This window comes from Cryptomeria japonica, chromosome 6 (assembly GCF_030272615.1).
Source record: "Cryptomeria japonica chromosome 6, Sugi_1.0, whole genome shotgun sequence".
Lineage (NCBI taxonomy): Eukaryota > Viridiplantae > Streptophyta > Pinopsida > Cupressales > Cupressaceae > Cryptomeria > Cryptomeria japonica.
This window is the reverse complement of record NC_081410.1, coordinates 13,283,049-13,416,840: the sequence shown is the minus strand read 5'-3', so window position 1 is coordinate 13,416,840 and position 133,792 is coordinate 13,283,049. Positions and strand designations below refer to the sequence as shown.

Below are 133,792 nucleotides of genomic sequence, written 5' to 3'. Positions count from 1 at the left end.
GGTGATGGTGTCCGCTTGGGTGAGTTTGTAATAAGCCTTCTCTTTATGTGGATGACCTCATTATGATTGCTAAAACGACTCTTGGTTTTCAAGGGCATTTATATGCCCTTGAACATTTTTGCAGAAGGGTGGAGATGCAAGTCAATATTAGCACAACAAAAGTCGTGGCTTTCTCTAATAGAAGAACACAAAACTAGCATAAGTTCTACTTTGAAGGTTGTATTCTTGAAGAAGTTACAGATTACACAAATCTAAGTTGGGAAGGTTATAGAAAGAAGAGAACTTTGGGAGGTTGGGAATCATTTTTTGCTCTTTAGAATAGATGTAGAGAGATGGAGTTATGGGATTGGAAAACTACCCAAAATTTGTTTTGGCTTTTAGTGTTTCTGGTTATACTCTATAGGTGTAAATTGCGGGCCAATAGTACCTCAAATTCACCGTGGAAGCAAATGGAGCAAATTCAAAAATGTTTGATCAAAAGCAGGTTCAAAATTAAAAGCACGATTCCTCATGATATCATGTTGAGTGAAACTGGGGCTACTCCTATTGAAGCAATTGATATCGTGTGTCTCATCAGATATCTTAAAAGAATTGAGTAAATGGAAAAACATAAATGGCCTAAGGTTGTTTTCAATGATACTTTGTCTAGAAGAAAGAAGACTTGGATGCAACAAAACATCAAATGGATGAGTAAATGGAATATCTACTTGAATACATGCCCCATGAATAGTAAAGCAATAAAGGCTTTTGTTATGGATACCTATTTCACAAGCACATTTGGAGTAAAGGACTAAGGAGAAAAAAAAATTATTATATCATTGAGTTTAATCCCACTTGTGTTCATCGACAAAAAGTATACATAGGGGCTAATATTTCGTGCAAAGCTAAAAAATGTATTGCTCAATTAAGAACTAACTCTCATCGACTCCGTTGTGAAATTGATCGTTCAAAAAAGACCAAAATAACCTTGGGGAGAAAGAGTGTGTATTTTTTGCACTTCTAGGAAAGTATCTAAACAAACAAACATTTCATTTTAAACTATGATGCCTTCAAGGACAGCAAGGACAAGTGTGAAAATATCTTGATGACTAGTTCTTAGTATAATTTATTCGAAGAGAAATCTATTGAGAAGTTGGGGACTCATCATCACATTGCATTGGAAAAAGATTGAATTGTTGAAATCTATTTAATCAAAAGGATTGTCTCATAGGCTATGTTTGGTCTCATGGACATTAAAATTATTTCTTCTTCTTCTTCTTTGAATAGTTTGAATTTGCAAGTTTAGTAGCCTAACAATCGCAAAAAACCCACAAGAACATTCGCTCAATGAGGATTTGGAGCATAACTTAACAACTTAAACACCATCAACTTTAATGCAAAGGTTCAAACTCATGAGCACAACAATGACCCAAGTGGAGAAAGGACAAGCAATGATAGGTTACAAGGCTTGAGATGGAGTGTGAATAAAATCTCTAGGCTTATGAAAAGCTAGACATTTCTCCATATATTAGCAAGAATCATATTTCATAGTGGGCCAATAATTTCTTATGCAAGGGAGACTCTTAGATTGGACAAAACCATTGGTATGGGCACCAAAAATACCATCACAAACCTCTTTGATCACTAATTATATCTCATTTTTTCTCGAGATGTTACAAAAATTTACTATAATAGCCCCTGTGATAAAGCATGTCACCATGAGACAAGAGCCACATTGGATCAATTATTTCCATCAATTGGGTGAGAGATTGGGTGAAAGGTTTTATTAGGTAAGATAGGTGTGGATGTCATGGTGGAGGGGATTATTGAGAGCAACAACATCACATACTATTTCAATGTCAAAGATATCATATGCTAAGGTAAGCAATGTATCCACTAGAAATTAGGATTCTTGTCTATCTTATAACATTTTGACAAGATATTCTATGATAATCATAGCATATGTGACCTTTTTATTTATTTGCGGTATTTGCTTGAAATACATTTTACTAAAAGATAGTTTGAAGTTGTCTATCATCTACTTGTATGGAATTAGCTTGTCATCTTTCGTGTGGTATGTATCATTTACTTGTGTCATAACTAGTTAAGAGACACAAAATACTTATAAATGTTTAATGTTCTAGTATAGCGAGCTCGAGTCCTAAAATAAATGCATCATAGCCTATTATATTGTTGGTACATGGTAAGATAACTTTTTAATCTTTAGGGACAAGGTCTCTGTATGTTGTGAGAAGATGCATGCCTACCCCTATGCCATGATTGGTAAATGAACCACCAAAATAGAGCTTCCATTCTTGTGATTTTACAAGAGTGAAGATAGAATTGTCAAAGAATGATATGGTAAGAGGGTGAGTATCACCCAATGGTGCTTCTACAACATAAGAGGGTGAGTGTCTCCCAATGGTGCTTCTACAACCTCGGTTGCAATCACCTGTTCCTTAATTCATTTCTCATTTATATACGCTATATCAAATTCACTAATGAGCATGACCCATTTAATTACTCAATATGTCAAATTAATTTATAAGAGAAGGTATTTGAGTGGGATGATTTTGGCTACGAGATTTATTTTATTTGAGAGTATGTAGTGTTGTATCTTTTTAGACCTAAATACCACAAATAGTCAAGATTTTTCGACAAGTGTATAGATAGTTTCGTATCCAACTAATGTTCTACTCACATAGTATATAACTCTTCCTCATTCTTGATCATCATGTTATGCAACTAGAGAACCTAGAGCACACTAATAGTTGATATGTACAAATCAATGACTTGTTAGAATTAGTTTCCCTGGTGAATAATGGATTAGTTGAATATTGATGTAGGAGCATCTAGGTTCATAGGCGATCTAACTCCAACCAAAAATATAGGTTCTTATTTAAATTTCAATTTAATTTTGGTTTAGTTTTAGTTGTGTTTGTCAGTTATTTTTGTAGTTTCTCATTCAAGAGAATTTTTCAAGTTCAAATTGGCTAAGTTGATGCAACATTGAGTCAAAGGGCTTAATAAATATGTTTAGTTCAAGTTTGGTGAATTTTGAAGCCTTTTGAACAAATTTAGAGCATTTCGACTACATCAAAGGTTTATGAACAACTTCATTCACTGAAAGCCAAGTTTTCCAACATCCAAGTTTTTCAAAATGCCAATTTGTTGAAACAAATGAGAAAAAAGCTCAAAAAAAATGTGTTTTCAAAGAAACTTGTGGTGTTAGAAAATTTGTGTTTTCAAAGAAAATTTTAGTTTACAAATTCCTTGGTTCCCTAAAAGGAAAAATCACCAAAGAAAGGAAAAGATGTTTGTTTGGGTGAAATAACAAGTTAATGAACCAAAAGAAATGCAAAAGAGAGATTTGTGCTTGTTCTTCACAATACTAGTTTAGTGGAAAGGAGCTCTCATAAAAATAAAAAACTAAATGAATCATTGAAAAAGAAGCCATAAGGTAGGATTCTTTGTTTCATGAGTTTTACTAACCATGAAAATTGAAAATATAAATGAGAGATCTTTTAGTTAGCTTCAAAAGTGGTAGGGAAGTGAAGCTCAATATTTCAACAAATTCTCAATGTAGCAAACCAGGTGAATATTAAAATCATTTAATGGTGTCAATGGAATTCCATTTGTGAAGATGAGTCCATGGATTCCTGTAAGTATTGATATGTCAAACGAAAGCAAGTGAACAATAGATTCCATGATTTGTGAAATAAGACAATTACCAATGGATTTCCTGCTAACTTCTTGTATATGCCTTTGATATTCAAAGAGGGTGAAATTATCCATTTGAGGATTGATTTAGTTTCTTTTAAATACATGGTGGTATATGAAATGGTTCAGCTTTCACCTCATTAGTTGTTCAGCTATGTAACTGAAGAAGTTTAGATTGTTCACTTTCCACATTATGAAGAGTAAAAAGGAATCAATATTCTTCATTGGGGGGTCCTCAATGGTGGGATGATGATGTCTTGGTTATTGGGATCCTCGTATTAAGGAGGAAATAGATTTTGCGGAGAAGAATAATGGTCCTAGAAGGAGGCATGCTTGATTGACGAGAATTCGTATACAATTCACACTCTTGATACACAAATAAATAAAATATTCTGAATATGTTGTGATTATGTATATTGTGGATAAATTAATATTGTTATTCTTTGTTTTATCAATTTGTGCTTACATGTTATTTTTGTTAGGAAAATGGTGTCTCAACCTTGCATTTATGTAAGGTTACTATTTATAGTAAGTTTGCATTTGGGCACGAATTAGTTTGAAATTTTCTCCAAATCTTCGGATTGGCTAGATAAGCATGCTGGCAAATTTTTGTTGCAAGATCATAACTAGATTTGAAGATATTAAAGTATCCATTTTTGAAGGTTGTGATGAAAGGTTTAAATTTAATTTTGAGGACTTTAGCGGCTCCAAAACATCTTGAAAAGTGGGCATAACCAACATACTAGGTTGTGAGGTGATAGAACACTTCGCAAGCTTTCTGGTGCTTCAAACAATTCATCAATTGGACACTTGGCTCACAAGTTATGGACTTCGGAAGTTTGGTCTCTTGAAATAGGAAATATAAAAATGCATCAGACACATAAATGAGCTATAAAAGGGAGGAACATGTGTTGATGTGTGTTTTTACACGTCATAAGGCATCTAGATTGGATATAAGGTCAGTTCCACTTTATTGGGTGGTTTTAGCCCATGGTTTTGTAATACCATTTGACAGTTCCATGTATTGCATCTCCTATATATGAGGTGTGTGAGATAGAGGTTGTGTGTAATAGCCTTATAGCTATTGAGTTACCTCTGAATCTCTAGTTGTTGATACTCCTATGATAAGATTGCTCTACAAGTATATTTTAATCTCTTATTGATTCTTGAATAATATATTAGGTGGCTTTTGGAGTGTGGGGTTTTTCCCGCATAATGGTTTTCCCCACGTAAATCATTGTGTTGTGGTATTCATGTTATTTATGAACTTATTTTTGTTAAGTTTTTGTAACAGTTGTAATGATCTTTAAAAGTTTTTGCATTACCCTCCTCTCGAGGTTAGTGTAGGAAGTCATTCCTCTACTTAGCTTCCTTACAATATTTTAGCTACATGACTTGGTGGTTTGATAAGACCCCTAGCTATGACTACATTAACTAATATGTGTTGAAATTGAGAACATGGAGAAAGTTGTTTTCCTAGAGAAGAGTTTAAAAGCTAGATAAAAGATTCATTAAAGGAAGACCTAAATAAGTTGTAGAAATAATAGAAAAGTAAGAAAAAGAAAATATCACTAGAAAATAATGAGAAATATATGTTTGAATGATATTTTTTTTGGGTGAAATACAAAGTTAAAAACAAATTGGAGAGATTATGGTACAACCTAGAAGTTGAAAGGTGTCTTGAGAGATCCCTAGAAGAAGTGTTGTAGAAGAGAAGGTTTTATAATTGTAGAGGACTTGAGCTCTAGAGGTTTTTGTCGTAAGGGAGAAGAGGACTATAACTATAGAGAGTTTGAGTTCTAGAGAATTTGTTGTAGGTATGAGAAGGAGCATGAAACTATAGAGGGTGGATAAGGAGGCAAAAGAAGCCAAAACACATGTTTCTTTAAAGAAGTCTTGATTGAGAAGTGTGAATATTTTGTTGTAAGTAGAGTACTATAAATACATCGGGTTAACACCATAGTAATTGGGAATATTCTTGCAAGTGGAATCTTGTGACTGTAAAGGAACATGTGATTATCTTGAGAATTTGTAGCGCTGAAAGAATATGTCTTCAAAAAAGAGGATGAGAAGGGTCATGAAGAGACCTATGAGAATTTTATTTTTGGAAGAACAACGAGATAGAAGGTATAAAAAAATTATTTATGAAGAATTAAAAAATCCAGGTTAGAATGGATGCATTGGAGATTGAGTAATATGAAGTTGAAATGATTAAGAGGAAATGTGTGGTAAGATTATGTGAAGGAGGCATGGTCGAGGATAAAAATAATGTTGAAAGACATGACAAAATGATAGATTGCTATCTTAAAAAGGAAAAGAATTAGGTAACTCTCATGAAATAAAAAAAATTGAACAAAAGAAACTCCACTTGAAACAAGACAGTAAAAGGAGAAATGGATATCAGGTTTGTTGCAACTCTTTGACAAAAGGTACATGGAAAGAGAAACATATGGGAGTTGCCTAGACATTATAGATGAAGGGGGTTTACAAAAACATTTGGGAGTAGCCCACACATTATATGGTACAAGTGAAAAGTTGATATGCAAAAAATAAGTTTACAAAGATATTTAAGATGTTTTTTATTTGCATAATGAAGAATGGTAAGGATGGTTTGATGCATCGGTAATGTTGTGAATTACATGCTATGCAATTTCACTCACATAAGCTTTCCCCTTTAGTTATAATTAAGACAAATATGCTTTTTTTACCCTAATCTGAATCCAAAAACACACCTTACCACCTTACATGTCCAATTTTTCAATTGTTACGTCTCATTTTCACTCAGACGTATGTGCATTGTGCAAACGTTTGTGTGATGTGCTAGTGTCCCACAAAAACCCATGGTTGTGTTAGTAATTGGGATGTTACACTTTTCATGTTTGGACAATGTAACACCTCTGCCAACCTACACTCATGTCGTGAATAGAATTTTTCTTTGCCAAAACCTCTTCTTTTTCCTCTAATTTCATCATTTGAGCTACAATCTTGCTATCACTCTGAAACAACCTATTTTCCATTCTACAACTTCATTCTTGAACTCTCACATTCATAACACTTTACACACTCCATTACTCCACTCTTATTATTGCTATAGTGACATCTTGTTATTGCATTGCCATTACTTGGAGAATATCACTATCACTTCGAGGTTTCACACTACTTCTTTGCACTTGTAGGATGTTGAGAATCTATGCTTGAGGTTGTAAACTCTTTGAAGTTATTCAACATATTGTCTTAATTGTGATAAGTGTATTGTTCTTTCTTTCTTTTTATGTCTTTTATCCATATTTTGTCTAAGGTTGTTGATGGAGGTGGGAACATCAAAATGGGAGTTTGACTAAGGCAAACTCAACCACATAACCCATCTATTCGATCTTATGTATGTATGTGCAAGTAAAAGAGTTGCTCAGAGAAAGTCTATGAGTTTATTTAACACTTTCAGTGATATTCAAAACTTTATATTTCTTGGCACCTACATCAAAGTTATTTTATTTTTTTGTGCAATTGTACTTTGTAGTTTTTGATATTCAAAATGTTGTGTAGATTTATGAGCATTTTCTATGACAATTCTAGTTTTTTATCAATACAGAACGCCAACATGTCCCACATTCGTCTTGGATAGTGAGCTTGTTGAGTTGTCTGGAAGATCTCTTTATCTATGAAGTCTAAAGAGCTTAGGTAATTTATGAGCTCAATTAAAACACATATCTAGTCAATTATAAGGTAAAATTGAAGATTGTAGTTACTTGAGGCTTACCTAAGTAGAGGGTTGAAACTTGAATCCTTGAAGGGTTTGATTATCATTCATTACAGTTCACTTTTCATATGCTAGATTTTGGTGAACCCAATGTGAACTTGCCTTCTGTTGAAAAATTTCAAACAAACAATGTCTTTGCACAAAAACTAGATTTTTTAAATTTTTTCTCTTATCCTCTTCTCTTTTTTTCCTCAAGGTTTGTGAGACCATGTGTTGTGATACTCTTCTATGAGCTTCATGATCCAATCTAAAACTTTTGAAAATGTAGTTAGAATGAGCTTGAGAGTTAGCATACCTCAAAATCGATATAGTCCTACAAGACCTAACCCAATCTTTTCTAGAGATCCCAACTGTCCTCGCTCTCACACAATCATTGGAAACTTTTCAACTTCAAATTCTCAATCTAATTATCAAGAGAACTCTCCTCTTGAATCTCCTCCTTCAATGTACTATGAGTCAACTCTTAGGGTCCCCTATAAGAAGCTACAATCCTTGGAGGAGAACTTGAGAGATTTTGAGAACTTTCTTAATTGGGACAATCTATTAACTCAAGTCGCCCTTATTGTCAGTAATCTGAGAGACTTGTACATCTCAAATCATAAGGGCCTTGAGTTGCTTCGTGCAATGACTAACATTGTTGAGACACATGTGCCCTCTTATACATATGTGTTGTCCCACCATCAGGATAATCAAATATATATCACTATTCCCTAGTTGAATGTCCCAATGCCTAAGGTGTTAGCATGTATGGTTGATACAAATCCCATCACAACTGCTACATCTTTCACTAGTAGCACAAATATTGTATCTATGAATCCTCTTACTCCAAGAATCAATGTGTCTCATAATTCTTTGGGGTATCATGTCCCTCCTTCAAAATTTTGCTCTCCCAATTGCTTCTATAGTTAATGTGTACAATTCTAATGTTTATGTCATAATGGCTAATCCCCCTCCACCTCCCCTACCATCTAATCCCATTCTAAACATCCTAATGCAAAACATGGGCCATCTTGCCAATCTAACCGATGGTACTACACAATCCTCACTTACACCTTGCTATCATTGCAACCCCCCTGCTCTGCCTATCTTATATGCCCCTATACCCCAAGGGATCGAGATTAATAAGCTTAATAAGTACAATGGTAAGGGTGATCCACAATTACATGCAATTTTTTCACTACTCTTAATAGTGATTTTCATCATCAAGATCATTTGTTAGCTAAGCTATTCCCACAATCCCTTAAGGAGACTGCATTATACTGCTTTTGTTCATTTCCGGATAACTCTATCTTTTATTTTGATCAATTTGTGAATTAGTTCTTGTAATGATTTTTTTGCGAGGTATGCATCCTTGGTCTCTTTGTGTTGTGCAACATAGTGCTTTTGTTTTCAACATGGCTTCATCGCCTCTTGTGGATTCATTAAATCGTGTGGTTGTATCGAGCATTAATAGGTTGATCTTTTGGTGGAACAACAACCATGTTTCTAATAAGCAGTATCAGAGCCTAGGTCATGGATTCAAACCCCTCGCTTGCACTAGGGGGGGTTGTTACAAGGTGTATGCCCTTAGTCTCCTTATGTTGTGTAGTGCAGTGCTTAAGTTTGCGATGTAGTGCCCCTCTCTTTTGGCTTGTCAAACTTTATGTTTTTGAGCCTTCTATGTGTCGTTTCGACCCCTTTGGTGTTGGTCGATTTTGGTTTTGGATGTGATGTTTGACCATGTTCCCTGGAATTATATGTGACATTGATACCTTATGTTATATGGTTGGTTAGAATAATGATGTTTTTCATATTGTAGATTATGTGATGTTATTTGATATATCTATGCTTTGAGAGTTAGATGATTATAGAGATGGGTTATTTATGTAATGATAAGGATTTTATCTTGATACTCATAGATGATTATTTATTTTGATCTTACATTGTATATTATCTCTGATGTGTTTGGGGTGAAGGGGAAAAGCGTCACACTGCTCTTTATGGGCAAGCTACGTCGCTTCCATTCCCTTTTCATGATGTGATGCTATATGATTTATATGCACATGTTCGACGGTTTGCTTATGCAGCTTCAGGTACCGAGCATCGACTCCACCTGAATCTTCAAGTTTGAGCGTGCTCTTCAACCCAATGGTAAAGTGGAAAATGGTGGTATCAGTCAAACCCTACACATTACCTTCTGTTAGGTATCTTTGTGGTCATAGTTAGTCTTGTTATTGTCGATCTCGTCCTTGTGTGTGTTCGCGTATGTGGTTGCAGATGTCTTCTTAGAGTTTGGCTTATGTAAATTAATTAGTTTTGTAAGAAAAAGATTTAATTTAAGAATAAATAGTACTTTACACTTTTGATTATTTATTTTAATTAATAAATGTGTTTAGTGCAAGTTTTAAATTATATTGATTAATGAAACATCTAATTTGGTAATTGTACTCAATAAATTCATGATAAATAAAGAAAATAATAAAATTTAGTTGTTATATGATGGCTTTCATAAAATAATCCTAGTGTTATTAAAAAAAAAATTAAACAAATTACCTCCACTCTTCTTTTTAAAAAATAATTATAGCAAATAAATGGTATTATTTTTATGGGCATTTAATTGTTCTTTTGTGCATGTTGGGAGTTACAAAAAGAGAATTAATGTTTTTTATTATGGAGGATTCTCGGATGCAAAAGATATATTTTGGGTGCTTTTTGGTTTTGGGAAAGGAAGCTCTTCTCATGAAGAATTTTCTAGCCCAATTTTGGAAATGTTTTGGAATGAAAAATTATTTGGTTATGCTTGAGATTTAATGGAAGTTATTCTATAATTTCTTGGAAAATATTTGTGGAAGTGTTGGTTTGGATTTGGTTGGCTCTCTGATTTGGGATCGAGGATCTTCTAATTTCAGCTTCTGTGTCTTCTTTTATTCTTCTCGGTTAGCGTTTTGAGGTAGGGATTCTACCCACGTCTTGCATGTTAAAAATTATTTTCAAATTGTAGAAATAAATTGGAGATTTTTTACTTCAGATTGTTAAAATTTGGGGAGAGTGTTTACAATGTTCTGGAAAATATTTGGGTTTCTGGATTTGATTGGAATTTTGCTAAAAATTTGGGGACTGTTATTAAATGGATTCATTTGTATATAGATATTGTTTTCTTTCATAGATTGGGTTTGGAAATTGGGAAATGGGGGTTGTTAAGGAAAAAGGTCTATTTGTGCAATGATATTAATTCTTTTGTTTTGAATTTGATTTTCAAATTAATTTGAGGTTGAATCTATAATTATACTGATTAAATCATGTTCAAGGATTTTGGGGTTTGATTGGAATTTAGTTAAATTTTTTGGCTATGTGGCTTATCAGAGAATTAATTGTGTGTTTTCTTTTTAGAATCATGTAAACTATATATGATACTAGTAGTGTTTTTTTTAAAAATGTCACCGAAATCGAAATTGGATTAAACTCAACTCTGCATATTTTGTTGTCTCTGTTTCTTTTTATATTTATGTGGGTCTCTTCCCACAACCGTGGGTAGACCCACGACTATGGGAGACCTTCTCCCACAGTTGCAGGGAGACCCACGACTGTGGGAAGCTTTCCCCACAGTCGTGGGTGCATTACCCACGGTTTCCCTCAAGTTTGTCGTAAATATTAAACTCGGCCCTAAAATGTTATTTCCCGTGCAATGTTCATTTGGAATTTCGCCAGTTTGGCTATAATGCTTGTGTGTGTGTGTGTGTGTGTGTGTGTGTGTGTGTGTGTGTGTGTGTGTGTGTGTGTGTGTGTGTGTGTGTGTGTGTGTGCAGACATATTCTTCTGAGACTCACTTCAATTTGGAAATTAATATTTTAAATATATATATTCACTTTTTCAATTGTTCTTACAACTCATAAAGTTTGAATAATTTTCTATTTAATTTAGTTGTAAATCAAAAGTGTATTAGTAAATTATTAGAGGGAAAACATTGTTTATGAAATATTGAATATTAAAATATTGGTCTTTTATTAACATGAAATAAATAGAAATGAAATTTGATTTGATGACTTAGCTTAGATATTGGAAAATAATGTTAAATGTGAATCCCTCTGTGTTATTTGATGATTGTAATCCTTATATGATTGGCTTCAAAAGAGTCTTATCTTTTCTATTTACCTTGGTTATCAAAGTAATAATATTTTTGGTTTATTTATGCTAATGTGGTCAACTTGTTGTAGAATCTTTCTACTCTGGTATTATGAGACCCTCAATCATGTCTTTGGTTCTTTCATCTTTATGGGAAATCTTCAATTGGTGGTTCTATGTTTTTTTTAATTCCAGAGGCTTTGGGAGGGATTTTTGGTTTCTGGTTGTATTGCTATGTACTCCATGTTGGATTTAAGTTCCAGCCAATATGTTTTGGTAGCTAGAAGATGATTCCTAGTCTACCTTGGATCCTCTCTATATGTTACTTTATTCTAGCAAGAGAGTCATGCCTTGCTATGGTATTTTTAGTGCTTTTCATCTTGTGATTTCCTTTTTGGATGTGGGTTTTGTTTAAATCATAGGTGCATTCATGGGAGAGTGGCTTTCACTGGAGTTTGGGACCCAAAGTGGTCGCTAGGGTAACTCAATCGAAGTTTGTAATCAAGTGATAACATAACTTAATGAATTGGGTGTGCGTAGTTAGATCACATTAAATAAGATTAATTTTGGATGCCTCTCTTACTCTTGAACGCTCATTTAGGTTCGGGGTAAGATGAGAAGGCCTGGAATGATGTCCACCAATATTGTCTCCATGAAAGGTTGGCGTGGTCCACTAGAGTTGTATGGGGGTCGAGGGTCAAGAGAGATTACCAGGGTAACCCAGGATGGGGGTCAGGACTTAGTGAAGACCTACCAGGGTAACTCATGACAACCTGGTGATTGCACTCTTCCTAGTTGCATACCTGGCGGTTTACTTGGTTGTTTCTCTATGATTGCTTGGGCCTATGGAAGTTGGTTGATGTCCTTTTGAGTCCTTTAGTTTGTCTTGTGATTTCCTTGTGATGGTAGTCTTGTGAGCCTCAAGTTTGTTCTTGTTTCATTTTGTACCTTCTTTTTTGTCTGTTGGAATCTGACTAATACCTCCTAGCATGGGGGGTGGACTTGGTGGTACCACATGGTTTGGTGGAGTGTTATTCACACCCATTGGGTTTTGGTACGAGTTGCATCTTGATCGAGAAAGTTTGAGAGAAGACTGAAGATCTGTCTTGTGTTCTGGATATTGAGCACTTCACATCATTGTATTTTGAAGATTGTATCATCATGGATACCTTGTAATGTAATTATGATCTTAAGTATTTTTACTTGGCTATGTAATCCGATCCATGTACCTTGTGAAGGACAATGTACTATTATTTGATAGTGATCCTTATTTCTTCATTTATGATTGGTTTTGTAATTTGAGTATTAACATTGTGGGGCCTTGAGGACACTTGTATGATGTATATGTTCTTGATATCATCAGCTTAAATCATCATGAATCTCATTGTAAATGTATGGTTTATTTCTTCTTTAACAAAAAAAGAAATTGCATTTTTATTGTCTATTCTTGTTATGTCCTTTGGGCCTCATAGCGGAGGCGTTACATGCGACATGGCTTAATTGCCTCCCATGGATTCATTAAATCTCATGGTAGTATCAATCATTAATAGGTTGATCTTTTGGTGCAATTAAAACTATGTTTCTAATATATTTCAGGTGAATAGTCGCTCCAAGGTCACCATTGTTGATCTTGTCCATTGAAAGCAACAACCTAATTAGAAGTTGACTAATTTTATTTCTAATCATCAATCCATATCTTCACAAAATCCCTATTCCCTACTTAATCATAACATTAAGTGGATGTTCATGGGAAGTCTGTAGTTGACGTTGAGGGAACAAGATTTTTTTGTGAACTATCCTTCTTTTGAAAATATATGTACTGTACTACATGATTTTCAACACATTCTGAGTCAATATGGGGCTTATGCCTCATCCTCACATACTGACAATTTTGGAGCTACATCCTCTTCTAGAGGGTCAAAGAAGAATAAGGAAGTTGTTGGTGTGGTCATTATTCCTTAGGAAACTAAGAAGGGTACACTCAGATAACAACAGAATCAAATCTTTATGAAGCTATTCGATTTTTACCATCCAACTTGGTGAGAAGAAACATAATTTAAACAAATTTGTAGCTAAGGCCAACATTGAGTTACAAATATACATATATCCTTTTCCACCTCATTCTTCAAACTTCATCACTACTTTTGCTCCATCTAGTGACTTTGCATATGTGAACATGGTGACCATTACTTTGATCTCCCCTGAGTTAGAAAGTTAAGGTGCCTAACATATCTTTCATACCTAATGACTCATTGTTCCATGGAGAGCCTTCTCCTCTTGATACATTCTTGCTTAGGTTAATTAATGTCATTACCAACATTATGGTTGACCTAACTTCTAGAGTCAATATCGTAAAAAATGAGACTTTTTATCAATGCGTTACATAGGGTGAGATATGATGAGTTGGAGGCTACTATTCATACACATGATGGGCTTTCTCTTCCTCGTTTGGGATCCATTTCTTTTTCAATCCTTGTAGAACCTAAGGCTATCTCTACAAAATTTGTTGTGATTCTAGAATCTAACTCGTTCAAAGTGAAGCTAGGAATTCCTTGGTTAGTTTTCATGGGTGTTGTCAATTTTATCATCCAAAAGTGTAAAGTTTCCTCATGATGACATTGTTCAAACTATCTAGGATACTAGATACAAACCACTAGTATCGTGTGGGGGCTTCTCTCCTGATTAGTTATGGCCTACTCTGATTGGACCCATGCTACCCCATGGTGATCTATTATATAAGACATATTATAAAGATAAAATCAAGGAATTAACTTCAACATCAATCCAACCTACTTCTTCTCTAGCTCCTCCATTTTTGTAGCTCCTCCTTCTTGATCTTCTCACTGCAACAACAACTTTTTCCACTGTTCCTTCTTCATCCAGGACTAAGGACAAGATCGCTCCATCGAGTATACCTCCTCGCTCTTCAAAGACCTCATAATCTCCAATGTTGCCTCTTGCTCCTTTAATTATTCATAGACATGAAAGGAAAGGAACACATCTTGTCAAAGTTGAAGTCCAATATCTTTGAGCTTCCTATTGTTATTGACATCCCACGCTATACTATGTATGGAAAGGCTAAGCATGCTTCTTTAGCTAGTCCTTCACAAGCAACACTTGTGCCTCGAACTTTGAGGGCTCCTCTTGTTCCTCCTCCTACTCCCAAAGAAAAAGGAGGAAAGGTGCTCATGGTTGAGGCTAAGGTCCTTGTGTATATGACACCTCTTGTTTCATGTGTGGAGTCTTCTCTTATGTTGGTGATGACTACGAAGATGAATTTTCCCATGAAGCAAGATGTTACAAAGTCTTCTCGACTTTTGTTCTAGGTTCTCTCATCTACATTAGAACTAGCTTGTGTGCAAGCATAAGCAAAATTGATGGGTGATGTCTCAAGAATGCAAGGCCACATTGACGACAAAGGATGTGTTTTTTTTTCATCTCTTGCATCTTTTTCTATTTATGTTCCAATTTTTTATGCTTCTACTATCTCTACTCTTGTTTTTGCCTCTACTTTTATCTTGCTTCTACATTCTTTGAGATATGGTGAAGAATATCACTCAAAAAGGGTGTAAATGTTCATTTCTACCTCCCTAGAGCCACCTCATATCACTTCTATGCTTGATATTCCTCCATTTTTGCAACCCATAGACATGCTTCATACGAAGGTTATATCTAGTATGACTCTATCTACTCCTCTTGCTTTCTAGCATGTCCATCCTAGCTTCCCTAAAGTCCTTCAACTTGCCATAGTTGATATGAAGATTTCATTTCAACCTCCTAAGCGTAAGTTTGTGAAAGGCCCCATTCTTGAGTTATGAACTGTAAGAAGTCTTCTCCTTCAACTCCTCTTTCTTCCTTTGTTTTTGTTATTCAATAGGCTCTACCTTATCCATAGTTTATCACTACCCCTCTCTCTAAGTTTGATGGCGCAACTCCTATTTCACAACCTATAGTTGAGTCAACTTACTCCTCTCTTGAGAAGTGTATGTTTAACTCTCTAGAGGATATTCTAGTGTTCTAAACTATCTTTACAAGATCGTTGACATTTGACTCATAGGAATTGGTGGATGGGAATGGTGAGATAGCCTAATCCCTGACTCTTGCTACAAGCAAGACGCATAGCATCGCCTTAGTTGTTGTCCCTTTGAAAGCTCAATCTCCTTCCCCTAAGATCAAGATTGGGAGAATTCCAATGATTTGTTAGAGGTGATTGATTAAAGTGGTGCCTCTTCATTTGTTTAGATTAGTTTTTTCCTTGTTTGTTTATGTTCCCTTTTACTTGCTTATATATGTTTGTGCTCACTCTTAAAGGACCCGAGATAGCCTTGTAGGTTTCTTCTATTTATGCCATCATCATTCTCTTTGTCATACTTTGAATTTTGAAATTTAGGAACAATGAAAACTATCAAGGCATTTAGACCTCCTCCAAGTTGACCCAAATTTTTACATTTCTTTGTCTTCATGTGCTCCTTCTTCATTATCCAAAAAAAATGGGAATATGATGATGATTCATTTGTATCTATATATAGATGCTACTAGTATGAATCACATTGACCCCAAATATTAGGATCCCCCTATCTCTTTATGTTTAGTTGATGTTGTGGGTAATATGTGCTATTTGTTGCAACGTATCATTTCATGGATACATCTTGTTATGTTTTTATGACACAAAATATCTTCTCCTTAGAATAGCATGTGCTCCTTTGTGTAGCACAAATCATTCTAAGGGGGGTCTATCATATCCATATTATAGTTTTCTTATCACATATTGCTTATATGTCTTTTTAAAAATATGTTTGAATTCAATTGTCTTACCTATCATGTAGCGTGTTGGCCCAACCCACTGGACCTTATCTTTATACACATCTATGTCTCTTTTATGTGGCTACCATGTAACACAATTTATAGTAGTCACAAGCCAATTGGATTGTTGTTTAGTCTCTAGCATAACACAACTTTCTACCCATTCATATCGACATTATCTTATGTTTGTATGATTTTTTATGTCTAATGTTTTCTTTTCACCCAATATGTTTGTTTGCAACTAACATGTTTATGGTGATACAACTTAATAATTTCTATGCAAGATGGATGCAGGTCTCTTCCCTAGGGACAACTCTACACAAATAAAAGACTCTACTTCCCCTTCGTATCTTGGGTATAATAATTTCAACTCTTTCTTTCAACATTAGCTACAATCTTCTCTTGAACATCACATAAGACTTTCCCTTTAGTTACAATTAAAACAATTGTGTCTTTTTTTACCTTAATATTGATCAAAAAATGTACCTAACCACCTTCCATGCCCGATTTCTCAGCTATTAGGTCTAGTTTTCACTTTGACATGTGTGTATTTCTCAGATGTCCATGCAACACACTAGCATTTTGTGAAAACTTATGAATGTGTTGGCCATTGAGAGACTACTCTTGTTGCATTTGGATAGTGTAACACGTCTGCCAACCTGCATGGATATTGTGAATCGATTTCCTTTGACAAAACCTATTATTTTGCCTCCAATTTCATCTTTTGAATTGCATTCATGTTTGCTATCACTCTTAAACAACCTCTCTTGCATTCTACACCTTCATTCTTGCATTCTCACATTCACAACACTCTACACACTCTTTTATTTCACTCTATTTATTGTTATAGTGACATCTTGTTATTGCATTGTAATTACTCAGAGAAGATCACTGTCACTTTGAGGTTTCTCACTACTTCTTTGCACTTGTAGGCTACTAAGTGTTTTGTGCTTGAGACTATAAACTCTTTGAATTTATTTTCCATATTGTCTTAATGATAAGCATATTGTTCTTTCTTTGTTTTTATGTCTTTTATCCATATCTTGTCTATGGTTGTCCATGGAGGTGGGAACACTGAAACAGGGGTTTGACTGAGACAAACTCCTATATAGCCACCCAACACATCTCTTTAGTACTATGTGTGTAAGTATAGGTAAAAGAGTTGCTTGGAGAAAGTTTGTGAGTTTATTTGACATTTTTCGATAATATTCCAATTTTATTTTTTGTTCTCATTTTAATTGCTTAATTTAGCACTTACATTCCAAGTTTGACTAAGGCAAACTCCTATACAACTACCCAACCCACCTCTTCAATCTTATAAGTAAAAGAGTTGCTTGGAGAAAGTCTAAGAGTTTATTTGACACTTTTGGTGATATTCCAAACTTTCTTTCTCTTCTCATTTTAATTACTTAATTTAGTACTTACATTTTAGTTATTTTGATTCATTGTGCAATTGTACTTTTTAGTTTTTGATATTCAGTACATTGTGTATATTTTTTGTGACAATTCCAATTTTTTGTCTGTATGGGACACTAGCACATTGCACATTTTGTCCTAGATAGAGGGCTTGCCAAGTTGTCTAGAAGATCTTTGTGGTCTACACTAGTAGTTTTTGAAGTCTAAAGAACATATAATTTGTGTGTTCAATTAAAACACACATCTAGTTAATTATAAGGTAAACTCAAAGCTCATAGATACATGGAGGCTTACCTAAGTGGAGGGTTGAAACTTGAAACCTTGAAGGGTTTGATTATCCTTCGTAACTTTTCATACTTTACAACATTATCTCTAAAGGCCATATATTTTGAAATTTTTTAATTTTCTATTAGGAACACAAAATGGTGCCTCTACAAAGATAAACATCTCATAAATTAAGCGGTATTTCCACAAGACCGTTTGACTAGAGATGTCAAAGGTACTTTTTGTTCAAGTTTCAGATGATTTGGTTAACAAGAAGTTTAATTTTTCGAAGTGTCAAAGTGATGATATTGAACTGGTATAATCTGGCTTCATCTATACAAGTGTTTATTTGCTTGCATTAGTAGAAGATTGTCTATTTTAGATATATGGACTTTGCACATATCTCATAAATTCGTAAAGCTTGAAGAGCATGAAGGTTGGACCCATGTTTACAGTTTCACAAGTTCAATATTGTTTCTTTTGGGACTAATGGTTGATGGCCCAATTGAGAGAAGGTTGTTTGAGCTTGCGTCGTGTCTCTTTATGTCCATGCCACTCTAAGAGACTGCATTAAGGTGTTGTTGGGCTGGGTTAAATCTTGCTTTGCACTACAAAGTATTATTTCTCTTGATATGTTTGTTTTGTGGCCAATTAGCAGTGAACTACACGTTTTCCTTATAGTTGACCTAATTGATGTTTTGAATACCCGCGGAGGGTATGTCACATGGCTGATTGGTGAAATCAATATGTATCTCCATCCATGCATTGTCCTGAACCTGACCTGATTGATGTTTTGAAGATTGCAGAGGATGTATATATATAGAATATCAAGATTGTTGAAATATGATGAAGAATGTATCGATAATGAGTAGGCGAATATTGAAGGCAATGAGCTGGAATTTGTTAATACTACAGAGCTAATCAATGTTGACTATCCAGTGGAGTTAAGTCATCAAAGTCATTCACACTCCAATCCTATCAATTGCATTTTAGGGAGTTGTTACTTCCTTGGGTTGAAGTCCTAAAACAAAGTTATATTTCATTGAGTTGCAGCCTTAAAACAAAGTTGTAAACCTGTTTTATATTATTGTGATGCTAGATTTGGATAGTAAATCCAAGCAACTTTCTCGTCGTGGTTTTTTCCTTGTTGGATTTTCCACGTAAATGTGGTGTTATGGTTGTCTCTCTTCTTGCAGTTAGATAATTACATTTGATGAATTGCTGCTGATCAAGTCAAAGAAATTGTTTTATATACTGTTTCACCTCCCCCCCTCTCAATACTCGTGTGTTCAACAAGAATGTCAATTATGGTTAGTGTCAAGAATGCAAAACATTCCTAGTAACCATATTATCTTAGGTCGCAATATTTTTTGAATTTTCCTTTTACCTTGTACAAAATCTCATTATGTCCTCAATCAAGCCTCTAATAGTGTTTTCATGGTGGATTGCTTCACTAAAATCTTTATGAAAAATAAATCATTGTCTTATATTTGCATTTTTATTATAATGGTTCAATGATTTGTTGTTAGCAATCATTTTCTACTTTAGTGTTTTATTATGTTTTTACAATTATCAAATACCAACTATAAAGAGATCAATGGACAAACTTGACAAGTGATAGTCTTTGTAGACACCTAAAATTGTCATCTTGTTACTACCCAAGTATTTCTTCTATAATTGATTGAGACAACCATAATTATTCAACTAATTATCCAATTTGTATTTCCCTTTTAATTAAATAATTTAATTTAATAAATAAAGTCTTTATTAGTCTTTTTTATCTGCACATATATCTAGTCTAAATCATTTGATCATTCATCTCATATAATCCAACTTCATTAAATAAATTTAATTATTCATTTACCTAAGTTCTACATCCTCATTTTTTTAATTTAATTTCTATTTTCCTTCACTTTTCATTAAGTGGGTTAAAATCCATTAACCCCTTAATCCCCCCGCTTGCAAAGGTTGAATCCTCAAAAACTCCCTTCAAATCATGCACATCTCCACATATGTACATAGATGGTCCTTTGCACATAAGGCATAGGCCTTTGTACAATGTCACATGGGTCAAAGAACTTGCCCATCCTTCAAGAGGTACTGCAAAGTACCCCTTATACCTTGCCCACTTAATCTTCCCAAGGAGAATATCCACCATCGATTTTCTCTTCAATCCCTCTCCCTCCATCTCCTAAAACAATGTGAGGACACTTGTCCTCCTCTCATGTTCCTATGGCTCTCAACCATGGGAAGCTTTGAGGACACTTTTTGAAAATGATTTTTTTAATGATGCCCATGAGACCAAGTAGTCTATAGAACCTAAGATCGAAAACAACACGATGAATCCAAAAGAACCAAACACAACTTCACATTGATACTATTCTTTGCTAATCATGGTTCTTTTGCTGTGAATTTTGACCAAGTAATCTGCCATCTTTGTCATTAATTTTGGCACTCTAAAGTTGGAGCATCCACGTCCATGTGCAACATGTGTCCAAAAATAATGGTAGCTTTTTTTAAAAAGTTTTCTTCAATTTTGAATGGTTCTTATCTAATAGTTTCTTAGCAACTAGCTTTCTCAAGGGGTGCTATAGGAAGTTATTTTTATGTTTCAAATTATTTATAATTTCTCTACATGTCTTCCTCAAGTTGTTATAATCCTAAATCAAGTTGCTACAAGATGGTTTATTTTGTAAATAGATAGATACAGTCAAAGCAACAAGTATTATGTATAATGCGATAGGTATTGTGTTTTAAAACGTAATGCCATCGTGATAACTTTTTGTTTCTTAAAGCTCCAATAGGAAATGTGATACATAAAGGTTTGCTTCATAACTATTGTCAAGATAAATGTTGGTTGTTTTGATAACATGGTCATTATTACTTTATGCAATACAATCAAATATTAAGGCTTTGTTGCAAATGTGGCCAAACTTAAATTGTTCTCTCAAGGTGCATGTCTTAAAAGGCATCTCTATTTTAGATTCTTTCTTTTAAGCTTTATTGCACATGTAGTCAACCTTAAATTGTTCTTTCAAGGTGCATATCTTAAAAGCATCTCTATTATGCATTCTTTCTTTTATAAATATGCCTTTTATATTCTTGGTTGTGTTGGTTGGCTTTTCCATACAATTAATATTGCTTTAGCAATCTAGTCATCATGTACAAATATTAAGTGATTTGTGGCAGAGTTTATTTGAGGAGGCAAGACTTCACAAAACTATAGGCTTCTTGATCAAGATCCACAACAAAAGAGTTGACAATATAAAGAACCTAAAAAACTGTTAACAATGTTGCTCTTGATCCCATATGATACAAGAGCATCAGTCTAAAATTTTTTGGGGTCTTCTTGTTTTCATGTGGTTTGGTGAATTAGCTTAAAGTTTGGCTTGTTGGCAATTATGTGTGTGGGAGTTTGATGTGTAATAGTTGAGAGTGAGAGAGGGAGATATAGGCAATGAAGACTAGTATTTGAGGGTTGGAAGAAAGAGGACTAGATGGTGTAGGGAAAGAAATCAATTCCTTAGTGATTGAGAGATGAATCTGTAGAGAAAGTAATCTGCCATGTCAGGGTTGAGTTTGGTGGAAGGTCTAAGGGAGGAGACCAGGTGAGCAGTAGGAGACAACCAATCAGTCAGGGGGGAGCCAAACAAAGAGAGGTTGATTAGATGAATGCAACATTGAGGTGTGGGAGTAGAGAACAATCCAAATGCATGACAGGTTGGTACTCCCTTGAAGTGTGAGGTAAAGTGGAGTTGGTAAAGCTTAAAGCTAAGGAGGTTTGCCTTGCATAAACAAAGATTTGGAAAATAGAGCATATAGATTGAAGATGTGAGAAAGGAAATTGCTCCTAGAAACGTGGAAACTGAATAGAGCTTTGGAGCGAACAAAGAAGAAAAAAACAATGAGAGAGCAACAAAAAGTAAGAAAAGAGAGGTATGTCGTTTGAGGTTTGAGGAGGGAAAGATCGAGAGTAGATGACATGATGATAGAAGCAACAATAAAAAGAGGCATTCTTGAGTAGTAAAGAGGACTTTTGTTCAATTCCAGTCATCCAAAGAATGTATTGAAGGAATAAATAAACATACAGGTATTCATTGTCTAAGTTAATGAATGTCCATTGTAAATCTTGTTGCAGATTTATGACTTTGTATTAATAATTTGAAAAGTTGTCTTTTGAACTGTGAAGTTCCTATCATTGTTTTGATAAAAAGTTTGTTTGAGAGTGTTTGTGCTAACAATTTGGTATTAGAACATGTGTTTGTGAAGGAGTGTGTCATCGGTTTGGTATCAAAGCCTAAAAGGTCTACGAAGAGGAAATTAAGAGAAGGTTTGGGTAAGAAAGTAGTTATGTTCATGTGATTTTGGTTAAATCTATGTATGACAATTTTGACAAGGTAACAAGAAGAACGTGTTTACTAGAAGATTGGACAAGGGAAAATGAGAGGAGCCCTAGGTGAGGTATCAAGAAATCATGAAAAAAAGATGCAACAACAAACTCAAAATGAAAGAATCAAGAAGGAAGACAATTATGAAAAAGCAAGATAAAAAGAGTTTGATAGTGAGATAACATAATTGAAAATGGATTTAGAGAAGTGTAAGGCTTTGGTGAAGCAGTGGCTTGAGGGGAGAAGCCAAGAATATGTTTGGTGTTGGCCATTGAGAAAGAAGATAAAGTGACTTGTAGAGCTACTTGTGAAGGAGAGAATAAGGCAAAGGATAGCTGCCTTAAGAAGAAAAGATGAAAGAATGAGAGAAACAAATAGAGGTTTGTACAACAGAGAGTTGCCAAGTGAGTAACGTGTACCAAAAGAGGTGAAGGAAATGCTTATTGTGGAGAACATGAAGAAAGGCAAGAAAGACTGGAGAGAGGAAGAAGTGCAAAAAGAAGCACTCAAAAGAAGATGTAACAAAGAGAGGAAAGTGCCTATGATGAAGGCACTTCTAGAGACATTTCGGTCTCTCATTTTGATTGTTAATGTTACGTTTAAGAATGTGCATGCATGTATGAGGAGCCTTATTGGGCAAGTCAAGAACAAGACCTTGGAGTTGATAAGAGAAAGGATAAGTAGAAGACCCGTAGACAATGATGAAGATGAGAAAGAGAGGAGATTAGTTGTAATAGTAGGTCAAGAAGAGTTTGTAGCAAAGGCATATTGCAAGGTATCTGAAAATGAAGATAAAAATGGTGTTGAAAATCTCTAGTATGATAATAAAGATGAGGAAGATGCCCTTGGGTTTTGTGATGCCTTAGAAGATGATGTAGATGAGGTAAAACAAATCAGTAAAGAAGAAGAGTTGACAAGGAAACTCATAAGGAAAAAATATAAAAAGAAAGAGGAAAGGAAACGAGCATAGATGGAGAAACTCAAAAAGAGTAAATGCAAGAATACAATGAATTTGGAAGAGGCACGTCCAGGAATGCGAAGGTGGAGCAATTGGAAGACGAGGAAAAAGCAAATGGTATTGAAAGATATTGTGTGAATCCATAGTTGACTTCATGTGCAGGAGCCAATGAATTTTTTTTAGTTACTTGAGAAGTCTGATGCAAGGGCATTGATTCCTTTGTCTTTTTTGCCTTTATGATCTTTTGTTTGGTTTGAGTTCGTTGTTTAGTTTTAGTTTGTAGATGTATTTTGGGACGACTCATTTACTCCAAAATGGGTTCTTCTTGCAATGTTCGAATACTGACAGTTATGGGGAAAACTCGTGGTGAACAAAGGGAATAAATAAGGATAGAAGTCAACCAAAATAGAGGACGAGGGGGGCCCAATAGAGGATAGAACAAATTGAGATAGAGTGCAAGAAGAGGAAACGTTGGCAGAGTAAGGAAGATATAAAAAGACGAAGTGGAGATCGAGGACACGAGGAGAGATACATCTTTACCTTGGTCAGCAATGCTGGATAAATTTGGTGTTTTGTTATCGATTTGACTTTCATTGCAGATTTTAGTATAAGCATTTGATGTGTTTGTTGAAACACTTTCACCTCAAATTTGGGAATCTCGTTATGTTTAACTAATCATCCATGATGGTGTTTATCTTTGTTCTAAGTTACTACAACTTTCTGTCCAATAAAGTTGCTTTGTGTCAATTCCTGTCACTGTTGATAGAGGAAGCCTGATATTATTTGCAGAAATTTGGGTTTTTGAAATCAACTTTCATCACCATAGACTAATGGTCTCATGGACGTCATTAAAACTCATTCATTCGTTCTCATGTGGCAACCAATTTTGAGGGAGTCGTGCGTAGCCCATTTATTCCTCGTGTAACTTGTTGCATTCCTTTCATGCAACTGATATAACACTCGCATGAAATAATTTCAGGTTTGCTCTGGCTATTAGTGGCATTATTTCATGCATTTCTAGGTCATCATTTTGAAAAGTGGTTGCACCTCTAGCCATGTGTTGTTTGTTCTAGTTGGTGATTAGATCTTGTTGTAGATTTTCTTTTACAAAATCATTGGCTATCACACAGGGTTGTTAATCCCTTTTATTGTTGCACCGAAGTTGTAATGACAAAATAGTTTGGCTATGGGAGGAGGATGTAGTCACTGTAATTCTCTGCAATTTTGTACGCAAGTTGCACTGTATTACAGACAGTTGATAAGATATATTGGAACTTTTCATTGTTGCTTCTGTTGTGTATATAAATCTGTTAAATAAGTTCGGGCCATTTATATTAGGTAATCTTTCAGTAGACTTCCTAGTCTAGATTGCATCGTATTCTATCAATGAGCCAATAGTAATGATTTCAAATACTTTAAATATAAATAATTTGAGATTTCAAGCCATTCCTACAATGTGCTAGGCTCACTTTCCAAAAACCAATTGCATCATTTTAAAAAATAAAATAGACTAAGTTGCATTAACATTCTATCAAAAATACTGTACAAGACAATGTATATGCACTCTGCGCTCTATGCATTGATCGAGTTGGATATTCCAATTTCTCATGGTCATTGATCTTCAAGCAAGGATAGCCGAGTACTTCCAAATGAGTTGTTTAATGCAACATTTATTGTTTTTTCAAAGGACAACAATTGTAAGGCAATTACGACAATATGCTGATGATGGCATTCATGCAGCATTTTACATTTTTTCATATAGATGACCAATTCATTATCAAAATGATCTCATATGCAACTTGTAGCTCAGCATTCAAAGTGTGACTTAGTTGTAGAAATTTTAGCTCTAGTTACAAAAACAATGCCTCACTTCATATTGTGATCGTATTTTCATTAATTAGCACAAACAATAATGCACTTCATTACATAGAGTTACACAACAAATCATGACATTTTAAGTATTGTGCAGCAATAACGAATGATAAATATATATAGAACAAAGTTATAAACTATGCATGTCTATGCAATTGCAAAAGCAGAATTAATAGGAATATATAAAAGATAATGTTTCAAAACCAAAAAACAGTGCTACAGAATTGGAAAGAATGTGGCATAATATAAGAAAATGCCACAAAACAATGACAGCAGCCACACAGTGGTAGGCCAGTGCAAAAACTTACAGCCTTGGAGACTCGAGCAATAGTATGGAATGTTACAATATATAAAAAATGTTGCAAGCTATGAATAACTATTATGCAAAGCCTAAATTTTCATTTTGTTGATAAATGGTAAGAAAAAGATTTAAAAATTAATGGAGAATTGCTTTAATATGATCATAGAGATTAATCACACTATATACAAACTGAAATGTTAACAATAAGTATAATATTAGTGTGGAACTGACTAGGAATGAGAGACTGAAGTTGAGTTGCAACATTTGTCTCTAGTCCGTTTCCAAACTTTAAAGAAAGGAACCCTCTTACTCTCACAATTGACTCCAAATTCTCCCAAAGCAACATGATATCGATGCAAAAACAGTCCAAGAGAGTAACTAAAGTTTTCCGATATCAAATGTGAAATGTGGGTCGATCATGTGCAAATTTACAAATTGTAAATTGACAATGTGAGAAACAAACGAAATGAAATCAGAAATGGATAAATTAAGAGAAAATTAACTTAAATGCAAATCCATATTAAGTTTTGAACATGTAGCCCTCAAAAATGTAGTAAGCTTTGCATGGACAATTAAGCACATTAAACCTAAATTTATTATAATTGTGTGAGCAATTGCACACATTGTCCCTAAATTACCTTAATTGTGTTACAGCTCACGCCATATTTGTGCTAAATTACCAATTGAATTGGGTGAAAAAAAATAATGTAAAATGGTGAGCAATAACACAAAAATGATTAGCATTCTTGTTGTACTTGGGGCAATCAAACCATAATTTTGAAAAATTAAAATTAAAATGCCATGCAGTTGGACTTACATTAAAAATTGGCCAAATCATATCGGGACAATTGGGGGCCCAAACTAGAATAAACACCATGGCAATCAAAGTTTATTCTAAGAAATTAAAATATCCGTCAGGGCAAATAACACAACATTAAGATTTTAAGTTGAATATTGATTTCCACAATAGTTGTGAAGTAAAAGGTTTGTGATCTACATATAATGCATCTGTAAAGTGTGTAGCTGAATTGCAATGTGCTCAAGCAGACAATAAATTACCTGTTTCATGGTCAGAAGTTGCTATATGATAGGAAAAATTGAATCCAAAATTTGCTATAATACAGTGCTTCTAAATGAAAACTAATCAAGATTTAAAAGCTTGATCTTCTCATTCTGGTTGAATCAGTCTTCTCCATTTACTGAGATCTGCTGCTTATAAAACTCCATGGCATCATCATCAAACTGTTTCAATAGCGATAAATTGAACAAGCAGAAATGTAGTTTTCATTTGTTTCATTAGTGAAAAAACCTAAAGCAAAGATCTGTATTGAACCATATCTTCGACTAGCGACAAGCTCATGACCAAAAGATAGATCTCTAAACAGACTCCATTTTTTCTTTTCAATTGGAAATTTAATCCCCATGAATAGTATAGCGTTCCCACTTCTTAGTTGGATCGTATATCTGCATTAAACAAAATCAGTTATGAGGTAATTATGCAATTATAATTAAACTGGTATACAATTAAAAATTTCTTAAGTAGGAAACAGAGGAAAAACATTGTACCTCCCATCTCGATGCTGGAAATATATGTTTGTTTTTCTCATACCAATGTCGTTCAACAACCTTGCCAGCATGTGACTGCAAAAAATGATCACAAACTGAGAACAACAATCTCACTATAGGAAAGTTTTCAACCTAAAAGGAACACTCAAAATGGATGTAGGGCAGATAATGTGACACCTCATCCTTTTCTATAGTGGCATCTGCTATTGTTCGAATGTCCTCGTGCACGTCAAAATGAAAAAGCTACAAGTGCAAATTTTCATAGTTAATACAGAGATGCTGAAAATTAAAGAGTACTGAACTCGTACCCAAATGCTCCTAGAGTCTACAAAGACTGTTATGCAAATTATAATTCTAGAAGAGCTAATACCGGTCCACTTTTGCCCCTTGCCTTGTTTGTAATCAGCTCATAGAAGCTATGTTGCTGTCATTCCATTTCATAAAACATGTCAAAAGAGATTTTTGGACCAAAACATAATGGAATATTGCACCCAGGCTTAAAGAATGTATTGCTTTTGAACTAAATCTCTGAACAAAAAAATTATTTTGAACTAAGTCTGTAAGATTATATATAATCCCTAATGAACGAGCCAAAATCCTTTATCAGGCATTAGCAACTTGATTCTGAAAAATGAGATTTTCCAGCATGAAATTTAGGGATAAAAAATAACACAACTAAATTATTGAAGAGAACTCACATGAGGAATGATAAGGTCCTCCTTTACGTAGAGTAAATTTTCTACTGAAGCAGTTCGAACCTCTCTGAATTCAGGGGCAAGTTGTTGCTGAACTGCACGAAGGAACTCAGCTATCGTGTCTCCTTTGCGTACCTGTTCATAAGCAAGAATCAGATTGCATTATTGATTGTAGTCCAAAATATTTATAAGGATCATTTGTTTAAATTTTCTATACAACTAAACTCATTCTACAGTAATTTTACTACCATACAGTGAATAAACTGTGAAACATTAGAACATTAAGCCAAATTAACAGCAACTACTGGCAGTCAAGGACTGTAAGCAAATGCACAAAAGTTGTAAGGAAAATGTAAAACAGCTAAGCATAATAAAAATATATAAGGAGTTTCAAGTGTTTGCACTTTGCACATGGACACAAAAATTATAAATGAACTTGCCGAACTTGTGGACAAAGAGAGGTCATCTGCTGATTCAATCTAGCGGGATTTACATGACAAGATCAACTAAGAGAAAAGGCAAAAACATTACCCTGACTGTCTTTGAACGCATCCATTTTCATAGCTAAGAAAGCACTGGAAGGGCTTTATCCTAATATCTTAGTCCCAGAATAACATGATTAATATGTCTGGAACATTCAAATCAGAACAGTGTTACTGATAGTCTAACATCATGGATGTCCTTTTGATAACTAGACCCATTTATTAGCCATCAATAATCTTACATAACTGCCATCATCTGCATCTCATTGCAGTAACGAATAGCTAGACTTATGGAATATTCTCTCTTATTAAATTCACTCATTTGTTCACCTCCATTACTCAAAAATGCTTACCATTACTGCCGTCTGCAATTATCCTCACCAATGCAAATTCTTTGTGCTATATCATAAGTATGGGCAAATACCAACTCCTCCACTCAAAGTTGGGTGAATAAAGAAAATTAACGAACTTCAAGATGTAGGAGCATCACGGGGATCAGGCAATTGGCATCAACCAGAATATCTTTCATTTTAGTTTGCTTTGCTTGGGAAATAAAAGCCCATGGCTTCTCATGAGATGCAGACTTAGTGTTTTGCCTTTTCCCTCTAGGAAAACCTCTTGTGTTGAACTTTACATTTATTAAAAATCAAGCGAAACTTGTGTATTTTGGAATGCCCCACTTCAAGGGAATCTTATGATTCTCCTCTTGAGCCACTAGGAACCCATTCTAAGAGATCTATGGCACCTCATTAAGCAGGGAGTTACTTGTAAGGTGTCTATGATGGTCATGAGGGGAGGGTTATAATCTTAAAGCATTTTTGACCTCATTGAATGGGGAGTTACCTTGTAAGGTATCTATGGCATCTTGTTGATTAGGGAGTTTTACTTGTGATGCATCTCTCGCAAATCATTGATTGGGGAGTTACTTATGAGGTATCTATGACAAATCATTGATCGGAGAATTACAAAAGAAAAATACATTTTTAAACTTCTGGGGAATCGTTCCCCCATGTGGCAGATTAGGTGGCATTGGGGTTTTGGATAAGCATTCTCAAATAGGTTGTTAGAGGTTTGAGAGTGAGCTCTTGATATTTTCTTTTTTTTTTTTTTTGCAAGAGGTAAGGAGGCGCAGGCTCACAGTTGTTTATTTTGTAGATGTTAAAGATTGTAAGTATAATTGGAGCTTGGGAGTCATTGATCTCTTGGAGAAGCTCTGCTATATTTTCTGTTGAAATCGTTGTAACTAGTTTGCTCTTGCAGGAGGCAAGTCGTTCCATAAGGATAACTTTGCCAAAATTCCTGTAGAGTCCATGCATGTAATGTTCTTAGTCTGTTGAAAAAACTAATTCCCGTTGTTGAATGACTCCTATTATTGATTCAGAACAATGAGCTCTCTGTGTCTATGTTGTGTGTTACAGGCCTTGTGTGGTTTATATTGGTGTTGCTGCAAGGAAAGGCTCACCATTCATTTGGCTCCCTATCTTTGGCGCTGAATTTGTTTAAACTGAAACTACCATAAGGACTAGAAAATATGAAGAACCAAATGCCATGCACTACCTCACATCCTAAACTAATCTTCAAAGATTTAATTGAAAGGCCTGATTTTGCCAAGTTTATCAATGCAATCATAAGATACTTCCACTAGTCAAATGGGATGAGCTCAAATGGTAAATCATCAGGGCTTTCATAACAGGACCATGTGTTTAAACCCCCAGAAAGCATCTTGCATGTTAAATATCTAAATATGTTGAACCTGAATTGAGTAAACTACCGCATCCATCTCTGGGTGTTGTATACTGCACAAAGAATGAGGCCAGGGATGAATCCTGGATGAATTTGGTATAAGAGATACCCGTTTGGTCATGGTATCTAAGCCAAGGGTCACCCCGCAAGGTTATATATTAAACCTCTCAAAAATAAGATATGCCCATTAAAAAGCACTCTATAAAAGTTGTATTATATATGAAGCCAAATTTTGTAATGCATGTGTTTTATATGGTAAGAACTAGATGCACCTTTAACTGGTTATTCTTGGTTATATCCCAATTATTGTAGGTCATTTGTTGTGATAAGTAACAATGACAACATGCAAAGCTTTAGCTAGGTTCAAAAAATTATTAAAGGAAACACATAAATACATACATACAGAGAATTTTTTTTAAATCAAAGTGAATGTAACAAGAAAATTAAATAAAAAATGGTCAAAAGGGATATTATTCCAATGTTCATATTTCATGAATCATCACCTTCCAAAACTTGATTCATTAATTGAAGTTGGATTTTAATTTTCCAATAGAGTATCTCTTACAACATGACGTTGCATACCTAAATGTAGTAATTGATTAATCTCTATGTACACTACTTTTTGTACTTTAGCTTATATGATATGTAAGGTCTAATTCTAATATTATAAAGGGCATGTTGTGTATGCCCTGAAATAAATGAATCATTCTAGAAAATATGGCTAGGAAAGTGTTGTTGATTTATAATTACTAATTTGTGTAAGATGCTATTTACTTTATTATAAATAAGGATTTACCCCTGTAGTAATTCATCCATTTTTTTTCAACACAAACTACAAAAAAATGTTATCATATTTTCGAATGAGTTCCCACTCAACTTTTGGATTTGCAGCTGCAATCCTACATTTTGGGTGCGTAGGTGCCTCATTAGCCTCTTTTTTTTTTAATAATTTGCACCTCTTAAATTTGCAAGTTCACTGCAAGTGGCATCAGAGCTGACTTATGATATATAGAGCATGATTTAGATGTATATTCCAAAGGGCACAAGCTTCTATTGAAAAGAAAAAAAAGAAAAAAAATCTTCTAAAAAGACCTCGAGATGTTTCTGATAAACACAAAATTGTAAATTTTGAGGTAACATTTAGGTAGATGTGTACATTGCAAATTGCTAGTCTAGAATAATCTTTAAACAAATCTGCAATTTCTGGTACCTAGTTTTAAGTGGAATATAAATTTCAGTTCAAGCATCCAACTGAGGTGCCATCCTTTCGATTTAGACTTAGTTTCAGTAAGCTTTTAAATAAATAATGTCTTCTGATATTTTAAAACATGTCGAAAGACGATTTAGCTCTTAACTTCCATTATTAACTTCACCCTGAGAACCCTGGCCTAGAAAAAATATGTTGAAAAGAAACTAAGAATCAATTTTAAAAAGTTCAAGACAACAACTGCTACAAATTTTTTGAATGTATTTGATAGCATTTTTGAAAAATTGATGATTCATTTCAATGTGAAATGCGAAGATAAGGAAGAAATAGATGAATGGTTAGATTTGGAGGATGCATGCATTGAATGGTATTTTGATTCCTTCTAGATGAAAGAAGATAACTTATTTCTAGTACATGCTTCTTCTATCAATGATGAAGAATTCATGATTCTCTTCGGTAGGATGGATTTACAGTGGAAATGATGCACAAGAGTCAAATAGGATTGTCCCTACCCTCCCCTTTCTCTTTAATAGATCATCCATTGTCTAAAAAGAATCTTCCAAGGAGAGGAGAGTATTGATGGAAAATGTTACAGAAAAGTCCACTGAGGCTGGTCGCAAACAAGAAGCAAAAGAACATCATCTCCGAACTTCTTGTTTGCAAGATTCTGTTTCAACAGATAATGATAATTCTCTGGTTTTCTCTTACTTGGTTCCACTTCACAAGTTGCTGATAAAAATTTTCATCTATCACCACAATTCTCACAACACATCTATTTGGTGAGTGTTATTCACCACATGTTGAAGATGGCTTGTGTTGTCTCGGTTGAGCCTTAAATAGATCCATATGGCTCATTTGAGCACCTATATCAGAATATAGTCAATGCAATCATCTAGTTCATTAAAATAGGTCATTGTCAAAGCTTCTACCCATTCAAGTAGCGATTTCAAAAATGGAAGAGCAAATGCACTTCATGATGATTGAGGGAGTTTTCAAAGGATATCCAAGGTTTGAAGTATTAGAATAATGGAAGTTAGCCTGGAAGAGGAAATTAGCTCCTGACCCTTCCAAAGGGTCCAGAGCGAAATCCTCACCTGACCCCCAATTTTGGCCTAAGGCATGCAGAATGAAGCTTTTTGAGTCAAGTGGACGACAAGTAGACATGATGGTACTATGGAGAGATGAAGTTGATCAAGTCTGGATTGAGAAGGAGTGGAATTGAGTGTGAAATCAACCTAAAATAGGGATTTCGCTCTTGACCCTTCCAAAGGGTCCAGAGCGAAATCCAAATTTTCTCCACTTTGCTCCAAGATATGATCAAGGTTGTTGACTTTTGAGGCGTAATTGAGAAAGTTGATGCATGTTTGCCTTGGAGAAGAGTTTTTAGACTCTAAGATGATGAAAGCCAGCCTGGGAAGAGAACTTCACTCCTGACCCTTCCAAAGGCTCTAGAGCGAAAATCCCCTTAAACCTCAATTTCTCACTTGTCAAGGCCAGGTTCATAGCTTCTAAAGGCATGTATGGAAGTGTTTGACTTGTTCTAGCCTTAGGGAGCGACTTGAGGTGGAGGAGATGAAGGATTTTAGCCAAGAAGATGAATTTCGACCCTGACCCTTCCAAAGGGTCTAGAGCGAAATTCTTGAAAACACTCATTTCTCCCTTGGCCAAAGTCAGGATCTTAGTGGAGATGCAAGAGGAAGGATTTATGTTTGCCTCCCAAAGAGGATTGGAGTTAGGAAAGTCAAGAATCAAGCCTAAATCATGATTTTCGCTCCTGACCCTTCCAAAGGGTCCAGAGCAAAAATCCTTGTAGCTCTTATCTTCTTCCCTGTCTTGGCTAGGCGTTGGCATGAAGGAGGATGAATTGGTGTGTTCTTGCCTTGAGAGGGAGTTAGACATTTTGAAAGATGAGGATTTTGCCCAAAAGGTGAATTTTGCTCCTGACCCTTCCAAAGGGTCTAGGGCGAAATTCATTATATACTTCACTTGCTCCCTTGTTTTGGCTTGAAACCTTGCTCCTTAGGTGAAGAATGATCTATGTTTGCTCCCAGATAAGATTGAAAGTTTGAAAATTGAACAAGCAAGCCTAAATCATGATTTTCGCTCCTGGCCCTTCCAAAGGGTCCAGAACGAAAATCTACCTAGGACTCATTTCCTTCCTTGTTTGACCAAATTTTGATGTCCAAGGCATGTTGAAAGGGAGAATGAACATGTTGTGGCCTTTGGGAATGTTTGAAAGAGTTGAAGAATGAGTGTTTTAGCCAAGGAAGGAAATTTCGCTCCTGACCCTTCCAAAGGGTCTAGAGTGAAATTCCTTGCAAACCTATATTTTTAACCTTGCTTGGGCTTAAAACCTTATTCGTAGGGCGAAGAGAGATGAGATTTTACCTTGCAATGAAGATTGGGATTGAAAGGATGAAGAATCAAGTCTTGAAAGGGAAATTCGCTCCTGACCCTTCCAAAGGGTCAAGAACCCATCCTTTTCTCCAAAATTTGTGCCAAGCCATGCCTAGACCAAGGTGAGGGATGCCCTTGAGATTGCCCTTGAATTGATTGTTGTCTCCAAAAATGATGATTTTGGGCTAGAAAGGGAAATTCGCCCCTGACCCTTCCAAAGGGTCCAGGGCGAAATTGTACAAAACCTATCTTTTCCCTTAATTTTATGCCAAATCTAGTGAGGATCAAGATCAAAGAAGGCCTTAGGAATGACTTCAAATTGCCAATGATTATCAAGTTTGAAGGAATTGAGCCAAATGATGAAAATCGCTCCTGACCCTTCCAAAGGGTCCAGGGCAAAAATTCTTCAATCACCTATTTTTCCTTGCAAAATCAAGTCAAACTTGGGTTTTTACTTGGATGATCGAGGAGAAGTGTTTTCTTGCCTTTTGAGGTGGATTGAAGTTGAAATGATGGAGGAATAAGCTCAAAACAAGATTTTCGCTCCTGACCCTTCCAAAGGGTCCAAAGCGAAAACCCTAAAAACCACCTTTTTCCCCAAGATTTGAGTGAAGTCAGGCTTAGGCTAGGGTGAGAAAAGCCATTTGGAATGCCTTGGAAGGATTTTTGATGATTAAAAGTGCAAATTTTGGGCTAGAGGAAGAAATTCGCTCCTGACCCTTCCAAAGGGTCCAGGGCGAAATTCATTATAGGTCCTGTCCCTGGCCATGATTTCTAGCGAAATTCTCTTTTCTAGTCATTTTGAGGACAAACAAGATGTTGCAAGCATGGGGGAGGGATCCAAGGATGAAATTCCAAGTATAGAAAGTGAAAAGGATGGACCTTGGTGAAGGAAAACAAGCAAAGAGAGAAATTCGCTCTTGACCCCTCCAAAGGGTCCAAGGCGAAATTCTCCAAATCAACCATTTTCCCCTTGAGTGAAGCTAAAGCTTTGATACCTATGGCATGGTTGAGACTGGAGTGAGGTATTCTTGCCTTGTAGGGTGAATTAAAAATGGAGGAGATGGAAAATTAAGCCTAAAAGGTGAATTTCACTCCTGACCCTTCCAAAGGGTCCAGAGCGAAATTCATAAAAAGTCATGTCTTCCTCAAAGATAACGTTGAGCCAAGCCAGTGATCAAGGTAAATGGACCTTGGAGATTGCCTTAGAAAAGGTTGTCAATCAAACAAAGGTGAGTTTGGACCTAGAGAAGGAATTTTGCTCTTGACCCTTCCAAAGGGTCCAGAGCGAAATTCTCATTATCACCTAATTTGCCCTTGGTGGAAGCTAAAAGGTTGAATTCCTAGGCTTTGTTAAGCCAAAACAAGCATATGTACACCTTTAAGAGGATTTTGGAGTAAGAAATGAGACAATTAAGGCAAAATCAAGGAAATCGCTCTTGACCCTTCCAAAGGGTCCAGGGCGAAATCCTCAAGGAAGCCTATTCTTCACCTTGTTTGGGCTAGACAAAAAACATGAAGTGATGGCAAATCTAGGTTGTGAGGATTTTGATTAATGGAGTGAATAAACCTAGATGAAGGGTTCAAACAAGCCTCCTTGGAGTAATTTAAGCCTTCCTCATATCTTAAGTATTTTAGTGCCTATGGAAAAGGTGAGCCTTCATCAAACCTTGATCAAATTCTAACATCAACTAGGCTTACTTATACCTTTTCACTAATTTGCTAATTAAATCTCATTTGGAGGCTAAGACAAGTTCGCAAAAGCTAAGGCACTAATAAATTGATTAATTAACTCTTTCTAAGCATCAAAATAAAAACAAACCAACCTTTAGCTTTGAAATTAATTTAAAAATAAAATTCACATTTTTGGCACTCAAAATTCATTATTTTCACTTTGCTATCAAGTCGGCCATGCTTTAAAGGTTTTTTTATTTTATTTATTTATATATTAACCAAGTCGGCCTAGAGGTGAAATGAGGTGAGCGCCCTATAAAGGAAAGGTTTGTTTTGAGATCATTTATCATTCATTCATTTTCTCTCATGCGAATTAGAGGAGCAGATTTGGAGGTGCGAAATTGAGCAAATTGAAGGATAATTTCCAGATTTTGAAGAATACTTGGAAGCTGGTTGAAGGCGAACTTCTTGCTTGAAGACTGATTGAAGCTTGAAGCCATCAAAGGTAGGACCTGAAATTCGAATTAAGGACCTTTGTCCAGCAGATCTCCATTTCCCTTTATCCATTTTTTTTCAAGGTTGATAGCTAAAAATCAAGGAGGTACGTGTAATCAGATTTTGAAGGCATATTGAAGGTTAGATTTGATTTTCTATATCAATCCTTTGTAAGGTTAAATCTTGTATAATCTGATTTGATTCATAAGTAACATCAATTTGGAAATTCATAATTCTAAGGATTTAGAATTTTTTTTTTTCAAATTGTAATCTTCTTATTTCCTCAAAAGGTCTCAAATCTCCTATCTTAAGATATCATGCTCAAACCTAACTTAGGCATTTCTTGTAGGTATCAAATGGCGACCCCCAAGGCCAGTGGATCCACTACCCGGCAGGCTCTCATCAAGGAGGATCAGAAGAACGATGAATTGGAGACTAGGATCATGTCCAAGTGGAGCAATATCCGAGACACCAATCTAGGAAACTTCAATGTGAAGAAGTTTCGGGAAGCGCCCTACATCGGCAAGCCGTCACCTGTCGCGAAGAGGATAATTGAGAGTGGCATCATCAAGGCCGCAGGTTTCCCTCCTGCAGTCAAGTGTCACGAGTTGATGATCGAATGTGCCAGGCACTATGATTCACATTCAAGGACGATCGTAGCTGAGGATGGAACTGTCTTAGCCTACCTTTCAGAGGAAGCTATAAGTGAAGCTTTTCATCTCCCGGAGCAAAGAGACATGATCTACAAAAGTCTAGAAGGAGCTAGGTCTGTTTACGAGGACGATCCTGATTCTTGTCTGAACTTCATCAACAAGAATTGGTTGCTCAAAAGTAGACCTCGCCTGAACAAGATTCCCAATACGCCGCACAAAATTGATTTCCAAGAAGAATTCCAAGGACTTGATAACCATGCTCAATCGGGTTACTGGTGCCTCTCAAGCCTTCTTCTTCGACAAATGGATGCTCTTCTTCATACAAGTAATTATGCAAGGAAAAGGAAAGCTCAATTGGGCTAGAATCATTAGTAATAACCTAGATGTGCAGTTGAGGAGGCTAGCCCCTACTAGGTCTTTTCACATGAGTTCATATGTCATGTATTCCTTAGTCAGAAGTTTTGAGTATGCAGGGCTACCACACAGAGGGGTTGTTGGGAGAGGACACGGAGAAATAAGGGCTTGTGATTCTTATATTCAACTACATCATCCACCAAGGAATGATTACAAGCTAATCAATGATACCTTCACGATGTATATCACCAGGACATTGCAAGGAGGGATTCACAATCGATTGTCTCTGGAAGCGCAGGAGCTCGTGAAGAAGCATGGTGCATGGTTCATTTAGTTTCCAAAATTCACATATATCAGAGTTCGTGGATGTCCTTCACCTCCCTACATGTTGCCAAGATATCCTACAGACAGAATAATACTACTTGAAGTGACTAGACAATTGGCAGCTTGTGCTAGAGCATCAAGACATAAGCATGGAAATGGAATTCCTGTGCCCATCCTGTTTGGAAATTCAATTGAAGCGTGTCCTAATTCTCAAGCCGCGGAAGATGCAGAGAAAGAATTATCTCTGTATTCATTCACATCCTTTGCCTCAAGGGAGAATTTTGACCCTCATGGTCACATGGAAGAGACAGTCGGGAAGAAGTACAAGCATGAGTTTCAAGTAGAGGATTTCTGGATGAATGTTCAAGATGACATAGAGGTGAAAAGAAAGATGCATTCTAGTTTACCCTTGGATCTCATCAGGAAGTGTAAGGTTTATAGAGTAGCGGATCAGGTCCAAGACAGTGGCAAATATCTCCAATCTTCCTATGAGAAGGAGGATAAAGAGGTGAAGGTAGATTGGAACGAACCTGAAGTTGCAGACCTGAGGGCATTGATGGATCCTGTTTTAAAGTGCACTCGCAGATGGGTGGACGTACAACATCAAAGGTTGAAAGAACAAAATATATCTATGACATTCACCCTGGAAACTAGAACAAAAGAAGGAGAAGCGAGTGTGAGTGAGAATACTTCTCATTCCAAGGGATCAAAGAGAAAAGAAGGACCTGAGAAGAGAGAACCTTCCAACATGAAACAAAAGGTGAATCCTAATCGTCCACCGAGTACATCTTCTAGGCACGAAAAGGAAGCAAGTCAGGGAGAAGATCAAAGGCAGATGGTGTACGAAATTGATGAGTCTATGGAATCCATGGTGCAGAATGATAAACAAAGTAAAGGACAGACACCTCAGCATTCATCGAGTCGATCTCTCCAGGTTGGTGCTAATGAACAACAAGAAGAAAAGAATGATGATGAAGCAACATCTCCTTTAGGGGAAGATAGACCCCTGCCTAAAGAAATACAAGTAAGGGAAAGAAAGTCTTCAATTCCAGATTGGCTAAAAGAAAGGCTGACAAGGGTAGTTGTGGTCGAAGAGGAGAAACAAGTGTTCGACTTGGAAAGTCTCAAAGGAAGTTCTCATGAAGAGGTCGAAAAGAGGAAGGCCACCAAGATGTCAAAAGTAATTAGAGATGAAGCAGGATCCAGAAAGGTACAGATAGCTACACCAGTGGTAGACAAGTATGAGGATGAGATTCTAGCAGAAGAATATGATCTAGATACAGTTGATCTTGGTCCACTTACCTCCGAGCAGGCTATGGAAGAAGCAACTGATTCAATGAGAGCACTTAACGACAAACTCAAAGAAGAAATGGAAAAGAATAAGAAACTAGAAAGAGAGGTCAGTGCTTGGAGGAATTATTTTAGCCATCTTAATCAACCTATGAGACGACAGTATCCAACAACATCTCCTTTGCATACACTTCCTCTTGAATCAGTAAATGAGGCAGAAAGAATGAAGAACTTAGCTCAAATCATGAGTTCTTGGATTGATGAATCTTACAAGGTTGCCATTGAATTTGCAACAAGGATGATGAAGACGGTCCATTGGGCTATCCAGGTTCTTGAGATCATTCATAATCTATTGGTAATTGTCGATGCATCCGCTCACACCAGAGATGTTGTCATCCCGGTCTTGAAAGTGATAAGGACACCGAGACAGACTCTAGCACAAGAGAAGATAATGAATGGAGAAGCCCATAGCCTTTTGCAGTGGTCAACTTTGCCCCAGATGAAGTTCGTTCTTTTAGAAGATATCAGTTCTAGATGCAGCCGAGTTGAGGGAACTATCCATCCTATTCAAGACAAGGTGTTTGAGGTATTGTGTACGATCATTGACAGAAGAATTGAGATCGAGATGGATGTAGACATCCAGGAATTGGAAGACAAGATCAAGATCATCTTTTGCAAAGAGGAGAACACAGTCACCGAAGAGCAGCGAAATCAGATGTATGCTACTATGTTCCTGATTGAGAAAACAAAAGAGATAGAGCTTGGATGGGAGACGACTCTTCTTACTGCCTTCATCAAGTCCTTCACTTGGAAGAACGGATGAAGAATCTTCCTGGGATTCCCATTGCTGAGATTGAGGCAATCGCGTCCAAATTCATTGAATATGCTAGAAAAGAGCATAGAAAGGGGAACAAAGTTCTAGATGAGAAGTTGTTATAAAATGATGTGGCAACTTAATTCCTATTGGTCTGTGTCTCCTCGTTATTTGAGCCAATTCCTATTGGCTATGGATTAATAATGTTTATCTAAATGGGGACTTTTTTGTAACAAACCCTAATTAGGGTTTAGGTGTCAAAATCTCAGCCATCGATTTTCTTTTGATCCAAGTCGTTCATTGTATTTGAGAGTTCTATATAAGCCCTCACTCATTTCATTTTAAGGAGTTAGAGAGATTTAGAGAGAGATTTAGAATTTATAAGTTTAATATTGTGAGCAACAGAAAAATAAGTAATGAAGATAGAGTTGAATAATTGTTGTTTTATTTGGCTATGAGATCAATAAAATATTGAAGTTATGGTGTTTTATTGCAATCCTTGTGGCTATTTTCATGGTTGTTTATCTTCTTGAATCACTCTTAGTAGAGGTAGCATTTAAGTTTTAAGTTTGAAGGACGAGTGTTGTGCTTGATCTTTGATAAGACTCATATTTCAAACCACTAGCTCCTTACTGATTGTAAGAACGCCCTGTGTGGTCAACTGGAAACATTGAGATTGTTTAAAAGTTCAATCATTGTTGGAGGCATTGATATGTATCTTACTGATAGTATCTATCCCCTTAGTGATTTGAAAATCATTGAATCCCCTTAGAAGATCGCACCAATTCTAGTAGAGTTGTAACCTCTTGGCAATACTGAAATTGGTAGAGTTCTATCTAGACTCATCACTGAGTCATTCTTAGGATTAATTTAGTTTCGCCTCCTAAAAACCTTTATCTTTTGATCTTTTTTTGAAACATTAGTTAGCATTAGGAGAATCTTGTTTCCTCATTTGAAAAGTAGTCGCATGAACAAGCTTTCCCTGAAAGTACGTAAGGCCCCTTGAAAAACAGTAAACACAACAACCACTGGTGCTTATCCACGAGTAGAGAACCTACATAATAGAACCTTGAAGTTTCTATGATTGATCCTTTTTTTGCGATATCTTCAGCATTCGGAGACTTTACTCAAGAGAGGATAAGATACCTTTGGGTATTTTATTCTGTGTTTGGTCGTGTACAAAATACACATCAATAGTACCTTATCCCGAGCTTGTTTGCAACGTTTCGTACAAATTTCCATGTTTTTCGGCACGTGTGAGGCTATTTTGAATTTTTTTCGATTTTCGGCTTTATGATTTAGCACTTTTGTCTTGTATGTTTGCGCATATGCATTTTATGCTAGCGCTTTTCATAGTTTAGCACATTTGGTGAAAGAATAAATTTGTTTGATTTTGACTATGTTAAATTCATTTAGACGATTTGAATTGATACTTCGATGCATGAATTTGATAGATAGGTATGCCGATTGATAGGATAATTGATTGATTGATTTGATCGGTAGATTGATAGATTAGCTCTAAGAGACCGATTCAGTCTCTGATGAAGAGCATGATAGAGTTTGATTGAACTCAGTGATTGATAGAAAATCATTTCTAATGATTTTAAAAGTTGATATGATAGCCTGATTTCCTTTGTAGAAAAAATTTGATCGATTGTTAATGTGATTAATCGTTTGTTTGATAGATTGATAGATTAGCGATCTCTTAGATTTGATAGATAGATAATTGACAGAGATCAAATTCTCCTGTTAAACAGGAGAAGCTTGATGTTCTCTAGTGTCGGGAGAAATTCCCGGCCATGCGCCATTTAGTGCCAGAGCTTATACACGATGAGATTAGACATATAGATGCCTACGGATTACGTCATTTGTTGTACATGCCTGATATTACCCATAACAGGTGTTTGTTGGCTGCCTTAGCAGAGAGATGGCATAGTGAGCATAACACTTTCCACCTGCCCACTGGTGAGATCAATATTACACTCGAGGATATCTACATGATTCTACACATCCCCCTGACTGGTGAGTTAGTCCAGTATGATTTTCAGGATCTTGGAGGGACAGAGGCTTGCAGAGCCGTATTTGGTGATGAAAGCATTTCTAGAGGAGAGATCCAATGGGAGGATATGATCATGTACTACGAGACTCTCCAGTTATTCTTGCAAGATTGATTGGCGGATTCATCTGTCCAGATAGGAGATCTCGAGGTTTCGTTGTTGGTTGGGGTGGGATTCTACAGAGCATGATGCAGCATTGGACTCGATATGCATGGGGTGTTTGCATGCTCGCTCATTTGTATCATGATCTTCATCACATTGTCTTTGATGACGGTACTAGTCTGTCTACAGGATGTACACTATTACAGATCTGGTGCTGGGAGCACATTGTTGTTATTCGACCTATCCATCATAAAGTTCGTGGTGATAGGCAGCCATATGTCTATTTATATGCAGGTATCCTTACTCAGCATAAGCTGGGTAAGATGGAGTATTGGTGTTGGGTTTTGGATTCACTGGATAGCATCATTTGGAAACCCTATATCGAGTGTGAGCCATGGATGGATGATGCGTGGACATTACCATATATTTTGCAAAGTAGATATCTAATTGGTCATACTCCATACATTGTTGAGCGACAATATGGATTAGGCGTTGGGATTTTGTTCATCACGCCTCAGGGATGCACAATTCCAAAATCATATAGACTACGGTTTCCATGCACAAACAATACTGCAGAATATGAAGTAGACTATTGGGCTCAAAATGGCTATTGAATGAAACATTAAGGAATTACATGTTTATGGTGATTCACAACTTATAATCAACCAAATAAATGATGATTATCAAACTAAGGATGACAAGCTCATGCCTTACAAACAATTGGTTGAAGAGTTTAAAGATCATTTTCAAGAAATATCATTCACTCAAATCCCAAGAAATGAGAATAAAGCAACAGATGCAATGGCTACAATAGCATCTCTTTTGCAGAATCAGGAGAAACAACAACGTTATGAATTTTTGGTGGAAGATATCTTGACTCCTACCATTGAATCCCAAAATACCCACATGATTTGCCATACATCTGGAACCGATCAATACTTATACGGCCAAACTTATCAATAGTTAAAAGAGAATATCCTTCCTGCTGACCTATCCCACAATCAGAGAAGAAATTTTATCCGTCAGTCATCCTGCTATACTATCATTGTTGATACCTTATATAGGCGAGGTCTAGATAACACTTTATTGAGATGTCTCGAACAAGAAGAATCTGAGAAAGTTCTGAACGAAGTTCACGCAGGTATTTGTGGTACAATGAAGATTTCATCTAGAGGGGTGTCATCTTCAATTCCACAGTCTGATGGAATAGGTTCAATGAAGATTTCAGGCTCTTTCCTCTTCCTTCCTTTTACTCGAACAACATCCATTAAGGCCTTGATGTTTTGGGATACTTTTTCAACAAATTTGCTAGCCTTACCTTGTTGTTTCTCCCTCTTCTTCTGATTGAATTCAGTTTGAACTTCTTGCTTCTTTTGCTTTGCAGTATCAAAAGACTTTTCAGCCCCATCAATTGGAGCATCAATCAACATTTTAGCATAAACATCCTGAATCACAACATCAACCTCATACCCCATCTCCTCTATCCATATCTTTCGGGGTTTAACTATTTCCATTAAGGTTTCATCCTTTTTGACCATAAAGCAGATCTCGCTTGAGTATTTGTCAACAATGTGTTTGGGAACCCTCTCTCTGGATTTCATTACTTTTTGAAATGCCTTGAAATAACCCCAAACCTTATCATCTAGCAAGCTTCCTAAGCTAGCAATAGATTGCTTTAATTGTCTGCCTACCGGAATGTCAAATGCTCACTGTCTCTTTCCAAAACCGGGAGTTTCATTAAGGAAAAATAGCATTAAGCAGACAATGAGATTCCCATATCGAAATACCCCCTTTTTCTCTCCTTTAATCTTTCCAAGGTTAATAATCAACTCATCATTCATCCATCCACATAGATCTATTTTCTCATTTTCCCTCATAATTTTATGTGTTGCATATATGCAAGAGATAGAAAACAAAGTTGAGACAATTGGATTGAGTTACCTTGTACCCAATAATCATGCTGCCAAATCTGATGTCTTGGTCAGTGATGGTGTTGACCCTCATCGATTGTTGGCCATTTGGAGGAATTGATTATGTTTTGTCATTGATGTCAACACTAGCTGTTTGGATGCTTTACCGACACCCTTTTGGTCCCGATAGGTTGAGTAGTTTCTGGTTGGTTTGGATCTGGCATGATCAGGTAGGCTCCGATATGATTTGGTTATGGAATTGGCTTATTCATGATACTCATGTTCATATTCAATAAGTTGGTTTTGGTCTGGTGATCGAATGCTATCTTGTTTGCTTGGAAGCTTGGCTTATGGTTCCAACGAGGGTTTCACTGGCAGAGCTTTTGTTGAAGATCTTTGATGAATTGCATAAGTGGTGTTGGTGCAGCTTCTAGTGGAGATTCAGGATGATGTTGGTAATCATGTTCGAGACTTGGCAGATGGAGATCATTGCTTTAGCATGTGGGCCTATATTGGGCCCCGGTAGATCTAAGTTATGGACCGGCTTAATGTAACCTGTGGATTGGAACTCTCGATGTGCTTCTGGGATATCTTATGTGTTGGATATTATTTGTTTGGTCTAAGGTCGACATATTTTGTAATTATGTAATTGGTTTATTGTTCGGTAGCCGACCTGATTGTTTATTGTTGAGGGTATGTATATATAGATGTAAGATCTCATTGTAGATCATATAGGTATAAGGTCAAGGAATGGATATGGATATGTAATGTGCGAATAATGTAATATCATTCAGGCAGAGGATTTGGTTGATCATTGGAGATCGAATTGGGTTTATGGAGGAGGATTTAGTCCTCCTGTATTGAGCTTAATCAGAACTGTACTCAGGCATAGGAAATACAATATTTGCAGTTTAAACACTTCTCCGGATTGTAGTCTGAATTTCTATGTAGTCAGTGAGACTCCTTTTGTGATGAGCAGTGCGCTCTAGGCTATTGGCCTTCCTACAAGTGCAGGCCCCTCAATTGTAATTCACATACTTTCTGCAGAAGTATTATATGACTGTGGGTAGGCTTTCCACTGTGGTTTTTCCCTTTACCGGGTTTTCCACGTATAAATCTTGGTGTCAACTATTATTCCGGTATTAAAGTTTTGGGTTCCAATATTGAAATTTTAATTGCTAAATGTTCTGGTAATCTGAGACAACTTAGTCACCCCCCACCCCCCCCCCCCCCCCTCGGTTGTCTTTCGGTTATTTGAACTGTCTAACAATTGGTATCAAAGCTTTGGTCCTCTCTGCAGAAAGCTTAACCGCTTGAAGAAGATCCTATGGCAACTAACAGTTCAAGTTCATCCAGTTCATCTGGAGCTATCTTTCAGAGAGATATTCCTAGGCTTGATGGAACAAATTACACAGTATGGAAGATTCGGATGGAGACTCATCTAAGATGTCTTGGCAAGGAGATTTGGGAGATCACACAGAATGGTGTTACACCTCATAATCCGGCATCTGGCAATCCTCCTCAGACAAACCTGGATAAGGAGCTTGAGAATGATTGTAGAGCAAGAGAAGCCCTCTTGTGTGCACTTTCTGGTCAGCAAATAATGGGATTGACTGACAAATCATCTGGAAAGGCTATATGGGATAAGTTGGAGACTCTTAAATGAAGGTGACCCTATAGTGAAGATTGCTAAACTTGATGGTTACCAGGTGAGATATGAAAACCTGAAGATGGAAGAAGATGAAAGGATTACTGCATTCACGGAAAGGGTAAATGAGATTGTTCTGGGAATTCCATGTTGTGGTGGAACTCTAAGAGAAGATGAAATTGTTTCTAAAGTTTTGAGAGCCCTACCACCGGCTTACAAGATGAAGGCTACTACTATTAATGAGTTGGGAACAATGGCTAATACATCTGTCAACAAAGATACCTTGGTTGGGAAATTATCTACTTTTGAGCTTGAAGAATTTGGACCTTCTGGAGCTGTGAAGTCTGAACTTGCTTTTCATGCATCTGCATCAGCAACCGGTAAGCAAGATTGGAAAGCTTTATATACAAAGAAAATTGGATGATATGAAGAGAGAAGATGAAGAATTTGAGCAACTTGAAGCCCTATTTGCTAGAAGAGTACCTAAAGGATCGGTAGGAAGTAAGTATGAAGAAAAAACACCTTTTAAATGTTTTGCATGTAATGAGATTGGTCATTTCGCATGTAATAAGATTGGTCATGAAGAAAATGAACTATATCATTGGATGGTAAGAACAATACTGACAATGTTTATTATGTTGAAGGTTTAAGGCATAATCTTTTTAGTGTAGGACAATTGCTGGATAAGGGATTTCAATTACAGTTCAAGGATGGAAAATGCCAAATCCTTACCATATCTAGTTTGGAGATTGTAACCAGTACACAGACAAAAGGCAATATATTTCATTTGAATTCCGGTGAGAAGACATGTTTGATTGCACAAATTGATGAGAGTTGGCTATGGCATAAAAGGTTGTGTCATGTGAATTTTGATTGCATTGTGAAGATCAATTCAACTAAGGCAGTTAGAGATATACCTAAGATTTTGAAGCCCTATAATCCGATATGTAAAGAATGTCAAATGGGTAAACAGGTCGGAACCTCTTTTAGGAGTATACAAGATAAATCTAATGGTGTTCTTAATCTTATTCATACTGATTTGCGTAGCCTTGCTAGAGTTAAAAGTTTTCAAGGTGATAGATATTTCATGCTAATCATTGATGATTATTCTAGAATGGTGTGGGTTACTTTTCTAAGGGAAAAATCTGAAGCATTCGAAAAGTTTAAAATCTTCAAGGCTAAAGTGGAAACTGAGACAGGATTGAAGATTAAATGTTTGAGGTCAGATCATGGTGGAGAATTCACATCTAATGAGTTTAATAACTTTTGTGAGAAGCATGGTATAAGAAGACAATTTTCTGCTCCTTGAACACCTCAGCAGAATGGAGTTGTGGAAAGGAAGATCAGAACTATCTTGGATGCTACTAGAACAATGATGATGGAAGCTAGTCTACCTCATATCTACTAGAGAGAAGCAGTGAGCACAACAGTTTATACATTCAACGGAGTACATATCAAAGGAGAAACCGGTAAGACACCTTATGAATTATGGTTTGGCAATACACCTACATTTAAGTATTTTAAAATCTTTGATAGTAAATGTTATGTCAAGAGAGATGATATCATTGAAAATTTGATCCTAGACGTGATGAAGGCATATTTCTTGGTTATTCTAATGAAAGCAAGGCATATAGATGTTATAACAAGAGATTGAAGAGAATTGTGGAGAGTGTTAATGTCAAAGTGGATGAGCTGAATAGAGGTCAAATCAGAGTTTATGTGAAGGAACCGGTGGTAGAATGGTTATATATGAATCGGTAGCACCTTTACCGGAATAGAGTGTTGAACCAGTTACTCCAGCCGTATCAGAAAATTCTACACTAACTGAAGAACCGGGAAGAGGAATAGAGAGTTAGAAGACTCCTAGGTATGTGAGATTGAATCATTTAGAAGATTAGATCATTGGGGATAAGAACAATGGAGTGATGACAAGAAGAAGACTGACAACTAATGAGGTATGTTTAATTTCTCAAGTTGAACCGGTATCAGTAATTGAGGCATGTAAAGATGAATATTGGTTGAAAGCTATGGAAGAAGAATTAGATCAAATTGAGGAAAATAACACATGGACTTTGGTTCCCTGGCCTAAAAATAAGAATGTTATTGGAACTACATGGGTTTTTAGGAATAAATTAAATGAGGATGGTCAAGTTGTAAGGAATAAGGCTAGATTGGCTTGTAAAAGATATTCTCAGAAGGAAGGAATTGATTATGGAGAGACTTTTGCACCTGTAACTAGGATTGAAGCCGTAAGATTATTTCTTGCCTATGCTGCCCACAAAAACTACAAGGTTTATTAGATGGATGTTAAATGTGCATTTTTGAATGGGGATCTTGATGAGGACGTTTATATTGAGCAACCTGATGGTTTTTCACTATCAAATGATACAAACATGGTTTGCAGGTTAAGGAAAGCTTTATATGGATTGAAACAGGCACCTAGAGCTTGATATGCAAGGTTGGATAAATATCTTTTGAAGCTTGGATTCACTAAGGGTAATGCTGATAGTAATTTATATTATAAAATCACTGATGATGATATACTGATTATTGAAGTCTTTGTTGATAACATCATTTTTGGAGGTGAAGATAAGTTGTGTAACGAATTTGCTAACAATATGAAGAATGAATTTGAGATGTCTATGATTGGGGAAATGAAATTTTTCTTAGGTTTGCAAATTATTCAGAATCATAAAGGTATTTTCATCTGTCAAACTAAGTATGATAGGGAATTGTTGAAGAAATTTGGTATGGGAGATTCTAAACCGATAAGTACTCCTATGGTTACAAGTGAGAAATTGACAAGAAAACATGTTTCTGCACCGGTAAATCCTACAAGATGCAAATCTATGATTGGAGGTCTGTTGTATTTGACTCAGACTAGGCCTGACATAATGAATGTTGTTTGTATTGTATCAAGATTTCAAAGTGATTCTAGAGAAAATCATAAGAGTGCGGTAAAAAGGATTTTTAGGTATTTGCAAGGTACATCAGAATATGGTTTGTGGTACCCTAAGGATGATGATTTTACATTATGTGCATATACAGATGCTGATTGGGCTGGAGATGTTGATGACTGGAAAAGTACTTCCAGTGGAGGTTTCTTTTTTGGAAAGAAGTTGGTTTCATGGATCAGCAAGAAGCAATCATGTACTTCTTTATCTACTGCTGAAGCTGAGTATGTTGTTACTGCTACTAACTGTACACAAGTTCTATGGATGAAGGAAATGTTGAAGGATATAAAGGTGGATTGTAATGCACCGGTAGTTATTCACTATGATAACTCTGCTACTATTGATATATCAAAGAATCCGGTATTTCATTCTAAGACAGAGCACATATCTATCAAGTACAACTTTTTGAAGGAAAAAGTGGAAGCAAATGAAGTCGGATTGGTTTATGTGAACACTAAATAGCAGATTGCAGATATTTTCACTAAATGTTTGCCTAAGGAATCATTTGAGTACCTGAGAGACAGGTTAGAGGTTTCTACCCCTCCGATAGAGAACTGATTGATGCTTTTTGGCATGAGTCTGGTATGCACAATTAGAGATATTTTTCATTCCGGCACTAATGTGAGGATGCTACTGCTCAAGGCGAGTAGTTAGCTTTGTGATTCAGTGGTTTATATTTTTGTTTTGATATTTATGTCAGATTTCTAGCATTGATGTCAAAGGGGGAGAGATATTGATGTGAAAAAGAAAAACTTAAGGAATTGTATACATTAGGGGGAGAGATATATGTGTAATTCAGAGCTTTACAGAGATATCATTCATAGGGCGAGTTTGGTCTTTGTTTCAGAACTTCATTGCTGTATCTTTATGTGGGAGATTGTTGGTTGTCTTCCATTGGGGGAGACTTGTTTGGCATTTCTTGGTACTTAGATGTTTTTCACATCTAGTGTTGCCATCAATGCCAAAGGAGGAGATTGTTGGCCATTTGGAGGAATTGATTGTGTTGCATTGATGTTTTGTCATTGATGTCAACACTAGCTATTTAGATGGCTTTACCGACACCCTTCTAGTCCCGATAGGTTGAGTAGTTTCTGGTTGGTTTGGATCTGGCATGATTCGGTAGGCTCCAGTATGATTTGGTTATGGAATTGGCTTATTCATGATACTCATGTTCATATTCAGTAAGTTGGTTTTGGTCTGGTGATCGGATGCTATTCTGTTTGCTTGGAAGCTTGGCTTACAGTTCCGGCGAGGGTATCACCGGCAGAGCTTTTGTTGAAGATTTTTGATGAATTGCATAAGTGTGTTGGTGCAGCTTCTAGTGGAGATTCAAGATGTTGTTGGTAATCATGTTCGAGACATGGCAGATGGAGATCATTGCTTTAATGTGTGGACCTATATTGGGTCCCGGTTGATCTAGGTTATGGACCGAGTTAATGTAATGTGTGGATCGGACCTCTCGATGTGCTTCTGGGATATCTTATGTGTTGGATATTGTTTCTTTGGTCTAAGGCCAACATATTTTGTAATTATGTAATTGGTTTATTGTCTGGTTGAGGGTTTGTATAACTATATATAGATGTAAGATCTCATTGTAGATCATATAGGTATAAGGTCAGGGAATGGATATGGATATGTAATGTGCGAATAATGTAATATCATTCAGGCAGAGGATTTGGTTGATCATTGGAGATCAAATTGGGTTTATGTGAGAGGATTTAGTCCTCCAGTATTGAGCTTAACCGGAACTATACTTAGGCATAGGAGATGCTATCTTTGCAGTTCAAACACTTCTCCGGATTGTAGTCTAGATTTCTATGTAGTCAGTGAGACTCCTTTTGTGATGAGTAGTGCGCTCTAACCTGTTGGCTTTCCTGCAAGTGCAAGCCCCTCAATTGTAATTCACATACTTACTACAAAAGTATTATCTGACTGTGGGTAGGCTTCCCACCGTGGTTTTTCCCTTTACCGGGTTTTCCACATATAAATCTTGGTGTCATGTGGATAGTATTTATTTTGTGATTATTGTTTATGCTTTATTGGTTTAACTGCTATTCTGGTATTTAAGTTAAGGGTTCCGATATTGATGTTTTAATTGCTAAATGTTCTTGTAATTTGAGACAACTGATTCACTCCCACTCTCAGTTGTCTTTTGGTTATTTGAATTGTCTAACAATTGATCGCTGATCCGAAGTTGCACCGGTGAGTTTGCTAACTTGATCATTTGAAATCTTTTTCTCCGGACGCTGACCAATCTACGGCAAACCAGTGATGGCCTTAATGGCCTCCTTTGTGATGTTATATGGCATGTCCAACCAAATGAACTCTGCTCAGTACATATGATCTCATCTTCGAATTCAGGGATATCAAGAATGCCAGTAAACCCTAGATCTTCAATGTGCTTATATTCGGATTTGATCTTTCTGGAGTCACCCATCAACTCATTCATGTACATATTCTTGATGTCACTGGTACCCAGATCCTTAATGTGGCAGTGAATATATGCTCTGACGTCTTCCACATAACAACTCCTTCCAGAACACGTGAAAATGCACCAACCAAATCATCCAAGGTGGCAATATGCGGGCATTGCTTGAAAATTGGCCTGCGACAATCCTTAACCTCAACAACAGTTGGATTTGCAATGAAAGTAGGTGTAAAGGATGATCCAGCTTCCATGATGATAGATGATTGCAATAAATACCTGAGAAATGGTTGCCGGTGAATAACCCTAGATAACTCCTCCGAGTGTTGGTGGAATCGTTGATGAAGATTTTTGATCACTCTGAATCGCCTTGGACTCACTCTGTATCACTCTTAATCGCTCTGAATGCAAGGTGATAAAAAATGAAGTGGATTCAACCTTTTAACCTTCAAAAAACCCTAATTCGTCATTGATATGAATGTCTTCTAGTGGAACATACCAGATCTCGGTCTAACATCTCCATGTCGGATAAACCTTTTCCAATGTCTGGAACTTCTTCCAGATCTCCTTCTCGGGGCTTATGCAATATTTTCATGATGTTTTCCTACCCCTAAGGCATCTACCTCAGTTACTAGATGATCTTCCTGTCGATGCAAGAGCAATTTGTTGTGTCGGTTGAGTAACCAGAGCAGTTCCATCTATTGATTGATCATCTAACTTCCTGACCCATCTCTTGGTATGATCTTGTCGGATTTCATTGATCTTTTCTTTCCCTTTATCATTTGATCCATCATTGCTAACCAGTGGATTTTTGCTTCTACAAAACTTAGCTATGTGTCCAATCTTGTTCTATGCATAACATGTAACATTGTTCTTTTGAATTGCTTTGCTATAACCGATATAGTTGCTTTACCTACACTGATTAGCCATATGTCCAAATTTTCCACATGCATAACATTTTACATTCATTATGCAATCTTCTATCTTATGACCATTCTTATTGCATTTGGAACATTGACCGGGAGTAGAGTTATAGTTCTAATTTGCTCTATTTCTACAATGCCTAGCCATATAACCAAATTTATTACAAACAAAGCATCTATCATTGAATTTGTAAGCATTGAGTTGCCTTACTGGTGTCTTCTGGTTCTGGTTGTTCTGATCTTCATTTGCAGTACCGGAGCTTTGACCTTGTTCAAATCCAAGTCCACTGGAATCTCCATTCTGCCTTTGGCTTTCCAATAGTTCATTAAGTTGTGCTGAACTAACCTTGAATTTATCCTTGTACTCATTTGTAGTAGTTAGATCATCTCTTAGGATTATCATCTGTCTTTCAAGTTCTTGTTTATTGCTTTGGAATTGCACTAATTATGTTCTCAACACATCATTTTCATGAGCCAACCGGATGCATTCTTCAAATTTGTCTTTCAGAGATCTCCCAAGGTTTTCTTCATTCTTCTTCCGATCTTCAATCTCCTTTGACATCCTCATAGTTAGGGCTTGTATTTCATTCCTCATGACAACATTCTCCTGACTTAGCTTCTGACATTTTTCATTAAAGATATCTTTCTCTTCATCATCGTGATTTTGCAGAAGTTCCTTCCTCCTAGCTTGAAAAGATGACAGCCTCTCCTGTAGGATAAGAATAAATTCCTTTGCAGAATTCAATTCCTCTTGTAACTTCAAGTTCTTCATCCTTTCAACATCATAATCTTCAAGTGCTACCTCAAGTTGTTTCTCCATACTCGTATCAATGAATTCCGGATTCAGGAACTCCCTCAAGTTGTTAGAGTTCCTCCAAGGCACAAGGATCTGATACCAATTGTTGGAATCCAAGAACACTGAGAGGGGGGTGAATTGGTGTTCTGCTGGAATGTTCACTTTTAACCTTATTATAACATGCATTCACTAACCGGTAAATCGGTATATATATAATTGAAAGAAGTAAAACAATCAATGAACCAATCACACAAATGAATACCTTAACACAGAGAATTTATACGTGGAAAACCTCAAAGAGGAAAAACCACGGTGGGATTTGTGACCCACAATATCAATCCATTGACCATATGAAAAGATATTACATAATATGGGGGCCTGCATATGCAGGAAGGCTTACCGCCTAGAGCACACTACTCAACACAAAGGAGTCTCACTGACTACAGTCACTTTAAATAATGAAACATAAAACTGAACTCATTTAATGCATCTTCTATACCTGATAGAGTTCCAGTTCAAGCTCTGATTGTTCTGGTTCTAAAACCTTAAACCCTTACCAGAATAACCTTCGCTCTATGAGCGCATCCAAAATCATCTACATATCATTACAAAATATTGACCTCATACATAAGTGACCTCATATACATGATCTTTGCATTATTGATCTAATCTAACCATGACATCATCTTCTTCATATCTCAAAATGATCTAATAACTAACCTATATGCCCTTACAATCCTTCATGACTCATGTCGGCTTACATAGATAATACAAAAATGATTATACATGTCAGCTCATTACATATATACATAAATAACAAAATGAATTGTCGATTGTCGGATCTCCCAATGATGTCGGACTCTTAAGTCTTCAACTCAGTGAAGGTGAGATGAGTAACACTTGTCTTCTCCTTCCCCCTTTCTCTCAACCTTCAGCTTCTTGCTCATAGCCATTCAATTTGCAAGATTTGATCATGACCATTGATCTCTGCCACCTAGGCTCATGCACTCAAAAATCTATAAAACGAAGTCTCCTAAGCCATTTTGAAACTAATAGACTAATAGCTAATCATATAGTCATTCTAGGAGTCTTCATTTTGCATCCATGAGTTTGAGTTTGAAGCAAATAGCATTTTAGAGTGTTTTTTAGCATAAATCGTTTTCATAGCATTTTAGCTTAATATCATTTGCATATCAGTATTAGTTAACTATTAGTCCATTCTTCATATGCCATCTTGGAAGCTACCAGTGCTTGTCTGAGAGCAAATCATCTGCAACCAAGAACAGTGGAGTTAGGACACAATGAGACTTAAATCATGAAGGTAATAATGTTTTTATTTTATATTCATTTCATGTAGTTTCATGAGTTGGGTTTGGATTTCCTGTAGTATTTCCTTTGTATTTTGTGAAGCTAATATGCTACAGCTAGTATTCTGAAGATGAAATTTAAGTCAACACATTTTGGCGTCCACCGTGGGCTGGAGCCTCGCATATATCTTTCTAATATCTTGTCTAGTTCTCGTACACATAAATTTAACGCATTTGTAATCCAGATTCGCGCCTGTGTGAATTCTGACAGTGCATTCATTTAATAGATTAGCGCTTTCTTTTCGCAGGATAATGCATTTGACATTTAGGTTAGCACTTTTGTCTGCAAATCAATGCATTTAGTCCTCAGATTAGCGCTTTCATTTCGTAGGTTAACACATGTAGCATTTAGGTTAGCGCTTTTGTCTATGAATTCACGCATTTAGTCTGTAGAGCAGCGTTCTCATTTCTCAGGTTCACGCATTTGTCACCTAGGTCGACGCTTTTGAGGTGGAAGACAACGCATTTGCTAAGATAGCGCTTTTTGTTCTCAACTAACAAGTTTTTTGGCAGGTCCGAATGTCCAAGAACTAAAAATTTCAAACTACTAACATATCTATGTGCAGGGTTTTGAAGCAAATTTCATGCATTTCCTCACATAGTTAATTAGGAGTTTTATTTTGGAAAGTAATATATCATATCTTGCTCATTTAGCTTAACTAGGGGGAACCCTATGGAGCATAACCTCTATAGGCTGGGAACCTTCTATATTTACAGAGCTGAAAGTGTTGCATGTATGACCACATAACCGGAAGCCTTTACTAAAAACCACTTGTACTAGTTGCCAAAATCTTTCTAATTGTTGGCGCAGGAGGTCGGACCTCTGAAGCAACTCACACACATACGATTCTTAGTAGAGATATGAAGTTTGCCATGGGGAGTTTTCATAGAAACTGGTGCTTGGCTGCCCCGGAGAAGTGAGTGACGAGGGTGGAGCCAGTGGGGTCAATCATCTAAATATCCGCTCTGAATAGCATAGCCTCAGGGAAATCCCCATGTGAGATTCAACAATTATTGTCTCGGCCTACCATAGGATTTGTGCTTGCTTGTGCATTTTGTTTTTCAAACATTGTGTCTTCTATGTCTATAACGTGCTCAAAATGGTCAAAAACTTGAAAATCATCATCTGAAAATGAGCAAAAATCTAACAACTTGTTGGAAAAATTGAAAAATCCTTGTAACACAGTCAGAACAGAGCTTTTGTGGTGCAGAATCACGCCTTTATTATGCAAAACAGCGCATTTAAACAATAGTACAACGCTTTTATGTCATAGGTTCACACATTTGATCAGCAGATTAGTGCTTTTACGCATAAAACCGCACTTTTGTAACACAATTTTCCGCTTTTAGTGCCACAAAGTAGCGCTTTCAAGCAACAAAATAGTGCATTTGTCCCATAAGTTAGCGCTTTTGACAAAAAGGTTAGCACAAATGCTTTCTCACATCTGAGACAAAGGGCATTTCTGCATATCAGACCAAGATTTCAAAGTTAGTGATTCAGCCATCTCAAATGCAAAAATCAACATCATTATCAGTTTCTCATCAGTATATAACGAATCCTCTATCACGAAACTTGATCATATCCACCTTTTGTTCGTTATCTTGGATATATCGTTCCTATTTTGAACCTAGGTTATATCAAAATCAGAATTGTACTCACATTGGAATTGAACAAAATTGTAAACTATCATATACTTATATGACTTTTAAATATCGCCTTGAGAAAAGAAAACTTAGTTATAAGGCTACTTAGAAGAGGATAAGATTCTTGTATATCAAACGCAAGATCTTGTTAAAACATAGCACTATTTACGTCACTATTTACGTGGTTACGGGACAAAATTTGACGGAGAACTTTTGCAAGGATGTGCCTTTCAACAAAAAGACGCTTTATCACAACGAACCAATAACAGTGGTAAAATCAACAAAGCTTATCTTCCTAAACCAATAATCACCTACAGAGTTGTATTTAAAAGGTCAAAAACTTGAGAAGTTTTTCGAAGCAATCACATGCCAGTTTGGACTAGCGCTCAATACGAGCAATTTAGAAAACAACAAAAACAAATGGAAAAAGATAATTCAATGTTTCAAACTTTTGGGTATACGGATGTTGATGATGAAGTGGTCAATAACACCATTAGAGACCTTGAGCAAGATTTTAAATTTGACAAACTAATGGAAAAGTTATTGGAGAAACAAAAAGAAAAATACCTTCTAATGTTGGCAAAATCAGGAGCTAAATTGCCACAAGACTTTAACGTAGAAAGTTTGAAACAAGATGCACAAACAAGTAATAATCAAAACACAGATGATCCAAATAACGAGGATGTAAATAAAGTAAACCATGAGGAAACAAGAGGAGATAAAACAAGAAAAGACCATGATGATACAAGAAGAGAGCGTGGTGATAGAAGAACTTATGAAGATACAAGGAGAATCCGTATGGATAATCCTTTGTTAACTCTCGCTCAACAAATGCAAATCTTACAACAACAAATACAGGATATGTAGAATGGAACAAGTTCCAAGAAATATTCATTGGAGGACATCTGTCCATATCCTTTTGACAAAAGTTTAAACTTGATACCATTCCCACTGTTGATTTTAGACTTTCAGATTAATATAATACTCAGAAAATAGAAATCTATCTTAATTTTCAGATTAATGTTGATTGTTGTTAGTGTTAGGATTTTCTAGAATTAAGCATAAGTAGAGAAAATGAACAAAATGAACTCACAACACACAAGTACCCTGGGAAAACCTCCTAGGAGGAAAAACCCAACAAGAAAGATCCTCGGATCTGATTATGTATTGAGCATAATGTCCTGATTACAACACTTATCTTTGATTGTTGTCCAAACAACAAGATCCCAAGGTGATGAAGAATGATGCCCTAGCTGTTAGATGACCAAGAACCTAATCAGCAGAAGATGACTTCAACAGGCTGAAGCAGCATTATAACCAAATGTCCTTGGAGTTCGTCAAAGAGCAGATTCGCCAAGTGTAGAAGGGCAGATCACATTTAGGAGCAAAGCAGATCGCATTTAGATTTCATTTGCTGATGATGTCTGTAAATAATGAATTCAATTAGTTCATCTTGAAGTACACATATATATACCTTTCTCTTGGCAGTAGACCTCTAGGTCGGCTTGCAATAATATATTATTTATTAATTACCTTTTCCTTAACACCATTCATTTAGGTGAGAGGCATATTATGAGGCGTCAATTATAGGGTCGACCCTATAGGAGAGTGGAGTGTGAGAAGGGCCCAGCCCTAAAGGGTACACGTTACCCTTTCATGGTAAAAGGGCCCAGCCCTTAAGGGCAGATTCCAATGTTGCCTTAGGCAATTGGAATCCGCTCTTCACCCTAATTAAAACTAGCATCCACAACATTGTGAAATCCCTAAATATGATAAATACGATAGGAAATCTGATCCTCAAGATCACATAGAGAATTTTGCACTATGAGTATGGAATTTTCACACGATGAAACTTACCTGATGCGTCTATTCCCTAGGAGTTTAAATAGACAATCAATGGAATGGTTCTCAAAACGACTATCTGGAATTAAATCTTTTGAAGAACTTGTGAACAGATTTATCTCACAATACTCCTACAATGTAAGAAATGAGATAACAATTCTAGATTTATGCAATGTTAAGCAAAAGAATGGTGAATCTTTCATGGTCTTTTTACAACGATGGAAACAAATGTTTTATAGGTATCCAAGAGATGTACCCGATCAAGAGAAAATGGACATATTCATTGACAACCTTATCAATGAAATGAGTTACCGTCTAAAAATGCAATGTCCTCATTTTACTAAGATGATTGAAAATGGTCTAAAGATAGAAGACGCAATGGTAAAGAAAGGAGACCTAAAGCTTTACAATAATTCCTACAATAACAATCATAACAACAACAACAACAATAACAATGACAAACCTAAATTATGGTCAAAGAATAGGAATGTTATCAATGGAGGAAATGACGACAATAATGCTACAAAACAACAACCAATCTTCAATTTATCAAGTCAAATCCCAAGCAATAACAATCAAGAGAATAGTAAATCCAAGTCTTTCTTCTCCAATCCTCGCGGGAAATTCACAAACATTGGAGAACCCTTGGAATAAACTTTGAAAACTCTTATTGCAAATACATTGATTACTTTACCAGAAGCAAGAAACTATGAACCACAAGTCAAACCTAATTGGTGGAATGACAATCATTTTATCAATTACCATTGAAACAAAGGACACCAAACTAATGATTGTCAAAGATTGAAGCACCTTATTCAAGATTTAATAGATAATGGAACAATCACAGTGGATAGTCATAAGACGAACAAATCACATCTAGCCTTCAAAACTCCACTTCAAAACTATGAAAAAGGTGAACAATCTAAATCAAAAGATGACAAAGGCAGAGCTAAAGTGAACTACACTTATACGTATGATGATGTGGTAAATGTCATCATCGTTAAAGATAACACACCTTTAGAACCAATCAACGTCATTACAAGAAGCAAAGCGAAGGTTACATTTCCAGGTATAACAAATGAATCAACATTCACTTCACGACAATACAACTTAGTGGAACAATTGCAAAGGATACCCGCTCAAATATCAATTTTAGAGCTCCTCAAAGTTTCACCTATGCATAAGAAAATTTTGGAAAAAGCTCTAACGGAAACAACAGTTTTAGAAGACCTGGATGTGGATCGGTTCCAAAACATGGTGGGACACCCTATAGCCCCTCATTGCTTGTCATTTTCTGAAAATGATGATGCATCCTTGCAACATCCTCACAATGCTCCTTTACATGTTGAAGTCACCATTTATAAAACTCGTGTCAAACACATACTCATAGATGGTGGAGCTGCCTTAAATATTGGTGCATTAAGTTTAATAAAGGTTTTGGGATATTCATAAAATGCAGTAGATCCAAAGAAGAAAATAACTATTAAGGCTTATGATGAAGAACAATGTTCTTCTAAAGAAACTTGGGATATTCATAAAATGCAGTAGATCCAAAGAAGAAAATAACTATTAAGGCTTATGATGAAGAAGAGCGTTCTTCTAAAGGAACTGTGGTGTTACAAATCAAAATAGGACCTGTGGAAAGGAATACATTATGCCAGGTTTTAGATTTGAATTTGTCTTATAACATTCTTCTGGGAAGACCATGGATTCACAACATACAAGCAGTTCCTTCTACATATCACCAATGTGTAAAGCTTCCTCATGAGGGACAAGAAGTCACTATAGTCGCAGACTCTAGCCAATATTGCAATAATCTGAAATCAACACAAGATACAAAAGTTCCACATAACAAAGAATCAGTTTATCCCACCAAAGAAATTCAAGAAAAATTATGGGAAACCTTTGAGAAAAAGCTCAAATTAAATGATGAAGGAATGGGAAAATATTCTTTACATAGCTTGCCACTCACCTAAATCATATGGAAAGCCTATAAATATTCAACCACGGATCTTAGAAAAATCAATAGAAATGTTTCATGGAGCATTTGTTAGAGCTGGAACACTTGCAAAAGAAATCATAGACAAGGACATGATTGTACAAAGATGAAAATGAAACTATAGCAACAGCTGCAAAAGTCAATATTCTCATAGAGCAATATGGCAATGGTTATAAGATCATGCAAAAAATGGGATATGAAGGAAAAGGACCAATTGGTAAGCGACAAGAGCGTATTTCAGAACCCATTTGTCCTCACTCACAATCTAAAGAAGATAAATCAGGACTTGGATATTCAAAATCAAAGCAAAAACAACACAATTATCAATAGCCAAGGTGGAGAAAGAAAGCAATATGTAAAGAAGAACTATGACAAGAAAAGCTACACCAAGCAACATAAATGGTTGAGAAACAGCAGGAAGAACTTGCAATCAAACGAGAAGAAGAATCTTGCAAACAAGTTCAAGGAATACAAACAAGTGTTGAATCTGATCAAGATATTCCAGATGCAGTCAAAGAACAAATGGCCAAAATCAGAGAACTTTTCGCACCATATAATATTCTTGTTAGATATAGTGGTGGAATCCTAGACAATGGTTCAGAGCCAGATTCAAATGAATATGAATGGGGTCCAGATCTATCATCTAGTGTATCAAGTGAAGAAAGGGATGAAGAACAAGCAGCTATTACAAATGAAGACTCGTCTTTCACAAAACAAAGAATAGAATTGGAAAGAAGACAAGAAGAAATCAGAATTCAGAGGAAAGAGGCATATACAAAACAGCAAAAGAAAGAGGATGAAAAAGAACAAGTAACACCACAAGAAACACAAACAATTATTGACCAAATATCAGAAAATCAACAAAATATCAGATTTCTATCAAATGTTGAGCAAGACATACCAAGGTATGGAAGAACTAATAGATAGTCAAGCAAGATTGACTATTAGTGCAGAACAAGTTAAGTTCAAGAGATGACAGGAGATAGCAAAAGAATCCTCTATGTCATGTACACAAGTATGTCAACTTCAAAATACAAATGAATCTATTGAAATTAATCAAGAAGGAACTTGTAGTATTAAAGATGTATGTGTTGATATAATCCATTCATTTGAGGGACAAATGTCAGATAAAGAGTCACTTGATTGTGAATCACAAAATACCAATCCTAATTTTGTTAGAGCTGATCGGAGAGCACTTGGTAGAGACTATCCTCAAGAGAGTGATATCTATGAAATTACCTACTCTACGCCAAATTATGACTATTATGTAATGAACCTTGAAGCCCCTAACAATGATGATGACTATGACTTATCCCTTCTTCATCCAGAACTAATTGATTGGGATAACCTAGAAAACCCTAAATTGAATGTCTTTACCAATGACCATGACTTAGTTGTATATCTTAATGTTGTCGAACCCATAACATCTAAGATATCTTCCATCGTGGAATCAAGTAATGTTTCTTGCAATCGGGAGAATGCCAAACTTTCTAATCGCAAAATTGAAATGAAACGAGGAAAAAGACCTAGTGCTGAAAACCATTTCATGTCAACGCTAGATCAATCAAGAGGAAAAATAAAGGATGTATTTGACGGTGAAAACCTCTTTGAGGTGCCAGAAGATGGAAATCTTGACATCCTCCCTGCATATTTTTAGGAGAGATCTGCTATTCTAATAGAGCTAATAAAAGCAATAAACATTGGCACAACAAAGGATCCCAAGATACTTCATCAGGTTGCATCGTTATCCGATGAAGAAAGGAAAGAATACATAGAATTCTTCAAACAAAGACAGATAAATTTTGCTTGGTCCTATGCAGACATGCGAGGACTTGATCTAGATCTTATTATGCATCATATCAATGTGGATCTAAAAGCAAAACCAGTTAAACAAAAGCTAAGGAAGATGCATCCACACATCGTCTCCTCATAAAAGTTGAGCTAAAAAAACTATTGGATGGGGGTTTCATAAGACCTGTTGCCTATCCAGAATGGGTTTCAAGCATTGTGCTAGTGTCAAAGCCAGAGAAAAGCATAAGAGTTTGCACCGATTTCAGAGATTTGAACAAGGCATGTCCCAAAGATGATCTCCCACTACCCAACATTGATATAATTGTGGACTTATCAGCAGGACATGAAATGTTTTCATTAATGGATGGATTCTCGGGGTACAATCAAATAAGAATTCCCCTGAAGATCAAGAAAAGACAACATTCACCTGTGCAAGGGATACTTATTGCTAGAATGTTACGCCATTTGGGCTTTAAAATGCAAGAGCAACTTATCAAAGAGCCATGACAACAATTTTCCATGATATGATGCATACATTTATGGAAGATTATGTAGATGATATACTTGCAAAATCTCATACAAGGAAAAAACATTTGAACATCTTGGACAAGATCTTTGACAGGCTTGAACAATATCAGTTAAGATTGAATCCAAAGAAATGCGCATTTGGAGTAACCTCTGGAAAACTTCTTGGGTACATTATATCAGCTTGTGGAATTGAAGTAGATCCAGAAAAGGTCAAAGCTATCATGGAAATGGAGTAGCCTAGAAACATAAGTCAATTGTGTTCTCTACAAGGGAGATTGCAATCAATCAGGAGATTTGTCTCCCAATTAGCAAATAGATGTCATCCATTCACTCATCTTTTACATAAGCATGTTCCATTCAAATGGAATCAGAAGTGCGAAGAAGCTTTTATGCAAATCAAAGAATATCTGATGAATCCTCCAGTACTTGTATCACCAATCAAAGGGAAACCATTGTTGCTTTACATCTCAGCAACAAATGTATCATTAGGAGCTCTTTTAGCAGAACATGATGAAGAAGGGAAAGAGAGATCGGTGTATTACATGAGTACAACACTTGTAGGCTATGAATTGAACTATACATCAATTAAGAAGACATGCCTAGCAGTTGTATTCGCAACTCAGAAATTGCGACATTATATGCTGATTCATTTTGTGAAACTGATAGCAAAAATAGATCCACAAAAGTATTTGCTGAACAAGTCAACTTTGACAGGTAGATTGGCAAAATGGGTTATGGTACTAAGTGAGTTTGATATAGAATATATTGATCGAAAAGCTATCAAAGAACAGGTCATTGTTCATCAATTAGCTAAAGCACCCTTACAAGATGACATACCATTGCACATTGATTTTCCTCATGCAGACATTCTAACAATAAGCACAAAGTTTTGGGTGTTGTACTTTGATGGTTCCTATACACAATATGGATTAGGCGCTGGAATTTCGTTCATCACCGCTCAGGGACACACAATTCCAAAATTATGTAGACTGTGGTTTCCATGCACAAACAATACTGCAGAATATGAAGCATTGAATATTGGGCTCAAAATGGCTATTGAATGGAACATTAAGGAATTACATGTTTATGGTGATTCACAACTTATAATCAACCAAATAAATGATGACTATCAAACTAAGGATGACAAGCTCATACCTTACAAACAGTTGGTAGAAGAGTTTAAAGAACATTTTGAAGAAGTATCATTCACTTAGATCCCAAGAAATGAGAATAAAGCAGCAGATGCAATGGCTACAATAACATCTCTTTTGCAGAATCAACAATGTTATGAATTCCTGGTGGAAGATATCTTGAATCCTACCATTGAATCCCAACATACCCACATGATTTGTCATATATTTGAAACCGATCAATCCTTATACGGCCAAACTTATCAATACTTAAAAGAGAATATCCTTCCTCCTGATCTATCGCGTAATCAGAGAAGAATATTATCCATCAGTCATCCCGCTATACTATTATTGTTGATACCTTATATAGGCGAGGTCTAGATAGCACTTTATTGAGATGTCTCGAACACGAAGAATCTGAGAAAGTTCTTAACAAAGTTCACGCAGGTATTTGTGGCACACACTCAAGTGGATTAATGTTGGCTAAGAAACTTATTCGTTTGGGTTACTATTGGCCTACTATGGAGAGAGATTCATTTACATATGCCAAGAAATGCAAACAATGCCAGATCCATAGGAATCTCGTCCATGCACAAGCACAAGAATTGCATCCTGTGGCAGGATCATGGCCATTCTCCCAATGGGGCCTTGATTTGGTAAGTAAGACAAACCCTTCATCCTCTAATGGACATAAGTTCATTTTGACTACTACTGAGTATTTCGCTAAATGGATTGAAGCAGTACATTTGACGAAAGTGACAAGAAAACAAATATCATCATTCCTCTTCCCATAGGATGAAATTCTTGTTTTCCTGTCACTTTTGTCAAAGGTACTGCTTCAATCCATTTAGTGAAATACTCAGTAGCAGTTAGAATGAACTTGCGTCCATTAGAAGATGAAGGGTTTATCTTACCTACCAAATCAAGGCCCCGTTGGGAGAATGGCCATGATCCTGCCATAGGATGTAATTCTTGTGCTAGTGCGTGGATGACATTCCCATGGATTTGGCATTGTTTGCATTTATTGGCATATATAAATGAATCTCTCTCCATAGTAGGCCACTAGTAACCCAAACGAATAAGTTTCTTAGCCAACATTAATGCACTTGAGTGTGTACCACAAATACCTACATGAACTTTGTTAAGAACTTTCTCAGATTCTTCTTGTTCGACACATCTCAATAAAGTGCTATCTAGACCTCGCCTATATAAGGTATTAGCAATGATAGTATAGCAAAATGACTGACGGATAAATTTTCTTCTCTGATTGCAGGATAGATCAGGAGGAAGGATATTCTCTTTTAAGTATTGATAAGTTTGGTCGTATAAGAATTGATCGGTTCCAGATATATGGCAAATCATGTGGGTATTTTGGGATTCAATAGTAGGATTCAAGATATCTTCCACCAAGAATTCATAACATTGTTGATTCTCCTTATTCTACAAAAGAGATGCTATTGTAGCCATTGCATCTGTTGCTTTATTCTCATTTCTTGGGATCTAAGTGAATGATATTTCTTGAAAATGTTCTTTAAACTATTAAACCAGCTGTTTGTAAGATATGAGCTTGTCATCCTTAGTTTGAAAATCATCATTTATTTGGTTGATTATAAGCTGTGAATCACCATAAACATGTAATTCCTTAATGTTCCATTCAATAGTTATTTTCAGCCCAATAGTCAATGCTTCATATTCTGCAGTATTGTTTGTGCATGGAAACCGTAGTCTATATGATTTTGGAATTGTGTGTCCCCGAGGCGTGATAAACAAAATTAAAACGCCTGATCCATATTGTGTATAGGAACCATCAAAGTACAACTCCCAAAATTTTATGCTTATTGTCAGAATGTCTGCATCAGGAAATTCAATGTGCAATGGTGTGTCATCTTGTAAGGGTGCTTCAACTAATTGATCAGCAATGACCTGTCCTTTGATAGCTTTTCGATCAACATATTCTATATCAAACTCACTTAGTGCCATAACCCATTTTGCCAATCTACCTGTCAAAGTTGACTTGTTCAGAACATACTTTTGTGGATCTATTTTTGCTATTAGTTTCACAAAATGAATCAGCATATAACGTCGCAATTTCTGAGTTGCGAATACAATTGCTAGGCATGTCTTCTTAACTGATGTATAGTTCAATTCATAGCCTACAAGTGTTGTACTCATGTAATACACTAATCTCTCTTTCCCTTCTTCATCATGTTCTGCTAAAAGAGCTCCTATTGATACATTTGTTGCTGAGATGTAAAGCAACAATGGTTTCCCTTTGATTGGTGATATAAGTACTGGAGGATTCATCAGATATTCTTTGATTTGCATAAAAGCTTCTTCGCACTTCTAATTCCATTTGAATGGAACATGCTTATGTAAAAGATGAGTGAATGGATGACATCTATCTGCTAATTGAGAGACAAATCTCCTGATTGCTTGCAATCTCCCTTGTAGAGAACACCATTGACTTATGTTTCTAGGCGACTCCATTTCCATGATAGCTTTGACCTTTTCTGGATCTACTTCAATTCCACAAGCTGATATAATGTACCCAAGAAGTTTTCCAGAGGTTACTCCAAATGCGCATTTCTTTGAATTCAATCTTAACTGATATTGTTCAAGCCTATCAAAGATCTTGCCCAAGATGTTCAAATGTTGTTCCCTTGTATGAGATTTTGCAAGTATATCATCTACATAATCTTCCATAAATGTATGCATCATATCATGGAAAATGGTTGTCATGGCTCTCTGATAAGTTGCTCCTGCATTCTTAAGTTCAAATGGCATAACATTTCAGCAGTGAGTACCCCATGCATAGGTGAATGTTGTCTTTTCTTGATCTTCAAGAGCGATTCTTATTTGATTGTACCCCGAGAATCCATCCATTAACGAAAACATTTAATGTCCTGCTGATAAATCTACAATTATATCAATGTTGGATAGTGGGAAATCATCTTTGGGACATGCCTTGTTCAAATCTCTAAAATCGGTGCAGACTCTTATGCTTTTATCTGGCTTTAACACTGGCACAATGCTTAAAAACCATTTTGGATAGGCAATAGGTCTTATGAAACCCACATCCAATAGTTTTTTTAACTCAACTTTTACAAGGAGAGCGATGTGTGGATGCATCTTCCTTAACTTTTGATTAACTGGTTTTTCTTTTAGATCCACATTGAGATGATGCATGATAAGATCTGGATCAAGTCCTGGCATGTCTACATAGGACCAGGCAAAATTTATCTGTCTTTGTTTGAAAAATTCTATGTATTCTTTCCTTTCTTTATCTGATAATGATGCAACGGGATGAAGAACATTGGGATCCTTTGTTGTGCCAATGTTTATTGCTTTTGTTGGCTCTATTAAAATAGCAGATCTCTCCTAAAAATATGCAGGGAGGATGTCAAACTTTCCATCTTCTGGCGACTCAAAGAGGTTTTCACCGTCAGATACATCCTTTGTTTTTCCTCTTGATTGATCTAGTGTTGCCATGAAATGGTTTTCAGCACTATGTCTTTTTCCTTGTTTTATTTCAATTTTGCGACTGGAAAGTTTGGCATTCTCCTGACTGCAAGAAGCGTTACTTGATTCCGCAATGGAAGATATCTTAAATGTTACAACATTAAGATATATAGCTAAGTCATGGTCATTGGAAAAGACATCCAATTTAGGGTTTTCTAGGTTATCCCAATCAATTAGTTTTGGATGAAGAAGGGGTAAGTCATAATCATCGTCATTGTTAGGTGCTTCAAGGTTCATGACATAATAGTCATAATTTGGTGTAGAGTAGGTAATGTCATAGATAGAACTCTCTTTAGGATAGTCTCTCCCAAGTGCTCTCCAATCAACTCTAACGAAATAGGGATTGGTATTTTGTGATTCACAATCAAGTGACTCTTCATCTGACGTTTGTCCGTCAAACGAATAGATTATATCAACACATACATCTTTAATACTACAAGTTCCTTCTTGATTAATTTCAATAGATTCATTTGTATTTTGAAGTTGACATACTTGTGCACCTGACATAGAGGATTCTATTGCTATATTTTGTCTTCTCTCGAACTCAGCTTCTTCAAGACTAATAGTCAATCCTATTTGACTATCTATTAGTTCTTCCATGGTTCTTCCATACCTTAATATGTCTTCCTGTTGTTTCTCATATTCTTCTTGTTTTTGTTTGTTGGCTACTATTTATGCTGCTTGGTGTAGCTTTTCTTGCCATGGTTCTTCTTTAGGGACTGCTTCCTTTCTCCATCTTGGATGTTGATAATTGGGTTGTTTTTGCTTTGATTTTGGATAACCAAGTCCTGATTTATCTTGTTTAGATTGTGTGTGAGGACAAATAGGTTCTGAAATACCTTCTTGTCGCTTATTAATTGGTCCTTTCCTTTATATCCCATTTTTTGCATGATCTTATAACCATTGCCATATTGCTCTATGGGAATATTGACTTCTTCAGCTGTTGCTATAGTTTCGTTTTCATCTTTGTACAACCAACTAAGAATGTCTTTGTCTTTGGTTTCTTCTGCAAGTGTTCTAGCTCTAACAAATGCTCCATCAAACATTTCTGCTGATTTTTCTGAGATCCATGGTTGAACATTTGTAAGCTTTCCATATGATTTAGGTGAAAGTGGCAAGCTATGTCAAGAATATTTTCCCATTCCTTCATCATTTAATTTGAGCTTTTTCTCAAAGGCTTCCCATAATTTTTCTTGAATTTCTTTGGTGAGATAGACCGATTCTCTGTTATGTGGAACTCTTGTATCTTGTGTTGGTTTCAGATTATTGCAATATTGACTGGAGTCCGCGACTATAGTGACTTCTTGTCCCTCATGAGGAAACTTTACACACTGGTGATATGTAGAAGGAATTGCTTGCATATTGTGAATCCATGGTCTTCCCAGAAGAATGTTATAAGACAGATTCAAGTGTAAAACCTGGCATAATGTATTCCTTTCCACAAGTCCTATTTTGATTAGTAACACCACACTACCTTTAGAAGAACGCTCTTCTTCATCATAAGCCTTAATAGTTATTTTCTTCTTTGGATCTACTGCATTTTCTGAATATCCCAAAGCCTTTATTAAACTTAACGCACAAATGTTTAAGCCAGCTCCATCTATGAGTACGCGTTTGACACGAGTTTTATGAATGGTGACTTCAACATGTAAGGGAGCATTGTGAGGATGTTGCAAGGATGCGTCATTATTTTTAGAAAATGATAAGCAATGAGGGGCTATAAGGTGTCCCACCATGTTTTGGAATTGATCCACATCCAGGTCTTTTAAAACTGTTGTTTCCATTAGAGCTCTCTCCAAAATTTCTTTATGCATAGGTGAAACTTTGAGGAGCTCTAAAATTGATATTTGAGTGGGTATCCTTTGCAATTGTTCCACTACGTTGTATTGTCGTGAAGTGGATGTTGATTCATTTGTTATACCCAAAAATGTAACCTTCGCTTTGCTTCTCGTAATGACGTTGATTGGTTCTGAAGGTGCGTTATCTTTAACGATGATGAAATTTACCACATCATCATACGTATAAGTGTAATTCACTTTAGCTTTGTCTTTGTCATCTTTTGATTTAGATTGTTCACCTTTTTCATAGTTTTGAAGTGGAGTTTTGAAGGCTAGATGTGATTTGTTCGTCTTATGACTATCCACTGTGATTGTTCCATTATCGATTAAATCTTGAATAAGGTGCTTCAATCTTTGACAATCATTAGTTTGGTGTCCTTTGTTTCAATGGTAATTGCAAAAATGATTGTCATTCCACCAATTAGGTTTGACTTGAGGTTCATACTTTCTTGCTTCTAGTAAAGTAATCAATTTATTTGCAAGAAGAGTTTTCAAAGTTGATTCCAAGGGTTCTCCAATGTTTGTGAATTTCCTGCGAGGATTGGAGAAGAAAGACTTGGATTTACTGTTCTCTTGATTGTTATTGCTTGGGATTTGACTTGATAAGTTGAAGAGTTATCATTTGGTCCTCAAACTTTGGAAGCAAAACTTCCCAAGAGGGGGAAGGCCGTGGGTGGACATGCTGCATATCTAAATTCAACATTTGAATAATATCTATTTATCTTCGCTGCTTTTGTAATTACACTTGTGCTGTGCAAGGTGGTTGCATTGATATAATAAAGGGTATCCCATCTGAATGTGGTGTATACCCTCAAATAAACAGATCATTCTAGGAGTTATGTGGAGGTGGAATTGTTGTGTCTAGTCAATGTGGTTCCATTAACATAAGTAACTTGTACAGGAAGTCAATTACTTCATTATAAAAGTGTTTTACCCTCTATGTAATCAATTTAGTTTCCAGAATGATGCAAGTTATACGATACCTCACAACTTTTTGGATAAGTATTTCCTCCATCTCAAGGATCTCCAGTTAAAATCCTACATTTAAGGCATTCAGGTGCACCCGTTGGTAGCACACTTGCAACCATGCTGACCACAACTATACAAATGAAAACAATGGGGCACCTGCAAACCCAGATTAGTGAACTGCACCTGCAAATCCAAGAGATTATGGAGGAAAACTTCTCCAAAAGATGTGATAAAACACATATATTGTATTGATAATGGAAAAAAGATTTATTGCATTGTATTATACCCTTATTTACAACAAAATGGGTAGCTTCTTGGGCAAAATACTACACTAGTATAAATATTTTTAGTACATCTATATATAAAACACCAAGAAATATCAGTTTTGAACTATTTTATTTACATAAGAGTTATTTTTTTTTTTAATAGATAAGTGCTATCAAGTAGGGGGATAGCGCCATTTGCATCGAGATAACCAAACAAGCCTCTAAACCAAAACACCTAGGAGGCCACATAGGACATATTGTAAACTTTACATGACACATAACAACATTACAGCAGTGACAAAATGGTGGCGACATGAGAACCAAGCATCACCACCCTCTCCACACTTCCCTCTTAACAGCCACCCCAAATCGTGATTCATGAATCTAGCAAAGGGGCCGAAATTATTATTCACCACCCCGACCCTATAAACCTCCCATGCTACATAAGAGTTATTTTGTTTTTACTTTAGAACTATTTTATTTATTACATAGTTCATACATACATGGACACACGAATTTTGATTTTTAGTTGAAAAATTATTTTATTTTATCTATATTGTTTTGAGGTATTTTACTTTTGTATGTAACTTTTAATTTTACTTTTGGAAAACTTATCATTCATTATTTCAGTAGTTTTTTAGTTTTTGTAATACTTTAAAAAATGTAGTAACTATTATTTATTTATATGTTATATTTTATAGTTTCATTTGTAGGCATTAATATATATTTTAATATTTTGATGTCTATATTTAAAAATAAATATGTCAGTCATGTTTTGACTATTATGTACATGGTCACAATAGGAGACTCCATGCCCTGCTGCCATTCTAGAATGCCTTTTGGCATACCCTTTTGGCATACCATAATGACTAGATTGAGTGAACTTACTAGAAGATCCTGATACAAACGACCTATCTTAATTATCTACCTAACAAACACCACTAGTTAAATAATATTATTTGATCAAAACATGATCTTTGTAACAAAATAAATCATTTATATTACATAACAAAATATGGTGTGTTTAAAACACAACACGGTCTCTCTTGGGAAGCTTACTCCCCAAAGTTTGAAGACCAAACAGAAGTTCTCCCATGTATCTCCTTGTTCTTTCTCTCCTTTTGCATGAATTTAAATAAGAACAAATGATATTATGAAGCCACTTGATTGGGTATGATATTTCACAATCATTTATCATGATGAAATAATGAATTATTTGATGTACTTTGTAGACTTTCAAGGAAGTTATATGGACTATGTATACCTTCCTAAAATTTTCATCCATATATATGTCCAACAAGAGATTTAGGAAGTCTTCATTATCTATTAATATTTGTATGAATGAAAATTCATGTTGTGCACTCTCCTTGATTAATTTGTAATGACCATGCACCATCATTTCTGCCCCACCTTCTCTCTCTATAAGCAGACACTTATCATAATAAAATGCACCACGAAAGAAAGACTGGCCAAAGTGAATTTCAGACATGAAAATTATTTTCTTCATGAAAGAGAGACTCAAAAGGTTCTCTTCATTTAACCAAAAGAAATCTTCATACCATTCAATGCATTAATCCTCCAAATCTAGCCATTCATCTCTTTCCTTTTCATATTCTAATTTCACATCAAGATTGATAATAAATCTATCAAATGCAAATATCAGATGCATTCAATACACTTTTGATCCCTTCTTGAACCTTTTTCAAATGCAACTTCATTTTCCTCAGCATTCTTTGTAACCTAGGGTTTTTAAGCATGAAAATCAAAGTTCCCAGACTCGGACTCGGCTCGGACTCGGTCTCGGCAAGGCCGACTCGACTCGTGACTCGGCTATGACTCGGCAATGACTCGGCAAAATTAAAAAACCCTTGAAATTTAGAGATTATTAACGATTTAAAACTTGTTTCATGCACCCATTATTGAATAAAGCTTAAAGACACTATAACATCATCAAATAGAAGTTAATTTGATCACATACATAAACATATATCCATCACATGCGTAGAAATGTAAATTGTAGCTGAAGGAAATAGAAAACATAGATATATAGAGTTATAAATGTTGTCAAATGTATATAAAATCCATGACATCAAATGTTCCCAAACATATATGTAACTATAAACAAAAACAAGTCTATGGCTCAGGCTCTAGCTCATCCTCAGCCTCAGAGTAGCCTATCTGCCTCCTACAAAGGCGTCTAAGGTAGGTCCTGGATGACTAAGTAGCCATAGTCTCCGCCTGTGAGGTGCCACAATGATCAACATCACTTGTGCCTATGTTGGATCATGCTCTATCCTCCTCCTTTGCCATAGCCACAGCCTTAGCCTCTCTGTCTGACATGTCGCGGCGTGAGTACGGAGCTTGGACTCGGCGAGTTTTACCATAACTCGCTGAGTTCGAGTCATGAGTTGTCAAAACTTGCCGAGCTTGGCTTGACTCGCCAACTCGGCAAACTCGCCTGACTCACGGCGAGTTTTGATACTCTAATGAAAATAAATGCCTACTTGCAAACCTTTTTAATTTTTAAATACCTGATCAAAATTTATTTTTAAAAAATCACTCATTTGTAAAGTAAATGAATCTACTTTCCAACCCCCAAAAATGGCACCTTAATCAGACACTTGTGCAGAAAGATTTGACTTTTTGAAGTCAAGGTATCAAAATTTATGATTTTTCATGAATCCAGAATAAAAACTTGCAACTCCTATGTCTTTCAATACAGCTCCAAAGTTGACGACTCTATACTTTTTAGAAATGCCTTGAAGTACACTTGCACAGAAAGGTTTGACTTTTTGAAGTCGAGGTATAAAAATTTATGATTTTTCATGAATCCAGAATAGAAAACTTGAAACTCCTATATGTCCTTCAATACAGCTCCAAAGTTGATGACTTTATACTTGTTAGAAATGCCTTAAAGTCTAATTTCCAGCAGAAAAAGGTCACTTCAATCCAACATTCCAGCAGAATGTTATTGCCTCTGCAATATACAGTATATTTTCTTCCTTACAATCAGAACATAGCTTTATTACCAACTGTAGTGTACCTGCAACCCTAGCAATCATAAATACACAAAATAGAATAATGGGGCACCTGTACACCCAAATTAGTTGGATGACAACTGACCACGAGAATAATAGAAGAAAGTTTCTCCAAAATATGTGATAAAACACATATATCATATTGATATGGCAAAAAGGATTGATTACATAGTGAGGTGTAATATCTGTATTTACAACAAAATGGGTAGCTTCTTGGGCAAAGCTACTACATAATCATAATGACAAAGTCAGTGAGCCTACTATAAGATTCTTACAAAAGCCACCTACCTTAATTATCTGCATACTTAAAACCACTATTTAAATAACATCATTTGATTAAAATATGAGCTTTATAACAAAATAGCTAATTACATTATGTATTAAAATATGTTGCATTTACGGACACAATGCCATTGATCTCATATTTTTGTGCAGTGTCATGTTTACAAGTACACTGCAAGAGATATCAAAGTTGTCTTTTGATCTATAGGACAAAGTAGATGGTGCCTATTGTGAAGGGCACAGATTTTGCTGTAATGTCAAATTGAAACTATTTTTCTATTGGAAATAGAATCATAGCCATTTCCAAGAAGCACAGCATCTGAAATTGTCAATTTTAAGTTGTATCAAGGGAGATATGCCAGTCACCAGAAGTTCTTAAATTGTCTAGAAAATAAATGCAATTCCCATGGTAGAAATTTCAATTTAATCATCTAGTTGAGGAATGGTTTTTTGTTTGAACATATAGGTTCGATGAGCTTTCAAAAAAATGGTGTCTTGTGGTTTTATAAAATATTCAAAAAGCACTAACAAGTTAACTGTTATTTTTACCCTCAAAACCCTAGCCTACAAAAAATATGTTCTAAAGAATTAAAATTTGCTTCCACAAGGTGAGGTAAATGTGTTGAAAATAATGTCAAACTGTATTTGATAGCGTTTTTGATAAATTGATTGTTCATTTAGATGTTAATGAGAATATGAGCAAGAAATAGCCACATTGCTAGATTTTAGAGCATGCTTGCATTGAATGACATTGAAACATATTCCTATTGGATGATGCTAATTTATTTTATCTTCCATTTCATGGAACTTCTGTCAATGATGAAGACATTTATATTACACATATTTTATAGTTCTCTTTTGCATAATGTCTTTTCTAACAGAGATGATGTACAAGAGGTGACTAAGATACTCCATTTTTTCTCTAACAGATCACCTTTTGTCCAAAGTGAATCGTCTAATGAGGGGAATGCAATGATTAAAAAAGTTGAGATCATTGAGAGTAATTGCCAACAAGAAGCAAATTGAGATTTATATCTCAGAACTTCCCATTTGCAAAATTTTGTTTTGGTAGATAATGATAATTGCTTCAATCTTCTCACACTTGGATTCTCTTCACAAGTTGCTGATAAAGCTTCTCTTATATCAACACAATCCTCACAACAAATCAAGTCAGTAGAGGTTTTTTATCACATGCTGAATACAGTTTATAATGTTGTGGTTGAACCATACATATAGATCCCTGCGATTCTCTTGAGCATTTGCATCCAAGTAAAATCAAGGCCATTACCTAAACTTCTACCCATTCAAGTTGATACATGTAATCTTCAAGTGAAGGATGAAGAAAAGAAAGAAGAAGATGATGCATGGGAGATCTTCCATCTGGTCCTGAAGCTTTAGCTACAAAGATTCCCAAGAGGGAGAACATGCTTCATACCTGAATGCAACATTTGAATAACATCTATGCACATGGATTATTTTGTACATAAGATTGTTTGGGGGTTAGTTTTGATATAATAAATAGAATACTAACACACTGTAACCCTAAAATATATGGATCATTCCAAAAGTCATACTTAGGTAGTTTCATTTTATCTAGTCAATGCGATTATATATATAGCTTGTATGAATGGCTACTTGTTTCATTATATATAAGGGTTTACCACTCAATGCAATCAATCCATTTTTCATATCAAAATAAGTTATGTAATATTTTCACATCATTTTGGAGAAGTATTCCATTTAACTCTTGGGTTTGTAGTGCATATCTACATTTTGGTTATGCACATGCCCCACCAATCTTATATTTTGTATAGCCATAACTACTGCGTTCTCGTATCAATACAAGTTATGTGATATTCTCACAAGCTTTTGCAAAAGTATTTCCTTCATCTCTTGGATTTGCTGGTGCAATCCTACATATTGGGTGTGAAGGTGTCCCCATTGATCTTATCTTTTGCATAGCAACACCTCTTGTCTTTCTAGGTATGCTACTAATTCAAATGAAGCATAAAAACCTACCACTATGGTACATAAAATGTACAAAACATAATGGAGTCTATTAAATAGGGCAGAATCTGTTTGTACAATACGAGAAAGAAGTGGTAGAGAAAAGATATAGAAAAGAAGGCACAGAAAAATTCATCTGATGTAAATTTGATAATAACTAATGTGTTCAAAACTTCAATCAATAATTAATTGAATATGATAATCAAAATAAACATGATCAACAGTTAAAACTTACCAAAGGAATACCAGTTACAATTTATAAAACCTTAATGCCAGAAAAGCTCATCCATCTCGTAACTTATAATTTAGAAAACCTTATATGTGATGAGTGATACTAGTTATAGCTTATTACAGGAATTAACAGTTTGTTAAAGAGATAGTGCAGATAACTCAAATTAATTCAAGCCTCATGCATAGAAACGGTTCAAAGCATCCAGAAATTAGAAACATTTATCTAAGAGCACAAATTTAGTGCACAACAGTGCAGTGAAAGCAAAGTATTATCTTTCTAGAATCTGGTTGATTTACACATACTGAAAATAGGGATTAGTAGATGTCACCAGAAATCTTAGATATTTATATGTATTCAAAAAATATTTATCCCAATAGTTTCCAAGTAAGGAATTGACTCAATTTATGAAATGCCTATCCATAATAAATAAAGTTCAAAGGGAACAGATAAAAGCCATCGTACTAGCATACCATTTTGGTTTGAATTGGAACTTTGAACAAATGACAGTCAGTCAATATTTGAACTATATGGATTCAAGACATTTGTTCCTCTAAATACAAATTCCAATTTATACTGTATTGCATGTCAAAAAAAAATTATATACTGAATTCACCTGGATAACTCTTCTATGACCTGCACCATCCCAGTAACTGTATGTGATCTTCAAAGGTTCATCTGCATTTAACGCTTATAAGTATGGGTGCAATTATTCATGAAATAGAAAATAAATACAAATTAAGAATCAAAAATATCTATTACGCATATATGCTAATCTACCAGTATATCAGTTCCTTGCATGCTTTACTTAAAACATACTTCTGATTTGCTCTTGTTCACGCAACCATTTCATTCGCAGGCGTTCACGTTCAACTTGTTCCTCAGTTTCACGTTCTCTGAAGCATTATTCTCCAATCCTTTAAGAAGACAAGTTTAATTCCACAAAATAGGACATTTCAAGCATCTAAGATTGAACTGCTTATTTTAGAGTATAAAATTAAACATTTAAATTAGGTTCTTTAATCTTTTTCTTCCATTTGTTTCAACCTGTAAATTTGGGCTTAAAAGGTACACCTGTCAGGCAAGAAACTAGTCTCAACAGTTGGATCTTTTCCCAGCTTTCCAAGCTTGTGCTTCTTTGTCTCTCCATCATCTGCAGACAGAGGTGCAGAAGCACTCAAAAAGTAAATATAAGTTTATTTATTAATAACAATTTATGCTGTCTGTAAGAACCTTCCAGTGCTGCATTCCAGTCTAAAATGCAGTCGATAATGGCTCTGAACAATTCAATGCAATAGACAAAGAAACTTATGGCAGTTTGAGATATAGAGGAGACTAAGTAGACATATGGCTTCAAGACTTGATTTCTTCTCATTTTCATCATCTGTCAACAATGCTTATCTCAGTTGGAGTGTTGTAAATAACCAATTGATATTACAACTTATAACAAACTGAAACCTGAGCTTACTTTCATTTTTTTCTGGAAAAATCAAACACTATAGATTGAAGTAAATTCATTTGATTTAAGTTTTGAGGTTTTTATCATAGTGCTGCATGTCTGTAGAAATTTCTGGAACCGCTGCATAAATTCTCCTATATCATCAGCATTTTGAGTGCCCTACTGGACTCATCTTCAAGGATAGAACCATATGCTTTGTTGATTAACCTCCATATACAAGAATTCTGTCTAATAGACCTATGCCAATAATAATCAATAACATCAATTGTATTAGACATGAACAACCCAATAGTGGCAAAACTTGGAACAAACTTGACTCTAAGCTTACTTTTAATCTTCACTGGAAAAAACAAACTTTATAGATTGAAGTGAATTGATTTGATTTAAGTTTTGAGGTTTTTATCACGGTAATGCATGTTTGTAGAAATTTCTGGAAGCCAACAGTAGCCCAACTTGGAACAAATTCTAATCTAAGCTTACTTTCATCCTTTACTAGAAAAGACGAACATTAGAGATTGAAGTGAATTTGATTGATTCAAGTTTTAAGGTTTTTATCACAGTGCTGCGTATAAGTAGAAATTTCTGGAACCTGTTGCATAAATTCTTTTATATCATCAGCATTTTGAGTGCCCTGCTGGACTTGTCTTCTAGCAAAGAAACATATGCTTTGTCATCTATCCTTTATACAGAAGAATTTTGCTTACAGAACTATGCCAATATTCATAATAATCAATAACATCAATTGTGTTTAATATGAACGACCCAATAGTCGCACACCATCTCAATTCTCAATGATCCAATCTGGATTTCAAAACAATGTTTTGAAACAGAAACGCAATACCAAAATTGAAAAAGTTGATGAAACAATGTCTGTCCAGTTCAGATGTTTAGTAACAAAAATGAAAAAGCAGTGATCAAATTTCAGTACTCAGTTGCACCATAAAAAGGTGTTGGTTCACTGTCAAATATAATTCGAGGTTTTGGAAATCTACACACACGAAAAAAGAAAGTGTACACAACAATGTAGATCAAAGTATTTAAATCAGATAGGAAAATGGCAATCACAAATACAACATCATATGTTGTGATGATCACCAGCATGAGCATGTAGCTATCAATAATAATTTATATCATCATATAGAAACCTTTTGTAGTGCAAGTAGCTATCCTGTACAAAATTCTGTAGGCTCAGAAATCCTCCACACTTGTTGATGATTCATCAACATTATTAAACGGACATACAATGAGTACATTTATTTAGCATCTAATTATCCTAGTCTAAAATTTATGGTAGAGGTAAAAAATTAAAAAATAGTATAGAACAAAGAAAAGACTAACTCTCACATAAAAGTATTCTGAAAAATAAAAAATTAGGACCCTAGAGCTTGCACCGATTTTTATATTATTTGTTTGTGCGTCTTTGAAATGACAAATTCCCAAGTGAGTTCCTTTATTTGGTTCATGTGTGTTAAAAATCAAATTCACTCACCTGAAGTTCCAAGTTCCTCATCGGCATCATTTTCTATTTCATCAGCAAACGATAAACCAGCAGGTCCTTTTATCTTCCTTTTCTTTCTCTTTTGTTTTTCAAGCTCCTCTTCCCTATAAATTTATATTAAAATATTATCCAAAACACACAAAACATGATTAAATTCAAATTTGATATCAAGACTCAAGAGTGCTTGGATATAGAGATCTGGTATCCCAATAATTCTTACTCCTGCAGAAGTTTCTGAAGCTTTTCCTTCTCCTCCTCTTCAACTTTGCTACGGAGGTTGACCCGCTGCAATAGTGAAATTGGATAGAAGATAGTTGATAGTGATTCAACATACTACAAAAAAGTTGCAAATAGAATTTAAAAAGACCAGTAAGGAAAGCAAAACATGGTTTATACCTTTTCCACATATTGCTCTCTTGTGACAAGTCCAACAGTTTCTTTCTTAAACACATTTTCAAGTATCTGCCAACCAATGCTCTTACAACGTCAAACAAATATAGAAGCAATTCCTGTATATCCAAAGATCTATGACCTAGTAAAATTGTAACTCCAAGCATATAGACAATTCAAAAAACTTGTATCAAGAAGCCAGCATTACAATTGCCCCCACATACATATTTGCATGTTTATATATGTGTGTATGTGTGTCAGTATGCATGTACAATGTCCACATGTATAAGTATGCATATGTATATGTCTATGTATGCACATATGCATATACATATTTGTCATAGAGATGTGCATATAGACCAATGTATATACATGTGCACTACAAAGAAAAAAATCAGTACACAAAAAACTAATGGACAAGAATAGGGTAGTAGTCTTAAATTTTAATGTATTTATAGGAAGTAAATAGCACAACAAGAATACACCTTGGTGGGATTCTATCCACTCAATGTAGATGATTCTGCTACCAAATACAATATCAAATGGGGATATATATGAAAAGAGAAACCCTTGCAAATCTTTGATGGCATGGTCAAGAGTTGTAGCAATGAACAGTGAACCAGTCAGACTTTTCAGCTAAGTTACTGGTTTCCTGGCATGTCATCTGGGTATGAAGCTGAGTGCCATTCGGGTCCAAGTTTGGCCCTAGCTGAACCCACAGCGAACTGGGGTGCCCAGACCAAACCCTGGCTGAACCCGAGCATTTCCAGCACCATGGGTGTCCAAAAAAGGGCCCCACAATGACCCTAATTTTGCCCTGCCTTCCCTTCTTTTTGTCATTTCACCTCATTTCTTCAACACAAAACTTGCATTCTCACCATTTTTTCCTCCAAAAGCTGATTTTGAAGGTTGCTGCATTTTTTCGAAGGTGAAGGCTACGGAGGAGTAAGACACACACCAAAGGCCTAGGAATCATTGGAGAAAGAAGATTTAGCCATCAAAGGTGAGTAAATCTTCATTTTTTTCAATTTTTCAATAATTTTTTCAAAAAAAATCAAGTTTTTTGTTTTTTATTTTTTTAAGTTTCGGATTTTTTTTAACTTTTTATGCATAATAAGGGGTTACAATCCCAGTATTTTTTTTTTTTTAAGTTTTCAATAATATTTTCCATTTTTAGTTCATTATTCGTACATAATGGCTGAAACTAGAAGTTCTAGTTTAGTTGCCCAAAGCCAAAATGAAGAGAGTCCTTTCAAAATTGATGCAGCTTTGCCACTTTGACATTATACAACAACGATTAAGCAAAAGTCTAGTGGTGAGAGTTTTCTTTGGCGGTGCAACCATTGCAACAAACAGCATACAAGCTCATACTATCGAGTGAGAGGTCACTTATGCACCATCCCTAGACATGGAATAAAAGCTTGTCTGGGGCCAAATGGCAAAGGGCTGCCACAAGATCTAATAATGGCTTATATTAATGAACAAGACGAAGCCGACATGAACAACAACAAATCAAAGACTGATCATCCTCTTGCCAATAACAGCTCCAAGAAACCTCCTAGTGGCTTGACACAACCAGCTGGCCCACATCCATTCATGCCAATGCCACCACTTTCTGAATCGAAGGATGTTTTAAATACACAAAAAAGAGGCCCATTGGACAAGGCCTTCAAAAATGAAATCAGAGAGGTTGCAGATCAGAGCATTGCTTGTCGCATTTATGGCAATGGACCTCCTCTCAATATTGTTGGATCACCTTATTCTTGAATACCCTTTGTAATACACCTCTTAATGATGTTAGTCCTGAGTTTGAAAAGGCGTGAATCACCTTATTTGCAAAGGAGAAAGCTTTAGTAGAGACATCATTGAGAGTGATCAAAGATATATGGCCGGAAACAAGTGTGCCCCTCATTTCTGATGGATGCAAAGATTGCAAAAATAGACCATTAATCAATGTTATAGCAATGTCCCCTAAAGGAGTGATGTTTTTGAAGGCAATGGATTGTGAGGGGCAAGTAAAAGATGCAAGTTTCATTGCCAATATCCTCATAGAATCCATTGAGATGGTGGGGCTTAAGAATGTTGTCCAAGTCATAACGAACAATGCTAAAAATTGTAGGGTCGTATTGTGACATAATCACACATCGCCCCATTGCAAATGGGGACCCCCTTGTTTTCACTTTTTAGGGTAGTGTTTTGGCGTCTTAGGTTTTGTCTCCGGTCTCTCGCCTTCGCAAATGAGTCAAGTTTTTCAAAATTTGGAGGATTCATCAAATCAATAAGGAGAAAGAATAATCAAAAGAACATTATGATGCTTTGGATGTGCTCACACAAGTCGAAGGAGTAAAAACACAATTTTTCGAGATCAATTCTGACAACTTCCTATTTTTTAGGAAAATCGCTTTTTTTGCCTTTTGCTTTTTCAAAAAGTTCAATTTTTGGCATTTTGGGACTAATCCGAGAACCTTTTTGTTCTGCTTTTTTCTAAAAATAGAAAGTTTCTTTTTTGCTTTTTCCAAGATCATGGGGTAGTTTCTGAATCAGAGGAAGTGTTCATTATCAAAAATGTTAATGGAAGATCATAAGAAAATGGCCAAAAAAGTAGTTTCACCCAAGAATCCTCAATTCCAGGCAAAGTCTGCCTAGACATGGAAGAAATTCCTTGATTCCAAGCAAAGTCCGCCTAGACATGGAGGAAATTCCTTGTTTCAAATTCAAGTTCGCTCCAATCATAACCAAAATCCTTGACTTAGCATAAAGTACACCCTCCTAGGTGAGGAAAATCCACAGGTTCACATGAAGTCTATCCTCCTAGCATGGAAAATCCTTGAACTAGTATGAAGTCCGCCCCTAGCATCATGGAGAATCCACAAACAAATAGAAAGTCCGCCCAAGGTGGAAAAGGAAAAATTTGGCTAAGTGTTGATGGATTAAAAAAAAATTCAAATCAAGATAAAGTTTGCCATAAAAGGGAAACTTCTAGAAGAAAGCGAGAGATCGCCATTGAGGTCATGAAAGCAAGAAAGAAAGGGAAGGTTCGATTTGGTATTCAAAACAAGACCAGATTCGTTTTTTGATAAAACACAAAAACAAAAAAATATAAAACAAAGCAAGAGTTCAACCTCTCTATAAACATGAGCATTGGCATTTCATTCACTCACAAATTGCTTCTCAAGGTTGAAAGTTGAAGCTCCGAAAATAATTTCTTTCAAACTTCAAGGCAAATTTCAAAGTAAATTGCAGGTGCAAGACAATTTCTAGGAGAATTCCAGGCCAATTTTTTTATTTGGAGACGAAGTTAAAAAGCAATTCCTCAAAGCAATTTATGGAATTTCATCGAAATTCTCAGATTTACTAAAGGATTGATGACAGATTTTTTTTCAAAGTTTCAATTTCTTTCAGTCTGAATTTCTAATTTTCCAGACTTGCAAGAGAACTTTCATTTCAGATTTTTCAAAGTTTAACCAAGATCATCTTGCTTTTTTACGTTTTATGCAGATTTGGAGGCAAAAAAAAGAATTTCATAATCAGACTTAATTTCCAAATTTTCACTAAGTCTGATTTCTAGAATTTCATAAGTTAAATCAGAATTATCCTTCGAAATTCCTTCAAACAAGCATCAAACCCCCTTATTCTTTATCTAACTTAGAATTTTTTTTCATGTTTTTCAGGTGGTAGATGTCAACTCAAGGAGGGATTTCCAAAAAGACATAGATGAAGTTCAATTACAAAAGACCACAACAGGAGTCCAAGATTGTGACAAAGTGGAAGAAGGTCGAAGATACCGACCTTGGCCGTGTGGACCTCGATGACTTCAAGAAAAGAATGTATGGGCTCGATGATTGCTTTCCTTCACCATTAGCACACAAAATGATGAGAAATGGAATTGTTCAAGCAGTTAGATTTCCTCTAGCTATGCAATGCAACGAGTTGATAGTAGAATGTGCCAAACATTACAACATCTAGGAGAGACAAGTTGTGGCACCTGATGGTAGAGTGTTGGCTTACCTTGGAGAAATGGCCATCGAAGAAGCATTCGGCATTCCAAATTACCATTCCACCATATGCAAGACCAAAGAGGAAGCCTTAAGAATTTTTGAAGTTGACCTGTCTCTTATGCTTTAGCAATCAAAAGGCAATGGTTGCAAAAGCCAAGGGCTCATTGCTAAACAGAGTCACATGAAGTCCTCAAGCCTCCCTATTTGAGCCTTGGATGTTCTACTTCATTGATGAGGTCACTGTTGTCATTTTATGACACCCTCAGTCCATCAGTGAGAACCGATCAGAGATGTGTGCCATGGACCAGCACTACCACAGTTGATCAAGGACAAAGCTAAAGGTCATGAAGTGTTAAGTGTTGTCTTCCCGGAACCCCCAAGTTCCAAGCCTTTTCCTCATGACCCTGAAATCCCAGAACCCCTAGGTTCCAAGCCTTTTCCTTCATGACCCTGGAATCTCGGAACCTCCAAGTTCCAAGCCTTTTCCTTCATGACCCCGGAATCTCGAAACCCCCAAGTTCCAAGCCTTTTCCTCATGACCCTGAAATCCTAGAACCCCTAGGTTCCAAGCCTTTTCCTTCATGAGCCTGGAATTCCGGAACCCCCAAGTTCCAAGCCTTTTCCTCATGACCTCAGAATTCCACAACCCCCAGGTTCCAAGACTCCTCTCCCCTTGTGGCAAGACCTGACGTCCAACTTCCGATGACTTGCAACACTTCCAGATGACATGATCAACACTCAAGGCTCTTAATGCTCCACCAACCCTTGTGACTTGTCTACTTTTAATTCATGGAGCTACAAGAGCACATTTAATGTGTTTGTAGGATTGCCATCAAGTGGAGTCCAAGGCCATTCTTATTTATGGTTACTTGATGGCCTTCATGTCAGGTTTGCATGCTTTGAGTTCGGAATGTCAGACAATCCACCTTCTAGAAATAATTTTCTTCTTGGGATTGCCTTGTCAGGGTATGGCCAAGTTGCTTGCACGCACACCATGTTAGGTCTATGCACTTCCCTGCCTTCCCTGACTGACATTCCTCTATGCACGCCAGGGTCAAGGCTTCTCCTCCTTGACCATTAGTCTCTCGTCTACGACCAGTTTGCTATATATAAACTATTAAGCCTCATTGTAAAGGGTTCTTTCCCTACTGGCTTGAGCTAATCTTTGCTCTTTCACTTCTCTTGAAGATTTGTATATTTTCTTGCATTTCTGCAATTGTAAGTTTGGCCATTGGCCTGAGAATGAATTGAAATTATCATTCTTGCCTCTCTTCAACTTATGCATGTTGTGATGTTTCCTTACCTACATTATAAGTGTATCTTTTGTGGATTTTTTTTTCTCATGTATATGTTGTGTTAACTTGTTTCTGAGTGTGACTTGTGGGAATCCTTCCCACCTTTGACATTCTACAAATTCTAACCTCCATACATGCATCGGGATCATACATGCAACTAAAGTTTGTGCATCTCCTAGGTATTTTGATTGATTCTTTATGTCATTTTTGTTAAATTTAGATCAGATAAGGAAAAGATTCACACACAATTACACAATATATACCCTGGGAAAACCTTCCTCTTGAAGGTGAAAAACCCAGCAATGAATGTCTTTTATATCTCAATAATGCCAAGAGACTTTACAAAGATTTTACTTCACCCTTGAAGCTATACATATATGTGAATGGCAACAAATCACTATAGAGAATATACGATCTGCTTATACAATTGATCTTCCTTGGTTGATTCTCAAACTGCTGTACATAGTCTTCTATTTGCTGTAGATGACCTTGATGGAGATACACAATTATCATGATCTGCTGGAGTATGATTCGCTGAAAAGGAAATGCGAGTCTGCTGAAGATTCGATCTGCTTGTTATCCGTAAATTCCAATTGCCAAGGGAGATGAAGTGCTTCAATCTATATACCCCATTACGTTAAGATCAAGCGACATGATTTATGCCAAAAGTCAGCTTCTCACCAACCAACACGCCTCTTTTAATAGACATCAATTACGTTGTAATTAACCTGACTTTTCACAAAAGATGGCGGGATTATATATTAGTTATCTTTTATTTAACAAACCGTTTCATTTTAAATATGAAAGACGGTAATGTATAAAGTCGAACAATTAAAAGTGTAAGGCCAAAAGGCCCTTCACACATTTGATGGCAAAGTCGGGTTTGTAGGATCCGACCGAAGCTATCCATCAACAATTTTTGGGTGAGGAGAGAAACATCTCTTATCTTGGTTTATCACCTCCTTTCATTTTAGCATTTCCTTCTTCCCTTTTCCTCTGCAAGTTGTTAGGATAGGTTTAAAAGTAGAATTCGGAGTGTTGAGTTGGTTCAACACCTGCACTTGGATTGAGAAGCAACCCGGCATTCTCCGAAGATACAATCTTTTGCGCAAGGTCCCACACTTCAAGGTTGTTGAGTTGATAGCTCAGTAAGGGTGCAAACTTTTGTGACAATAGTCACTTCGAGTGTCAAGATGATTAATTGGGCAAAAACAATCAGTGATAGTATAGATGAGCAGTTGAGAAACATGGAGCACACAAAGTCTCTTTACATGAGTTCTTACATCATTTACATGCTGGCAAGATGTTACAAATATAAGGGGTTGATTTGCAAAGGCGTTGTGGAAAACACGGATGGTCAATTCAAAGCATATGATTGATATCTGCAATTGCATATACAAGAGAAATCCCATTTCAAAAGAGTCAATGATGCATTCCTAATCTACATCACTAGGATACTTCAAGGAGGCATTCATCAACGATTGACACAAGAGGCCAAAGATTTGATAGGCGGGTTGGATCTTGGTACATTCAATTCCCCAAATTCACATACCTAAGGGTCCAAGGATTTACAGGATGCCCATACAAACTCCCAATATATCCTACAAATAAAATGGCACTACTAGAGGTCATCAGATAGCTGGACACATATGAGAAAATCCAAATAGGCAAGAAAAAGGCTGGAATTTCTTTTCCCCTTTTCGTTGGAAAAATCTTAAAATCATGTCCATTAACACAGGCAACCAATAAGGCAGATGTGGAAATGCAATCGTACCCATTCTCCTTCTATCGATCAAGGTCCAACTTTGATCCCCATCACCTGTCATGTCCCCTCCTTGATTGTTATATATAATCTAAATGAAGCAATCATTATTATTAATTAATATAATAATTACTAATGAATGATTATTTGAAATTTATTTATTTATTTAATATTATTATTTAATTAATATTTATTAATATTTATTATTAATAATATTCATGAAATATTCAAATAAAAATAAATTAATATTATATTATAAAATATATCATAAACATAATTTACTGTCATGTCCCTGCCTATCAATCACTTCTTACCTGCCTTCTAGCATGAAAGAAAACAAATAAATAATAAAAGAACTAAATATTGAAGGCCAACTCCTATAACCTTGCTAGCCAACCATAGGAAGCATTAATTAAATTACTAAGAACAGAAATGGCATTAACAACAGCAACGATTATGATTATTAAAAGTAGAAATTATTATGAAGTCAATGATTTCATTAATATACAAAGACAACAGTCATTACTAATAAAAAGAACATCAGTATACAACGATTTGTTTTGGAAGGATGCGACTCCAAGTATAAACACGTATTTCCCAATAATAGTGGCCCTTACCCCATGTTAAATAGTGGGGTATTTCCTTGCAAAAAGGCATCGAATGATAAGGAAAGATGGGAAGGAAAATAAAAGTAAAAGACTGTCAGTGGATGTCAGCAACATGTAAACTGCTGCCAACCGTATGTTATTACAATTATACTATAAATGTTTCATTCTGGGAATAATCTGCTGTAACTTATAATATCAGAAATGTAATTAGAGAAAAGTCTGCTGTAATTTATAATAACAGAAATGTAATTAAAGAAAAGTCTGCTGTAACTTATAATAACAGAAATATAATCAAAGAATAGTCTGCTGTAACTTATAATAACAGAAATATAATTAAAGAATATTCTGCTGTAACTTATAATAACAGATATATATATATATATATATATGACTTGATCAGATAAATAACAATACTAGATAGTAAACCAGAATGAGCTTATAAACAGTAAGAAGAATTTGTTTATATATAATTCTTGTTACTACTGTCAGTATTTAAGAAGTTGGGGATTGAGATGTTTCCAAAGAGGGGCAGTCTAAATCCAGACAATAGGGTGACTCCCAAGAAAGGGTGGGGATCAGTGTCCCGAGAACCTTGAGGGACAGGGTCCCAAGATAGGGTCAGGGCTTGGATCTATAAACTTTGAGGGAACTTATTGTATTTGGTATCTAAGCGCTTTGGTAACATTCATATCTTCTTCTTCCTTAAAACTGAAGTAGTAACAAAGTTTGACACTTGCATTAAGAATTATGGATGTACGATAGATGAGCAAGTTACTTATTAATAAATTAATTGATTGAACTATGGAATATCACTGATTTGATTCATGTTAGGATAGAATTGTCTCCTAATCAATTTAGTTTAAGTCGTAAGTACATTGAAATAGGTTAATTTTGGTTAAAACAGGCATAAACCTAATAGGGGACATTACAAATGGTATCACAGCAGACTATTCTTTAATTATATTTCTGTTATTATATGTTACAGCAGACTATTCTTTAATTATAAACACGTCTAAACACAGGCCTGTTTTAACCAAAAGGAAGTATAAACACAGAGTTGATCTTGAGGATTTTTGGGCCAATGCGTCTGATGAGTATGAAATAAGGAGAATGTGGTCCAAGATGTCAATGGGTATGATCTGAACAATTGAACTTTTCCCCATACTAGATCAACTGGAAGATGATGGAAATTTCACCCAGCCACGCTATGAAGAAGAAAAAGATAAACCTCTTCCTGCAACAGATTCGTCTAGACCTGAGCTTTCAGATTTGGATACATTAATGAGGCCAGTCATTAAATTCACTAAGTGGTGGGTGGATCAGCAAACCCACAAACAGAAGGAGAAGAATATTGCCTTCGCCTATGATTTACTAGGAAGCATGGATTCTTGTTCTTCCGATGAGGATGAAGTGACTCACAATGCTGAGAAACCAGAAAATGGAAATTCTAAGGAAGGATACAGTAGAGAGTTCACAAAGGTCAAGAAGAAAGAGGACTTCAAATGAGGACATTATACATAAGAAGCAGAGAACAAATAATGCATCTTCCTCTACCAACACATCTTTGGTTAAAGAAGTTGGCTCATCCACAGATAGAAACATAGCCCCAGTTGCAGATGATCTACAAATTGAGATGGAAATCCCTTCTCCAATTTGTGAAGAACCAGTTCAGCAGCAAATTGTTCCTAATGGCTCTGATAATGCAGTGATAGTAATGGATGAGGAGCTAGAGAATATCGAAGTTGATATCTTAGGAGGATATTTTCAGGAGGGAATAATTTCCACACTCAGGGAAATGAAGGAAGTGAAGGAAATGAAGATGTAGGCATTGAACAGCCAACAATACCAGATTGGTTACTAAAAAGAATGAAAAAGAAAGCTATTGTAGAAGTCCAACCAGTGGACAATGCAGCAGAGTTCTTAGCCAAATTGAACTAGCCTGTGGAAAAGAAGAAGGCAAAGAAATATTCCTTAATCCATAAAGATGGCATGGGATCTCGTTCAGGTGGCCATTCCAAAAATTGACAAAACAAAAGAGGACATCAATCCTGAAGATTACGAGCTAATGACTATCGACTTAGGTCTTGCTACAAAGGAACAAGAAGTTCAAGAGTTAGATGATTCAATCAAGGCCATCAAGGAAAGGCTAAGGAAAGAGGAAGAAAAGAAGAACAAACTCAAAGTGGAGAATGAACAATTAAAGGATTATATCCATTATTTGGTAAATTCTATTAGAAGAGAAGAGGCAACAATTGCTCCACCTTTAGCTCTTCCAAAAGAATCAGTTGAGAGATTTGAAGGAATGAAGATGGCAGCCCAAGAGGCAAAGGAATGGATTACAAAAGTTGCAAACAAGGCCATCAAATTCATGGAAGAACTGGCACAGGTTTATGGTCAGATCTCTTCATTCATATATAGAATCCAAAGCATAGCTAAGTTTTGGAAAGATTTTCAAACTGTTCAAGAAAAAACAATTCCATGTTTAAAGGTGCTGAAAGGAATCCTAAACAAGACTTAGTCAATGGAAATGTAATTGATGTCGGAACATCATATGACTTTAGCACATGGTATCATGCCTTGGTGGCTAGAGGCGAAGTCTTGGAGAGGATGAAGATCGATGGTGCCAGGATAGAAGCAACAATCAAAGCTGTCCAAGACAAGGTCTTCATCATAGTCTCTGATGTGCTTGAGCAGGAAATAGTCCAAGACAGGGACTTGGATGTAGAGAACTTGAAGGCCAAAGTTCAAAGCAACTTCTTTACTTCTACAAATCCAATCCAGAAGCAACATTTTAGCAAGGCATCCTTATTTTTGTCCATTGAGGATGGTTTTCAAAAACTAGAAATAGATTGGATAGCCACTTTTGCCACATGTGAAGATGAGATGGACTTGATGAAATACAAGATTGGCATTTTGCAGAGTGCCCCAATGGAAAAGCTCAACCCCATAGTGACTAGGTTTCTTGAATTTGCTGCCAAAGAAAAGGATAAGGGATGTCCACTTCTAGAAGAAAGTTGGATTTAATAGTTGTTTATTTCTCATTGGTTCATTTTGGATAACTGTCGTAGCTTGTCTTAATTAGAGTTTAATGTTTTAATCTTGGTCGTTGATCTTAGATCAATCTGGGTCATTGCTTTGTAATGGAGTATATATATAAACCCTCCTCTTTGTTACTAGTGTGGTTGTTGTTGCACCAAGAGATCTACCTGTTAATGTCCAATACAACCACTAAATTTATAGAATCCACAAGAGGCGGTTAAGCCATATCACAAACCTGAGCGTTGCGTTGCACAACACAAGGAGACCAAGGGTGCACACCTTGCAACAATCCCCCCCCCAACGCAAGCGAGGGGTTTGAACCTGTGAACAAGCTCTGATACCACTTGTTACAAGTGCGGTTGTCGTTGCACCAAAAGATCGACTTGTTAATGCCTGATACAGCCACTAGACTTATAGAATCCACAAGAGGCGGTTAAGCCATGTCACAAACCCGAGTGTTGTGATTCATAGCACAAGGAGACCAAGGGTGCACACCTTGCAACACTCTTTTCATTTGTTAGAGAGAGATTTCGGAGAAATTGTTGTAGTGATACTTCTTAAGTAATAGACATAATTCATTGTTCAATATGTTGGTGAATCTTTGTCCACTTGTGCAAGTTAGCATGGTTTCTTGGCTCTCATTAGAATAGATTTAATTTCCAAGTTGATAGATTGAATGAAGGATTTGATAAAATTGCTTAATGTGGAGTTGATGTGTTCATACTTTTTATAATTGGATGATTTTCAATTATTTTGCAAAGTTATCCTAAACAAGTAAATGAAAACTTAACTTCTATTACTAGATCCATTGTTTAATATAGTGGTGAAAATGAGTGATATGAAAATCTTTTGAATTCTTAGAAGATGGCACTGTTCTTATGTAGTTGAATTTGGCGAAACAAGCATTAGTTTAAATTCCACTTTTGCAATTTGTCTCTAGAGTTCATAGGATTAGCTTAGGATTAGAATTATCCTCCTAAACCCTCACCCTTTTCCTTTTCTTCCAAGTCTTAGTAGAATTATGATCAAAAAGAACTTATTGCAAAATTATTTCAAAATAAAGAGAAAGTTGCAAATGTTAGGAATCAATAAAATCCTTAGATTGATTAGCTCCTTGAACAATTATGTAAGTCCCCCTTGAGATTACCAGCAAATCACAATGAACCAATTGAGACTATCCATACGCATTTGGGGACCTTGGAGTCATCTTTGTGATCACACAATTCAGCTGTTTAGCACATAGAAGATTTTGATCAAGAGAGAATAGGATATCTCTAGGTATTTTATTATGTGTTGAACGTGTATAAAAACACCACCAACAAGTCATTGGGCCTATAGTGGCAGCTACATATAATCACATTTTTTGGACACCATGTGCAATCCATTCAATTTAATCTTGCAAAAGATTGGCACACAAGTTGACTGGGTCAAACAAGTCTACACAAAGGCCAAGGAGATTCAAATGTTTGTGACTAATCACCACATGTCACAAGCCATATTCGGGACCTTCTCCATGTTGGAGCTATTGAAGGTAATTTAAATTTTATTTTTTAATTTTTTTAATTTTAATTTTTTTATAGTTGATATATGACGTGTACCTTTTAAGCCATGTTAGGTTGTCGAAACACGAATTGCATCTCACATAATCATCTTAAAACGACTTGTGAAGGTGAGAGAAGCCTTGAGTGCTATGGTCATCAACACCTTGTGTAGTGCATGGAGGCTGTCAAACACAAAAAGAGCCCAGAAAGTAAGAGCGTGGATTCTTGATGATGAGTGGTGGGATCATGTGGAAATCTATAAAGTTTCACTAAGCCCATCATGTATATAATTAGGCATGTTGATACTAATCACCCATGTTTGGGTGAAATTTATGATGGCATGGACTCCATGGTGGAGACAATAAGAACAATAATTGAGGCCAACGAACATGACCCAATGAAAACATTTTTCAAAATCGTGCAACAATTATTGTTGATCATTGGAACAAGATGACCACCCCCTTACATCTCTTAGCATTTGCTTTGTCGCCAAAGTATCATAGCAAACAAGTATTTGCATTGCCAAGGAGGTGGCACCATATAGAGATGTAGAGATTGTTGTTGGCTATTAGACTACATTTAGAAAGATATTTTCAGATGATGAAGTTCAAAATATTGTCTTGAGCAAGTTTGGCCAATTCATATCTTCAAACAATCATGATACTACCACTCTTCATGCCAAATATAGGATGAGTGCTGATGAGTGGTTGCATGTACATTGTCAACGCTCCATTTTCTTGCAGCCTTTTGCAATTAAAATTCTCTCCTAAGTATGTATTTCTTTCATTTTTATCGTTTTTCATTCAATGTTATCATGCTACATATTATCTTTACATATTTTTTTATAATTTATGCTTTAAGTTCTGATTCATGAATTATAAAAATAAGTACTAAATGTTGCACGCAAACTCAATAGGCTGCAAGTTCTTCTTCAGCTAAGAGAAATCGGAGTACATACTCCTTCATCCACTCGGTCAAGCACAATCGTTTGGGTGCAAAAAAGCAAAGGATTTGGTCTACATGCACTCCAACCTTCACCTATTGTCACAAAAGAAACCTGAATACAATGAGGGTGTGACAAGGAATTGGGATCCAGCCCCTGAATGTGCTGATTTAGATGTTACAGTTGCATAGCTTGCTGAAGTATCTATAGTTGAGGCAGCTCTTGCACTTGACACAGATGTAGCTAGTGGGAATGGCAATCTAATGGATTGTGGTTCAAATAAAGTTGAACCAAATATTGACCTTGATGCTTTTGATGATGATGAATATGGATTGTAATTGAATTTTCATTAAGTATGACATCTTGAGACTTGAATATTATCATTTTTGCAAATTATGAATATGTATTATGAGGTATTTAAAATTTTATTTATTGGCAATTATGGATTTATAAGTATCACTCTTCTTATAGTTATAGTTATACTTTATAATTTTTAAGTTTGAAAAAATATGTATATATATTATATATGTATGTATGTGTGTATGCACACCTATACATACATGCATACATATATACATAAATATATATCTGTACGCATGCTTGTACCAAAGGAAAATAATTGGTGTACTTGCATACTCAATTATGTATCTCATACCCACACCCCTACACGAATCAAGAACTTAACTTTTCAGAATTCATAATGTTACATTGTGGAAGCAAACAATTAAAACAAACAAAAACTGACACCTGGTTGATGTTTCAGGAGTTCAATACAAGAATTCACTACAAGGATAACTTTTGCAAAATGACAATGTTATTCCCAAATTCTACTTATTCCAAAATCTCAAACTATAGACAAAAAGCTCAGGCACTAATATTGTGCTAATCCTCTGATCACTTTTCTTTTTGCCAGCTTCTCTATGCCTGCCTTCCTTCAAGTATTTAACTTTCTTGATTCATTTTAGGAAGAAGTCCCTGAGCTTTGTGAGAACCACATGTAATCAGTTGAATTGACTTTGTAGTGATTTGCATCTTCACACATGTCAATATGATTGGCATCCTAGTCAATATGATTGGCATCCTAATGAGAATTATCAATTCCACAAATTACACCTTCCATATGAATGGTATGTCGATACCCCACATTTATGTGTCTCATCTTTACTCTGTTATGCTCCAAAGGTTGTGCATTTGACCTTATCCACCAGTTGTTTATAACCACTATGAGACATCCTAAATGGGTCCCCTAAGTGTCAAAAAATGCAAAAATCCATAAAGAGACTAAGGGTCCCCCAAGTGTCAAAAAATGCAAAAATCCATAAAGAGACTAAGTCTGGGTTGTTTCCAGTGCTATCCCTGGTCCTGGTGTTTTGTGTGTATGTCAGCCTTTCAAACTTTTGGAATTGTCCATATTTGCATTCCTTCCCTACCAATCCTGACAACCCAATTAAATCTTCGTTAGAATTTCACCTAAGTGTTGTTTTGTCAAAAGTTTCAGAGTTTCTCATTCCCGATACCATTCCTTTGGCATTCTCAAGCCCTAGAGCATGAAAATCTATAAAAATTCAAGTCCTTTGCATCCACTATACTTTTGGACTTCCTCGTCCATCCCATCACTTGGTACCTATTTCCCTTCATCTCCACTCCCTGAACTCCAATTTCTTGCATTCCAAAAAGTTTCTAAGTCTTGCAAGCTCAAACTTTTAGCCTTGCCCTTAATTAGGTACCCAATTCTACCAACCCGAGAAAGTCTGAAACTCTGTCAATTAACTATATAGTATATATGACCTATCAAAGTTGGACTTTCAGATTTCCTTTAATCGAGTACCCCTTTCCATCACCCCCTAAAAGTTCAAAACTCCATCAATTGCTCTTTTAACCTATCAGATTTAAAGTTTTGACCATTTCTTTGACCCAATACCAAGTTAAGCCACATCTCGACTCTCTAATCCTGACATCCGAAAGCCTTTTCTTTATTGGAGTTCCCTTGTTGTCTTTCCGCCATCTCCAATCCCCTCTAGCATGACTTTCTTGTCACCCCCAACTGGTTGACACTCTAAACCTTGACATGTAATATGAGTTCTTCCTGCCCCCCGACAATTTGAAATTCCTACCCTTTTTACGATAAAACCTACCTAACCACCCAAAAGGCCAATAACACCATTAATGCATCTCAGTGTCCTACAACCACCAAATTTGACATGCTGAAATGCCAAAATGCAAGGAACGCCATAATATAATGATTGTTAACAAATATTTAAAGGTGGAAGTGTGTGATGGCTGTAGAAAATAAAGTGAAAGCCTATAATAGTCTAACTTTAAACACCGAGTTCCAAATGAGAATGGTGTGACCCTATCCACCCACCCTCGTCTACACACCATTAATGCAGCTCCTCCTCCAACTACCATATTGAATTCATCTAGTCTTCTCAACATCTTGGATGTCCATTTTAGAGGGAGTGAATATGTGCCATCAATTTCCATGTTGCTACAGTGCTATGATTAGGGTTGACAGCCTATAACTGTTAAAGAGCAATTTTTTGATCATTTTTGAGAGGATGAAAAGAGGAGAAAAATAGAGGAGCACAACAAAGAGAGACTTACACTGTAGAACCTTGGGGTTCACAGTTTCTAGATCTAGATGTTATAATTTTGGCATTGTAATAATTTGGATTTATGCCAAATTTGTAATAAATGTTTGTAACCTTTGCAGATCGAATGATTAAAGGCAAGATTGATCTTAGTTGAGTGTCTCCTAGTGTATGGTATGCATTTATAGATGTGTATCTCATTAATTGGTTAGCTAGACGGCTGTTAAAGCCTTGCAAAGCTTTTCCAAAGTATCCTCTCAGAATAATAAAGAAAATGTATGGGTATGCTCATGGATTACCAAGTAGACTCATATTTATTGTTTTATAACTTTATTGAATGTATGTGTAGAACCTAGCTTGCCTATGCGTTTTGAAAGGCATAGTCTTTTGCAATATCTTGATTGGGGTATCACCATTGATTTCAGTTATTTCATTTTTTATATGAACTCAAAGACTCCATTGCCCAACTAGATAAAGGCACTGGTTTGTTGTTGGCTCCATCTCCTCATTATCTTGACACAATCAAAACAAACTAATATAAACATCTTTTCAATTTGATATATTTTAGTGTGTTCCAGCTAGCATATCTGAATGTATATATCAGCATAAGGGATTATTATAAACACATTCTCAAACACTCATATGGTAGATCATCTATTTTAATAAAGTGCTTAACCTTGAGTTACCCAAACCAGCATATAGGCACAAAGTGACAACCGAAATATGGATGCATTATGCATTGGGTGTGTTTTGTAATATGTATCAAGGTTAGTGTTTAGTTGTTGTGGTTATATTTGTTGCAGCACCTTATGGAAACCCCCCTTGGTTTAGGGGAGCCAAAAGTGAAAGAGGTCCTACCCACCTCAATAATTGGTTCTAATTTGCCCAATCTACTGTAGTATACCTAGGGTTTATAATCAAACTTAACCAGATTGAAGTTCAATCACCACAACAAGTACTTTAGTGCACTCAAAATTTATATGTAAAAATTTTCAACAATAAAATGATGCACAATAGGCTTTCACATTCAAAGAATTGTTCAAAATTGAGAATCAGATCTACTACAAGATTACAAAGATTTTTTGATGAAAGGAGATGAATTTGGACTGAGTCATGCAATGACAGACCCGTTGCTTAAAACTTAAAAATCAACTTCAACATTGAAATTCAAACACAATGATGTACAGCTATAATGTTTTCAATGGAAAATTTGATTCAGATTTGATGACAATTCATTGCCTATGAAAAGATTACAGATTTGAGAATGTCAATAGTAACTTGGTAAGTCAGCTAATCTCTGGAAACCTATTGTCTCCATGCTCTAACCACAGCAAGTCTCTATGACAGGTGACTAGAAAATCAAGGTGTTATCGCCTGCAAAAGACCTGGAATTACCTACACTAGGCTAGCACTCGCCCTAAATTTTGATGCGTGAAACCTTCAAAATGCAAACGATCACGTGAACAAACCCTAGCAATGAGCTGAACTGAATGTCTGCACCTTATAGCATCTGGTACCTACTGTGATCTCCCTCCCAAGTTCGCAAATTTCATATGTAAGTATGTTTAGGGTCTTCAATGTTTGTTGTGACTCCCAAATTTGAGACATACCCTCCTGAAACCCTTAACACAGACTGTAAGTTGTGAGTTCATTGGGTTTGGAGGTTGTTGCGCACTTTTAGGGTTATATTTCCAGCAATTGATGACTGGAACAATCGCCTAGATCCAACAGATGACATCTAATAGTCCTCCCTGGCAAATAGCTATAGGTTCTTGGTGTAGCAAACAGCCTTATTCTCCTATACTGATTTGCTGTAGAGTGCTGATGAGATCTGTGGTTTTACGATTAGTTGTTGCTCGCTGAACAAGCCTTGTAATCTCGTTCAGACATGCAACTGATACCTGATTGCTGATGTGACCAGGTTTGCAATAGACAATCGACCTTGAAGTCCAAATCTGAGTGTAAACAAAAGTGCAGGTGGAGGGATTTCATCCTCACCTAACGAACTCTATAATTGAGGTTTTGTTCCGGTTGGAGGAATGAAAATAGGTTGCAACAGCAAATATCAGTTATCAAAGCGTCCTCCAAATGGTGCCTAGACTTGGATTTATAGTTGATTGGATATAGGTCTCATGGGCCCAGAGTTTGGCACCCTATAATTCAAATTTAAATTTTACTTTTTATTAAATGTTTTATATCAAACATTATCAACATATACAAGCCGTGGTACTGTTGAAAAACACTTTTTTAATTTAAAATGATGTTGAGGTCAGCTGAAGTAAGGTTAGACATGACACTTGACATAGATATTGTCGTATTCTTCCCAAGTGTGACACCCCTGGCACTTGGGAGACTATCCAACCTTAGGGATTTGACCTACAACCCAAATCATCAACATGCTGAGAAAATGACATAGATTAATCCATTGCTCCTTCTGATACTAGGTGCAAATTGAACATAGTGAAGAAAAAAGCCGACTATCAGTATTTCCCTCAAGCACCAACTAATTGTTAGACTAGAGAAGGACCAAGCATCCCTTATGTTAGTATTAGAAAGTTAGAAGTTGGTGAAAGAAGTGTTGGACGTCCCTTCATTTTCCAAGTGTTGAGACTGCCACCTTACGAATTGTCAAATATTGGTCAGTACTAAATAGAAATCACACAACATATATTGTCGTGAAGCTCTTGAAACATATGTTCAAATGAAAATAGTGTGGTCAACCAAAGATTTATGAGATAAGCAAGAAAAAGGGCAAACATTCCTTCTTCCCCAACTTGAAAATATCATATCTCCCTAAAAGTTGAAAGAAAAATCAAACATTCGCACCAACCAAAAGCTCTCAAAAGTCAAAAGACATGCTCCAATCCAAATGATACTCATCAATCAAATATTTCTATGAGAAGTGAGAGAAAGTATGACAATGCCCTTTCTCCCAAAAGATGTCTTAATCTAAACAAGAGAAGGGTCATATACCCTTTCTTCCCAAGGGTAATTTTTTGAAGATGGCAAGAGGAAGGATGCCTATACCATTTTCCATGCATACAAAATTGCAACATGCAAGATAAATTGGCTATTAGGGATGCTCATGCATTAACCTTGTATGGTGAAAAAGAGTCCTATACTTTGAGTTGCACAAGCCACTCTTTAGTAGAAAAATGAAGTTAATGGATACTTTTGTAGAAGCAATATATTGAAGTTAAATAAGTAAAATAATGGCCATTTCCAACTGCTAGCCAAATCAAAACAAGCTTTATATGGTTTAAATTGTTTCACATAATCCTACTAAGCAATGTTAGAAGACTACGTTGTCCAAGAGATTGTGGTCTAATTACGATGGTAACAATAGCAAGAACGAATTCTTGGTTCAATTCCCTCTCACCACAGAAGGAAGACCATCACCTACTGGGCATATGTTGAAATCATCATGTAATTAATCTGGATTCATACAACTGATAAATATTTAAATCTAGGAATGTATCCCAAGCATTTGCATAGTGCATCAAAGGCAAACCATATCCTCACAGGCAATTCACAAAGAAAAAAAAATTGCTGACCTATATTTAATTAGAATTGACTAGAGTCTGCATTTTTTGCCTCGATTTTTAAGACTACAAATAAGTCATTCTGGTTAATTGAAGAATAGTTAATGCGATTAAATAAATTTCAAAGTACTTAACGTAGTCAATTGAAATGAACATTATAAGTGTGACAAGGTGTTATAATAAGTTCTAGGGATTTTCTTTGAAATAGGTCGGGATCTACATGAAGATTGGACAAGGTCTAGTAAATTGTGTAAATGGAACATTTAAATTAATGAAGGAATGACCCTAAATTTGATTAAATCCACCTACCTTTCACCTTAAAGGTAGGAAAAATCATTGACAGAAATGATTAGTCATGAGAAAATATTTGTTAAATGAAGCAAATCAGATTTTTACCCAAAGTGAGCTCCTTGTTGAGACATGGACCAGCTAGGACTCGAACCTAGGACCTTCCATACGCTGTTGGAGTGCTCTACCACTGAGCTACTGGCCCCTCTTGGACCAGTCCATCGTCGGTCCGGGTGTGACTTATTTCCAACACCAACACCCCCCCTTAAGCCACACCTCTCGTGTGCTTGGGGCTCCTAGCCTGGACCTGGCTCTGATGTTATGGTAGTGCTCGTTAACCACAGGCAAACATAAGATCTGTGGCCTTCTGTTGACATGTATTTTGTACACTGCCTAACACAGAATAAAATACCCAAGGGTACCTTATCCTCTCTTGAATAAAGCCTCCGAATGCTGAAGATGTCGCGAAAAGGATCAATCGGGATGACTTCAAGGTTCCTGTATGTAGGGTCTCTACGTGTGGATAAGCTCTTTGTGGTATGATGTGATTTGCTGGAATCACAAGGGGACTTACATTTGATGTTTGAACTTCTGATCTGCTTTGCTGGAACACAGGCTCTTACTAGCTTAGATTTGAAAAAATGGAAAAAGGATGAGGGCGAAGAGAAGATCTAATCCTAATACTAAGAATGTAGGAGCAATGATTGATCTTTGATGAAACTCTAACTAGGTCTTGTTTTGACATCGCAGGACCATCTCCACAAGGCTAGTGCGATCTTCGAAGGGAAGCTTTATGATGTTCAAATCATCACTGCAGGCATAGACACCATCAGGTTGATGCATATCAATGAAGAAGCGACAATTGAAGTTAAGCTTAAGCTGAACGATTCCAGTTGACTACACAAGGCAAGTCTGCAATCAACAAACTGCTAGTAGTATGGATATACGAATTTCACCATCAATCAAGCATATTTCTTCCACTCATCTAATAACATGAAATCAAATATGAGAAGTATAAAGACCATGCAGATTGTCGAATCGACCCATAAATTTCACCATTTCTTCAATGAAGTTACAAGTCTCTTACAACAACATCTTGGCAACAATCTTTGCCTTCTCTCTCTACTCTACTCTAATTGCTATTCTATCAACTTCTAACTACTCTCTATCTACTAACTGCTTCCAACTATTTTCTAATTTCTAACTCTAATTGGTGATATTTTGACGTTCACTTCTTTTGTGTTGCCTTCCAAATGACGTTTTTAACCTTTTGCAACTTTGCTTTGACATGATCTTCGAAGGATAATGAGTGATTTAGCTAATATCGCCCTGGTCCCTTGGTGAGGGACAGGAGCGAACCTTGTGTCTTCTCCTTGATCCTAGCTTCTTTGATCGCCAATCTTCATTATTAAACAAGCAACAACATTACCCTTTTACTCCATGCATACTTCATTCGTCTTTAACAAGGCTTTTTGATGTTTGAATGGTTTTCGCCCTGGTCCCTGATTGAGGGACAGGAGCGAACATGGGCATTTGGTGTAGATCCTTCTTCCTTGGTGGTCTTTGCAACTTTGTTCTTCGTCGAGACACCTCAAAACGTCATAGCATCCTTGTATCCTGATTTGGAGTGACCCGAACTTGAGTGGGAGGCAATATAACTAACAAATCGCTCTGGTCCCTGGCTGAGGGACAGGAGCGAACTTGATGGTCTAGGCTCGATCACACTTTGCCACAACTTAAAATTATCTTCAACGGACTTGTTGTGCACCCTTCCACTCATCCTTGGCCTGGAGTTTGTTTCAACTTGGCGAAAAAATTGATCTAAGGCAAAAATCGCTCTGGTCCCTAACTGAGGGACAGGAGCGAACTTGGCCAATTTGAGTCTCCTGTTGATGTCTTGTAATCTTCAATTTGTCTTCAACAGGTTCATTACACATTCCTTACTTGCCTCAAACTTAATGTTTACTTGATCTTCGCCTAAAACATGCCTCATGAGGAATTTCGCTCTGGTCCCTGGGAGAGGGACGGGAGCTATCATTAAGTTCGCCCTGGTCCCTGGCTGAGGGACAAGAGCAATTTAGCTTCTAGGTACAATTTTTCTTCACGAAGGCACTTCCAAATTATATCCATCTGATGAAACGTATCTCCTTTGATCTCCTCAAATCATCAAATCGTTCAAATCCTGCAAGGACAAGGCAATGTTTGATTTTGAGCTCCGGTCCTCCACTGAGGGACAGGAGCAATTTTTACTCCTGGCACATTTCCGTGTTTGTGAAATTCTTCAAATTATATTCAACGGAAAGATCACGCCTCCCTTTATCACTTCCAATTCGAAATTTGTCTTGATCCTGCAAGGACAGTAAGATTTCGAGAAACAAGCTCCGGTCCTTCACTGAGGGACAGGAGCGATTTTGCTCCTATAGGCCAAAATATCAAAATTTTACGAGTTTAATCACTTCACAAGGCAAAAACAAGTCATTTCCAATGCCCGGGATCAATTATCAAAATTTTCAAAATTTGGTCAAAATTACTCAATCGGACAAAAATCAAAATCTCATCATTCACACTTAGACAAATTTGGACTCTGCATTCAAAATTCCAATTGAAACTAGACCAACTCACTTAGCCTTTGGCGAATTCACTTTATTCAAAACTGCATCCTGTGAGAGGAAGCTCAAAAAGCTCTCAAGACTGACTGGACTCTGGCCTGAAAACATAGTAACGGAAACCCTAAGGCTTGACCCTAATCCAGAAAACTGACAAACTACCAAAACCCTAAAAAGCAAAGCGAAAGGCGAGCAAAAATGAAAAAAAAAAGAGGGGGTCCCCATTTGCAAATGGGGCGATGTGTGAAATGGTCACAACATCTAGCGCCACCTTGAATAAATGTTCCTGAAACATTTTAGAGATAAAGACTCAATCGACACCTAGAACCTCTGGAAAATTCAACCTAGCTCATCAAGAGATTAGAAAATGCACTCAAAGTAGAAGGAGAATCTTTAACCAGATCTAGACACTTAGTCTTTGATTACCCAGGTGTGTGCAAGTGTATTCATTCCTCTCGACAAGACAATTATAACCTTCAGGTTCCCCTGTGATTAGCTACGTAGTTTATCTAAACTTCAAAAGCATCCTGGATAGAGCCTCGCTGCCAGTCAGACGTCCATAGTCCCGACGAGGTTATCGCCGCAAGCTCACGAACATTGCTCCATTGCTAGCCAGGCGTCTATAGCCTCGATGGAGTTATCCGTATATTCCCCTTAGCCAATTTTGATATTTCTTTTCATTTCACTTTTTTCTTCATTTTTCATTTTTCTCTTTTATTTTCTCATTTTTCCTTTTGATATTGCTTTTTTTCACTCCGTCAATTCCTTTGGCTTGTAAGCAATGAAGCTTACTAGGGTTTGAGGATTGCGGTGGCGCTGAAGCCAGATTTTAGATTTTTCACCAATCACAGCTTTGCCTGAAAACCATAATGACTCGGAGTCTATTAATGTGTGAAGATATAGTAATCAACAGATGTCGGCATCAAGATATAGAAAATGATTCCCTTCCAAGTCAAATACAGGTCCTGATCAGATGATAAAACTGGAGAGGAACAACCTCGGATTCCGAGCACTTCATGAATAGATATCTAAGAAATGAGTCTAACATAAGATCCAGGATATTGCCAGTGCGTGGGCAACAACACAAACGCCCTTCTCACAAAATGGAGGCTCCCACTCAAGACACTTAAACTAAAGCAAACCGACCGGCAAACCGACTCAAAGCAAACTAAACTAAAACGCACACCAAAAGCAAACTATCTAAAGAAAGCAAACAACTAAACTACCTGAGCCACACTAGATCATGAGTCAAATGACTCAAGGCAAATCAAGAACAAGGCTCAAAAAGACCTCTAATCTAAAAACACGAAAAGAAAACCTACTCTAAACCTATATACAAGAGTCCTAGACTCGACACGACTGAAGGAAGCAAAATATATACATGACTTTACATGATTTCTCAGGTTGTGCAACAGGAGCATGGCAAACATGATGGTTCTCAATCAGGCAAATTCATCCTTAAATACAGAAAGGCAAACTCTCACCATGCATCTCTCATACTCAAGCAATCTTTCACTCAAAATGATCAACTGGGGTAATTCATTAGGACCATGATCAATCCAGATGCAAGTTGTTTTCCCAAAATCCCCATAATCAAAATCATAATAACTTTCAAAGCTAGGATTAAGGAAAGAGACAACCTAGCATATTTCAGGCTCAGAAGGCACTGCATTGTCGGAAGTGAAGTCACCAGCCGCTTCAGGAGGTCGCCATTGATGATGAACTATTCCACGAGCGTCCACAACATGTTGATCTTGATTAGGAAGTTCTTGAAACAAGCTCAGCGCCCCTTCGAATAGCTCAAGATTCTCTGGTTTCACTGAGATATCTTGCATAAACCAAGCATCTTCATGAAATATTGTAAGCATATCTTCAAAAATGAGAGTCTCCTTGATGGATTGAGCTTCAAACATCTCCTCTAGTCGATCAAAGATAATCTCAGGTGACCTTTCTTCTTCAAGCTTAGTATCAGGAGGTCGGAGCTGATGATGGATCATATCACTCACAATAATTTGCTTATCTAGAAAAAAATTTGACAGTGATTCCATTTGTGCTTCCTCTACAAGATCCTTCAATGTTTCCTCAAATAGCATAATGGGGATGAAACCTTCAAGCGCCCCTTTGAATTGTTCTTCATATCTGGGCTCACTTAACATGTCAACTTGATTGTCTTCTTCAATGAGGCCATTTGAAACCTCCTACAATTCAATCTCAAGGATTTCCTTTTGTAGCATAAGTGAGAATTCTTCAAGGAATGAGTCATCTTCTCCTTTGATCGCTTGTTCAACTCCTAGATCTTCCTTTGCTATTGTTTGAGTATTTTCAACTGATTCTTCAACTTTTGTCTCATGGTATTCCTTTTCAGGTGCAAGGCATGGCGGGCTATCCATTGTGATACATTGATCATCAGGTGCACTAGTATCGTCAACGTACACTTGATCCTTCTCACATTCAGATGCTGGAGCAATGTCTTGTTCATAGGTTCTCCTAAATTTGGTGGCGAGATGTGCACCCCAAGATTTGTTCATAATACACTCTTCCTCGGACAAAGTTGGCATTCCAAACTGGTTTCTGACTTGATTGATAGCCATTTCACATACTGAGCAAGTAAATTCAGAGTGAGGTGAGTTGTGAATTCTACACCACAATGGTAGCAATATGTTTTCTAAACGCATTTCACCATCCAAAATGAGTTGACTCTCGATCATCCACATGAAGCTTAGAAGAGGATCTTTGGTTTCTGGGATACTAAAGTTGCCTTCTTTTGTTTCTGGCCTGGGGACATCCCAAAAGAAGATTTTTCCCTACGCTGCCGATTCCATCCTTGATAAGTACTTCAAGCAATGCATCTCATCATGTTCCTCTGTCTCGTGAACTCGACACTGCCTGAGCTTTGCAAACTCAAACAATCTTTGTGGATAAAGTTGAGTATCTAATCTCCACCAAAGTTCAGGAAAATCAACTTGTAGCTCCTCGTGAAACTGTTGCCGCTCCATTGAAAAATCTTTTCTTTTTTGATTTTTTTTTTTTTGGATTTTCTATTTTTCACTTTTTTTTGGATTTTCTGGAATAAGAGAGATCTTGAATATCTCAGATTCAACTTGAACGTTCAACTGGTTCCAGCTTGATTCCTTCTTGCGTAAGTCCAACTGATGATCCAGCGATCACCTTCCTTCTTTGTTTGAGAAAAAGCTTTCCACTGATCTTCCTTGGATTCAAGAGTTCGTGTTCATTGTCAGGCACTCCTAATTCAATTTTCTCGAGCGTGGAAGAGGAGCAAAAGTCCTGGGTAACTCCTTGCGAATATGAACTGATAAAATTTCGAAGTCCAACTTGTTCAGGCCCTCCTTCTAGCGCCAATTCTGTTGACATGTATTTTGTACACTGCCTAACACAGAATAAAATACCCAAGGGTACCTTATCCTCTCTTGAATAAAGCCTCCGAATGCTGAAGATGTCGCGAAAAGGATCAATCGGGATGACTTCAAGGTTCCTGTATGTAGGGTCTCTACGTGTGGATAAGCTCTTTGTGGTATGATGTGATTTGCTGGAATCACAAGGGGACTTACATTTGATGTTTGAACTTCTGATCTGCTTTGCTGGAACACAGGCTCTTACTAGCTTAGATTTGAAAAAATGGAAAAAGGATGAGGGCGAAGAGAAGATCTAATCCTAATACTAAGAATGTAGGAGCAATGATTGATCTTTGATGAAACTCTAACTAGGTCTTGTTTTGACATCGCAGGACCATCTCCACAAGGCTAGTGCGATCTTCAATTGTCGCTTCTTCATTGATATGCATCAACCTGATGGTGTCTATGCCTGCAGTGATGATTTGAACATCATAAAGCTTCCCTTCGAAGATCGCACTAGCCTTGTGGAGATGGTCCTGCGATGTCAAAACAAGACCTAGTTAGAGTTTCATCAAAGATCAATCATTGCTCCTACATTCTTAGTATTAGGATTAGATCTTCTCTTCGCCCTCATCCTTTTTCCATTTTTTCAAATCTAAGCTAGTAAGAGCCTGTGTTCCAGCAAAGCAGATCAGAAGTTCAAACATCAAATGTAAGTCCCCTTGTGATTCCAGCAAATCACATCATACCACAAAGAGCTTATCCACACGTAGAGACCTGTTGTGACCATTTCACACATCGCCCCATCGCAAATGGGGACCCCCTCTTTTTGCTTGTTTTTCGCTCGTTTTCGCTTTCGTTTTTAGGGTTTTGTTAGTTAGTTGGTTGTCTGGATTTCGGGTCAAGCCTTAGGGTTTTTATTTTTGTCTTTTCAGGCCAAAATCCAATCGTTTTTGAGAGCTTTCGAGCTTCCTTTTCTAGGATGCAAATTTTGAATGCAATGAATTCGCCAAAATGGTCTAATTTCCAATTGGAATGTTAATGCAGAGCTCAAATTTGTCTAAGTATTGAAAGTGAAATGTGAATTTTTGTCCGATTGAATATTTTGACCAAATTTTGACTTTTTTGATTTTGATCCTGGGCATTGGAATTGATTTGTTTTCACCTCGTGAAGTGTTAAAATGTGAAAAATCATGTTATTTTGGCCTGTAGGAGCAAAATCGCTCCTGTCCCTCAGTGAAGGACGGGAGCTCATTTTCAAATATCTCATCATCCCTGCAGAGTCCAGACAAATTTCAAGTTGGAAGTGATGGAGAATGGCGATATCTTTCCATTGAATATAAATTGAAGATTTTTATGAGCACAGAAATGCCTCCAGGAGGAAAATCGCTCCTGTCCCTCAGTGAAGGACCGGAGCTACAAATCAAATTTCGCCTTGTCCTTGCAAGATTTCGATGACTTAACAATTTGAAAGGGTTCGAAGGAAGATGCTTTGCCAAATGAATATAATTTGAGATGCAAAAATGAAGGAGAATAACCCAGAATGCAAAGTTCGCTCCTGTCCCTCTCCAAGGGACCAGGGCGAGGTACCTTGTCGCTCCTGTCCCTCTCCAAGGGACCAGAGCGATTTCCTTCATTAGACAGAATCCAGGCAAATGTCAAGGCAAGTTTACGTTCAAAAACAAGGGAAAACATGAGATGGACGCATTGAATACAAATTGAAGATTTTTTGGACGTCCACAAAGGTCCTAAATGTCTAGTTCGCTCCTGTCCCTCAGGAAGGGACCAGAGCGATTTTTGATATAAATGATTTTCTTGCAAAGTTACAGATGATGTTAAGGCATGAACGAATGGAGTGAAGAAAGACGAATCCGTTGAATATAGACTTGGAACCTGACAAAGTGAGATAAAGGCTACAAAAGGAGGATCGCTCCTGTCCCTCTCCAAGGGACCAGGGCGATACAATGGTGATGTTACTTCCTATGCAAGTTCAAGGTCGATCCAAGTCAAGACAAGGTGGCGAGGGACATTTCAAGGCGTCTTTAGCAAGCACAAACATTAAAAGGTCGTCACAATGATGAAATTTGCATCCTAGGACATAGATCGCTCCTGTCCCTCTCCAAGGGACCAGGGCGATGTTAGATGCATTGGTCATTTTGTGCAAGATTTACGTAAGAACAAGATTTCATAAAGTAATGCATGGTCCAAGGCATCGTTTGAAGATAAATGCAAGAGTTTTTCAACGTCCAAACATTGCCAATCAAGGTGAAAAGCTCCCATCGCTCCTGTCCTTTGGACAAGGACCAAGGCGATACTATCAAAAGCACTCATTTTCCTTCAAGATCCAAGCTAGGCGAGGTTAGGTAAGGTGAAGGACGACGTTTGAAGGACATCACAACAAAGATCAAGGTTTAAAGTTGACAAGGTCAAGGAGAAAACATGGATCGCTCCTGTCCCTCTCCAAGGGACAAGGGCGATGATCCCTTTAATACGCCCAAAACTTCATGCGAGCAAATGGAATAAGCGCAAAAGACACGAACAAAGGATGTTATTCGCCAACAATAAAAGATCGAAGTTAAAAGATGCAAGATGGACGTGGAAACAAGAAGATCGCTCCTGTCCTTTGGACAAGGACCAGGGCGATGTACACTCAAAAGGCACTTAAGCACACATGCAAAGCAATCAAATGCGAAGAACCTATCAAGATGATCGATTTTCAACGTGGAGATGAAGGAGTTGGACGTAAGAAATGCAAAATCAGGACAAAAATGTTGAATCGCTCCTGTCCCTCTCCAAGGGACCAGAGCGATAAGGTACGTCCCTTCCTTTTTCATATTTTGGCGCCAAATAAACAAATTTAAATTTCCTTAAATGCTAAATCGATTAAAAAATTGAAAATCCATTTTTATTTAGCATTTAATATGGCGTTATCTTTTATTAATTATTTTTGCCTTAATTAAAAAATCGAAATTTGCAAACGCAAGGCATTAATAATTAATTAATTAATTAATATAAAATCGAATTTAGAGCGCTCAATTAAGCAAGTCGGCCTTGTTATTTTATTGCAAATCATTTAAAATCATTTTGAAAAATGGTTTTATTTATCAAGTCGGCCTAGGGGATGAAAAGGTGTGAGCGCTATATATAAGGGGAGTGAAATGTTCATTTTCACATCATTATTTTTTTATCCTTTCACATGCGATCTTGAGGAGAAGGAAAGAAGTGCTATTTCAAACCAAAGGTGGCGCTAATATCATCAAGTGTGGAGTGCGAATTGCGTTGAAGACCAAAGGTGGTGCGAATTTCATTCATCCAAAGGGTGGCGCTTTATACATCAAGGGTGGTGCGAACTTGAAGATCTATTTGATGCGATTTGTCAAGGGCGAATTTGAAGATCCATTTAAGACAAGGCCAAAGGCGATACTTGAAGATCACATTGAAATCCAAAGGTGGCGAAGTCGATTTTGAGGAGACCACATTGAAGACTATTTTACTCCTCCAATTTTCCCTAGGCGATCTTTTCCTTTTTGCATTTTAGAGTTAGCTCTCTATCGAGGTATGGCGATTTAATTATTATTGCTTTATTCATTCATCGTCGTATTTCAAATTTTGGAATTTTGAATTTTGAATCTCTTAGCTTAATCGTTGTTTTTTAGGAAATGATAACTCTAGAGACTTATCATGACGTTTCCTAAAAACTTCTCTCTCTTATTTACATTATTTATTGCAAAATCTAGTTCTTATAATGAAATGTTGTGTAGGTATGGCAACCCCAAAGGCGGGAGCATCCACTAGCCGCTCAGCTCTCATGAAAGAAGATCAGAAGACCGAAGAGGTGGAGACCAAGATCGTGTCGAAGTGGAGCAACATTGGAGATACCAACTTAGGGAACTTTAGCACGAACAAGTTCCAAGAGGTCCCTTACATCGGCAAGCCATCACCTGTCGCCCGGAGAATAATAGAGAGTGGCATCATTAAGGCGGCCGGTTTTCCTCCAACTATTCAGTGCCACGAGTTGATGATCGAGTGTGCCCGTCACTACAATCCACAGTCCAGGACAATTGTGTCCAATGAGGGAAACACTTTGGCGTACCTTTCAGAGGAAGCCATAAGTGAAGCCTTCCATCTTCTAGAGCACAGGGACATGATATACAAGAGCATTGAAGGAGCCAGATCAGTGTACGATGATGATCCAGATGCTTGCCTAAGCATAATCAACAAGAATTGGCTACTCAAGAGTCGTCCCCGTCTAAGCAAGGTACCGAACACACCGCACCGGATTGATTTCCAGGAGGAATACAGAGATTTGATTACTATGCTCAACAGAGTTACAGGAGCACCTCATGCCTTCTATTTTGAGAAGTGGATGTTTTACTTCATCCAGGTGATTGTTCAAGGAAAGGGTACGATACATTGGGCTAGGATAATTAGCCATTGCTTAGACGTACAGTTGAGAAGACTCAGGGCTACTAAGTCCTTCCACATGAGTTCATACGTCATCTATGCCTTAATCAGGAGCGTTGAGTACGCAGGACTACCTCACAGAGGAGTGATTGGAAGAGGACCCGGCGAGGTCAGAGCTTGTGAATCCTATACCTACTTGCATCATCCGCCAGGAAAGAACTACAAGTTAGTCAATGATACTTTCACGATGAACATCACAAGGACATTGCAAGGTGGAATTCACAACAGATTATCTCAAGATGCCCAGGAGTTCATCAAGAGGTACGGTGCTTGGTTCATTCAGTTTCCCAAGTTCACTTACATTAGAGTGCATGGATGTCCTTTACCTCCATACATGTTGCCGAGGTACCCGACAGACAGAATTGTGTTACTTGAGGTAACAAGGCAGTTGGCAGCATATGTGAAGGCATTCAGACACAGACATCAGAATGGAGTTCAGGTACCTGTTATTTTGGGTAATTCAGTTGAGGTATGTCCTAATGTCTTAGCCATGGATGACGCAGAGAAGGAGTTAGCCTTGTATTCTTTTTCATCTTTTGCTTGGAGGAATAGTTTTGATCCACATGGACATTTAGAGGAGACGGTCGGTAGAAGATTTAAACATGAGCACCAAATTGAAGATTTTATGATGAATCTCCTAGATGATCTCGAAGTGAAACGAAAGATACATTCTAGATTGCCTTTGGATTTCATCAGGAAATGCAGGATTTACAGAGTGGCCGACCAAGCTCAGGACAATGGCAGGCACATCCAGTCTTCATATGATAGAGAAAGCAAAACAATAAGTTTGAATTGGAATGAGCCCGAGGTCGTGGATTTAGATGATTTGATGGCACCAGTCTTGTCTTGTACTCGCAGATGGGTAGACGTTCAACATCGGAAGTTGAGAGAACAAGGCATAGCTATGTCTTTTACTTTGGTAGAAAAACCAGCCGAAGGTGGAGCAAGTGTTAGTGAAGGCAATCCTAATCCTAGGAATTCAGGTGAAGGTAACCTTCGATGTGCCAGTGAGGGCAATCTCCATTCGAGAGGTTCGAAGAGAAAGGAAAGATCAGAAAAGAAAGAATCTTCCAAGAAAAAGCAAGGTGCCAACAAAGATCAAGTACCAGGTACTTCTTCCAGACCGGAAAATAGAACAGTTCGAGTGGAAGAGTCCATGGAGTCGATGGTACAGAATGACAGAGAGGAGGAAGGATAGACACAGCATGTTTCGTCAGATGGATCTCTCCAAGACTATGATTTAGAAGAAGATAATGAAGTAACATCTCCTCCCAGAAAAGAAGAAATAGTACATAAAGAAATTCAAGTTCAAGAGACAAGATCGAATATCCCAGATTGGTTGAAGGAAAGATTGACCAAGGTGATCGTAATTGAGGACGAGGACAATGCAATTGATTTAGAGAGCCTTGTTGGACGTTCACATGTGATAACAGAGAAGAAGAAGGCTACAAAGATGTCCAAGATGATTCGAGATGAGACTGGGTCTACAAAACTGCAGATAGCTACACCGGCAGCAGATAAATATGAGGGTGAGATCCTAGCAGAGGATTATGATATACAGACTTTTGAGTTAGGACCATCCACAGCAGAGCAGACTTTAGATGATGCCACCGACACATTTGAGGCATTGAAGGACAAGTTTAGAGAAGAGGTGGAAAAGAATAGAAAGCTTGAGAGAGAGGTCGGTGCATGGAGGACATATTTCAGTCACATCAATGAACCTTTGGGACGTCAGGATCCAGTTAGGTCACCAGTGCAGGCATTGCCCCTTCAATCGATCAATGAAGCAGAAAGATTCAGGAACCTGGTCCAGCGTACATGTAGTTGGATGGATAGATCTCATACAGTGGCCATAGAGTTTGTTACAAGGATGTCGAAGATCATTCATCAGGCTATCCAAGTTCTTGAGATTATCCACAGATTGGCTGCATTTGCCCATACCAAGAACGTTGTCATCCCTGTCTTGAAAATAATAAGACATACATCCAGAAGAATTTTAGTGCAGGAGAGGATCTTAGAAGGTGATTCTCACAGTTTGTTTCAGTGGTCAACCTTACTCCATATAAAGAGTGTTCTCTTCGAGGACATCAGTGTTAGATGTGGTCAAGTTGAGGAGGTGATCAATCCGATCCAGGACAGAGTATTTGAGGTACTTCGTACCATTCTTGGCAGAAGGATCGAGGTCGAGACAGATGTGGATATCCAGGAATTTGAGGATAGAATCAAGATCATCTTTCGCAAGGACGCAGATGTTACAGATGAGCAGTATGATCAGATGTATGCCACCATGCTCCTGATTGATAGAACGAAGGAACTTGAACCTACTTGGGACGCAGCTCTTCTAGATGCATTCGATCAGGTCATCCACTTAGAAGAGAGTATCAAGAATCTTCCCGAGATTCCAATCACAGAAATCGAAGGAATCGTGACAAAATTCATTGCATATGCTAAGAAAGAGAATTGGAAAGGGAATAAGATTCTAGATGAAAGGTTGTTACAGATGACATGACATCTTATTTCTCATTGGTTGATACCTCCTAGATTTTTGTGCCGAATTTAATATTTGGCTATGTATTTAATATTGTTCAGTAAAAAGGAGGTCATTTGTAACAAACCCTAATTAGGGTCTAGGTGTCATGATCTTGTCCGTTGATTTATTTTCAATCTGGACCTTTCATTGTAACTGGGGATGCTATTTATACCCCCATTTTTCATTTCATTTGGTAATAGTTAATAGTCGAATAGTCAGATAAGAGTGAAATAGAGAGATTAGAGTTAGAAGCAATTTTTATTTTGTAGCAAGATTGAGTCTTGAAGAGAGAAATTCAAGCAATTGTTGTATATGATGACTTGGAAATCAATAAAATATTGAAGTTATGGTGTTTTGTTGCAAATTTCTTAAGTTATCTTCATGGTTGTTGGATGTACTTGAATCACGCTCTATCAAAGTAGTTTGTTAATTTGAAAGACTAAGTGTGGGATTTGATATTTGGTAGGATTCGCAATCCAAACCACTAGCTTCTTGCTGATTGTAGGAACGCCTTGCGTGGTCGACTGGACAACATTTTGAGTCCTTAACCTTCAAGCATTTTCGTATCTAGGATATGTACCTTCGTAGTAGTGTCCTTGGTCTTTGATGCATTGAACATCATTATTACCTTAGAAGATCGCACTAATTTCAATTGAGTTGTTATCTTATGGCAAAATTGAAGTTGGTTGAGTCTTGCCAAGTCTCGTCCATGCTAAGTCATTCATAGGGTTAGGCTAGATTAGACCTCTTAAACCCTATCTTTTGCTTTTTTTTTGAAAGTTCCTTTAGTTTAGTAAAATCTTCGAGCTTTGAATACGTAAGACCCCTTGGAGGAAACAGCAAATCACATCATACCACTAAAAAGCTTGTCCACACGTGGAGACCCCACTAAAAGAACCTTGGAGTCCATCTAACTGATCCTTTTTGCAGATCTTCAGCAGTTAGAGACTATTTTCTCAAGAGAGGATAAGATGCCTATTGGTATTTTATTCTGTGTATGATTGTGTATAAAATACACGTCAACAAGACCCCACATACAGGAACCTTGAAGTCATCCCGATTGATCCTTTTCGCGACATCTTCAGCATTCGGAGGCTTTATTCAAGAGAGGATAAGGTACCCTTGGGTATTTTATTCTGTGTTAGGCAGTGTACAAAATACATGTCAACACCTTCCCAACCATAGACGATAAGCTCTTATCGTCACCCCCAAGCACAGTACATGACCTTCATGTTATTGAATTCATATCTATTGATGCAATCATGACCTTGCACATATATGAATCAATACCTCCTAATAGACCTCAAGTCGGCCATATACTTTTGGCGCCAAGGATAGGGTCAGACCTATATATTACAAGTTACATATGAGTCTCCCTTAGTTGCAAGTTACATTTAACTTAATCACAAGTTACACATAAGTGGTTCGCCCAAATAGGGCCTGCCCCAAATTAGACTCATACAACTGAGATATCCAAATGCCAAGGCCGACGGGCCACTTGGCATTTTGTGCACTAGGTCGGTCCTAGAAGGGATCCAACCTAGCTACACAACAACACTCCCTCTTAGCTAGGGAGGATTCCTTCTGAATAACCAAGTCACATAGTGACTACTGTTGATTTTATTGTAGCTGTGGTTGGAATCCACAAGCCTACATAAATAACACAAAGCTTGTGATTATATTGATGATATAATTATTATATTATTAGTTGTGAGATAATATAATTATATTATAATTATTATATTATTAATTGTGATAATATAATTATAGTTATAATTATTAATAATATAATAATATATTAACATTATATGAATATATAATCATTAATATTTAATTATTTAATATTATAATAAAGTATGGCGTCACTCGGTGAAAGGGCACCTCTTGCATATATATTATGAGATGTGTGATCTCATTGAGGGAAAAAAAGAGACGATAGTAATAATAATAATAAAAAAAATATATAGGCAATACTTGGGACTTTAACATGGTATCAGAGCCATGGTATTCATGTGATCATGATAGCGATCAACAATGTAATCATTGTTTACATGCTCGAGGAAAGAAGTTTCGAATTCTTCAGAATAGCCATCAACATACAGTGACCCTCCAACACAGTGACATTTGAAGCCATATTGCGAGCCCTCAGTGGGCGCTCGGTTTCGACCCTTGCCCACTCCTTCGCTTCATCGACTAAAGCAAGACGTGAAACAAAATACAGAGAGAATTTTTGTGGTAAAATTCGACGACAAGTGGAATTGAAGCATTTGCGTCGTGGGACTTTAACATATCATTCTAGATAAAGGCGTGTTGGTTCAAGTCTGCCAATATTTTTATTTACTCGTGTCTTTATCTAGGAACTAGCGGTATACCTGTTCGTGGTTTTGATTGATGATTGGGCTCATAGGTGGACCAGCATAGACCGGGAGAAAATTCACCTTTTCGAACCTGCCAATGTATGGTGGTGGTTGCCTCCAATGTTGAACTAGCAGTTGATTCATACGTAAGCGATTCCTACTAAGGAATCTGCTAAGAACGCCATTGCTTGAATCGGGCTCAGTTCCATTGCCTAGCTGGTGATCCATCCAAGTAGACCGACGGTTTCATCACTCGGACGGGAGGGTGCAATTTTGGGTTGTTGTGTAAAATTCCTGACTATGACTGACTGCAGTTAGATGTTCCCTTCCAGTTTATTTAGTAATTGTTTACCAGTTTGATCATTAAAGTCCAAGAATGTAATTCAGAAATTGTAACCCGTACTGTACTCTAATTGATTTCAGGTTTAAAGCAATTTTAAACAACATTTCATAGCATTCAATATCTTAAAAAATGGTGCACCTGTTGAAGTTGCAGTGGATGCCAACCACGTGACTATCTGCTCTCTACCTCATGGAACAATAGTTCGGCTGGAACACTCCTTCGCAGTTCTACCAACTAATACAATTAGATTATCACGGCACAACAATCTTTATGAGAACATAGAATGCCCGATATTAACTCTGTAGTCGGGTTGGCAGGATGAGAAACTCCCGTGTTGGCTAGACGTGGTCACTCCCGACAATTCTACTCTGCTACACTTCCGCAAATACCACTGTCGAACCATTATTGATGTCACTTCCGCTCGTTCCCTGCTCTTCGTGAACTCCAAACCGGACGGAGATACTTCCGATGTCACCCCTGTCTATAATGTGAAACAACGAAACTGCTCGTATTTATTCCTTACCCGATATCGGGTTGCCTTATGCGATGGGTAGGATGTGAGTTTCGTCCATGGTAATCTTCGTGCAGATGCTTCTGGGTTCTATTCCCGATTTGTATGAATAATACAAGTGTCAATGCTTTCAACAACCCGCACGCTGTAAACTTTGCATTGTTTCAAAATTCCACTAGGCCCGTGCCGCAGGCAAAAGGAATTCCCTTCAATGTTTGATGTCTCACTGAGAACCAATCTTCACTCTAAACTTCGTATATCCTATCCTCTTCCTCCCGGATGTCCATCTTTATATCCACTCGTTTTTGAGAATTCCCGTAGAATTCCCGTATTCATTAATAATAGTAAAGATTAACTATTAAGAACATTAATTAGTTTATATCAGCGAAAGAGCACTTAATATAAAGTAATTAATACCTTTATACCTTTGATAATTATTTGTTATTTTCGCGGGGACATGACATGTTGCTAAGCCGATATGCATCTATCGCTTTCATGTGGTATTTTTGGAAGGGACGTGTTGCAGTTTAGGCTGATTAGGGAATGCATTGGTATTGTGGAAATTCTTGGTCTCAGTGTGACTTCTCACTGATGAGAGTGCTAGTTGTGTCAACAAATTCCAAGCAAGGTACGGGTCATTGTTGAAGCTTTGACAAAGGTCGAGTCACATTGGCCGATCAATTGTAATTGTGCACACCAAGAGGAATATCAATGTCTAAGTAACTCCTTATGTCAGAGGACACCGTGTGGTAAATACAAGCGTGTCCTTGCTAATGCTCAATCTATGGCTTGTAAAAACTGCATGACGATGACACAAGGATGAATGTTGCCCACCAAATCATAATGTTGTGTGAGATGCCTCCATCAAAGGCAGCGACTATATTCATAAAAGTTTAATAGAAGTCTGTTATACATCGATACTCATTGGAGGCCAAGTCGTCTGCAAATACAATACAGAAATCAGAAACAAAGATATCACAATATTGCAAAGTGTTATCGGCTCTATCGATATAATTATCAAGAGAAACGTTGATATTAATTTTGGAGGCTTACCAAATCAATTCCCCCATGCATATGCGGCAATTGATGGAACAACACCATTTGTGGGCAGAATACTACTCTTGGTTCAGTGAAATGTCAAAGCAAAGGTACCTTGGCTGTTGACATAGAAGGTGATTTGATATGTGTGACTTCCATAAGGAGACATTTGCCCCAAATTGGAAACTATGAAGAGGAGTATATAAGTGGATGGTGCATCAGAGCTCGTCGACTCTTTCCTTGATAGATGGGGTGGCTTGAATTAAATTGTGGTGGAGGAATCAAAGATTGGATAGTAGGCAAAGTAATAATGCTGGCTTGATAAGGTGATGGCCAAATGGCAATATCGATGGTGGTCTTTGGTGATGACGACCCTTGGCTTGGTGTGATCACTATCGACTGGGGCAAACTCTCCATGCCCGTACACTTTGTTGCTGCAGAAATTTGTGGATGATAATTAGCTTTACTAGGCTCATATCGGAGGAAATCTCTTTCTTTTTGTGAATTTGTGGCTGCTCACATCATTGACCCGCATGGGATTGTTGATGTGTTAGATCGTGATTTGTGCAAAGGGGTGCACATTGAGGCAAGACATTTCCTGGCCTGTATGTGTGATTGACCGCGTGGTTTCTTCCTGCGGCTCGTGCTCATCCACAAATACTGTGAATATTGGCAGTCTGTATTGATCCAGATCCAGATATCTTTCGACTGGGCAGCAAGCATTAGTCGATTTGGAAATATTGGTCTAGTCTTGGGGTACAGTTGTGCAGAGGTTCGATATTGTTGTGTCTTTTGGCCTCTACAGTATGGAATCGGCCCAGATGGGAGATTGATTGGCTTGGGATGGAATGATGAGGAAACTCTGATTTGCATTATGGTTCTCTCTATCAATATAGCATCCATGGGGAGATTTAGCAACCTCAGATAAGTATGGGTAAGGAGTGTTGGAGCAGAATGTGGTGGAATGTGTGGTTTATATTACAGATGCAAATCAGTTGTACTGATTTGAAGAGTCCAAAGGCAATTAGGCTTGCCGATCCTAATCTCAAGGAGCCTCCACTGTGTATGATAGTAATTGAGCCTCAATAAACGCTGTCTGAGAATGTGGAAGTTCTTCTTGCAGGGAATAATTATGTTTTGGGTTGTGGACGAGGATTGTCTTCAACAACAAGGAGTTGGCATTAGGCCTTTGCAGAAGATGGTTGTTTCTCCATATGGGAATCGAGTTGTATCAGGGGGCATTAAATGGTGCGGTGTACTCAACAGTCTATCGTGAGTTTGCTGTGAATTGCCAAGGAGTATCTAACTTATAAGAGATAAGTATTTTATTTTTATGGTTGATTAATGTTCACGAATTTTTTCATGCTGTTATTAATTCATGCTATTGAGATAGTGAATCATGTATGATTCTGGAATTGATATTTCTCTTCGAGATAGTCTTGAACTATTAGTAATCTCTCTTAATGCTTTCAGGTCGAACTGGGAAGCATAAGGATGATGAGAGATTGCATTCAAGGAAGGTAAATCTTGATAATTGCTTGCATTTCTTCGAAGAAGAAGAATCAGCATTCAAAAGGAGTCTGACAAACCTATAGAAGCAACCTTTGACGAGAAGATCAGGAGGTTGAGGTTAGTACTTCAAGCTTTAGAGGGAGCGGCTAGAGGAGGTTGATCATATTGATTTAGAGGGAGTAGACCATGTCGAGATGGTTTCTCTAGTGATCAGGAAATTTTAGCAGCTAGAGGAATCTATGATTCTTGAGATAGAGTTCCATATGATATTTATGGATAGATGAATACTTGATGAGCTTGGAATACACCAAGAGTGATGCAGACTCCAACCTTGTATTAAGGTCAAAGCATGTGGAGGTCAAGTGGAAAGGTATGTTATTCAATTAAGAAACATTAGTAAGAATGAATTGACGACAAAAATTCTCACCAAGCCTTTCTCCTGAATAAAGTTTGTGTACTTTCAAGATAAGCTTGGTATGGTGGAAAATGTAGCCCTAGATGAGATTGAGTCTCAACATCTTTGATTTGGTTGTATTGTTTATTGTACTAATGTATTCTTTCATATTATAAGATGTTTAAAGTGTAAACTCTTATTAATGCAACTTATTAATTTGATATGGTTCATGATTAATGTCATGTGTGTGACTCCATGACAACATTGATTCAATACTTGATGAGCCCCTGTGAACATTATTGTGAGGTGACGATCTCTCAATAATGAACACTTGTACATCTGATCATTATCGTAAGGTGACGATCTTATGATATTGATTGATCATACCATTATGATGGATATCATGGGACATGGTATCTATGGACATGTCATAATGGTTTATATCTCTACAGTAATATCTATGGATATGCCATAATGGTGGATATCATGAGACGTGGTATCCATGGATAAGCCATAATGGTGGATATTACACAAAGAAATACTCGTGGTGGATTTCATGTGACGTGAAATCCGTGGACATGCCATGAAGTAATATCTTTAATTATACCATGATGGTGGATATCATGAGACGTGATATCCGTGGACAAGCCATAATTGTGGATATTACATTATGTGGTTATGGTGGATATCATGTGATGTGATATCCGTGGATATGCCATAACCTTTGATATCACGGTGAGGTGATATCTTTCTCTCACACAATAAATGGAGCTATTGTGTTTACTATAAGGTGTTATTACTTATTGAAGATTCCAAGTAGGATTCCTCCCTAGCTAAGAGGGAGTGTTGATTTTATTGTAGTTGTGGTTGGAATCCACAAGCCTACATAAATAACACAAAGCTTGTGATTATATTGATGATATAATTATTATATTATTAGTTGTGAGATAATATAATTATATTATGTTATAATATAATTATATTATAATTATTATATTATTAATTGTGATAATATAATTGTAGTTATAATTATTAATAATATAATAATATATTAACATTATATGAAAATATAATCATTAATATTTAATTATTTAATATTATAATAAAGTATGGCGTCCCTTGGTGAAAGGGCACCTCTTGCATATATATTATGAGATGTGTGATCTCATTGATGGAAAAAAAAAAAAAGATAGTAATAATAATAATAAAAAAAATATATAGGCAATACCTGGGACTTTAACAACTACCACCATGGCTACTCCCATGAATAATATGTTCACCATAGCTACTCCCAAAGGGTGAACAAGCACATCATGGAATTTCTTCAATGATACCCACCATACCTACTCATAGAGGGTGTGCTTACCATGCCTACTCGCAGAGGGTGGAAGAGGGCTTTCACCTCAACCTTCTCCCAGAGAAGGGTGCATTACCACCATGCCTACTCACAGAGGGTAGCTCCACCATGCCTACTCGCAGAGGGTGGAACGAGGGCTCTAACCTGAGACTTCTCCCAGAGAAGAATGCATCTCCACCATGCCTACTCGCAGAGGGTGGAACGAGGGCTCTAACCTCAAACTTCTCCCAGAGAAGAATGCATCTCCACCATGCCTACTCGCAGAGGGTGGATCCACCATACCTACTCGCAAAGGGTGGAACGAGAGCTTCAACCTCAAACTTCTCCCAAAGAAGAATGCATCTCCACCATGCCTACTCGCAGAGGGTGGATCCACCATACCTACTCAGAGGGTGGAACGAGGGCTTTAACCTCAGACTTCTCCCAGAGAAGAATGCATCAACAAGGGATTTCACCTCGAACTTCTCCCTCACAGAGAAGAACTCATTAACAAGGGAATGCACCTCAATCTTCTCCCTCACAGAGAAGAACTCATTAACAAGGCTTTCACCTCAAATTTCTCCATCACAGAGAAAAATGCATTAACCATATCTTCATGATGACGTGGCTCCCTCTGAAGCTGAAATGTCAAGCTCCCTTTGAAGCAGATATCAACCTTCTAATCTCTTCGTCCAAGGTTACTTCTGACGATATGTCAAACTCCCTCTGAATGTTGATTCTTCCTCGGCGAAGAAATGCAAGCAATCTTCCTTGAATGCAATCTTTGATTCGTCCTGGAAGCATTTCAGAGAGAGATAATGATAGTCAGGGGAAATGTCAATACATGATTCACTATTCAATGATGTAGCATTATTCAAACATAAAGAGTACTTATCTTTTATAATTTTGCTCAGCAATGGAATTTCCATTCACTTGGATTGATCACACCGAAGCACCTAGTGATGATCAGATGGCTGCGTGGCCTTTGGCCCTCGCCATCACTCATCATCTTGTTAGGTGCCTCCATTCGCTTTCATCCCCATACGCACACATTTCACATTTGTGTACGGCTTAATGTGATCATCACAAAACTCGCCACTATGCTGCTGCTCGATCTCAACCTTCCATTATACTGAGCAGTCGATAGCATGCATACCGACTCGCATCACTTCGTTGAATCCTCAGAATGCTTATTGTCACCTTGTCGATGTCTCTAGCCACGAGCATTGTGAAGCAAGCGAACTCCATCACTTTCATTTGCAAGTAAGATGTTACGATCGCCGAAGAGAATCCTCCACAACATGTTCTCCTCCCCGAATGAAGAATTAGAATATAGAACGTTAAAACGGACATAAATGTCCATAGCGACTCCACTTACTGTCAACATTTCGATACCAACTTGGCGACTTTCAATGCCAAGGCATCGGACTGAATCTGTCATTGAGCACTAACGACAAATCTATGGTGATCATCGGCACCTCAACGGTCATTACTCGCCGCAAAGCATATGCGATGCTCACGACTGAGTTGAGAGGCTCAATAATCGACTTTTGCCTGCACTTAGATTTCTCAATCTGCAAATTATTTTGATTGAACTCCCTCAAAAGCACAGGATCTACCTTCAAGCGGTTAGGCTCTATAGAAGGAACCCGTTGTGATACCATGTTGAGACACCAACACCCCCCCTTAAGCCACACCTCTCGTGTGCTTGGGGCTCCTAGCCTGGACCTGGCTCTGATACCAAGTTGAGACATGGACCAACTAGGACTCGAACCTAGGACCTTCCATACACTGCTGGAGTGCTCTACCATTGAGCTACTGGCCCCTCTTGGACTAGTCCATCGTCGGTCCGGGTGTGGCTTATTTCCAACACCAACACCCCCCCTTCAGCCACACCTCTCGTGTGCTTGGGGCTCCTAGCCTGGACCTGGTTCTAATGTTATGGTAGTGCTCATTAACCACAAGCAAACATAAGATTTGTTGCCTTCCCAACCATAGACGATAAGCTCTTATCGTCACCCCCAAGCCAAGTACATGACCTTCATGTTATTGAATTCATATCTATTGATGCAATCATGACCTTGCACATATATGAATCAATACTTCCTAATAGACCTCAAGTCGGCCATATACCTTTGGCGCCAAGGATAGGGTCAGACCTATATATTACAAGTTACATATGAGTCTCCCTTAGTTGCAAGTTACATTTAACTTAATCACAAGTTACACATAAGTGGTTCGCCCAAATAGAGCCTGCCCCAAATTAGACTCATACAACTGAGATATCCAAATGCCAAGGCCGACAGGCCACTTAGCATTTTGTGCACTAGGTCGGCCCTAGAAGGGATCCAACCTAGCTACACAACAACACTCCTGACACTTGAAATGAAAAAGTTAAGGGTTTTCTAAACGATAAAAATCCCTTAAAACTTTGGAAAGAACGTTCACATACCTCATATTCAAGAAGCTTGTCTCACCCGTTCAAAAAAAGCATAAAAGCAAATTTTTGAAGGGATTGTGATGCAATGGTATTCGGAGGCACTCAAAAGTGTGGACTAAAGTTCAAACCTCTTTTCACCACAGTAAGGCGGTGGTCTATGACTCAGGCTCAAATGTGGCAATGTCATCGTGTAAATTCAAGTTAAACTGGTCGGCGACTCTCCATCGGGATGCATGCAGAGGCACTCTACAGCAGAAACCCACATATTTTTTGCTGAAAACGACCAGTCTAGTTTAAACCATATACACATTTACTAATTCTATTGAAAAGCATGCACCAACTAAGATTCGAAACTAAGAGATTGCAAGGGCATTCTGAGGCACTCTCACTCAGAATTCGTATGGTCTATTATTACTAGTGTCTGGATTGACCTCCCAACAAATTCAATTTTTGACATTTTTGTTGAAAAATAGCTTAAAAAAGCTAAATAACCATATAAATTTCAGCCCTCCCCTGGGTCTAATAGGGAGACCCGAAACATCTGATCCAAAATTAACTATAGGATCGACCCTAAAACATTGGGGAACCTAGAGAAGATACGTAATTGATTGCAAAAGAATATTGTCAATGTTTATAAAATTGTTTATTTTTGACAAAGAATAACATTGACCCTAGGTATAACTTACCTCTGAAGTAGCAGAGCCAAACTGAAGGAGGCCTGTTTGTCCGCCAGCAGAAGCTGATTTGTTCTTCAAATCTTCGATGCGCTTTCTCTCAGCCTCTCGTTGTTTTTGCAGCCTCCGTATTTTGAGCGCATCTTGAGATGTGCCCACATACCCATCTCCCATTCCCGCCATTTTTCCCCTGTTTCAGCTCTCCCAGTCAAATTTGTTTTGGCGCACAATATGTTCGATAAAACAGTACCAATTTTTTTCTTTTTAAGCTAAGATCTTAAAGATGTCTGCCCACGTAACCATATTCCATGTTCACCACTTTTCCCCTGTTTCAGCGCTCTCGCGCAAATTTGTTTTGCGCACAATCTGTTTGGACGAAACTGTACCAGTTCTGTACCAGTTTGTTTTGGTTTTAAAGCTGAGATCTTATAAATGTTTTATAACGAACATTAATATATGAATAAGTCAATTTCGCGTGAAGTAATATTTACAATTGAAGGTTGAATGCATCAGTTCTTCAATTTTATGTTTTCCGGATTTGATTGTGAAAAAAAAATTCATCAAGAATCATTTTTTGCGGTTCATCATGAGATAAAAGAATGTAATTTTTTTAATTTAAAAAAAAAAAAAAAATTATATAACACAAAAGTAATGAATAAAGATCTTTAATAATCTTTAGGAAATCAAACAATTTATGAGATCTATGAGTAATCACTAATATTGAAAAACATAAAAGATTAAAAGTCTCCGTAAATTAAAAGACACTAGGTTCATGTAATAGAGATAAAGAGATTAGATTTATGTATTAAAAATTGATGTAATATAAATTTTGAATTTTATGATGTTTATTTGAAATAAGATTTCAAATTAAAGAGTAAAGATAGTTGAAAATAATATTATCTAGTGATATTATTTTATTGTGATTTTTTGTGAGAAAAATTAGCAAAATTAGGTTTTGGGTATCGGTGAGATTTATTCACTTAATGATATTTAACATAAGGTAAACAATAGGGGTACTAAAGAGTATTGTGGGGCTTATTATGCAAGATTGAAGCTCAAGGCTTCCTTGGACCTTAGTCAAGGTTCTAGACCAAGTTAACAATTACAAGTAAACAGTGAGTGGAGTTGGATGTTGATACAAACAAATAGGTCATTGTGTTGAACTTGCAAAGTGTTAGAGACAAATGTCTCAATGATAAAATGGCCTAGGGTGATTCCTTTAGAAACACAAAGTAGACTCACAATTCAAATTGTTTGGCATGCCTACAAACAAGTAATGATCATGCTCAAGATTATCTACCTTGAAATGCAAGCAATTTGAAAGTTGAAAAGAGGAAATGAGATTGCTTCCAAGATCGTATTCAAGGGATAAAATCACAAACGTGATATAGTATGATATAGACAAGTTGATGGAAATACTAAATTTTGAATAGAAAGATGAGATTAATAAAGTATTAGATTGGGTTTAGTGGTGGTACTAAAGAACATTATAGGGCTCGTTGTGCAAGGGTTGAAGCTCGAGACTTCCTTGCACCTTAGGAAAATCTCTAAATAAAGTTGAGAATTAGAAGCAAAGAGCGATAGTGGAGTTTGATGTTGATATAGATAAACAGGTCATTGTGTTGAACTTGCAAAGTGTTAGAGACAAATATCTCAATAATAAAATAACCTAGGGTGTAATGTCTCCCTCTCAAAACTTTATATTTGTGGATCAAAATCTCATTCCTGGTGTCTCTTGTTGTCCTCATTTTTTGTTTTCGAAAATATGTAGGCAACCCCCTTGATTTTTTCATTAAAATTCATGTTTTTGTGTCTCTAGTGCATGCTTTTTGAGGTCATACTCTATCTTGATTAATGTTCATTTGAATGTGCATGTTTCCTTTAGTTTTCCTTGTTAAGTTTTAGTTGTTTTGAGTCTTATTTTTCGCCCTTCTTAGTTTATTTTTGGGTTTGAAGGCTTGAAGTCCAAGTAGGAGGTTTCTCTTTGGAGACAAGTGATATGACCACTTGTAGTCGGGTCTTTATGACCTGATTATAATTTTTAATGCTTTGTTGTTTTTATAATGTTCCAAGTTAGTTGCAATCGGGTCCTAAGGACCCAACTACAAGTAGCTCCTTATATTCTTTTTTTTTTTTACAAGTTTGATATCCACTTGTAATTGGGTTTTTGAAACTTGAATACAAGTGGTCATACCATAAGCAAAGAAAGGAACATTTGTAGTTGTATCGGGCTTAATGAAACTCGATTCCTTCCTCTACATGTGTCTTTAATTCTTAGCACTTTTGTAGGAGATCATTCAAGGCGTCTTAGTAATGGACTGGGATTTCTCTTCCTAGTGCCCTATTTAAGTTCTTCTTTGGGATTTCAGTTTCATTTCAAAGTCGCAACATACCTATGTTCTCTTTTTTGGTTTCTTGAAGGACTTTGTCTTAAGGTAAGTTCGATGTCTTATGCATTTCTTGTTATTTATCAAACATGTATGCCCTTCTTCCTTAGCAAAGTTTGTTTGTGTTTTGTGATTTCGCTTGCAAGTCTTCCTGGTGGTTTTTCGTTTTCAGTTCTAGCATGTGTCTTATTCATTTGTCGTGCTTGCAAGGCATTTTCAAATCGGATCAAGTTATATTACTTGTAATTGGACCTTAATGATCCAATTACAAGCTTATTTAGCCCAAGTAAATAAAGATGTTTCATTCTTTATGTCATGTAAGCAAGTTTACTCTTCTTGACTACTTACAGTCGAGTTAGGAGAACCTAATTACAAGACAAGGTCTCTTTCCCAAAGTTCACATGAAGTCGGGTCTCCAAGACCCAACCGCAGGTGATATGTTATCTTTCCTTGCCAAGTCAAAAGCAAAGTGTTTAAGCCATAAGAAAATGAACCCTTATTTGTAATCGGGTCATTAAGGTTTGATTGCAAGTTTTGTCATTATCGTTTCTTCAAAAGCCTATCTCATTTACAATTGGACCTTAATGACCCGATTACAAGTATATTGCTTCCCTATTTTGCCTCAAAGGACATAATTGGATCTTCCTTGTATAACTGCAAGCCTTAATATTTATGAATGTAAATACCACTCACTTGCAGTCGGGTCTCCAAGACTTGACTACAAGTAAGAGATGCATTGTTCTATCCTCCTTTTGTATACTTGCAATCAAGTCCTCAAGACCCGACTACAAGTGTAATGTTTATCATTGCATCAACACGTTCTATTTGCAGTCATATTCCTCCATGCTTAAAATGCTTTCCAAGAGACTATATTGCATATTTAGCCACTTGTAATCGGGTCTCCAAGACCTGACTACAAGCAGTCATCATCACTTACCTTTAAAATTTACCATTCCACTTACAGTCATGTCTTGGAGATTCGATTACAAGTGCAAGTTGTGAAAGTTCTTTCACTTGCAATCAACCCCCCCAAGATCTGATTTTCTTTCCCATCACTGTCCAAAGCTCATCTAAAAGCGTCTTTGAGTTAGTCCAAGTTGTTTTATGATAAAAAACTTGCCCAAATCTTGGTGTGAGCATTAGTTTTCAAAGGTTTGAGGATTATGGACTCTCCAATAGTTGTTGAAGATGTTCTTACCCTCTTAAGTTTTCATCACAGTGTTTTTGATTACGGGAAAAGCAGGTTTTGAAGGGATCCTAAAACCTTTTACAAAAGATCTTTAAAAGATGATAGCATTAAGCAACATGAAAAGACAAACTACCAAAAAACCAGCACAGTTATGGGCAAAAAACAACAAAAAAGCCCCAGCAAAACCAATCACATCCAACCATAACATAAAAGAGATAGAAAACAAATTACTTAATGTTTTTTTAGGGCATTAGCCAAATTTCTGCTAATCCCTCGCAAATCTTTAATATTATCCCTAAGCTTAGGGATATCCTTGGAAGAGGCCACAACAACTTTTTTCATGCTTGCCCTTGTTCTTTTCGTCGCACCACCGGGAGCACTTTCCACTATTCCTGCCTCGATAGCATCCTCATCAATATCTAGATCCATGTAGGTTTGGGGGTGTTGGAACCATCAAGGAACTTGGTAATTTCCTCTAAATTCTTAGTCACGGAGGTAAGGATATCTAGAATCATTAACAGAAAGTTTTTCATAGCTGTTTTTCCTTCCTCCAGATTACCAATCTGAGCTTCCAACTTCTCCACTTTTTGCTCCATTCCTTTATTCCAGTGTTCCTGGTTTATTTCAACTTTCTTCCCTTTCTCTTCCCGTTGCTTATCAGTTTTTTCCCGATTCTTGATTCCTTCATAAACCCACCTGTCAAAACCCATACGAGGCTCAAACTGGTTTTTAAGTTCATCCAGAATTATCCCCTCTCCAGCTTTATCCTGATCCCTGCTCGAATTCTCCTTGTCCTTCTCCTACTCAGTTTCCTTTGTCCTTCTCCTGCTCAATTTCCATTTCCCTTTCCTCATTAATCTTGTCCTGCTCCTCCATAGGCTAGTTGTTAACAATTCCTATGCTCACACTATGGGTCAGACTATTTTGATCAGAAACTTCCTCAGCTCCTCCTTCCTCTTCCTTCCGGCTCTCCTCTCCTTCAGACTCATCGTTCTCCATCTCACTTCCATCTTTTCCAATATCCTCTGAATCAATCTTCATATTCTTTTGATTACCCTTGTCCTCTTGAATTTTCTCCATAGTAGCTTTTTTACCTTTTTTGCTTTGTGTCCCTTCATCCTTGCTAGGCCTTCCTTCCTCCATCTTCCTCTTTCCTTTCCCCGGTGACACCGACAATCTCTTATTTTCCTAGATAGCCAGAATCTTGCAACGCTCATAAATGAGCAAAATAAGGCCGCAATGAAGCACAGGCGAAGAAGGGTTCTTGCTATGCTTATTTAGAGATCGTGACAGAGACCTAAAGAGGTAATAGGGCAGATAAATCCTCTTCTCATGTCTAAAATGATTTAAAATTACAAAATGGTATGTGTGGACCCTGGTAAAATGACCCTCCACAGTAATATATTCCATAATTGCATTAAGCACACAGCCCCATATTTTCTTAATATTGGAAGCATCATAATACCCCCCGTAGCTTTTCCTATTTTCGCTCTCTCCTTCTCTTTACGCGGAAAAAGCTTAACTGCATTATTAGACACTTTCAAGTCTCTAAAGAAGTTAAGACCAAAGTGGGGCATACCTGTAACCGTTGCAATGAGATCCACATCCAGCTTAAACCTAACACCATGAATTTTTGAAGGAGTCGTTTATCCAGTTTTCAGTGACTTTGGTGGCCAATAGGTTAACTCTACCTTTATCATAGTCAACCAGCTTTTCCATGAAATTCGTCATGAATCCTTTCTTCAACTTTGCCCAAACCTTAGGCATCTCCTTCCATGTAGAAATATTATCAGGTTCGTCTCTTCTTAGATCCCCCCCATTCTAGATTTCGATTTACAATTTCTTTTCTTCTGCAACTTTAGAGATTTCTTCCCAATGACACTCGAATTTTTGAAAATACATACCCACAAAGTGTGCGGAAACTTAATATTCTTGATTAGGACTCTGCCCTTCTGACGTGTCATAATTACCTTTCTAAATATTTGAATATTACTCATTACAACATTCATGATTAATTGTGCGATCCCTCTTTCCCCATGAATCTGTCCTTTCTGATAAGTTCTTTAATATTAAAATCCATATTAACTTCCCCATTCCATATACTTTGAGTTTCAAAATTTACGCCAAGATTCGCTAACCCATACGCAACCCCATTTTTTTTCTCTAAAGGCATGTTCTACAATAATATATTTAAAGCTAGCAATTATTTCTCTAGCTTTAAAAATAATATTTTATATAGTCCATGAAGGCTCAATTTCTCCCTTAAGGCATTTAATTGTGTTAAGTGAGTCTCCTTCCAACCATAGATTATCATGATTAAGATCTTTTGCAATAATCAAAGTGTTCAAAGCCGCAGATGCTTCAGCATAATGACTAGTTTGATTACCCAAGGGGCCAACAACCGCCACAAGGCAACTTCCAACAAAATTCCTAACAATGCCCCCATAACCAACTTTCCCCAGGTTTCCCTTAGACACCCCATCGAAGTTGGCCTTAATCCATCCCTGAGATGGAAATCACCAGACAAGACCATCCCTAGCCTTATCCACACTAATTTTGTTATTGGATAAATTCCATCTTTCATTAAAGTCCTCTTTAGCAGCTAAATCATGATCAGTTCCATTTAAACATTCAAAAATCCCTCTATAGATTTTATCCACCACCACTTCAGGGTTAGCACTTTTATCCCTAAAAATCATGTTGTTACGCTCCTTCCAGATGTTCCTTATTACATTAGGGAGAGTAAGTTTACAAAGCTCAACATTCTTAGAATTGGAAGTAGGACAATACCATTGCTGTCAGAACTCTTCCAAAGAGTTCGGAAAAACCCAGCTCAACTTCCACCTACTAAAAATAGTATTCCAGATTTCCTGACTGAAAATACATTGGTAGAGGATATGACAAGCAGACTCCTCCTCCCTGCAACAAAGAGAACACCTGTTAGGAAAAACAAATCCACGCTTATGGAGATTATCAAGAGTTAACACCTTATTTTGGATAAAAATCCAAAATAAGATATTAATTTTGGGTGTCAACTTCTTTATCCACACTTTAGCCCACAAAGGTATCTTGTCCAGAACTTTATCGTGGATAGACACTGCTGTAGACACAGAATATTTCCCATCCAAAGTTTCCCTCCAAATTAGACAATCCTCAACGTTGTCCATAAAAAATTTAGAAGAAAGCAGAATCTCTAGAAATTTTAATCCCAGACAAAGCTGGTTGAACTCAATCCACTTCCCATTTCTCCAATAGTCTCTAACAAAGACTCCATACCTACTTTTGAACTAGTCTTTCCATTCCTTAAGGATAGGAATTTCCTCTAGTGGTTTATCCATAAGCCATCTGTCCTCCTAGAATCTAATAATTATCCCATTCCCCAATTTCCACATTCTTCCAGCTGCTGCCCAATCTTTAATCGTTTGAACTACATTCCAAATTGCAAATCCTTCAACAAAAAAAGAATTTTCCATAAATTCTTCCTTAGAAGGTTGCATATAAAAGTATTTCTTTTTCCAAATTAAATTCCATTCTCTTTCCTCCCCTTTCATTCTCCAAATTTGTTTAGCTAACAAGGCATTATTCATAGTTATAATATTCCTTAATCCCAAACCCCCATACGCCTTAGGAGTACAAATATTATTCCACGCAATAAAGGGGATTCTATTTTTATCTTCCACTCCTGATTATAAGAATTTTTTTTGAATTCTTTCAATTGCCTCCGCAAACTTTCGGGGGATTTTAAACATACTAAGGGCATAGATAGGCAAATTTTGAAGGGTAGCTTTAAGCAACGTCACCTTACCTGCTTGGCTAAGGAGGGCTCCTTTCCACCCAGCCAACTTGGTATTGAATTTATCAACCAGCTTCATCCATAAATTCTTCGAAGGCTTCAAGCATAGAGGGAGACCCAAATAGGTTGAAGGAAACTCAACAATTTTGCATCCAAGGATTCTTTCAATCCTTCTTTGCTATCCTCAGGGGTATTGATAAAGAACAAAGAACTCTTATCCCAATTTATTTTTTGACCAGAAGTAGTTTCATAGGAATCCATAACACTCTTCATGTTTCTGGCTTCCCTAATGGTAGCTTCTCCCATTATGATCGAATCATCAATAAATTGTTCACGAGTACGGGTTATGTTGGAAGACAAAGGTTTAAGGCCTTTGAGTTTCCCTTCTTCCATATTTCTCATAATAAATCTACCCAAACTTTCAGCCAAAATAGTAAACAAGATAGGGGGGATGGGATCCCCTCGTCTTAGGCCTCTAGAACTTTTAAAGAAACTGGAAGGGGATCCATTAATAATAACTGCAGAGGTAGAAGTTCCAGTCAACTGAGAACAAAGTTGAATCACCTTTTCCCCAAACCCAAAAGCTTTCATAATTCTGAAAAGGAATTGCCAATTCACTCTGTCATATGCCTTAGACATATCCAACTTAAGAAAAAAACCTTGTTTTTTAGCAGCAGTTAAAGAATGAATATTCTCATAAACAGAAATAATAGAATCCAGAATCTGTCTACCAGGGACAAAACTATTCTGCTTAGCTGAAATAATGCGGGGAAGAATATCCAGCATTCTAGAAGTAAGAACCTAAGATATAATCTTGTAAACAGAATTACAAAGGCTGATAGGTCTGAACTTATTAAGAGAATCGGTTCCAAATATCTTAGGAATAAGAATGATTTCTTCACAATGTTGTAGATTCTTGTTTGATGACAAAAGAGCCGACATCACCTCCAAACAATAAAATGAAATATAAGTATGACAAATATCAGAATGAGATTGCTCCCACTTAGGTGGTCTCTCTCATTGATGAGATCCAAGACACAAAGATTGGACATGTGGACATGTCTGAGTTCTTGAAAAGATCAAAGGGCTCACCAACACATGGGATGTAGTTGCTCTTAAACAACGATATTCACTTGGTCTCATCTTTCCTAGTGGTTGCCCTGCAACCTAAGTTTGTGCTTGCATGTGCATCTGATTTTGATAAGGAGACTAGAACAATCAAAGATGATGATAGGAACGTCATTATAAAGTTAGATGCAGAAACCATTAATAAGATTTTCAAAGTCCCCATAGCTCCTATGTATGCAGACATTGCTATAAAGAGTGCTCTGGATTATTATAACCAAAGAAGATCTGACTGTATTAGGCACATCAATGTCAAGTGGCTTAATACTCCTAGGACGTGCTTTTCAAGATGGTCCAAGTTGTATCGTTGCAACTTCATTGAAGAAGTTGGCAACATGATCACTCTTCTCAGTCGGATAATGGGTTTGAGACACTCTAACATGTTTGAAATTTGGATGTATAAGTATATTGTGATCATGAGGAAGGGGAAATCTCACATTTTCTGGGGAGAAGTCAATGGCAACAACTTGTGTGAGCAGCTATCGCAAGTTTCCACTACCCTCACTTTCTATATGAATTCATGCTTGGTGTATATTGCAGCGTCACTCAGACAATTTCCTGGTCTTTCTACCAAGGGTGACAGATTTTTGGTGCCAGTATGGAAATATTATGAGTAGTTGACTTTGAGGCCCAACAAAATTCATTACAAAAGAGTGGAGGATGCGTTCTTTGGTTAGTTCATGTGTCTTTTTGACAAAACACTTGATAACATAAGAGTCTCTAAGGCAGCATGGAGAAAAGTGAATGAGTACAGGTGTTTATTTTTGCAAATCTCAACTTTCACCTATATGAGAGTTAGATGGTTTAAGGGTCAACCGTACATGCTACCAAGATATCCTACAGATAAGATCATCTCGATGGAGTTGGCAAGACAACTGATGGTAGTTCATGCAATACAACTTGCTAATCACAAGCTAGGTATCAATATTTCCTCTCATAATCCATTACAGATTGGTCGGTATTCTTTGACCACCTCAGCAAGGGCTACGATGATGGAAACCAAACTTCAAGAAATCAAATTGAGGGAGTTCAAGGAGAGGAAAGATTCTGATTATTGAGGGATGAAGGGAAAAATCAAGAGGGCCTTCACTCATGTTCATCACCTCGAGGATATATGGGTTGATCTTCGCACTAAAGAAGATATCTGAAGAATAGACTGCAACAGGTTTACCCTGGAACAAATTGTAGATCTTGATTTGACCAAGATTCCAAAAGGGATGGTGGATGATGGAAAGATCCTTGACCCGAAATACATAGAACAAAGAGTTGAAGAAGCCCCTCTTTCTTCTCCTCAATGATCACAGAAGGAATGTGACTATATCTTTGACATATTTTAGCCCATTCTTGCAAACACCAATGCTTGGTTGAAGAACAATAATGTCAAGACCATAAATATTAAAGGTGGATCAGAAGGTGATTCAACTGGACCTATTGGGTGAAGGTCTAAGGTCAAGATCAAGTCCAAAGAAAGTGTCTCTTCTTCTGGCACAAAAATCAAGTTGAGGGTCAGTGGGGCTTTGGTTATTTCTCCACTAGAAGTGTCACTAAAAGGGAAGGAGAAACCATAGGTGTAGATACAGGTTATTGATGTTGATAATGATACTCATGAGGAGAATACAATAGGTTCACCTCATTCAATAGGTTCGGATTCTCCTTGATGAGAGCAAATTATGTTTCATTTTATCTCATATTTTAGCCTATTTCATGCACATTCATATCCATTTCTATATTCCATTTTCATATCATTCTACCATTTACATTGCCTAAAATTAAATATTAATAAGTGATATTTATTATAGTTTTGGGGTAAAATATGGAAATTAATCATTGATTGTTTTTACTAATAAGTATTGTTATTTTGAGCCTTGGAAATAAATTTTGCAGCTGCAGATCTTCCTGTCACTTTCAATGCACCTTCTTGTCACTTTCTGGTCAAGAACTACTTTTTGACCAACAAGTTATGTATGTCATCTTTTTAATAGATAACATCAGTCTCCAAGGTGGCATCATTTACCTCTTCAGTTATTGTGTTGATCATGTACCAAATCCAATAATAAAGGATGTGCTTTCTAGTTAATGGTGGAGGGAAACCGAAAGTTTCTTATTATTGCTTAGTGTTATAACAAATATGTTTTTAATTTATAGCTAGTTGTTTAATGAAACCATAATCTTTTGTCATTATATAAGAAGCTTATTTGGGTTCGCAGGTAGTTTTGGCTACACGGCAAAACAAATATTGTATTCCTCTGTGTAATTGTTAAAGGATGCATGTGTATAAGCAGGATAAGGCAGTTTATTGTACATAGATTTTCATGTATTCTTTCTTGAAAATAAAAACAGTAGTTTGTTGATTACTCTTGCGTAGAAGAAAACTCTCATTTCATCACTCGGGTAGCTAAAGAGGCAAGACACTAACTCTGAGGTTACCTAATAATTTGTATATTATAATGTGATTATTATGGTATGTGTTATTTACGTTCTTTCTGAATTATTTTCTTACAGTATGATTGTTATTTATAATTATTTTATTACGATATAATTATTATTAATGGCTATAATTATTTCATTTGATGTGATCCGTTTATATATTTATTGATTAACTTTTAGTTTCTCCTTTCAGTCAAGTTGTTGTTTGAATTTACTTTCAGTAATTAGAATCTACTTTTCAAAATTGTTGTTGTTACCATTGCAGGTGGTCATAGTTCTTGTCACAGTTCATAGCACAATTATGATTGTAAAATAGAATAGGAATTAGAATCTACTTTTCAGAACTGTTGTTGTTACTGTTGCAAGTGGTGACAGTTCTTAGCACAATTCTGACAGTGAGATATAATAGGAATTAAATCAGATTGTTATTAATGCAATTCCCATGTGTTTTAGCTGCATTTTATCCCTGCTCATCTCACAAATCTCACCCTTTCGATTGGCATATAGCCAGGACACCTCTCACAAGTTTATGTTGTCGGATTGACACGTATAGACCAAACTGAAATTCATTATAAAGTGTTAAATCTTTCTTATTCTTTATCGCAGTTTTGGCCTATCATTTTGGCATTTTTAACATCTTTATGTTGTTTGAATATATATATATATATATATATATATATATATATATATATATATATATATATATATATATATATATATATATATATATATATATATATATATATATATTCACACCTATTGTTGTGAGTCATTGGTAAGAAAGAAGTTTGAAGAAACAACATAAAGATGTTAAAATGTTGCATTTTCAATAGCATTCAAACATTTCAATGTGGGGAGAAAATTGCTTCGAAAATGAAGAATCCAAAGGTCGTGCAAGAGGGGAAATGTGCTTGGTGATGGGGGCACTGCCCCTTGACCCCGCCTTGCCCTGGGACCCTGCAAGGGGCATTGCCCGTTGACCCCACTGGGGGTTGCCACCCCCAGACCCCTACTTTTGAATTTTAAAACCAAAAAGGAAATTGGTGGGGAAATCGCTTCAAACCAAGGTGATGTTTTTATACCCCCTATATCTAATGAATGCAACATAAACTATCCCAATCTTCCATTACCGTTATCACGTGCATCTACAAATTTTATTTCTATCGATGAGAAAGAACAAATAATTGATGATTTTTTAGGACAATGAAATTTTGAAAATGAAGATTTAACCATGTGTTGTTATTATTGTGGCAAGGAGGAAGCTAAGTGCACATGCCACGTTGATCAACAGGACGTGCTAATGGATATACCAGTTATAAGTGAGCCTCATCAAAACAAGGGTGAAAGTGAATAAGTCTTCTCTGAAGCTCAGAGACAACTTCACACGTCAAGCTGGGAAGATCAAGGTATGCATGATGATTTTGAAATGTCTATTGGAATAGGAAGACACCATGTTTCTTCACAAAATGCTTCTTCCCCTACTCTATATGGTGAACGGAAAAATCTATGCTCACAAAAACCACAATACATATTATTACCATCTCCATCGTACGTAATACCTTCTTCATCATTCCCATCCTACTTAAGCTCACCCACTTTATATTCCAAACTACTTTTACCATTATCGCATCCGTGTCACCAACTATCCACTTCCACATATCCACCAAAGGTAACAATGATGCCTAATAAAACATTACATGATAAGGTGGTTGAAATTACATATAATAATGCAAATTCATGGATCCCTTTACATTATAATAATGTGTATGAAATTGGCCAATCACAATTGAAGTATATTATTGCAATTACGAGATGTGATTTAAAGTTGCTTGAATTAGAAGA

The 133,792-nt window shown here is 36.7% G+C and overlaps 1 protein-coding gene across 1 annotated transcript; it reads right to left on the bottom strand.

Moving 5' to 3' along the window:
* Positions 1-26,427: 26,427 nt before the first annotated feature.
* Positions 26,428-121,587, bottom strand: LOC131069819 (protein XAP5 CIRCADIAN TIMEKEEPER). The gene is made up of 12 exons (XM_058005382.2): positions 121,042-121,587; positions 77,871-77,936; positions 77,695-77,759; positions 77,466-77,578; positions 75,592-75,670; positions 75,337-75,413; positions 75,134-75,195; positions 27,824-27,955; positions 27,496-27,549; positions 27,303-27,368; positions 27,126-27,200; positions 26,428-27,023 (listed from the first exon to the last, which is right to left on the bottom strand). Exons 1-12 carry the CDS (start codon positions 121,210-121,212, stop codon positions 26,973-26,975), a joined length of 1,011 nt encoding a protein of 336 aa, XP_057861365.2. The 5' UTR covers positions 121,213-121,587; the 3' UTR covers positions 26,428-26,972.
* Between the last annotated feature and the right edge of the window lie 12,205 nt (positions 121,588-133,792).

Coding starts and splice junctions, on each gene's coding strand:
- LOC131069819 (XM_058005382.2), bottom strand. CDS start 121,212: ATGGCGGGAATGGGAGATGGGTATGTGGGCACATCTCAAGATGCGCTC. Junction 27,956..75,133: donor GTCATAGAAGAGTTATCCAG/GTGAATTCAGTA, acceptor GCTTATGAACAG/GTACGCAAAGGAGACACGAT. Junction 27,024..27,125: donor TTCCAGCATCGAGATGGGAG/GTACAATGTTTT, acceptor TGTTTAATGCAG/ATATACGATCCAACTAAGAA.